The 144,179-nt window shown below is 39.6% G+C and overlaps 6 protein-coding genes across 11 annotated transcripts in view; 3 read left to right on the forward strand and 3 right to left on the reverse strand.

The window, feature by feature from the left end:
- Window positions 1–11,344: 11,344 nt before the first annotated feature.
- Window positions 11,345–22,804, forward strand: LOC131125160 (KN motif and ankyrin repeat domain-containing protein 4-like). Its single transcript, XM_078791031.1, has 9 exons — window positions 11,345–12,676; window positions 14,319–14,382; window positions 14,462–15,820; window positions 18,592–18,982; window positions 19,067–19,151; window positions 20,284–20,503; window positions 20,562–20,704; window positions 21,416–21,616; window positions 22,481–22,804. Exons 2-9 carry the CDS (start codon window positions 14,364–14,366, stop codon window positions 22,571–22,573), a joined length of 2,511 nt encoding a protein of 836 aa, XP_078647157.1. The 5' UTR covers window positions 11,345–12,676; window positions 14,319–14,363; the 3' UTR covers window positions 22,574–22,804.
- Window positions 22,805–24,886: 2,082 nt separating this feature from the next.
- LOC131125386 (low-density lipoprotein receptor-related protein 8-like) lies at window positions 24,887–95,213 on the reverse strand. Of its 3 annotated transcripts, none has more exons than XM_078791426.1 (18): window positions 95,050–95,213; window positions 94,659–94,775; window positions 72,891–73,013; window positions 60,542–60,667; window positions 54,465–54,851; window positions 51,087–51,209; window positions 50,858–50,980; window positions 43,813–43,932; window positions 43,257–43,382; window positions 37,561–37,732; window positions 36,673–36,900; window positions 35,433–35,551; window positions 35,064–35,203; window positions 33,396–33,537; window positions 32,690–32,842; window positions 31,097–31,381; window positions 30,163–30,231; window positions 24,887–27,463 (listed from the first exon to the last, which is right to left on the reverse strand). In XM_078791426.1, exons 1-18 carry the CDS (start codon window positions 95,141–95,143, stop codon window positions 27,120–27,122), a joined length of 2,991 nt encoding a protein of 996 aa, XP_078647552.1. In that variant the 5' UTR covers window positions 95,144–95,213; the 3' UTR covers window positions 24,887–27,119. The 3 variants fall into 3 exon arrangements, with proteins under 3 accessions (XP_078647552.1, XP_078647553.1, XP_057922870.2); XM_078791427.1 differs by having other exon boundaries at window positions 24,887–27,445; window positions 31,097–31,384; XM_058066887.2 differs by having other exon boundaries at window positions 31,097–31,384.
- A 7,522-nt stretch (window positions 95,214–102,735) lies between these two features.
- LOC131125868 (transmembrane protein 125) lies at window positions 102,736–104,187 on the forward strand. Its single transcript, XM_058067803.2, has one exon. It carries the CDS (start codon window positions 102,813–102,815, stop codon window positions 103,515–103,517), a length of 705 nt encoding a protein of 234 aa, XP_057923786.2. The 5' UTR covers window positions 102,736–102,812; the 3' UTR covers window positions 103,518–104,187.
- Window positions 104,188–107,095: 2,908 nt separating this feature from the next.
- On the reverse strand, window positions 107,096–109,929 carry LOC131126105 (leucine-rich repeat-containing protein 19-like). The gene is made up of 3 exons (XM_058068297.2): window positions 109,791–109,929; window positions 107,686–107,863; window positions 107,096–107,554 (listed from the first exon to the last, which is right to left on the reverse strand). Exons 2-3 carry the CDS (start codon window positions 107,861–107,863, stop codon window positions 107,160–107,162), a joined length of 573 nt encoding a protein of 190 aa, XP_057924280.2. The 5' UTR covers window positions 109,791–109,929; the 3' UTR covers window positions 107,096–107,159.
- A 2,906-nt stretch (window positions 109,930–112,835) lies between these two features.
- On the reverse strand, window positions 112,836–141,112 carry LOC131125231 (protein shisa-like-2A). Of its 4 annotated transcripts, XM_078791432.1 has the most exons (5): window positions 140,639–141,112; window positions 140,474–140,555; window positions 116,415–116,597; window positions 114,943–115,079; window positions 112,836–114,784 (listed from the first exon to the last, which is right to left on the reverse strand). In XM_078791432.1, the coding sequence occupies exons 3-5, from the start codon at window positions 116,594–116,596 to the stop codon at window positions 114,609–114,611; spliced, it is 495 nt and encodes a 164-aa protein (XP_078647558.1). In that variant the 5' UTR covers window position 116,597; window positions 140,474–140,555; window positions 140,639–141,112; the 3' UTR covers window positions 112,836–114,608. The 4 variants fall into 4 exon arrangements, with proteins under 4 accessions (XP_078647558.1, XP_078647559.1, XP_057922555.2 ...); XM_078791433.1 differs by having other exon boundaries at window positions 112,836–114,781; window positions 140,474–141,112; XM_058066572.2 differs by having other exon boundaries at window positions 140,474–141,112.
- Window positions 122,336–144,179, forward strand: part of slc1a7a (solute carrier family 1 member 7a) — a 29,678-nt gene continuing 7,834 nt past the window's right edge. The window contains exons 1-7 of the mRNA XM_058066566.2: window positions 122,336–122,945; window positions 126,913–126,992; window positions 134,122–134,337; window positions 140,942–140,984; window positions 142,469–142,700; window positions 142,775–142,874; window positions 142,939–143,172. Coding sequence (XP_057922549.2) covers window positions 122,805–122,945; window positions 126,913–126,992; window positions 134,122–134,337; window positions 140,942–140,984; window positions 142,469–142,700; window positions 142,775–142,874; window positions 142,939–143,172 — 1,046 coding nt within the window. The 5' untranslated portion in view covers window positions 122,336–122,804. The remainder of the gene's footprint in view (window positions 122,946–126,912; window positions 126,993–134,121; window positions 134,338–140,941; window positions 140,985–142,468; window positions 142,701–142,774; window positions 142,875–142,938; window positions 143,173–144,179) is intronic.

Raw genomic sequence — 144,179 nt, forward strand, 5'->3', positions numbered from 1 at the left:
TTCCCGCAGGTCTTGGGGATCAACAAGATGTTTTCTGGCAAAATTGAGGCAAGAACTAATGTTCTAAGGCTGAAGTACGTACTAATATTCAGTTTTTTTCTTGAAATGTACTGTGTACTTCTTCGCATATCTACATTTGTTCCTTTAGAAATATCAACACGGCCCTTGCATGCTTTCATTTTTCATTATGCAGCCCTCGTTTGGACACTGACCTAGCGTTAACTGCACTGAGGCTGTTATTCTTTGTGTGGCTGGTTTATTTTTAAACTGGAAAGCAAGCTACTTCATGTTACTGATAAAGAAATGTAATTTATATTCAAAGTATTGGCTCAATAAGCACAGTTGTGGACAAAAACATTGTAATTGATACCCCATCATCAGCATCATTAGGAGGATGCACTTTCCACCGTTACTAAAATATGAGTTATCATTGACACATTGAAAGGAGAAAAAGCACAAGAGCCAACGTTTTGGTACTCAGCAATGAAACGTTGGTCTCTTTCTAGGCTACGCTTAAACTTTCACTCCGCGGTCTCACACTCACGTCAAATGCAAACAAACACGAGTCTGACGAGTGATGCAAAGAGTGTGTGGCGGTCATCCACAAAGGGTGATGACACTGTTAATTGTTAACTACTCGTACAGGAACAGGGTTACATGAGGCCCGCACTGTGTACACAGTAAACACAGTTACAACCCTGACTTCAGACAAGGGGCCTGATCACAAAGGCTGCTTGTACAGTGGCCTACTTTTTTAGGAGGTTCTTACAGAGGCCAATATCTGACTTCACTGACATTTACATACACAATTTAGAGTCTCCAATATGCATGTTTTTGGATGGGAGTAAACAGAAGTATGAGGAGGAAACCTACGCAAACACTCATGAAGAGAGTGAAACCCGCGCTCTGAGGCAGTTCTGCAAGCCACGTACTCCTCAGTGCTGCACAACAAGGAAATGAATGGGTTTGGACTTCCAAACAGGGTCATTTAAGAAAAATTCAGGAAATTCTGATTTTCCACAAGAATTTCCACCAGCAAACCCCACTCCCGGAGGGTTGGTGGTACAGTAGTGTTATTTTACAGGATGTGATTATGTTACGCCGATGTTGCTCAAGTATAGCTTAGCAGTACTGAAGATGATTTTTTTGATTTTTAAAATCCAGCAAACATTCATCAATCATTTATCATTTATAGGCATTTCTAATTGTCCTCTGGATGTCGAACTATAAAAATTGTGTGAACATTTTTGGATTTCTGGAACAGATTATTTAGATTAACATTATTTCTTATGGGAAAACATGATTTTGTTAGTGTCCGTTTTGGTTAGAGTTGGACAAATCAATGACACTAACCAAGGTTCTGCGGTATTTCAATATGTTGTGTTTTTTTATAACTTTATTCCGTACCTTAGGGAATACATTTAAAACATAAAGTCAGATATTGAATTTATCGTGTTATTTTACAGGATGTGATTATGTTACGCCGATGTTGCTCAAGTATAGCTTAGCAGTACTGAAGATGATTTTTTTGATTTTTAAAATCCAGCAAACATTCATCAATCATTTATCATTTATATGCATTTCTAATTGTTCTCTGGATGTCGAACTATAAAAATTGTGTGAACATTTTTGGATTTCTGGAACAGATTATTTGGATTAACATTATTTCTTATGGGAAAACACAATTTGGTTAGTGTCCGTTTTGGTTAGAGTTGGACAAATCGATGACACTAACTAAGGTTTGGTGGTATTTCAGTATGTTGTGTGTTTTTTTTTACAATTTAAAGTAGGGAATACATTTAAAACATAATGTCAGATATTGAATTTATCTTTATTCACATTTTAGTGTCATTTATTCACAACATCCAAACGAGTATCTGGTGGAGCGTTACGGTCTCTGACACTTTTCCCAGGTGACATTGGGTGACACCTTCAGATAAAGATTAGCAAACCATCCAATTTCATGCCAACAAGCACACATTTACACTTTTTAAAAATTCAAGTGTGCGCAAGGGAGGTTGATGGAGCCCACTGAGGCAGCCTGAAGCCTCTGCTAACCGCTGTCTCGCCATTTAAAACACCTGCAGCCAATCTGTTATTCATACCAGACGCGTTATATAAATGCCATCCATCACCGAAACATCTGTTCTTGTAATAACATCAAACTAAATATACACTCAGCAGACACTTCAACAGGTAAAATGCAGTCATTCCACAACATAATTGTTATTGTAATATGTAGTACTGCGCATTTATGCACTGAACCACAGTGAGGGGTGTATGCGGTATTTTGGTTATTCGATGGTGTAGGGGTACCGAATGAAGAGAAATGACAAGCTATACGTTGAGTTACAGTTTTACGTCATTTGTACTCAGGTTACCTGGTTAAAAGTCCATCCATAGGTTGCTCTTACATGATAAGTTACACAGGTGCTGTTGGCCAATGATGCAGCAGCACTGGGTGGAACACCCCTGACCACAAGCCGCAGTTACATAACACGCATCAAATGACACCCACATCTTTGTAATGGGACTTTAAGTGGACGTCATGTTTTGTTTGGTGATAGCTTCAAAATATTCAATGCAATTTAAACCATGTAAAATGTAACCTCCTGAAACCCAGAATATGAAAAGTTGCATGTTTTTTTTTTTTTTATAAAATAATTGTCATTAAAAGCAATATGGCACAATAGTTTGGGGTTGTTTTGGTCAGAAAATGTGTTTAGGGCTGCTACGAAGAATTATATTTTTATATTTTACAACCAATCGATTATTTTTTAGATTAATGTGAGGCAAAAATGTCCATTCCAAAGTCAAAACTTCTTTTGTGTTAACAGAGAATCGTAACTTCCAGTTTCCATTTTGTTTGCTAGCTAATAGGATGCTAACAAGGATGGATGTTTTCTGATATACAGTCTGATATACTGTCTTTGGGGGAGAGGCGGGGTACACCCTGGACTGGTCGCCAGCCAATCACAGGGCACATATAGACAAACAACCATTCACACTCACATTCATACCTATGGACAATTTGGAGTCTCCAATTAACCTAGCATGTTTTTGGAATGTGGGAGGAAACCGGAGTACCCGGAGAAAACCCACGCATGCACGGGGAGAACATGCAAACTCCACTCAGAGATGGCTGAGGTTGGAATTGAACCCTTGTCTCCTAGCTGCAAGGTTTGCGTGCTAACCACTCGACTGCCATGCCGCCCCGATATGCAATATTAATACACACAAATAATTGCAGCATGAATATTCAACCTTAACCAAAAAACATGCTAACCGGGACGACCGCTAACCAAGGCTCCACTATATAAAAGAAATTGTAGTAAGTCCTCATGTCCACCACAAAGAACATTGGAAAATGTGTTTTTAATATCTTAAAAACAACCACTTATTAAACCCAACAACTATATACTAAGTGTGACATCTTTTATTTATCCTGTAATGTTTTGCATTTGGAATAAGGCTTACAGAGGACATAAATACACTACTGGGTCTCGGGAGGTTAAAGGAATACATACTAAAATGTCACATTTTGCAGGAAATAGTTAAGTTGAAGTGCACGTTCCACTAGGAGGCAACTTCCTCTGTTCGGTGAAAAGGGAAAAACACAAATACCTTGCGGCCAGAAAGCTTTTACTGTGCTCGCCCAAAATATCTTAAGTTAGTTAATAATTTCTTCAGATGAATCTAGCTGTATAAATGAACACATACTGTATTTACCTTTAAATGTGATGCAACTCCTAAGCTTTCTTTGAAAGTGGCGTGGAGTAAAGCAAAGTTTTTGCCAGTCGGCCAAGTTTTTTAGCATGTGGTCAGTCTGTCAGGGCTATAAAGACTGTTTTTTTTTTCTTTCAAGCTCTCCCTCCACAGTAAACCACAATCCCTCTAGGAGTCAGTTGTCTGCTTGTGTAATGGAAAAGCAGTATGTTTTTGCTAATTCTTGCTAATTTCTTTTCCATCCTTGGTGCGGGACAAGGCAGGGTGGCGGCTCGTGGAATACATCGTATGCCATATAGACTCAAGTTAGGGGCAGGTGTATTTACTATAAAAAATGCTTTAAACTAACAAATGAATATTATGAGTAGTACAACTAGTACAACAAAATTATTTTCTTGTCAGTTAGGCCCTAAACCGGGGTTGTCCAAACTGTTTCCACTGAGGGCCACATACTAAAAAAATACAAAGATGCAAGTGCCACCTTAATATTTGACAAGTTATATATATATATTTCAAGAAAAAACTGTGAAAAAGCGTATAATTAGTATGAACTTCAGTTTTTGTTCTTTTTTTTCCAAATATTTCAACTTTTTTCTCAAGTAATACCAAATTTAAATTTCTTCTAGTAATATTCTGACTTTATTCCCATAATAGTTCGACTTCAGCCTTGTAATATTACAACTTTTTCCCCAACTTAATTCATTATCTTTTTTCATTATAATATTATGACTTATTATTATTATTATTATGATATTTCAACTCTATGCTACTAAAATTACATTATTTTTTCTCATTTTATGAATTTATTCTGATAAAATTGCATCTTTTTTTCACTTTTTTCTCTTAATATCTTTACTTTCTTTACTTTGTATTATTATTTTATTAATATTAATTAATTCATTAATAATATTACAACTTTTTTGTCTCAATATTTTGATGTTATTTTTGTGAAATGTCAGCCAATTTTTTAAATTTTTCAGTTTTTTGGGGTTTCTTTTTCTTTTTTTTAGTTTTCTAGTTAAATTATACTTCTATAATGTGCCGCAGGCCAAAATAATATATAGTCATGGGACGCAAATGCACTTTGGACACCCCTCAGTAAGTAGTTTGGTCTGTAACATCACAAAAGAGGCAAAAATGTCAATTATTGTTTCCCAAAGTCAAAGCTGTGAATATTTGCCTAAAACACAAAGATAATAGGTCTGCTTTCATGGATGACTGAGGAAATTATCGAAATTATCTAATCTAAAATCAAAGGAATCTGATTTTAAATATACAAACAATTAATCAAATATCAAAATAGTTGACGATTAATTGTATTATGGATTAATCATCAAGGCATAGATTAATTGTTACAGCTCTATCCACATATAACCTCTATTCTTCTCCAAATATAACCCGGATTCTATGGACCTGCTCTAATGGAGACATACGTAGCAGAGCGAAGGTTTGCACACAAACAAGCCCCCTGAACAGCTGGAGGTTCTGTGCCTTGTTTTTTTTTTTTACAATTTCTTTGGTCTATTGTGGGATCATTGGTATTGCAGTAGTTCACACGGATGACTTTCTTGCCAGCGTGGGATTGACTTCCACTCAGTGACTATAGCTGTGAAGTTTGAACGTTGTTGTCTGTACCCTGGTGATTGACGGGTGATACTGGAAACTGTATAACAGTCACTTGATCCCTGTGACAACTTAGTTCAAGGAAAAAGATAGTGGGAGTGAAAAGTGAGCACTTTTCTTCTATTTTTTGACAAATCATCCCAACAACTCTGAACTAGTGAAATACTGGGAGTGCCTTGGCTCATCTTAGGACCATGGAAGTTTCTGTAAAATTTATGCTCTTCTACCTTTGGATATTTAACCACAGTTGCCATCCTTATAAACACAATGCTCATTTTAACTTTCTTCTTGTGTTAGCTTTCTGGTATCATTTCTTATGTTAACAGGTCGGCTATAAAATACACTAAAAACAATAATTTACCATCAAATTTGCTTTTCATCTCTTGGTTACCTTCTTAGACTTCTTCATCCATGAAAATGTTGGTTTTAATACTTTTGTTGTGGGCATGGAGGCCTTTTTTTGTCACTATACCCCTCCATTTCAATTTTCCAAAAATGGTAAAATGAACGTCAAAAGAATCATATTAATAAATTGAAGGTTCTTTTGTTACCTGGCTATTACTGAGGGCTATAGAACATATCTCTTAAATCAATTAGTTTGATTTATTTTCTCATTTTAGTATTAATCAGTAAAGAAACATCTATGGTGTTTGGGTCAATTTTGAGCCATATATATTAATGTCAAGAAAATGTAGAAAAGTTATTGTTTTCAGCAACAGAACTTTAGTATAAACTGAAATATTTTTCAACTGAATACTTCTAACTGAAAACTTTTTGCTATAAACTTTATAGTCATATTATTATAACCGGGTCGAAACCGACCCTAACAATACAGTGGTCATAATTTCAACCAGACCATTTTAAAATGTAGTAAAAATATATTTTTTGTTTTATTTCATTCAAATAGAGTTTCCTGACAAAGTCAAAAGGCCTTGATGCAATAAACAAATGTTATGTGATTTTTTTTTTATGCATTAAAATGTAAAACAGGTCGGTGCCGACCCTAACACAAGAGGAGGGTTAACTCTTATTGTGTGTGCTTAGGAAGAACAGATGATTTTCCTGGCATGATACCGGTGGGCTGGAGGTGGTATGAGACTGAAAGAGGATCCATGAAGAATGAGAGGTATGCCAAATGAGAATTAGCCTCCATAGATGGCACCAAGCCCCCTGCTCTCCCTTCTGTTTACTTGATTATAGAGGACACAGACTCCATAGCAATGGGTAGAGTTACACATTCTGTACAGGAGGGGGTCCAGTACTGTCGTGTCCAGTACTGCGGGCTGCTTTTCCCCACTTAATACGCCATATTGTCACAGAATATGCCCCCGAACTTCCACACCAGCAGCTGTCTTTCTCAGCAAACGACACCTCCTGACTCCCACTCCTCCAAGTCTGTTTCTTCATTTAGGCCGCATAGTAGGAAGGCATGCAAACAAGCTCCTCCCTGCTCTGTACTCTCTTTTCTACGCACAAGCAAAGCCGGCTTCTGTTATGGCAGAGGCTGCATGCACGTTGGCATTTATCAAACAGCTCTGGCATGTCACTCTGCCTGACAGCACAGGACACACACATAGACTGAGGACAAACTGGGGGCTACTCATCTCAGCAGGATACACAGGAGACAGTGGTGTGTACAGGTACTGAGGTAGGTTGGAATTTACTCCTGTCACAACTTTACACTAGTTCTTCAAAAAATGCTTCTTGAAACTTTAGTTAGATTTTTTCATAGACTGTATGTATATTTTCCAAACACACAAAATTAGTTTTCATATGGCATGCTGTTCTTTCTTGGGTGAAGCTCAAAGCTATGAGCTTCGGTTCTATCTCCTTCACAATGAAGCTTAAATGACGTCTGGGCACCAGAACCACAATGGCAGTCCGCAAGTCCAAGACAAAAATATAAGCTATACAGTCTGAAGACAAGACAGTAAAACCTTCACAAAAAAAGTGTGTTTTAAAGGGATAAAGTTAAGCCAAACCGCTGGTTTTAGTATCTAAATCTCTTCCAGTTATGCAGTGGAAAAATGCTGTCTGTACAGCCAAGAAGGAGTGGAAAGGGAGGACTTTTCTAGGAAGAGATCAGAAACATAAGACGACAAAGAAGGAAAATAAAAGTAAAGTAGGAATACATATTGGACTGTCAAATCTCACAGTCAGGACTACGCTAAAATGACTTAGATATCAGGATATTACTTGTCCAATGTAGAGGTCACCTGACATTTATTTTGGATCACAAATTTACCTGGAGATGAAAGAAACGGTTTGGAAAAAGGTTGTATGTAGATTCTGTCCGTCACACCCAGTACAGGACAGATGATCGTAATGAAGAGTAACAAGATGGCAGCCCAGTGTTGCTCTTTGGTGGGATAAGCATTCCACGGTGGATGCTTGCATAGTCAAAGTTCAAAATATATACATTTGTGGGAAAAACTGTCAGTTTGTGTTTTTGTTCTCAAACATAGGCAGTTTTTGTACAGAAAACCTCACTCTTTCATCCTAAGATGGTCATCGAGAGCAGTGCGTCTGGATTGGCAGACCGGGGAAGTTGTCTTGTTGTTTTTAAGAATGAGGACCGAAGGGTGTGTTACTACTATCCTGGGATTACACTTTTCAGCCTTCCTGGTAGGGTCTGTTCAAGGGTTCTTGAGAGGATCCATCGAATACAGTGGACTAGTGCATCCTTGAGTGCGCAAAGGAGTTTGGCAAGTTAGTCTACTTGTGTTTTGTTGAGTTGGACAAGGTATTTGACCGTGTTCTGAATTCTATGGGGAGTACTCCGGGATTATGGGGTATCGGACCAGCTAATTCAGGCTGCTAGTTTGTTTTGGTTCGAATTACCAGCAATAAGTTGGGCCGAAGGTGTTCAGGGCACATCCAACCGGGAGCAGACCTCGGGGAAGATCCAGGACACTTTGGTGAGACTATGTCTCCCAACTGGCCAGGGAACGCCTTGGGATCTGACCGTGTTCTGAATTCTGTGGGGAATATTCTGGGATTATGGGGTATCGGACTAGCTAATTCAGGCTGCTAGTTTGTTTTGGTTCGAATTACCAGCAATAAGTTGGGCCTAAGGTGTTCAGGGCACATCCAACCAGTAGCAGACCTCGGGAAGACCCAGGACACTTTGGAGAGACTATGTCTCCCAAGTGGCCAGGGAACGCCTTGGGAGCTGACCGTGTTCTGAATTCTATGGGGAGTATTCGGAGATTATGGGGTATCGGACTAGCTAATTCAGGCTGCTGGTTTGTTTTGGTTTGAATTACCAGCAATAAGTTGGGCCTAAGGTGTTCAGGGCACATCCAACCGGTAGAAGATCTCGGGGAAGGCCCAGGATACTTTGGTGAGACTATGTCTCCCAACTGGCCAGGGAACGCCTTGGGATCCGACCGTGTTCTGAATTCTGTGGGGAATATTCTGGGATTATGGGGTATCAGACTAGCTAATTCAGGCTGCTGGTTTGTTTTGGTTCAAATTACCAGCAATAAGTTGGGCCTAAGATGTTCAGGGCACATCCAACCAATAGCAGACCTCGGGGAAGACCCAGGACACTTTGGAGAGACCATGTCTCCCAACTGGCCAGGGAACATCTTGGGATCTGACCGTGTTCTGAATTTTATGGGGAGTATTCCGAGATTATGGGGTATCGGACTAGCTAATTCAGGCTGCTGGTTTGGTTTGAATTACCAGCAATAAGTTGGGCCTAAGGTGTTCAAGGCACATCCAACCGGTAGCAGACCTCGGGGAAGACCCAGGACACTTTGTAGAGACTATGTCTCCCAACTGGCCAGGGAACGCCTCGGGATCCGCCGGGGGGGGATGGACGAAGTGGCTGGGGATAAGGTTGTTACCTCGGTAACCTTGGATAAACGGTAGAAGATGGATGGATGGATGGAAGTTGGGCCCATTTCCAGTGACAGTTGGACTCCACCAGGGCTGCCCTTTGACACCGATTCAGTTAATTACTTTTATGGACAGAATTTGTAGGTGCAGCCAGGGCTTCTGGAGTGATGTGGATTCTGCATCAGTCTGTTGTGGTGAAGAGGGACCTGATCTGGAAGGCAAAACTCTTAATTTACCAGCTGATCTCCGTTCCTACCATCACCTATACTCATGAGCTTTGGGTAGTGACCAAAAGGACAAGATTGCGAGTACAAGTGGTCAAAATGAATGAAAAGCTCTGCTAGATGCCTCCAAGCCGGACACATCGAACTAGTAGAAGATCATCGAGGAAGACCCAAGAAACAAAGCTGTGTCTGAGAATGCTTCGGGATCTGTCGGGAGGATCTGGACGAAGTGGCCATGGAGCGGAAAGTGCCATCCGTCCAACACACAGCTGCAGATATCCGCTGGAGAAGAGCACTCTATAAAAACAGCTGCAGCTCATGTTAGTATATTGCAAACGGTCCCTTGAAAAATTAAATTTTTTTAGAAGTTTGAGTTGAAAATTTGCTGCTAGATGAGCATTTTCCTCTGATGTATCGAACTGTCTGTGAGAAATCTCTATATTCATGATTCTGAATCACAAACATTTTTATGGCTAAAGCAATGGTTGTGTATGCTGTGATTGTAGCCTTGTTGAGCAAAGACAAAGACAGAAAAGTGTTCTATTCCTGTAAACTACAACATGACGTGTTTGACGCAAATACCAAGAAAACATTGGTTTGGAAAACCCCGAAGGTATGGAGCTCACTCTTGATATTTCATTTTGGACGGAATTCAACATGCGCATTTTGTAGGGATTTATTTTATGTTCAGTTCTTTGGTTTCCTGTGAGGTGGACCGACGGTACCGTCAATTAAGTTTGTGAGGCGATGACTCTTGGGAGATTCTTAACCCAACTGCAGTATATTGTTTTTTCAGTGGTCACGTTGGTGAGAGAGAAATGTATGACTATATTTAAATGTGGAAAAAAGACTATGCAAACATGATTGTTTGTTAGCAACAGAGCAGGACTGTTTTTAACACACTGATGTAATTCGAGTTTTAGAGTTTGTTACAAATGGGACATCATCATAAACCGAGGACTCCATCTACAATAATTTCCCTAATACTCTTAATTCTTAATTTGGATTCAAACTTAGTGACCGACTGCTCGTTTGTCAAATAGAGACACATGTCTAATCTGATGACATGTACAGCAACTTCACACCACATGTATGTGCTAAGTTAAGACATGACAGCCTGGGTGTGAACAGATTCCCATGCCAACATTAAATACCACATACATACAGTGCACAGTATAGTGTCTTAGCTACAGTGCAAAACTCAGATCATATACAGCGCTGTGAAAACGTGTTTGACCCCTTCCTGATTTGTATTTTTTTACACTTAAATGTTTCAGATCATCAAAGTTGATGACTCAGAATTGAACACCAATTCAGTTTCAGCAGCCGAAAGCAGCAACAACTGCAATCAAGCGTTTGTGATAACTTGCAATGAGTCTCTGTGGAGAATTGTTTGCAGAATTGTTGTCATTCAGCCACATTGGAGGCTTTTCCAGCATGAAGTACCTTTTTAAGGTGGACTTGCTGGTGTGTTTTGGATCATTGTCCTGCTGAAGAACCCAAGTTGGTTTCAGTTTGAGGTCACCAAGAGATGGCCGGACATTCATGGTTCCATTTATCACAGCAAGTCTTACAAATTCTGAAGAAGCAAAACAGCCCCAAACCATCACACTACCACCACCATATTTTACTGATGGTATGATGTACGTTTATGCCAGATGTAATGGAACACACGCCTTCCAAAAAGTTCAACTTTTGTCTCATCAGACCAGAGAGTATTTTCCCAAAGGTCTTGGAGATCATCAAGATGTTTTCCAGCAAAATTGAGACGAAAATTGTATTGAAACTGTAGTTTTGGAACTTGGCTTTCTTATGGTGGAGTCATGAACTCTGACCTTAATTGAGACAAGAGAGGCCTGCGTTTTTTTTTTTTTGGATGTTGTTGTGGGGTCTTTTGTGACCTCTTAGATGAGTTGGGGTAATTTAGTTTGGCTGGACAGCCTTGGATTTGCGGGTAATGGCTCTCACTGTGGTTTGCTGGAGTCCCAAAGCTTTAGAAATGGCTTTATAACTTTTTTCCAAACAGAAAATCACATTTATGACTGAAATAACAAAAGATTAACAATGAATTAATAGCTAAAGCAGAGGTGTCCAAATTGCGGCCCGGGGTCCATTTATATAATGTTATATAACGTATGACATGCACATTACAAAAATGCATGAGCAAACCTCTACACTCTATTCCCAATCAGCATATTTGCTGCCTGAGGTTTATCAATGAGTTTTTAAGTAATGGAGGTCACATTTCCCAGCAAGCCATTTAGTGTTGGTCGTTTACTGCATCGCTGACATGGCAGACTGCCTCAGCGGCTGTAGGTTGGTGGTCGGTGGTCTGGAGAAGGCAGGGAGGGAGAAACACAAGGTGAGAAGAGCGATAGCTCAAATTCCCTAGGACGTCCTAAGTGGCTTATTTACTGTTATTATGTGTCCTATATTGGGTAATACCATTATAGTGGTCTTACTTGTAATACTGTTAAAAAACATATTTTAAAAGGTTGTAAACAGGTTTTCTATGGTTTAATTATGGAATATTCTATTTAGAAATAAGGAATTCACTTATCACTTATCAGGTCTGGGACCAATTGATTGTGATAAATGAGCAATTAGTGTAATTCCTTTTTGGGAAGTGTCCAGCTTTGAAAGGAACTGAGGGAAAGTGAATCGGTGAGGGAGTTTTCTCATTTTTAAATGCAAACGTTGACAGGTATGCATAGCTGGAATTGGAGTTGGAAGTCGAGAATGAGACAGATGCATGGACAGTAATAAAATGTTTCCAGCAAAGATGCAAAAGCAGCAAAGGATGGTTTTGCCATCACTGAATTTCAGGAAAATGGCATGGAAAAGATGTTGGGAAAAATTAGAAAAAGAGAACAAATGGATACATTGAAAATAATCGGAAAATAAGGGACATTGATAGAAAAAAGGAGACTATGTGGTGTGTTTGTGTACCTACTGTGGTGCTGAGCAGAACAGAAGTTTTTTTTTCAATTAAAATAGGAAAAATGCGACATCGCAGAGACAAAAATGGGAAGATTGACAGGTAGAGAGATGGGAAGAACATTGGTTGTTTTTCAGCAGAAGTATGTGTTTTTCTGCTGCCCGTCGCTGCTTTGTTTTTTACTCATCTCATCCTGGCAGGCAAGGTTGTAATCAAGTGAACATCAGACAGGCCACAGTGGAATAACGGCGTCCATGAGCTTGGACAAAATGAATCAACAGGAGTGTGAGAAAGAGCAGCAGAAGCAGATCTCTGAGACAAAGTGAGCGACTTGGTTATTACGTGGAATTGTTTGGCTTTTTTTGCACGAAGCTAAAAGTGTCCACAATAATCCTCTGAATGATGAGGCTCACCAAAAAAAAAAAAAAAAAATACACCACAGCCAGTGACTGCCGGTGCCAAAACTCTTGGGTTTTTCTCCCACAAACCATAAATGTAGTCATTATCTAATTATTCCTACACTCATTATATTTTATGAGACACCCACATAACCATTTCCTATGCTTGTTAAAAGGCTCAGCCACTTGTTGTAATTTATATACTTAAAAATGTATGCAAATATAAGTTGCATTCGGCAAAAAATGCACGGTAGCTCTTTTTTTGGCAGGAGCCAATCAAGAGCCAATCAGTGCACTCGTGATGAGGTTATTAAAATAATCAGAGATTCTGAGAATAACATTTATGAAAAAAAAGAACAGCAATTGATAGTACGAGAATAAAGTTGTAAATTTTCAAGAAAAAAACCCTATAATGAGCTATACTCTATTTTCCCTCTGACACGTATGATACATAATATTATGACTTTATTCTTGTAATGTGACAACTTTTTTGTCAGAAATTTACAACTTTTTGTGTTGTAAAATTACGACTTTTTTCTCTTAATATTACAACTTTTTTTCTTGTAAATTTACGATATTATTGTAAATTTATGACTTTATTATTGTGATGTGACAACTTTTTTTCGCAGAAATGTATGACTTTTGTTTTGTAAAGTTTCCTATTTTCTTTTGATAAATGTATGAATTGAGACTTGTAAATTTACGACTTTGTTCTCTTAATATTACAACTTTTTTCCCTGTAAATTTGTATTTTTTCCCTTGTAAATTTATGATATTAGTCTCATAAATTATGACAACTTTTTTATGATATATTTATGATTTTTTTCCATAAATTGACGACTTTATTTTTGTAATGTTACGACTTTTTTCTTGAAAATTTACATTATTCTTGTGATATTATTTATTCATTTTTTATTAATTTGCAACTTCACTCTGGTAATTATGAATTTTTCATAAATCTATCACTTTAGTCTCATAAATTTTGACTTTATTCTCATAAATTTACGACTTTATTCTCTTAATATTGTTATGTTTTTTTCTTGTAAATTCATGATTTTTTTCTCATAAATGTATGATGTTAGTCTCATAAATTCTGACTTTATTCTAGTAATATTACAATTTTTTCTGGTAATTTTTCTTCTTGAAAATTTACAACTTTATTGTTGTGATATTATGTTTTTTTGGCATTCATTTTCAACTTTATTGTCATAATATTAAACATTTTTCATACATTTATCACGTTAGGCTTGTAAACTTTATTCTTTCCTGTTACAACAACTTTTTTTTGACGAATTTACAACTTTTTTTTCATAAATTTCTGACTTTGGTCTGGTACATTAACAACTTTATTCTCATAAAATTATTACTTTTTTCTCATAAATGTACGACTTTATTGTCTTAAATGTACACCTTTATTCTTGAAATCTCAGAAATGTTTTTTTCAAAATTACGTTTAATTAAGTATAAGTTGCACCTGAGTTTTAGTCTGTTTTAGACCATCCAAACTGTGAAAAAAAGTGTGACTTATAGTCGATTGGTATATTAAATTTGTAATTGTTTTGACAGATCCAAATACGCCATCATATAATGCAACAACCTGACTAAACGGAGATGATGGAAAGACATAACGGTAAGATGCTGTTTAATAAGACACAACTATGTACAGTAATTGTACAGGCTATGCTAAAATGCTATTTTACTGTCCGCAGGAAATATGCATCCCTTTAAAGCAGGCAAGCCTCCGTACTCGGTGGAAACCCCGTATGGTTTTCGTCTCGACTTGGACTTCCTGAAGTATGTAGACGATATCGAGAAAGGGAACACCATAAAAAGAGTCTTCATCCAGCGTCGAAGCAAAGGCCCCCGGGCGAACACTCTTCCTCGGCATCTTCACCCCTCGGGCTACCGTCCGAGCCCTTGGGGGTCGACTGGAGCTCTTGGCCCCAGGTCTCGACTTCCTGATGACCACCATCATGCCGCTTCCTGGTTGCGTGATTACAGGAAACCTATTTCTCCGAGAGGTTTAGCAGAAATGGAGGCCAAAATCCGAGATTTCGATGAGCAACCTTTGGGTGAGCACATCCGCCCTCATCTTCTCCGAGCGTCCAGTCTGCCACTCACGGTGTTGCTGAGACAAGGATCGGAGTCAACGGAAGAACCAGGCAGTCTCCGGAGTTCCAGGGATCACCTCGGAGGCAGGAACAGTTCTTGTGAAGACATTTTTGACTCCTCAGATGTCTCTCAGGACTGCTCAAGCCTGTGGAGGCGCCTGACGGAGGCTCTAGACCACGTGGAGGAGCTGGAGAAGGAGGTACAGATCATTCCAGACCTCCGGGCTCAGATCTGTCTTCTCCAGGAGGAAAAAGACAAACTACGCTCACATATTCACACCCAATCCATGAATGGGACCGCCGCCTACTACGTCGCAGCAGACAAGAAAAGACCACGGCATGGACGTTGCATCATGCTTGCCGGTAATCACGGCAGCGTTCAAGAACCTCATCCGACACACGAGTGGAGAGCGAGCACGGACCTGGATGAGCTGCTGACGGTGACGTCCCTCCAGGCCAAAGTAGCGGTGCTGGAACAGAAGCTTCACGAGACCGAGCTGGAACTTCAGAGGGTGACAGGGAGGCTGAGACATCAGCAGAAGGAGGGGAGAACCCAAGAGGAACATATTGAACACCTTATCGCAAACCCCGGGGTGTGGGTTCGTGCAGAGAAGGTGCTGGTAGACCAGGAGGGAGAAGAGATGAGCGTTATCACAAATGGAGAAACCTCGAAGCACGAAGATGATGTCCTTGATTCCCCTGAACGCAGTCAGCAGCCGACACGTTCTTCCGCTGACACTTTAGACACATCCGTGGTCATCCACCACATCCACAAAATCAAGCAGCTCCTGGATCAGCAGTGGGAATGTTTGAGCGCAGCCGAGGAAGAGAAACCTGCAGAGCAGATTAGCCCGAGAGTTATCTCCGTGCAGCAGGAAATGATGGAACTCATCGACATCCTTACCTCTCACTACACACAGTCTGGACACAACTGTGGAAGCGGGATTCAACACTCAGGTATTGGGAATGTTTTATGGTATGTTTTCTCCGGGTCTTCCGTTTTTTTTTTTCATACTCCAATATGGAAATATGGAAGGTTATATACTGGAGGGGCTGTACGGCGGTCACAGCTAGGAGACCAGGGTTCAATTCCACCCTCGGCCATCTCTGTGTGGAGTTTGCATGTTCTCCCCGTGCATGCGTGGGTTTTCTCCGGGTACTCCGGTTTCCTCCCACATTCCAAAAACATGCTAGGTTAATTGGCGACTCCAAATTGTCCATAGGTATGAATGTGAGTGTGAATGGTTGTTTGTCTATATGTGCCCTGTGATTGGCTGGCCACCAGTCCAGGGTGTACCCCGCATCTCGCTGGAAGACAGCTGGGATAGGCTCCAGCACCCCTGTGACCCTTGTGACGATAAGCGTTATAGAAAATGAATGAATATTGAATAATAATAAGTGTAAATATGACTATAGGGGTGTTATTTAATGTCTACAGGGCTCTAATTATGGTTAACTAAAACGTCTATGAATTGTATATATATAATCACAAAAATTCACAGATTGTGTTTGGGTCTGGAACCAATTGAAACCAGCTGTCTTCGGGCGAGAGGCGGGATACACCCCGGACTGGTCGCCAGCCAATCACAGGGCACATATAGACAAACAACCATTCACACTCACATTCATACCTATGGACAATTTGGAGTCGCCAATTAACCTAGCATGTTTTTGGAATGTGGGAGGAAACCGGAGTACCCGGAGAAAACCCACACATGCCCAGGGAGAACATGCAAGTTCCACCGAGGGTGGAATTGAACTCTGGTCTAGCTTTGAGGCCTGTGCACTAACCACTTGTCCGACATGCAGCCTATTACTAGTTATTTTCCCATAAAATTCATAAATGTAATTAGATACTAGGAAAAGCAATTTCTGCATCAAATTTTAAATTTGTCAAAATATGCCTGATTTAGCTGCAAACCAGACCTGCAATTCTCTTCCAAAATTCAAGGGGGCAGTATTGACCTGCTATTTAGCTTCCTGTGTAGTCGTAGCTGCAAACAATGGTGACTAAAGGCACATCCAGATTGTTGATATCGATATCAGTGCATAATAATTTACCACATGAGACTGTCAGTAATGGTTACAACGTTATTTGGCACTGGAATAAAACAGTAATAACACGTGGAATAAAGCACATTCTTATTTCATAGGCGAGGAATGCAGCATGAAGACTGATGGCGGTACTCCAGATGTTGCTCATGAAAGGTAGGCTTTTTTTTTTTTACTTTTGTGTTTTTCTCTGATGATGGAATGTTATTTTGATATGAATGTATGGATTTGGTGATGTTTGTGTTTATCCCCGAGCTACAATAATACGTACCTCTGAACTCTCCTCTAGTATTGTTTTGGTACCATAAGACTTCCCACAGTGTGAAGTTGGGGCTCCTGGCTGGAATGTTCAATTACGAGTTACATAAGAGCAAAACATATTAATAAAGAATCTGAAATATGAGCCGCTGTTCACATAGGCACGGGTGTCCAAAGTGCAGCCCGGCCTATTTGCAGCACACGGCTGTTGTTTTATTGGCACCTGGAACATTATAATTTACCAGGAAAAATAAGAAAAAATGAAAACTCATTTTACAAGAAAATCTAAAATCTAAACAGAAGAAATTTGTAATCTAACAAGAAAAAGTTGTATCTTTGTGAGAATACCATTGTAATATTATGAGGACATTGTAGTAGCAAAATCAAAATATAACAAAAATAGTTATTTTAACATTTAGAATATTGTGCAAAATTAAAGCAAATTAACTATACTGTAATTTTGGGAAAATTAGTTTGCGGAAAAAGGTATAATGTTACAAAAATAAAGTCAAAATATTATGGGAATTATAATGAGATACTTATACTGTAATTACCGTAAAGAAACTGTACAAAAAGAACGTTGAAGTAGGTGGAAAATGAAAAAAAAACATCTGTAATTTTACAAGACTAAAGTCAAAATATTGTAAATAATGTATAAAAATAATGTACATTTTCAAGAATAAGGTCATAACTTTATGAGGAAAAATAGCATCATTTTAGGAACATAGAATTGAAATAAAATGTGTTCTTTTTTTTGAAGTTGTAATATTATGAGAAACAAACGGAACTGTAAATTTATTTTTTTTTAATTAGCTTGGGGGAATTAAAAAAATATTTTTAGTCGTAATATTAATACAAATAAAAGGAACAAAATAAAGATTTCATTTTTTGTGGAGAATTAGATTGAGGGAAAAAATTATAATTTACGGGAATAAAAATATATAAAGTCTAAGGCAAATAAAGTCAAACTATTACTAATAAAGAAGAAAATGTAGAAGAAGGGTGTTGAAATTGTTGGAAAATGGGGAAAAAAAACAGCCATAAAGTCAAAATATCAATTTGAATTTTCAAAAATAGAGTCATAACTTTGCAAGGAAAAGTAGCATCATTTTAGGTTGAAAGAATTGAAAAATTCATAATATTTTGACAAACAAACAGAACAAAATAAAAGATTTTTTGGGAAAATTAGCCCAGGGAAAAACTTATATATACGTGAATAAAAAGTTATAAAGTTATGCAAATTAAGTCAAAATATGATGGGAATAAAGTTATAATTATGAGAAGAAAATAAAAAAAATGATTGGAAAATGTAAAAAAAAAAACAACCATAATTTTACAAGACTAGAGTCAAAATATTAATAGAAAAAAATTTATTTTTGAAATGTATATAACTTCTTTGAGTATCTATTTTACATGAGTTGAGCCCGCCTCGAGCTTCTTACACATCACAGCTGCTTTAACTTCCCTCCTGATAATTTGTTTTCCTAAAATGCAACATAGATGCCAGATAACATCTTCCGGTGACAATCCACTGGGGCAAAGTTCCGTGCAGCACGTTGCCCTTGGTGGTTTGCAGCAGGAGGAGAGCAGCATCAGGAAGCCTTGGGAAATGGCTGCTACCCAGGTGGACGCAGACCCGGAAAATAGGGAAATGAGCCGAGACAAGCAGATGATATCGCAAGGAATTGGATCGGGGTGGACAGATGGAGGGACGGCATCTGTCGAAGCGGTGGAAATGGCCAAGATGAAACCGCTGGCCCCCGGAGAACAGATGGAGGGGGACCTCGGCTCCAAAACAACCAGAGGCAGGTGAGAGGACCAGAATACGATATCTGTACCGCTTTTTCTTTTCGTTCTACCTTTTCTCATCACGTCTTTCTTATCTTTTAAAAGTGAGACGGTCAATGCGGATTTTATGGCTGCCTGTCAGTTCCTCAACGATCACATGGACAACATCGAGAACCCCACCCATGACACAGTGAGTACTTGGCATTCTTGCATACAGGTGGTCTTCGGTTTACGACATTCGGCTTAATTTAGACTTTTAAACTCCGCTTAAACCAAAGTCTAGAAACAGAACTAATTCATAACCCCTTGACCACTTATACACACTCATCACTCTGAGGATAAATCTTAGTAACAAACGGAACAAAATGAATTTGTAAATGTATTTATGTATTTATTTTTTATTGGCTTCAAGTGCAACGCAGACCAAAAAATCTTTTATTTTGGTCTGTTAGTTTGTCAAAATATTATGATTTTTTTAATTCTTTCAACCAAAAATTTCGCTACTTTTCCTTGTAAAGTTATGACTTTATTTTTGAAAATTTTAAAATTTTTGAAAATTCTAATTGATATTTTGACTTTACGGCAAACTCGAGGATGGAATCGAACTTGAGTCTTCAAGCTGTGAGACCTGCACGCTAACCACTCGACCATTCGAGATGGCCAAGGGTGGAATCAAACTCGGGTCTTTTAGCTGTGAGGACTTGGGGGAATTAAAAAAAGTTAGTCGTTTTAGTCGTCATATTATGACAAATAAATGGAACAAAATAAAGATTTCATTTTTTGTGGAGAATTAGATTGGGGGAAAAAATTATAATTTACGGGATTAAAAATATATAAAGTCTAAGGCAAATAAAGTCAAACTATTACGGGAATAAAGAAGAAAATGTAAAAAAAAAGGTTGTTGAAATTGTTGGAAAATGGGGGAAAAAACAGCCGTAAAGTCAAAATATCAATTAGAATTTTCAAAAATTTGAAAAATTTCTAAAATAAAGTCATAACGTTACAAGGAAAAGTAGCATAATTTTAGGCTGAAAGAATTCAAAAATTCATAATATTTTGACAAACTAACGGAACAAAATAAAGATTTTTTTGGAAAATTAGCTCAAGGAAAAACTGATAATATACGTGAATAAAAAGTTATAAAGTTATGCAAATTAAGTCAAAATATTATGGGAATAAAGTTATAATTATGAGAAGTAAATTTTAAAAAATGATTGGAAAATGTAAAAAAAATCATAATTTTACAAGACTAGAGTCAAAATATTAATAGAAAAAAATGTATTCTTGAAACAAAATAAAGATTTTTTTGGTCTGTGTTGCAGAGGAAGGCCCTGGTTGTGGTCTTCCAGGACTGGTTCAGCGCAGCAGCAGAGGAGAGTTCATTGGCCAGCAGGGTGTCTGTGTACTTGAGGGAGGTAAAGACGACAACACCGTCACTAACGGCCTTCATCATCAACCTGGCTGATGATAACGGCAACACAGTTCTACATTACAGTGTTTCCCACAGCCACTACAGCATCGTCAGTCTACTGCTGGACACAGGTACTGGAAGTCCTCCTGTTTCACCAAGTTGGATCTGACTTTGGTTTTTGCCGTACAGGAGTGAGTGATGTTAACTTCCAGAATAAAGCGGGTTACACGGCGGCGATGCTGGCGTCTTTGACAACGCCTGACAACCCTGGTGACATGGAGGTGGTCCGCAGGCTCATGGAGCTTGGCGACATTAACATCCGTTCCAGCCAGGTACCGTGAATGCTGAATCATTTCAATATAAAATTCATTCATTTTCTAGCGCAAATCCGAGCTGTCTTAGGGTGAGCCAGCCAATCACAGGGCACATATAGACAAACAACCATTCACACTCACATTCATACCTATGGACAATTTGGAGTCGCCAATTAACCTAGCATGTTTTTGGAATGTGGGAGGAAACCGGAGTACCCGGAGAAAACCCACGCATGCACAGGGAGAACATACAAACTCCACACAGAGATGGCCGAGGGTGGAATCGAACTCAGGTCTTCTAGCTCTGAGGCATCCACGCTAACCACTCGACCACTCGAGATGGCTGAGGTTGGAATCGAACTCAGGTCTTCTAGCTGTGAGACCTGTGCGCTAACCACTCGACCACTCGAGATGGCCAAGGGTGGAATTGAACGCGGGTCTTCTAGCTGTGAGGCCTGCACACTAACCAATCGACCACTCAAGATGGCCGAGGGTAGAATCGAACTCGGGTCTTCTAGCTGTGAGTCCTGCGCGGTAACCACTCAAACACTCGAGATGGCCGAGGGTGGAATCGAACTTGGGTATTCTAGCTGTGAGGCCTGTGCGCTAACCACTCGGACACCACACCGTGCAGCCCTCAACATAGAATGACCTCAGCTATCCACATTCAAAGGTTCAGGCAGATAGATATAAAAATGGTTGACCGGCCATTTTGATTCTACCCTACAGACGGGCCACACGGCTTTACACTTGGCTGTGAGACACGGGCGAGTTGTGATGGTTCGTTTGCTACTGAGCTGTGGAGCAGACGCCGACATCCAGGATGGTCAAGGAACCACAGCACTCATGTTTGCGTCCGAGAGGGGACACACGCACATCGCAAGGTTGCTACTGGAGAGGACTCAGTGCGATCTTAGCCTGGCTGATCAGGTAATATACCTTTGTCTTCATCATATGGAGCAGTTATGAGTCCGAGTCAAGTCCAGTTGCAAGTCCTTGATGGAAAAGTCATCAGTCTGATTCGACTCCAAGTCGCATGAGTCCACACCTCTGGCTTTAGGTCAGGGTTCTCGAGTTATCCACATTCAAAAGTTCAGGCAGTCCATGCATCCTGAATCCTACCTGACTCGACTTCCATGACTTATATAAACTCTTTGAGTGATTTGAACGAAGACAGCTGGGATAGGCTCCAGCGACCCTTGTGAGGATAAGCGGTAGAAAATGAATGAATTTGAAAATCTCAAATGCTTCCAAGTCATCAGACACAAGTCCAAGTCAAGTCCAGTTTCAAGTCCTTGATGGAAAAGTCATCAGTCTGGTTCAACTCTAAGTTGCGTGAGTCCACACCTCTGGCTTTAGGTCAGGGTTCTCGAGTTATCCACATTCAAAGGTTCTGGCAGTCTGTGCATCTTGAATCCTACCTGACTTGACTTCCATGACTTATATAAACTCTTTGAGCGATTTGAACGAAGACAGCTGGGATAGGCTCCAGCGACCCTTTTGAGGATCAGCGGTAGAAAATGAATGAAAATCTCAAATACTTTCAAGTCATCAGACAGAAATCCGAGTCAAGTCCAATTGCAAGATCTTGATGGAAAAGTCGCAAGACTCCACACCTCTGGTTTTAGGTCAGGGTTCTCGAGTTCTTCCACATTAAAGTCATCAAAGCCACTTTATTGACCTTGTTTTGTGCCTTGCCTATATCCAACCCCTGATACTGTGCTTTGATGATATATATTATGTATTATGTATAGTATTTACCAGTCATATTTTCTCTATCTCTTCTGTCTCAAGAGTGGTCGTACTGCGCTCAGCATCGCCATGCACGGCTCCCACAGCGACACAGCCGCCCTGCTGCAGGCCCACGCCAAGGCCCGGGCTTTGTAGCCAGTCAGCGGATAAGAAGACACGCCAGCATGATGCTTGCAGACGCATCTTCATCTTTGACCTCTTGACTCTTGACTTTGAGGCCTTTTTGCTCAGTTTGCATTTGCTAGAGTCGCAAGTATTATTTTGACCTTCAAGCATTTTTTTGTGTTGTTCTTGTTGTATTTTCTCAGCTGCTGGACAATTTATAAATAAATATGATGCATTCAAACGCATTCATTCATTACTCTTTACTGCAGGGGTGGGCAATTATTTTTATTGTATTTTTATTTTTATATTTACTGTTTTATTGTATTATTGTATCTGTCAAATTGTCATGCAATCTGCTGTTATTTATTATTTTATATTTATATTTAAAAAATAATAAAATATTATAATTACAATAAAATTAAAATAATTATTATTATATTATTATTATGTAAAATATGCAAATATAACAATAATATTATATATAATTAATATAATAATTAGCATTAATATAATAATTATAATAATCTAATAATAATAATAATTATTATTATTATGTGCTTGTGTCCCATTTTTCAGGAGCACTTTGTAAACAACAGACCATGTCAAAAAACGAAATTGATAAAACCATCAAAAGGTTGGCTCAGGCCATGATGCCAGGTTGTATGTTGAGTTTAAATGAAATACTTTGGAAAGATTGGGTGGGCCGTATTCAAACACTTGGCGGGCCGGATGTGGCCCCCGGGCCGTAGTTTGCCCACCCCTGCTTTACTGCAAGGACACAGATGACCAGCAGGTGGCGCACCTCCGCTGCCACGCCTATCAAGCGTGACACCCATGAGGAAGATCAACATCTTGCAGAAAAAGCCGATTTGATGAAATCTCATTCAAGTGTGACAAACGATTAGAAATATGACACCCGATAAATTGTTGATTTGTCTCGTTTGCATCAAATATGACAAACAACTCTCAGTACATCATTAAATGAATATTACTAAATGAAATAAATACATATATCAATAAAAACATTTTTTACATAGCTCTTGTATTGGTTCTTATTAAATGTTGCAGCAATTTCATCATAAGGAGTCATCCATAAATACATTTTATTGCTGGCATAAGTGAAGGAAGCCTTTGTTTACTGCAAATAGTACTTCAATCTAAAGCCAAGGTTTAAACACGGAGGCTGCAACCGAAGGCCATGCTTCATAATAATCATGACATCTCTGCCAGATGAATGCCACAAATACATAAATATTCCTCATTCATGAATAGATGAATGGCCCTCTTATAGGTGGATTTATCACTTTGTGGGCGGGAATATTAATGTTAACCCGGCAACATAATAGTGATGATTTTTGGTGCTAAATCTTATTTATCTCCTGAATGCAGCAATAGAGTGAAATGAAATGTTAATAATGTTACATGATGTTATGATGAAATGCAGCACTGACGTTAAATAAAGATTTTGGTTGGCTGCACCTGGAATCCAACAAATTGAAGACAGTCCATCTTTTTCAATACAGTAATCCCTCGTTTATTGTTCATTGGTTCCTGATTCGACAGTGGTAAGTGAATTTCAGACAGGTACGATTCCTTATTTATAAATACAATATTTTTGTATTTTTGGGGCTTAGAAAACCTGTCTACAGCCTTTTAAATGTGGTTTTATACAATATTAGAGCCCTCTAGACATGACATAGCAACCCTATAGTCACCTTTACACTGCTTTAATGAAATATTTTTGACATAATATGAGAAAATGGATGCACAGCGGGTGAGCGATTAGCACACAGGCCTCACAGCTAGGAGACCCGAGTTCAATTCCACCTTCGGCCATCATGTTTTCTCCGGGTTCTCCGGTTTCCTCCCACATTCCAAAAACATGCTAGGTTAATTGGCGACTCCAAATTGTCCATAGGTATGAATGTGAGTGTGAATGGTTGTTTGTCTATATGTGCCCTGTGATTGGCTGGCAGTCCAGGGCGTAAACCGCCTCTCGCACGAAGACAGCTAGGATAGGCTCCAGCACCCCCGCGACCCTCGTGAGGATAAGCGGTAGAAAATTAATATTTTTGTAGTTGGGGCTTAGAAAATCGGTCTACAGTCTTTTAAATGTGGTTTATACAAAATTAGAGCCCTCTAGACATGACATAACAACCCTATCGTCTCTTTTACATTGCTATTATGAAATATTTTCGACATAATATGAGAAAAAAAGACATTTACATAAGCATACTAGTATGAACTCGTCTTTTTTCCATACATTATACATTTTTACCCAAACTAATGTTTTAACATTTGTTCTTCAAATTCAAACATACTTGTTTCTTTGAATTGAATTGAAAAATTTCAACAAAATTTGAAAATTTCAACTTTTTTTTTAGAGAACATGGGTGTGCAAAATGCAGCCTGTGGACCATTTCTGGCCTAAATGCACACGGTTCGAGACATGTGAAAAGTATTTTGTCTGCATTGAAATAAAAGCGCACACATTATGAAAACTTTCAGTCCAACTTTATGTATCAATATATAGAGATATTCAAAAGTAATACATCACAGAAGTGGAACCAGTTTGGTTTCAATAAAGTTAGTCTTTGCAAGTAGCCAGTGTTCTCATGACAACAACCAAAATCAAACAAACCAAGGCACAAACATTATTATTATTTTTTTTAAACATTAACGCCAAGGTATGTGAAATGTCAAAAAAGTGTTTTTTTTGGAAGGCGGGGGAGTGGGGCACAGTATTTTTTTTTTATATGGATTAACATAGAAAAAAAACGCTAAATGATGCACAATAAGCTTTTTGGTGAATAATTTGGATTTTCTTACAAGCAGGAAATGCAGTGCTCTCTTTGTACAAATAAATTAATATACCTGTCATCAATTTATCTAAAATCTTATATACATGGTCCGTTTTACATCATTGTAGGCTATCGTACATTATTACAAAAAACCTTATGAAAACATATTTACACATCAATGAGTCAAAAAAACACCCTCGTCACTCCATCCATGCGACACACACACACACACACACACAAGGCATTCGGAGAGGGTTGTGCAACAGAGAGCATTAAAAACTGTTCAAATATGGCTGTGGGATGAATATCGCCAGTCACGTGCGTAATAGCGAACACACACATAAACACACACATACACACTTGAGCTGTCAGGGGTGGTTTTGTGATATCTGCAGCCACCTGCTGGGGGCTCAAACATGTTTTTGTGTGTGTGTGTGTGTGTGTAACAGTGACTGCATTGTGATGCAATTAATCATGCTTGTTTATATTTGGTGGAGGCGAGCACATCGCTTCCTCTCGACTAGAAAAACAGCATCAATACGCACAATAGAATACTCTCATTGTGATGTATTGCTGCTTTCACACTTTGTACCATTTAAAAGTCACAGTGAAGAGGGGATTGTGTAAGGGGAGGGGGGGGCTTCTTTCTGCTCTGTGCAGTATCGTCACTTTTCCGAGTGTTGAAAGGTCGAGGTCTGGACCGGCGGTGAGGAAGCAGCAGAAATGAATTGCTGAAGTAACAACAAAAAAAAACACAAAAAGGCGCCATTTTTTTTTTTTTACATATCGACCGATTCTGTGGTGAATCTGTACAGATTGTCCCATCAACGCGGCTCCACAATGTCACACAACGTAACAAAGAAACGTAACACTCATCGGATTTGTTACAAAAGCCCATCTTTTTCAATACAGTAATCCCTCGTTTATCGTTTATTGGTTCCTGATCTGACCGTGGTAAGTGAATTTCAGACAATTCCTTATTTATAAATACAATATTTTTGTATTTTTGGGGGCTTAGAAAACCTGTCTACAGCCTTTTTAATGTGGTTTTATACAAAATTAGAGCCCTCTAGACATGACATAACAACCCTATAGTCATGTTTACACTGCTATTATGAAATATTGTCAACATAATATGAGAAAACGGCTGCACAGCGGATGAGTGGTTAGTGCACAGGCCTCACAGCTAGGAGACCCGAGTTCAATTCCACCTTTGGCCATCTCTGTGTGGAGTGTTCCGCATGTTCTCCCCGTGTTTGCGTGGGTTTTCTCCGGGTACTCCGGTTTCCTACCACATTCCAAAAACACGCTAGGTTAGTGAATGTGAGTGTGAATGGTTGTTTGTCTATATGTGCCCCTGTGATAGGCTGGCAACCAGTCCAGGGTGGGATAGGCTCCAGCACCACCCACGACAGTCGTGAGGATAAGTGGCAGAAATGAATCGCTGAAGTAACAACGAAAAAAAACACAAAAAGGCGCCTTTTTTTTTTTTTTACATATCGACCGATTCTGTGGTGAATCTGTACAGATTGTCCCATCAACGCGGCTCCACAATGTCATACAACGTAACAAAGAAACGTAACACTCATCGGATTTGTTACAAAACATGTGGCGCACACACACTCCCATGAATGCATAAGATCGGATGATTCATCGGAGAAAAATAGATCCAAATTCATCCAGTTAGGAAAACCGGTATAGATAATATTTGATGATATGTCGTCATCATGTGTGCGTGTGCCTGGGGGCGGCCATCTTTCCTTCTTCCTGTTGCTTCACTTTGCAGCGGCGAGCATCGGCTGCTCCGTGTACCAGTGAGTCCCCGGATCAGGCATGCTGCCCCCAAGAGGCAAGGTGATGAACTGCGGGCAGGTTCCACCCCCAGCACCGACGACTCCCATACCGACGGCTTGCGGGTACGGGTGGTGGTGGTGCGCGTGGTGCCCGATGGCGTCAGTTCGACCGATGTGGATCTCGTCCTCCTCGCCCTCGCCGGTGGTTTTACGGTAGACAGGATTGTCGAAGTTCATGCTCTTGGTGGAGTTGCGTCTCCAGTTCCGCCACACCAGGTAGACCCCGGCGCAGACCAGGCCGAAAACCACTGTGGCAACGATAGGAACTGCATGCGTTTAACACACAGCCGCGGGAGGGGGGAAGGAGGGGGGGAGCGTTAATGAGGCATAACGAGCCCATGGCATGAAATGACACACAATGAGGAGCCTGACTGGCATGCGGGGGACGTGATGGAGAGGTCGTGCGTGGGAGGGGTCGCCAAAAGTCAAGTCAAGGTTGCACTGCTTTATATACAAGAGTGTGAAAAGGTGTTTGCCTCCTTCCTGTTTTCTTATTTTTTTACCTTTTTTGTCACACTAAAATATTTTAAATCATAAACCAATGACAACACAACTGAACACAAAATACAGTTTTTAAATGACCTTGAACCAACGTGGCCCATGTGTGAGCTATTATCCACAAATGGCAAAAATATGGAACAGTGGTGAACCTTCCCGGCCAACCAAAATGACCCTAAGAGCGCAGCAGCGACTCATCCAAGAGGTCACAAAAGACCCCACAACAACATCCAAAAAACTGCACTCACTTGCCTCAGTTAAGGTAAAAAAAAAGCTCAAAAACGGCTTGAATGGCAGCGTTCCAAGACCAAAAAAACTACTCAACACAATATCTCAATTTTCCCAGAAAAAATCTTGATGATCCCCAACACTTTTGGGAAAAAACTCTGTAGTCCGACGAGACAAAAGTTGAACTTTTAGGAAGGTGTGCCACATTTCAAAAAAAGACAGTAAAATATGCCAACAGTAAAATATGGTGGTGGTAGTGTGATGGTCTGGGGTTGTTTTGCTAATTCAGGATTTGGATGACTTGCTGTGATGAATTCTGTTGAAGGAGAATGTCCGGCCATCTCTTGGTGACCTCAAGCTGAAACCAACTTGGGTTCTTCAGCAGGACAATGATCCAAAACACACCAGCAAGTCCACCTCTGATTGGCTGAAGAAAAACCAAATGACTTCACTGTAAGAAAGACACTAGGCAAAAATGGCCTGCATGGCAGAACGCTGCATTTCATTAAAAGAACACCATACCAACAGTAAAATATGGTGGTGGTAGTGTGATGGTCTAGGGTTGTTTTGCTGTTTCAGGATTTGGAAGACTTGCTATGATGAATCTTTTGGTGACCTCAAGCTGAAACCAACTTGGGTTCTTCAGCAGGACAATGATCAAAAACACACCAACAAGTCCACCTCTGATTGGCTGAAGAAAAACCAAATGACTCCACTGTAAGACTGTAAGACTCCACTGTAAGAAAGACACTAGGCAAAAATGGCCTGCATGGCAGAACGCTGCATTTCATTAAAAGAACACCATACCAACAGTAAAATATGGTGGTGGTAGTGTGATGGTCTTCGGGTCTTGGGATAAATGGAACCATGAATTCTGCTGTCTGAAGGAGAATGTCCGGCCATCTCTTGGTGACCAACTTGGGTTCTTCAGCAGGACAATGATCCAAAACACACCAGCAAGTCCACCAAAAAACAAAACTTCAGACTTTGGAGTGGCCTAGTCAAAGTCCTAACCTGAATCCTTTTGAGATGCTGTGGCATGACCTTAAAAAGGTACTTCATGCTGGAAAAGCCTCCAATGTGGCGGAATGACAACAATTCTGCAAAGATGTAAAGAGACTCATTGCAAGTTATCACAAACGGCTTGATTGCAGTTGTTGCTACTAAGGGTGGACCAAGGTTTGGATTTTTTTTGTCCTTAATAATAAAAAGTTACATTTGTAAACTGCATTTTGTGTTCTCATTGACTAATATTAAAATTTGTTTGATGATCTGAAACATCTAAATGTGACAAACATGCAAAAAAATATGAAATCAGGGGGCAAACACTCCTTCACACCATTGTATAATAATTGCATACATTGCATACTTTTTCCAGTGATAAATATTTGGATTGCATAACAAAACTCAGCTCTCCAACACTGCAGAACGTTGAAGAATAGATGGGAGGAAGGATAAGTAGTCTTTACTTTTCTTTCATCAAATGAAATGAAATTGGACTCATTATGAAGAATTAAGATGATATCTTTTAACATGGGAAGCTTTTTGGTGCAGTGTAGTGGTTTCATTTTTTGAGATTTCCTCCTGTTTCTCCTTTACCAGTTTTTTTAAATATTATGTTTGTCAAATTAAATTAATTCTCATTAATATATTATTTAAAAAATATACATTATTATTTTAAATTTATTTAATAACAAATATGATAAATAATAAAATATAGTATATTTTTTAAACATGTAAAAATTAAAATTAAAATTAAAATTAAAATTAAAATTAAAATTAAAATTAAAATTAAAATTAAACTTAAACTTAAAATTAAAATTAAAATTAAAATTAAAATTAAAATTAAAATAATAAATTAGCTACATTTCCCAAGTATAATCTGCTCTATACACCCATGTTGAGAGAGTTTCAGAAAAATGTTCAATCAAAAAAAGTAAATGAATTTGAAACAATTTAAGACCATTTCATTTCCTTTGGCATTGTGTGTGAGCCAGCCCTTCTTAAACGCACCGTAGACAGTAGTACAGAGATACTGTCACTATGCAGGGACAGCTGCATAAAAAAACAAAACCAAGCATAACACAATGGGATGTGAATAATGCAGAGATGTCAGACACACAGACTATGACTCCTGAGGAACCGCAGAGAAGCGGACCTTAGGACCAGACATCTCCGATCGTGCATATCAGCCACAGCCAATAGCAGCCACACACATAAGAAGACTAATGCGACTCACCAATAGGGATGACCACTCCTAAAACAGCCACTGTCAGATTCTCACCCAGGATGAAATGCTCACCTCCAGCTGGAAGAGGAAAGGAAACAAGACAGAAGCATTAGAAGGAGATAGGATGGGAGAAAAGGGAGTAAAAATGACGAGGAAGGGTAATTAAGGAATGAAAATGTGTGAGGGGGAAAAATGAGCGATAAGAAAGGGAGGCGGGAGGAGTGCTTCTGGAAGCGGAAGGACGATAAAACAAACTTGGTGCATTTTTACAAAGAGGTGAAAAAAGAGAATAAATGTACATTAGGAATTAGGAGCCTCATGCGGAATTCTCAAGTGGCCATTGTGACTTTGATACTCCCTTTGAAGGTTCCTTTATCCAGACTACATTAAGGTACAATGTCACACACACACAAACACACACACACATTTTAATTCATACATACACTTATCTACTGCACGGCAGACAAGGCCACACATTGTGCATGGAGCTGAATGTTATTATTGAATTACTGAATTATATAATAATAATAATAATAATAATAATAATAATAATAATAATAATAATAATAATAATAATACTGAATAAAATTATTATTATTTATTCAAAATTATTTAAATCATCCATCCACCCATCCACCCACCCATCCATCCATCCAAGGGTGTGTCTATCGGAAGGCTCCATTCAGGCCTACTGGCTCACAATTGATGTTGTAGTTCAGTTCATGTTTGATGGACTACAAATTATTCCACAAAAAAACTCACTCATGCTTTTTACGGAGGTAAAAAAAATTGCCCCAAAGGCCCGATTAGCTAATTTACAGACATCCCAAAACAAAAAGGCTCACTACTCCCCCTCCTCGACGTGGACTTGATTTCCAATCAACATTTTCAATAAAAGTGACATTACACATCAACTCATTAACAAAGTTGTTAGTTAGCTTACAGTGTTGTGACACGCTGCTGTCCCCCCCAGGCGTGGTGGACTCCACAGTCACAGTGGCGGTGGAGTGAGACCCCAGCGCCTTGGATTCCTGCGATGACACCGCCTTCACGGTGCTGAGGGACGTGTGGGGCTCGAGGGTGTCAAGAGGCGATGTGGTCAAAAGAGGCGTGGCGTCCGCCTGCGAGGCTCCCTCCGAAGGCGGGAGGAAGTCTTTGGGAGCAGCTGCCGCGGTAGCAGGTGAAGGCGGAGCTGGCGAGGATGTTGGAGGCATGTCGTTTCGAGGTGCTGCTGCCCGCAAAGGAAAGAGAAAATGTAAACAAATATATATTTGAGGATGCTTAACTGTAGTATAGCTTCAATGTTTAAAATCATAAATAGACTGTTAATATTATGATTACAAACATGTCTATTATTTATTAAGTCTATTATTTGTACAAATAGTATAAATATTGTTTTTTGCTATTTTTGATCACCATTTTTGCATTTTTTTCCCCCAAATATTCAAACTTTCTATTTACATAATCAAATTTGTCTTCTAGTAATATTATCATTTTATTAGCAAAATATTCTGACTTTATTCTCATAATATTAACTTTTTGATGAACTTTTCCCCCCAAAAAATAAAGTACAGCTTTATTTCAACTTTTTAATATTTCAATATTTATGCTACTAAAATGACAATTTTTCTCAAAATATTACCAGAATATTCTCCTTTTTTTCCTCTCATTAGAATATATTTTTTTCTCTCAATATTTTGACTTTATTCTTGGAAAATTATTTTATTTTTGTGTCAACTTTCCGCTTGTACATTCATTTTGTTTGTCTCATAATACGGTATCACAACTTTTTTTAATACTTCAATATTTATGCTACTAAAATGAAATTTTTTCTCAAAATATTACCAGAATATTCTCCTAAATTTTAACCTTTTTTCTCCTCTCATTAGAATATATTTTTTTCTGTCAATATTTTGACTTTATTCTTGGAAAATTATTTTATTTTTGTGTCAACTTTCTGTTTGTACATTTTCTCCTCGTAATATTACTATTATTACACATTATTCCCACACACATTTTATACATTTATACTCCCTTGACACACACATTTTATACTCCCACATTATTATTATCATTATATTTGGAAGTTACTCTCATAATCTCATAATAATAACTTAACCCCAACCTAATTTTACAAATGTTTAGATATTATATAACATGGAGGAACAACACTGGGACGACAATCAATGAATTTAATCACATAATAAAATATGAAAATGAACTTGCAAATTTTGCCGGTCTCGATATATCGCCATGTGAGTGCATGTCTGTTTTCTTTGTCTCCTGCCTCCAATCAGGCAGGAAGAGAGTTAATTCTGTGTATTGGTTTCAGCACCTTGGCATGTTAGTTCCATAGAACAATGGCATGACTGTCTCGGTGGGGGAAGGCGTGGTTGGCAGTATGCACACAGAGTAGTAGTATTTTTCATTATGAACTGGACTTTGGACACTCTCGTGTGAGAGTGTATTGCGGATGTTCTCAACAAATCCCTTTAAGATCCCATTGATTACATTTTATAGACCAAAGCAGCCTCACCTGGCACACAGCCCCTCATATCAGGACCAAGGTCTTGTCCATCGGGGCAGGCGCAGGTGTATTTAGGAGAGTGCTCTGTAATCTGTGGAGCTTTAAGACATAAATACTCGCAGCCTCCATTGGCCACGCTGCCGAGATTACAACTGTCAGGACCTGCAGGAGGAAATGGACCACGTTACACTGAAGTACACTGACTACTAAGTTATACCCAAGATGTGCATATGACTATGATGATGTATAAAAAAAAATGGGAGCTGAAATGTGATGGGCTGTGCTTATGTTTGTGTATAGAAATGAAAGATGAATGAATGAAATGAAAGAATGACAAGATGGATTAGCATATAAATAGGAACACATCATGCAACGGAAGGCACACATATAATAAAATAAGCCGATTGGAAAGCAACACATAAAAATGCAAAGCCATCAGAGTCATGATTAATCAATTTTACATCATCCTCTGAGGGAAATCAGGTTTGCAGCAAGTTTGGAGACAGTAAAGGACTGCTTAGTGCTTTGATGAGTACGCCACATTCCCCAAACCTCACCTCATCATTTATGTACGTGCCCGGGGTAACACAATCCCACAGAGCGGTCACACAGATGTGGTTCATCTCACACAATCTCAGTGTCGGAAGGTGCTATGTGTTAATGCTGTGAGAATGGGAGCGTCTATAGCACTCAAGCAGCCATAATGCCCACGCACCTTGCGGCTGTCGGAGCTGGTGGAAGACCACAATGTCGTGGGGGTCATTGAGGTTTTCAGCCAAGGTGTGAACGTCCTGACCTGTCAGTCTGTTGGCCATGAAGACTGACGCCTTGTCTCGGTCTGTCCAGTAGATACGATCCTGCAGGGGAATGTTTGCAGCACAAACACTTTGTTGTTACTAGTAGAAATTGGATGCAATATTACAGTACATTCCGGTACTTTTTTCTTAAAATTTGTGGCTAAATTCTAATCTTGTGACATCTCTTTTGGTTCAGAACTACTACTAGAGTTCCTTCTGCGAGTCAGTGAGGAAACACTAAGAACTTTGTCAACCCACTGAAAATGGCAAGAGGTCAGTATATTTAACAGTATAACCACATAACAGTCTGACTCATGGTGTCATCTTACTGAGAAAAACCCTAAATTCATCACACAGCAACTTAACAATCCAACAGAAATATGCAAATGTGTATCAATACAAGTATAAAATGAAACACATAACCACATAAGACTCATGGTGTCATCCTACTGACAAAAACACTAAATTCATCACACAGCAACTTAACAATCCAACAGAAATATCCAAACATGTATCAATACAAGTATAAAATGAAACACATAACCACATAACAGTCTGACTCATGGTGTCATCTTACTGAGAAAAACACTAAATTCATCACACAGCAACTTAACAATCCAACAGAAATATGCAAACATGTATCAATACAAGCATGAAATGAAACACATAACCACATAACAGTCTGACTCATGGTGTCATCTTACTGAGAAAAACACTAAATTCATCACACAGCAACTTAACAATCCAACAGAAATATGCAAACATGTATCAATACAAGCATGAAATGAAAAAAGTCTTCCCATAAGGTATTGCGCCTAAGCAATGCATTCATTAGGGCACTGCAATGACGTCAGCCTCCCTCTGGGCTCCGGGTAGAGGCAGCACTGCAACGGCATTCAACTATGTTGCATGTCCTCCATTGAGTCGCTCTTCTGGCAGTAATGCATTATGTATGTTTTTATTAACAACCAACAGGTTTTATTAACTTGTATTGGTAAATGTAATGTACATATCCTCTACCTTTTGAGTGTAAAATGCAGTTTTGTCAGAACTAAAAGTATATTAGAACCTCATTAAGAACCTCACTGCAGGCCTTTCTTTAAGCTTTTATTGTTCTCCAAGTGGCTCTATTTAAAGTACTGATGTTTCTTCTTGTGCATGTCATTCTGATTTATTGTCCAATCTGTTTGTCATCATTAGGGCATCATTACACAATGCCGCTGCCGCGGTGGCGGTGTTGAAAAAAAACAATCTGCTCCTGAATGTATTGTAACTGAAGGACACGGTTAATTGGCGACTCCAAATTGTCCATAGGTATGAATGTGAGTGTGAATGGTTGTTTGCCTTATGTGTCGGGTGTACCCCGCCTCTCGGTAGAAAATGAATGAATGTACTACAATATGCTATTTTTCCTGATAATATTGCAATATTCTTGCAAAATTACTGCTTTATTTTTTTGGTTTTCTTGTTAAATTATATTTTTGCAATGCGCTGCAAGCCGCAAACGGCTCCACGGCTGCTCTTTTGCCACCCCTGCTTTCCAGCCTGCCATCAATTCATCAATTCTGAATGAAACACACACAAACCTCAAACACAGCCAGGGCGTAGGGGTGCCCCAGCGTCTCCGCACTGGCCATATGTGTTCTACGATGAGCTCCTTTCAGGTCCACGCTGGCTATGAGGTGCAGCTTGGAGTCCACCCAGTACAGACGGCGGTTGGCAACATCTGAGAAAACAAACATACGTAGGTATAATTGATTGTCTTGCCACCAGGCACCAACAAATCCCATCATTGATTATGTTTAAAGACAAGATTATCTTGATTAGATGACTGCAACTTCTACCGTGTTCATCAATAAGTACAAAATTCCAAAGCAAAAGTGAAACTCCACTTGAATCGCCATCATCCATCACATTTAACAACACTGTATGATGAACAGCCGTTCTGCTCTCACCCAGCGTGATGCCATTTGGCCATTCAATGTTATCAGCAACCAGCACCTGCCGGTCCACTCCATTCATCCCGGACTTCTCTATCTTGGCTCTTGTTCCCCAGTCTGACCAGTACATGAAACTGGAAAAAAGAGAGATTCATTCTAATTACTTACACAGCCCGTGGGATTTTGTGAAAATGCACAAAATAGCAACAAGTGTTTTATAAAGAAATAATAAGAGCTTAAATAATAACAATAATAATAATAATACCAATAATAATAATAATATTGTTCTCATAAATTATTATTTATTAAAATTGTGACTTTTTTCTCGTTAGAATATGATTTTCTTTTTTCATATTTTGACTTTATTTTTGTAAAATTGTTATATAAACTTTTTTTCATGTAAATGTAAATTTCTCGTAATTTTATGACTTGATTCCCATCATATTTTATTATTATTATATATATTATAAATATATATTATAATATATTTATTTTATTTATATTATATTATATATATTATAATATTTATATGTATTATATATTATATATTAATTTTATTTAAGTTTAACTATAAACATTTCAAGATTTCTTTCTTTAATATTTCAACTTTATGCTACTAAAATTACATTATTTTTCCTCAAAGTATTAAGATTTTATTCATGAAAAAATAAGACTTGTTTCCTTGCTAGATTACAATTTTTTCTATTAATATTTAGCTTTTTATTCTTGTAAATTACTGCAGATTTTTTTTTCAGTTTCATGTTCAGTCTGACCAGTACATAAAACTGGAAAAAAGAGAGTTTCATTCTAATTACTTGCAAAAAATAGCAATACGTGTTTTATAATAAAAAAAATAATAATTAGTGCTACTTGGGCATCTTTATTAGCACGCAACAAAAATATTGGGCTTTGAATGTGATGTCTAAATGAAGCAATGTTTAATATGATGTTAATAGACTATTGGCACAATAAAATTCCCATTTCCTCTGTAAAAAAAAACGATGCACCAGATCAGTTTGTGCAAAATGACTTGCATGTTTTCCAATATTTTGCCATCGTTTATTGAACTAATCAGAGTTCCCTGTTACCATCTTTCATGATTATGACGCACCTCCCCATATAGGATCGTTATGAACTCTACTGAGTACTCACTCCTCAGTAGTGTTATGAACACTACTGACTTGTATTAAGTATTGAAGGTCACACAATAGGATGAATCTTTTGTGTTCCTACACACATGACGCATGCACCTCACCCGTGATGTGGATCCAGCGCGATAGCTCTGGGCTCGCTCAGGTCAGTGTTGATGAGGACGCGTCTCTTGGTGCCGTCCACCGAGGCTACCGAGATGGATTTGTCTCCCGAATCGGCCCAGTAAAGGTTGTGCTGCAGCCAGTCCAGCGCAAGACCCACCGGGGTTTGCAGAGACGAATCCACCAGTTGTACCTGCTGAGACGGGTCACTCGCTTCGTGGATGAAGGCACTGATAAGATTGGGGGAGGGAGGAAGAAAAAAGAAAGGAAAACAACACATTGTAGTGTAAAAATACTGTATTATATAATATGCTTATTACTGCAGTCATAGCTTTCAGTGGTGTATAACTTGCACTGCATCACTTTGCTGAATAAAATGGACAAAATATCCATGCATACATTAATTTTATTTTTAAAACACGAAAAAAAATGAATCAAAAAGAGTTCATTTGTGTCGACAAATAACATTTATTCTACCTTGTTCCGCAAAGCGATTGCAGGGAGGCTATAGCCTTGAGTCATGCATTAAGCAGGTTCATGCCGAGGTTAGAGTCCTTCTTGGTTGGACCACTTATCAGAATAGACAAGGCCTGGCTCAGGGGCGCCACCCCCCCACTCCCTCACGCTAATGATGTCACCCTGACAGAGGTGTGAGGTGAGGGCCGTGCACATGGGCTCCCAAACAGGAATTTCCATTTTATTTTCCCCCCAGAGATCGCCACTTTCGGTATAAAAATAACATCCTGTTCCAATTAGAAGTGACTCTAGGGAGAAAATGAATTTGGGATAGCAACATGAGGTTAAATGTTCTGGGTCAAGGAGTACAGGTATGCCGTTACTTGCTTGCTCCAAAGGTGAGATTGAGTCCTTGATGATGTCAATCGTAATACCTGTAGATTTTCCTATGAAAACGATCGCACCAAAAGATCCTGTTGTTGGCCACATCCAGATCTAGAGCAACGGCATTCTTCTGGGTGGAAACCACCTGGCTGTAGTCCCTCTTTACCAAGTCGATACGTCGAATCTCATGTCGGTTCGTGAACAGTAGGTACGGGCTTTTTCCTGAAAATGTTGAAATACTCATGAGTTTAAAAAAATGACTCATAGCAAAACAAGAAGGTGGTGTCTGTGTTATAAAACATGTTGTGTTTGTGTTATTTTCTGTTGTTTGACATTTTCACCCCTTAACTTGTGTGTAAAGATGCACCGCAAGATAATATTTTAACAACCCAATGACATCACTCACCATGTGAATAATGACAAAAAGCTTGCGTGAAAACCTTTCCTGGCAACAATTACCCTTCATTAAAAACTGCTGAATGGCTGGCGTATTGATCCCAGTGTCTGTCCGCATCCCTCTTGCCCTACATCACTAGCAACTTAGCATTCCAGCTGTATATTTATCAAGACAAAAAGACATGAGTAAATACACAGAAACGCCCACAGACTGCTTTGGAGAACATGATGCTGACATGGCGCCAAGGAGGTGTTTCAGCTCTATTTGTCTCACTGAAAGTGTCAAAACAAAAAGCAGGTAAAAATAAAATGATGTAAGGGGAAAATGCAATATTTTGTTAAGCAACACGTATGTAGATATGCCCAGAATTGATATATATCTCAAGGAAAATGTGGTATGACAAAGCCTGTTCAGCTCTTAAATAAACCGAATAACTTCATAAACTTGCTTCTTGTAGTATTATGACTTTATGTCCACAATATTTTCATATTAGGACTCTAAATTGCATATTTTTATAAAAATTGCACTATTTTTGTTCTCATAATAGTATAAAATGATATTAAATAGTAATAATAATATTGTTGATAATTGATATTAATTAACTACATTAATTAATATTAGTGTAGTCTTAATGTAATATTAATATTAAAGTAATTAATTTAATATTAATAATTAAAATACATTAATATTAAAATTGTGACTTTTTCAATTTTTTTTAGAATATGATTTTCTTCTTTTCATATTTTGATTTTATTTTGTAAAATTGTTATATAAACTTTCTTTGTGTAAATGTAAATTTCTCGTAATTTTATGACTTGATTACCATCATATTTTAATTTAAGTTTAATTCTAAACATTACAAGATTTCTTTCTTTAATATTTCTACTTTATGCTACTAAAATTACATTATTTTTCCTCAAAATATTGAGATTTTATTAATTAAAAAAATTTGACTTTACAACTTTTTCTATTAATATTATGTTTTTTATTCTTGTAAATTACTGCAGTTTTTTTTCAGTTGTTAAGTTATATTTTTCTAATGTGCTGCTGTCCAGTAGAAAATTAATAACTAAATCATACAAAAAAGGGTATAATTTTATGAGAATAAAGTTTAATTATTAAAATAATAGATAGGAGAATAAAGTCATAATAATATGACTAAAAGTTGTAATCTTACAATTTTTTAAATTTTATTTTTAATAAAAAAAATATGGGAATAAAGAAGAAAAAGTGAAGTACACCACAAAGCTGAAATCTATTAAACATATTAGGATGTCAACATGGGAAGATGTAAAACATCCCAAGCATATTAGGAGCATCCAGTATCACAATAGAACTACTAATGCAGGCGTGTACCTAGTGCAAGCCTTTGTTATGTCATTAGCAAATAGCCATTAGCAACAATTGCCTTCACCCAAGTGTGTCCTTCATCTTAATGTGGGGATAGTCTGGTTTATTTTTAGAGATGAGGTCACCAAGCTTGCATTTTAATTAGACCCTCAAATTAAACAGCATCTTGCGGCACATTTACAATGTATCACCATGTGTTCGTTTTATTATTTGCAGCCAGCCGGGAAAAAGCCAAATGGCGTGTCTGCACGGAAGGTTTTAAAGAAACGGCAGGGAAACATTTCCCTGCTTGGCAAAGGCGGAAGACACTTTTCTCCAGAGGCAGATGTTGACATCGGTCCTTAATGCCCCCCACTTGTCCCTGTTTTTCTTTAATGTCTCACAGTCTCTTTGTTGTATCATCTTCCCAAATGTTTCCCCTTCCACATTCTCCCTGGAGCTGCTGCTGCTGCTGCTCAACAGGCACTTTTGGGGGCTAAACTGTCAATTTCGATGACAACCAAATGATCCCCTGCTGATTTTAAGGACCATCACGGCAGCCCCCCCCCCTTGACTCCAAGTAGTGTGGAGCTGTGACAGGCATCCCAGACACACGGTTGTCCCCCAGCATCAGCAAATTGTTAGCAAACACACATTGGCAGTCATGCAGAGACAAATACACAAGTGTACACAGAATCACACACACAGATACACTGAAGGGGATATCAGTGCCGCATAATTGCAGAAAATTAAATGGCAAAGCTTGGCAGCCATAGGGACCAAATGACAAAATGACAGTTTCCACAGTCCCCAACCTCATACGTGTGACGATGCAGCACTGCATACCGGTCCATAAATGGTATAAATACATCAAGTTCAACCTGTCTTGTGATCAATAATATTTGTCATGGTTTTCCCACATTTGTACGCTTTTCGGTGCAGGAAGGTACATGAGTTAGAGGCCCGTTGCAGAGGAAGAGGGGGTAAGTCAACACTGCCGCCAAGTAGCCAAACTGATTATGGCTTTAGCACGTCAATGATGTTATATACAACTTTCGTGAGGGGACAAACATATTATTTTGAAAAGAGACACATTACAATCATCCCTTGTTGATTCCGGATAGTTGGTTCCAGACCCAAACACAATCTGTGAATTTTTGTTATTATATATATACAGTTCATGGGCGTTTGAATTAACCATAATTAGAGCCCTGTATACATTAAATAACACCCCTATAGTCATATTTACACTTGTATTATTCATTAATTTTCTATACCGCTTATCGTCACGAGGGTCACGGGCGTGCTGGAGCCTATCCCAGCTGTCTTCGGCCAAGAGGCGGGGTACACCCTGGACTGGTCGCCAGCGAATCACAAAGCACATATAGACAAACAACCATTCACACTCGACAATTTGGAGTCGCCATTAACTGAGCATGGAGGAAACCGGAGTACCAGGAGAAAACCCATGCATGCACGGGGAGAACAAGCAAACTCCACACAGAGATGCCCAAGGGTGGAATCAAAGTCGGGTCTCCTAGCTTTGAGGCCTGCGCGCTAACCACTCGGTCACCGTGCAGCCGTATTATTCAATATAATAGACTTAATAGTAAATAATCCATCTTAGACATGAATGAGATACAGCTGACAGCTGAGTGCAACATTGCAGATACCTAAAGACCAGTGTAGTGTTTGGAGTTAAACATTGAACATTCACACAGGAGCTGCTGTCGGCCACTCTCCCTACACTGCTAATTTGCTACTAGCCAACGTTTTATATGTGTGTTTTTGTTCATTTTGCCATTGTTTGGCTTGAAAATGCTTAGTTTAGGTCAAGCAATCGTATTTCTGCGTGAGAGGCAAAGATAGCACGCTAAAAATGTGTAAAAGTAGTTTTAAACCATAAAAAAGTAGTGAATTTTTTTTAGTTGGGAACTGATATTTTCCTGAAACTTACCTATCTGTTTCTGCTGCTACTAAAGAACGCAACAAGGTAGAAACAAACTTTTTTTTTCTGATGAAAGATGAGAGTCTAATCTTTAGCAATAATCTAAAGCCAGAGAACATAATATAACTGTGTGCCTTGAAAAATCAGTCTAAAAATCGTCTAAAATGGCTGGTACTGAAGGGATTACTGACATTTTTTGTGACATTTTTCACAAAGAAAAAATAAATTGTCGAGTGATTTTAAACAGTTTTTAAGGTGAGCTTGAAATTCCACCCTGGACTCCAAAGAGTAAAAACATCTCATCGGGAATAATAAAACGTAAACATCTTTTTGGAAGTCTGTCTTATTAAATGTGATGGTTGGCGTTATGAGATATGCATTGGCCTTTTAGCAGTTCATTTTGTTCTGCACAAATCTACATAGCAAATAACTAACTGGAGGCCAGATTGCACTAAATGTGATTAGCATCCACCATGACTCAACTAGGTTCCCCTCAAGACTTGTTACATTTCGTCACAGTTGAGCATAACATGACTGAATGTGTCATTCATTGGCGTGTTTAAAAGGATGCAGGTAGGATGGTAAATATGTCCCTCCACACTGTGACAAATTGCCTTGGAGCAAGTCTACAGCAACGATGAAAACTTCACAGCATGACTGGTTGGGATTATGTGCGTTTGACTGAAGAAGTACACCAATTAGGCAGTGTGAAACTGGAAGGAATCTCGATTTAGCAACAAAGTGGACAATCTGTCTTCACTCCTATCAACCCTCTCCGCAACAACGGCTTAGTGACCCGAAGATGAAACTCAACACTGAAATGCCTCAGTTCAAGTTTTGAATAAAAATGCTCAAAATGTTGGACATCACACTGTCATAATGAGAGCAAATAATTTTTTAGAGCCCTCTAGACTTGATATAGCACCCCTATAGTCACATGTAAACTTCTATTATTCCTGTTTACACCAACTTGCACAATACTTATGCACAGGCTACTGCATCACTGCAGGGACACAAAAAACAGCTACTACTTTAAACAAAACATGCAACCAATCTAACTAGTTAGACTTCAATTTGTTTTTAAATTTGTTTTAAAAACAGGTTTCAAACAAAGTGGGGAAGAAAAGAGCGAAGTAATAAGCCAAAAATGTACCACTTCCACACCGAACGGGTGTTTTGACTATGTCACAGCTGACTCCATGCAGTATGAGGATAATCTAATATAAAGTCATGTCCCATCCATGATGCCTAGTGACCACAATACTACATATAACTTGTCATTCAATATTTTTGACAAAAAAGATTTTTCTATACCTATGTATAATCCCGTACAGTTCAATCAAACGCTAGAACTTTGATGATATTAAAAGCTGCAATATCGGACTTGGATCAGCCAAATTTAGAAGGTCATAAACAGGTTTTCTATGCTCCAAGTCCAAAAAATTACTATTATAAATAAGGATTAATATTTTGTGGAAATTCCAATTTTTTTTTTAGGTGATATCACCCCGATATCCAATATCAATACTGGATCGGTACACCTCTACCAAGAAGACAGGGGAATAAGATTTTATCTAGAAGGGTCTCAATACTTTAGTAGTAAACATAGTGACAAACACTGATCCCTCCTGCTACATCTTCTTATTCCCTGGCAGATTCTCTGCACATGAGGTTTGTTAAGAAGCAGAGTTACGATGTCATCTACGGTATGACAATGTAAATTCACAGACAGCCCTATTATGATGAGCCAAATGTATTTGTGGCGGTCCAAATTGATTTGTGGCGAAGCCATGTATTGGAAACAGTGACAAATAAGAAAGAATAAGAAGAATTCTCCGAACTAACATAAGAAATAAACACTAGTCGCTAGTGTAAACAAGTATGACGAAAGTTGAGCTTGTAAAGACAACAAAAACGGCAATCCTCCTTTTCCAACAGAATCGTCTCCTCCTCCATTGGATTCGCAGCATGTCAGGTTAAAATTAATCTCATACGTACAAACCCTCCAATGTAAATCCCATCCTGTCACACACCCTGCCGCTTTTCTGCTCCGTTAATGATTTCCCACTCACCCTCCGCCTTGCAGGTCTTTGTGACTGGATCCATCTCGTAGCCTTCATAGCACTCACACTTAAAATCCCCCTTGTAGTTGATGCAGATCTGGCTGCAGGCGTCCGGGTTCTCACATTCATCAATGTCTGCGGGGAGGAGAAGGAAGAGAGGTTATCCATCAACTGCGGGGAGAGACAGACCGACGAGTGACTGATTCACCCTCATGAGCAGCATCAGATGAGCGCCTGACTGGAGTCTAAGTAAAGTCATATATTTTAGAAGCAGAAGAGCACCTGTATGCTGGCTGATTAACTAAGCTGTCTCTGATAACTGACGGGAGGAAACTATCTAGAGGACAAAAGGGTGTTTCTGTGTCAATTACTCGTATCTTCTTTTTTTAGAGAAATATCTAAAAGGAATCAGGGTGAGAGTGTGTGTAAGTGTTTTACTCCTTTCCTGTGGGACTAAAAAGCAGCACAAAACATGGCAGCAAGAGTGCTGCAAAAAATAACGCCTATTCTATTTAGTCAGCACCCACTGGACGAGTACTGTCAATCAACAAAAGGACATTTTTACCCCCGCAAGTCTTCTTGTCCAGCAGCTGGTAGCCGGCAGGGCATTGACACTCAAATCCAATGGGTCGGTCCATGCAGACGTGGGAGCAGCCGCCATTGTTGATCGTGCATTCGTTAAGCCCTGGAAAAATAGAAGGGAATTATAAGAAGGAACCAATCGGAGATAAGGTACATGAAATCTGGTCTGGGTGTATGAATTTGAGGAAATGGATCTCATCTTCAAGCAGTTTCATAATATCTCCCGTCTTGTACTGTCAGCTACTTTTATGTCCATCCTCATCAGATGTTGTCGGAGAAGAAATCAAAGAGACGCAACATCATCCTGAGATAAGCGCATCGACGATGAAGGCTGCGAGAGAAGATCCTCAGAGCGAGCTTTGAGATCTAACTGATGTGCATCTCATTAAATGGAAGAACAAAATGAATGTCTGGCTATGAAATATTTTATTTTCATTTCTTCACACAAAACAAAGCCTGGGTTTCTCTGCAAAAGCCATTGCCTTCGGGAACCAGAAGAAGATGAATGGATTCCTCGTTTTGATGGCCAATCGTCCAACAGGAGGAAATAGCCATCATTCTAACCGGGCTTCAGGCACTATTTCCGGGCTGCTGGAAGCCCACTTCCCTTCCCGTCTCCCCTGGAGCCTCTCCAGGCGGAACACCTTGCCATTATGGCAATTAATCCATTACATAAAGATACATGATAATTATAGATTTACACACAGAAAACAATGAAATTATTAGAAATGTGGAATGGACTTCCAACCAGTCCAAGGTGTACCCCGCCTCTTGCCTGAAGACAGTTGGGATAGGCTCCACGGTACAGACAATAGATGGATGGATGGATGGATAGAATGGACTTCCTGTACGTCCTGGTGAGATCAAATGTGTGTTTCTCACACTTGCATGGACATTAAATCAGGAATATTTTTGGGTATCAGACTTGGCAGAATGATGCAATATCGGGCACACCAACTAGTTTGTTGCATGCAAATACAATCAAATCATTCCATAACTGGGGTGTACAAAAATTAGGTTTGACTGAAGTACTTTACAGTACCTACTTTTGTCAATAGATTTGTGTAGATAAAGCGTAGAGATGAACTGATGAGGTACCATGTAGTAGAAATTAAAAATCGGCCGATATATCGGGCCGATATTTGCGTTCTTTACTTGAATCGGTATCGATATCGAGGTATTTTTTCGCCGCATTATTTTCAGTCAGGCATCCGCCGGGCAGCTTTGTGTTGCCGGAGGACCCTGCAACACACCCAGTCGCGGTACCCCTCCCACACTGCAACAATGGTGAATCACAACAAGGGTACGTTTTCAACTTTTAATTAGCCTCTAACAGTTAAATTTAGTTGAAATATTGACACATGCTTTGAAATAGGTAACATGAACGCCAAGTGCATGCAATATATGATGCTTGAAAATATAGTTTAGTTTGTGGGTTGGAAAACCAGGAATGCTGCTGAATGCTTCATCTTTAAAAGTGCCTACCGTTGGAATTATGGAGCTGTTGATGTAGTTGGAGGCTAATATGAACAGCTGTTACCAACACAGGTTTAATGTCAACATGCTAAATTGTGTCAGTGTGATGCGTTTGTGTGTGTGTGGAGGTGGGGGGTGGGGGGCAGTCATCACATCGATGTTAGATAAACTATGACAGAAATGTTTTGCACAAAGTTGAATATTTATACCTTTTAAAGTTGATAATGTCGTTTAAATGTGTGTTTAAGAAAGCTGAATCCTACTGTGTTCAGTGTTTACATTTCAATAAATATTTGTGTAAACTTAAGACCTGTAATATTTGTTATCATTGTCATTTTTTCATGTAAATTGAGGGAGCAAAAGCAGTATCGTCCACAAATATCGGCCCAAGCAAAATCGGCCATCGGCTAAGGCTGATGGAAAAAAATCGGTGTCAGCATCGGCCCCCCCAAAAAACATACCGGTCGATCCCTAGTGGAAATGCAGCATATTGCATTAATTGAACGTTTACATCCTCCATGAACCAGGAAGTAAAAGACTAACTCATGAGTAGATGTGCAAACAAATCCAAATATGACATTATTTCCCCCCCACACGTCTTTCCACTATTATATCCAAGTAAAACCAACACTAACTCACAGACCAGACTGATCCAAAAAAAAAACCAAACATCATTTAGTTCAATGCAGCATTGAGGCTTTGCACAAACAAATGTGCACCACTGCAGAATAAACGGCTGACAACTGCACAGGGTTGATAAAGAGAAAATGGATTAAACTACTAAAGAAACAACACTCCAAATTCGAGACTATGAATATTTAATATCGCCAGCAGCTTTCTTGTTAAATACATTCCTCACCCACTGATCTTTATTTGTTACCCACTCAACCAGTCATTGAAAGCAGGGTTTCATCCAGTGTATGAGACGGAGCCTATAGAAGCAAAGGCGACACGATATTCACCTCTGTAACCCACATAGCTGAGTGACAGTCATCTGCCATTCAAGCCTTCTGCACTCTTGAAAATGAAGTACAGACAAATGAAAAGCAAGATTCAGTAATTGCTCTTTCTCGGAATTGAGAGAGTTACATACAGGAGGAATAGCAAGTGTATTTTCCTTCCAACTCCATCAAGTGCAGTAGTGATTTAGAGGTCACTTTTCTTTCCCTGTGGGCCAACATCCTCTGCCTTCCCTACACCTACACTTTCAGCTCTTTTTCACCATGACAACCCATTATGTCGCGGCCATTTATAAGAGATGCGTGCAATGAAAGCATGAAGTGAGAGTGCAACGCTAACAATGGACGAGCATGCAGAGTAGTGGCTCTGCACTGTACAGGCCATTATTTCTAATGAGATGGCAAATACATAAAACTGCGTGCCGGAGCGTGGATGGAATTGCATTGAATAATTTTTTTTTCTGATGTACGTCAAATGTTGTAAATGCAGGCACACGTTTGTGTTGGTTTCTTTCGCTGAGCTGTTATGAGCCTTGTGAGTTTGTGTTGTGTGTGGCAGTTGGAGGAACATCTTGAAAAGAAACGGTTGAGAGAGCACAGAAAGGAGTGAGGTGTGTGTGTGTGCACGTTTTTACTGATCACAGAACAAAACAAAGTTGAAGGACAGAGGGAGGGAGATGCAAGGTCACTGAATTTTTTTTTTTTTTGTAATTTCTAATTAGCTTCCCTGACAGAGGTCAGCATTCCTTCCTTAACATGATTTTCTGGTAAGGAATCATTTCTAATTGAGCTTTCAGCCTCAAGAGTAAAAGAGTAATGAGCAAAAGCATTAGCCTCTTTCACAGAGAAAAACTGCAACGTTGGTGCATTGTGGATGTAACGGTAGATGTGGCATTTATTTAGCCGTCTGTATCACACAGAATGCATTGAAGAGGGACATTTATACAGCAAATCATAATAAAGTAATCACGGTTAATTGCTTACAGATGCGACTTTGATAAATTAAATTCTGTGAGGTCGCATTCCTTGTTTAGAAATGGAATATTGTTGTAGTTAGGGCATATAAAAATTACTTATAAACTTCAATAGAATCCAGAACTAGTAAGTGGACTCAAACTATTCACACTATGGAGTCTTGAACCAGTCATGATGTGTTATTATATATATATCATTATGTTGACGGTTATTACGGTACCCATTATGTCATTATATGGTCAAATCACCTCATACTTATGTCAAAAAATAAATACATTTTAAAAATAAAAAAATAAATAAAAATTATATCAGAAAGCAGGAAGTGAACAAATGTAACAGTTACTGATTGTAAAAGTACCAGATGGAGGGGTAGGATTTAATAAGCTTTGCTTCTTCCTACTCCTTTTGGACATGTGGAACTGTGAACTGATTATGTGATGCATTTAATTGTAATCTGATGCATGTTCAAATGAAATAAAACCATTACTATTACCATTACCATAGAATAGACACAAAATAACAACACTATAGTCACCTTTACACTAGTATTACCCAATATGCTAGACATAGTAACAGAGAAAAAGACTCTCATTGGGAGAGTTCCTTGTTAACATCCTTTTGTTGTAATGTACTTCCTGCAGTGGCTATTGTCTCATCAATGTAATATTATTGACACCTCGTGACCGGTTTAGTACATATGTAATTTAGTGGCCACAATGTGGCGGAAGTGCATTTTATAAGAACTCTGTTCAATTGAAATCCATGCTGTGGCAGGGGGGTTACACCCTGGACTGGTCGCTAGCCAATCGCAGGGCATATAGAGACAAATATTCATACTTATGGACAATTTGGAGTCAGACAATTACATACGTGAATACCCTTACAGCGTACTTACATTAGGCCAACGCTAATACGCTTGGATGCACTTCACATCTAAAGCCCAGCACATTTGGAGAGTGTGGGTGCTCTGATCCGTGCTCAAATCCGGCACACTTCCACTCCTTTGGCACAATTGGAAGTGATGGAGGACACGACACGATGACTTTCACATACACATGCATTTGTACGACGTAGCCGAGTCGTAGAATGACGGCAGTGATTGCTCATTGCAATGTGCTCATTCACATTGCAATCAATGGAAATTAATAACCACAAAGTCAAACCCACAGCACGCTCATTCTGTCGTGAAGATATTTGTTTCACTTAATTAAAACAATCGCTCCTTTTGTGAGCACAGTCGTCCCTCGTTCATCGCTGTTAATTGGTTCCAGAATTACCACAAAATTTTCTGTTTATGACCTTCAAAATTTTTTTTTACCATTATTAGATCCTTGTAGGCATAAAATAACACCCCTATAGTCACCTTTGAACTTATTATTACCCAATAGTAGACATGATAACAGATCCATACATACACCATAATGACGTGATGTCAGTCCAAGATGGTGGCGCCCTGTGTGTGTTGTGTGTAGAAGCAGCGCTTGCTTCTACAGTCCACTTTTTGGTGAGGTAATATATGATCAATATATGATCGTACAAGGCTACACGGCGGTCGAGTGGTTAGCACGCAGACCTCACAGCTAGGAGACCCGGGTTCAATTCCACCCTCAGCCATGTCTGTGTGGAGTTTGCATGTTCTCCCCGTGCGTTCGTGGGTTTTCTCCGGGTCTCCGGCTTCCTCCCATATTCCAAAAACAAAGCTAAACTGTGACTCTGATATCAATCATCTTACATTATTATTCATTTGAAGTGACTAAATCTACATTTTATATTTAAAGATGCATTGAATAAAGTGAAAATGAGTAAACAATTGATAAGTCATGCGGAATTTTCTCAGCAAATAATTACAAAGGTCATTTTTATTGTAAATGTTGATCCGAAATCGGAGAATAACATCAAAGTCGATCTAGCTGGAAGGTTTGGAAGGGACGAAGCGAGCCGTTTGTCCACACTGGCAGTGTGCTGCCTACTCCTTCAAAGCTCAAAAATTGCTAACTCGACTTTTTCTGATGATTTTTAAAATTTATTTATAGAAAAACAGGAAAAAGTATCCAGAAAGACATTTTTCTCCTGCTGCCTTTGTTCACTGACTCTTCTCGATGAAGAGATGAAGTCCGTATAGAGACAGTGAGCAGAATGTAGAACAGGGAGATTATCACACAACATAAGACGTTTCTCTCTTGTTTGAAAGTAATGAGAACAAGCAGGCTCTTGTTGTGATCAGCCAGGCTTCCTCTAATTGGAGTGTGCGTCTGAAGTCTTTGAGGTACCAGGAGGGATGTACTGGAGGTGCAGTTAGTAGAGGCAAAGACAAGCACCATGATGTTTGAATTTATTTACTTGAGTAAATGTTTTTTTTTTTGTTTTTTTACTGTACAGGGCTTGAGAGGGAGGCACTGCCGACACACATTAACAAATAGTTCCATAATCTACAAACTGTGTGAATACACACAGGCAGTAGCTTTGGAGGTATCATTCTTTTGAGCCATCCTGATCCTTTCTTCCGTATTGTGCTTGGAGAGCTTTCATGTTGTCCACCAATAATGGAAATGGAATGGGAATGTTTATTTTCGCACACGCTTGTCCTGTGTGTAGGTTTTACATCCTCCATGTGTTAAAAAAAGGGCAACACCGGCCAAATATTGGACGCCTGGTTGTGACCTATGCTTAATGCCACTAGCCTGTGTTTCTGACATTTTAGCCATCCAAATCTGCATTCTTTCTCCACCACTGATTTGTGTTACTGCCAAAGTACAAGGAGGAGAGCTACGTATATGCGGAAATGCACGAGCTACCGCAGTGCATTTTAGAACTTGCTGTATCAGCAGTGTGTGTGTTGTCGCTACCAATCATTCATTCATTCATTATACTCACTAGGGTCGCGGGGGGTGCTGGAGCCTGGCGGGGTACACCCTGGACTGGTTGCCAGCCAATCACAGGGCACATATACACAAACAACCATTCACACTCACATTCATACCTATGGACAATTTGGAGTCGCCAATTAACCTAGCATGTTTTTGGAATATGGGAGGAAACCGGTGAAAACCCAAACATGCACGGGGAGACCATGCAAACTCCTCACAGAGATGGCCAAGAGTGGAATTGAACTCGAGTGTCTTAGTTGTGTGGCCTGCACGCCAACCACCCTCCACCGTGCAGACCACTTGAAAGCTATTACAACTTGTATTTTTATGTTTTGTAAACATTCATTCATTCATTAATTTTCTACCGCTTTTCTTCACGAGTGTCGCGGGGGGTGCTGGAGCCTATCCCAGCTGTCTTTGGGCAAGAGGCGGGGTACACCCTGAACTGGTCACCAGCCAATCACAGGGCACATATAGACAAACAACCATTCACACTCACATTCATACCTATGGATAATTTGGAGTCACCAATTAACCTAGCATGTTTTTGGAATGTGGGAGGAAACCGGAGTACCCGGAGAAAACCCACCCATGCACGGGGAGAACATGCAAACTCCACACAGAGATTGCCGAGGGTGGAATTGAACTCTGGTCTCCTGGTCTTCTAGCTGCGCGCTAACCACTTGACCGCTAGTTTTGTAAACAATGGAAAGCAAAAAGTACCAACACTGCATTGAGAGGTTCTTCTTACCACACTCTTTCTTGGGCTCGTCTGATCGGTCCTTGCAGTCCTTAACGGAATCACACACTTTGGAACTATCGATACACTCCCCGTTCTTACACTGGAACTTCAGGGGCCCCTCACATTTGGTGGCTGCAAGATTTAAGCAAACATTAACCTAGAATCTGTGCTTTAAAGAGAGTGACCAAAGCATATAAATGAGAGGAAATAAGTCTAGAAATTGAAAAACCGAACCCACCGTTGACGCAGCCTGATTCATCGCTATGGTCGGGACAGTCGTTGACCTTATTACACTGCTTGGTGCCGTGGATGCAAGAACCGTCGCCACACTGGAACTCATCGGGACGGCACGTCAGCAAGGCTGTGTGAGAAGACACTTTTAATCGTCTTTCATCCTTTCAAGAGGAACAAGGTCTTTTGTTGCATCAGCGCATATCAAGCAAAAATGCCCATCGCTGATTTCCAAAGTCAAAGCTGCTACGTGCTATCTTGTTTTGGCTAAAAAACAAAGATAATAGGTCTGCTTTCAGGTATGACTACGGAAATTAATAAATATTCACATTTGTGAGGCTGAAATCAAAGGATATTTACATATAGAAATCAAAAAACAAGTAATCAATAACCTTAATTTTTGGAGTTAGCATATCGATATTACGCTCCAACGATGGATCTGCGCGGTCGATTGATAGCGCTGCGCCCGAGATGGATCCATCGTTAGCGCACAAATCGATCAATTTCTGCGCTCACGATGGATATAACTGCCTTGCGCTGGAAACCGATGCTTTGACACTGCGCTGATGATATAATGACAATCGTTGATCTAATTGCATACAACAGGGTTAGGGTTCGGGTTCGGGGTTCGGGTTCACACTCCCCCCGCCGAGAACGGTAACAAAGTAAACTGCTTGACAATTTAATCAAAAATTTGACATTTGCATGCATTGACTTCTTGTTGATTCTTGTAAGTAACAATGCTCAGCACTGCCATCTGTTGGCATCTAAACAAACTACACACATCCATCCCGGGCGCAGTAATATACCATCAATCGTGAGCACAGAAATCGATCGATTTGTGCGCTAACGATGGATCCATCTCGATCGATCGCGCAGATCCATCGTTAGCGCGTAACATATCTACATACAGTAAAGTCTCGTTATATCGATATTCTCGGGAGTCGGAAAAAATACAGATATAACCGGACTATCCATATATCCGATCCTGCGCCGAACTGCATTAAAAGTGGGCGGATCTTTGATATGGCATGTAATTTTCTCCTTGAGTTCATGGATTGCGTATCTAGCATGCTTTTGTACTACAATAAATTTTGTACTACAGTAAATAAAAATAAACTTACGCTGTAGTGATTACCGGTTACCGGGACATAATTCACCCCGGATCATAATTCACCCCGGAACTATCGATAGGGAAGGTGTTGCCACCCGGAGGGGTAGGCACGAGGGACGGGTGTTTTCCGCTGGGTGTGCTGCACTCTGGTGGTGGAAGTGTGAAAAATAAAGTTGACTGGAAGCAGCCATTCGCCGTGTTCTGTTTTGGTATTGAAATCCTTAAGCAAAGATTGATTTAAGCTGCTTTTGTATCGATATAATCAGACCAAATTGGCTGGCGGGAGATGAAAAGGGCATCCTAGTAACCGGATTATCATAATAACCATGTATCGTACTAACGGAGCTAATTATATCATAAAAGACTAGAAATTTGCCAGGAAATGAAAATAGTATCGTAATAAGTAGTAATTCGTTTTAACCGATATCGATATAACGAGACTTTACTGTATGTTGATTTACAAAGCATCAAAGTGGCCCTTGCGTCCCTTCATTTCTCACTATGTGGCCCTTGTGGTAAAAAGTCTGGACACCCCTGATTTAATGCATGGTTGTCACCACACAAAACATTTCTGACTAATTTCTCTTCGCGGATCACACTAAAATGTAACAACCTGTGTCACAATGCGAGTTGGACAGAGCTTTCTCTGAAAGCCGCCTTGTTGTAAACGCAATAATGAATCAACGTGGGTTAAGTTATCTTCAGATAGCAAGGAGGCAGGCAGTAAATGTGACGTCTTAATAGGAAATCTAAACCTCACAAGAGTTAGTGAATGCAGAAAAAGACAAGTGTCCCGGTCTGTTCCTCTCCATCCATCTTGTTTAAATGCCCATCAAATGACACCAGAATGGAAGCAGTGACTTGATGTGTGTGCAGCTCATCGTCCTAATGGCATCTATCTCAGCTTCACACTCTTCCTTATGAAACGAGAGCTTCAGGGCTCCCCCCTCCAAGCCCTGGACAGCTATTAAAAAAAAAAACACACAGCTTTATCTCAAAGCCCTCATCTTCACACTATGGTTATTTACACAGACACGTTCTATATTAGACAGCTTGCCTGCAGAGGGAGAATGTGCTAAATGACAAAATAACACCTCAGACAAAAAGAGGGGGGTTAAGAGTTTGTTGGCGTGCTTTCTTGCTCTCCAGTCAATGGCTTCCAGGGACGCAAATGGGAAATAAAACTGACCTTCACGGTGAGTACCGCATGCGAGAAACCATCCACTAAAATGTCTGTTTCTTTGGAGCGGATCCTTTCACATGTTCAAGGACACCATTGTGAAACCATGACAACACATGACCTGTATTACTCAATGATTTGAATGGATAAATTAATGTTGTCCATAAGAAAGGCCACCTAAGAAGACCGTGGATCTAATCTTGGGTTTGACAGCAGACAGCATAAACAGATCCATCTATTCATCTACCTGGGGTGTCCAAAGTGCAGCTCGGGGGCCATTTGTGGCCCGTGGCTGTATTTTTTATTGGCCACGGGACATTTTAAAAAGTAAAACAAACACACCAAAATATATATATATATATTAGGGAAAAAAGTGTAATCTAATAAGAAATAGTTGTATCTTTACAAGAATAATGTCGTAATATTATGCAGAAAAATAACAATTTTAGGAGCATAAAGTTCAAATATTAAAGAAATAAGACAGTATTTTTTATAAGTCATAATATTTTGAAAAACAAACAAAATGATTCTAAATAATTATAAAATAAAAATTTGGTTGTGGAATACAGTGCAAAAATAAAGTCCAAATATTATGGGAATCATATATATAAAAAAACAGAAATTTAACAAAAACACAGTTGAAATAGTTGGAAAAGCAGCAAAAATAAAAAAAATACCAAATATACCAGAGAATTATATTCTAAAAAAAAAATAAGCAATTTGTAATATATGGGGGAAATTAATGTCATTTTAGTAGCATACAGTTGAAATACTAAAGACAAAATATATATTTTTAAGTTGTAATACAGTATAATTAAAAATATATTTTTTTCATAAGTTGTAATTTTTTTTTAATTTAGGTTGGGGAAAAAAGTTGTAATATTGCGAGGAATTTTTTTGAAAGTTATTTAAAATTGAACTATTTGGAAAATTAAAAAAAACAAATATCCTTTAATTTTTCACTATGTGCCATCATTGTCATCATTCAGGTTACGCATAAGTTGGAGCCTATCCCAGCTGACTTCAGCCCTCGACGCAACAGATCATAGACGAGAGAGCTAACTAGGAAACAGCATAAGAGTCAAACTCACGGCAATCAGACTCATCGGACTTGTCCTTGCAGTCGGGATCGCCGTCACACTTCCAGCTCAGTCTTACACACTCCCCGTTGGCACAGCGGAACTCCTCCGCAGTGCAGTTGGCCCTACGGTTAGCCAGATGGACGCCATCCACACCACAGCGTTCCGGCCCCTCGTCGGAACTATCTGCACAGTCGGGGTCTCCGTCGCAACTCCACATGAGTGGCACACACTCGGAGGTGTTACAACGCAGGTGGTTGGGCCCGCAGGTCAGAGGTGAAGTACACTTGAGCTCATCGCTGCCGTCTCCGCAGTCGTCGTCACCATCGCACACGTAGACGGCGGCCAAACATTTGCGGTTTGCGCACATAAACTCGCCAGTCGGGCAGGCTTTGGCATCTGGAGGAAAAACAGAGAGAAAAAAATCTTTTGTACAGCAAGCAAGGTAAGGGAATCAATACTGGGATTGACTTGTGTGTGTATCCCTTATGGAAAAAAAATATATTGCAGTATATTGGCAAATATAATGCAATGAATTAGGAAATATATTTCCATGTATGGGATCTTATGTTTATATTTTCCAATATATTGCAATATATGCATAGATCATATATGTGCATATATTGATACATATAAAAAATATCTTGCGATCAAGACAAAAAAAGACTATTTTTACATATAAAATTGCATATAATTTGGGATATATAAACTCATATTATATATTTGAATTTAATATATTTCAATATATTGAAAGCGGCAATCATTTGTATATTCTGCAATATATTGAATATATAATATATTGTATAATATATGTACAAAAATATATTATTCCCTGTATTTATAATATAAAATGTATTGGAAAATATAATGGAAAAATAATATATTATAATATAATACAATATATTGAAAGTAATTTTCTTTTCGTAAGACCTAATTATAGTATGTTGGAAATGGGTATACCCATTTCCACATATAATTAGGTCATAGGTCATAATCTATAATTAGGTCACACATAGGAGTAATTCTAACACTTAGCATGATGGCAAAAATTATAAAATGATCATATGCCTGAAATCCCAACACACTGATATTGGATTATTTGCCTTTTTAACAGTATTTTATAAAAAAAAAAAAAGGTGTGCTAAAATGAATTATGGAATAAAAAAAAAAAAAAAAGATGCTAATGTGCGTGTGTGCAAATTTGAAGTGTCCACTGTGGAACCACAGCCATGACCCAATACAAGCCAGGCCACTGCAAAGTGCACACACACTTTGGCAGCTTGAATGAACACTACCTATAAATAGCTATCTACACTTTGGATGACAACAGTGTCTCAACGCCGAGCTCTTTAGTGACCTGTTATAGCTCGCTGGAGTACTCAGTGACCGTTACTGTAGTATTTCATCAAAATTTACTGTGTCTTCACACTTTGTTTTCAATTTAAGATTGGAGGCTGCTATTTTACAAGCCAATCCCAGCTGACTTTAGGAGCGAGGTACACCCATCACATGACACATATAGACAAACAACCATTGGCTAGAAAATACCATCTATGTATTTTTTAAAATATACTGCATGTGATATTATCACAGATTAGCTACTCAGTGTCTGCAGCCTTGAGGAACATATTATTCCACCGTGGCAGATGTAGACAGCGCTTGCCAGTTCAATCCCATCACAGAACCTCTCCTGGGAAATAACTCAGTAAATGACCTTTACTGTGCTGCCCACTCACCTTTGCAAGGAAAACCTGATAAAGTGACACAACCTTGCACAACTTCTCTGTGACTTGTTGGTTTAGGGGTGTGATTATTGTTCTGGGTGTAAGACACCTCAAGTTCAGTACCCAGACGAGCCAAGCCTGTTGTTTGGGGTGCTGCAATGACGTCAGCCTCCCTGAGCCTCCCTCTGGGCTATGGGATCTTGCTCCCTTTTGGTGGGTAGAGGAAGCATTTTCTATGCTGCTTGTCCTCCTCAGGCGTAATGTATTACGGGGAAAAAACTTTTTTCCATTTTGAACGCATATTGGTACATATTTCTCAGGTTTGAGTGTTACATTGCTGAGTGATGAGTTTAGTGTTATTTGTAAGATGACACCATGAATGAGACTGTCATGCTGAGTAACGACCTCCTGTAATTTTCAATGGGTTGACAAGCTCGTCATGAGTTTTTTTTCATCGCTTATGATCGGCTCCTGTCAAATAATTGGCTCATCCACGCCACAAGATGCCATTTTATGATGTGGACTAGTGCAGCTTATACAAGCTAACTCGTAAGTGTTTCCATTAGATTTAGAGCTACGGATAACCTTTAACATTATTCTGGAGTCTCTTGCAGAGCTGCTAACTAAAGCAATGTTGATCCGAGAAAACCTCCTCCGGCGAGAGGCTCAATTTTACAGAATACATAATTCAGCATGTGGATGACTCAATTAGCAGAATGCCTCTGTGCAAGTTAATCTTTTAAATCTACATCTGACTTTGGGCTCCATAAATTTCTTCTAACAGTGAAGAGTGCTGGGGCTGGTTCTGTTTAGGAGTGTAACCTCTGTATGCACAAGGCCCTTGGGTAAACACAAGCCAAAAAAATAATAATATTTTGCTGGCTGTGAGAAGGATTAAGGCCAAGCATGCATAAGAAAGGCATCAAGGCATCAACTTAACTTGAGTGAGTTTTCATGTAAATTGATGGGAGCAAATTAGTGGATTTGGATTCAAAAGTCGTACTTTTTCATTAGGCTGGATGATCATGCCAACGTAAATCATTACTAGCGGCATTAATGAATGGGACAAATGAGAGCAAATACAGTTTAGATGTGTGGCCCTCAGTCCCACTTGTGCAAATGATTCCCAACTGGTGGCTTGTGACCCAAAAGTGGGTGGCGGTGCTGTTTTCAGTGGACACAGGTCTCTAAACATAAACGCCTGAATGACTCAATGTATCATATGACGATGCTGATTAAACTCTATGATTACTGTACAAGTACAGTGTGCCTTTGGCTGGCCACAATAAAAGGCCCTTTTCCAAAATTTGCAATTTTACTATATTAATAAATTGAATATTTTTGTAGTTAAAGCATTGAAAACCTGTTTATGTATATACACGAGAAATGTACTACAAGCAAATGATTCTCAACTGGTGGCTTGTGACCCAAAAGTGGGTGGCGGTGCTGTTTTCAGTGGACACAGGTCTCTAAACATAAACGCCTGAATGACTCAATGTATCATATGATGATGCTGATTAGACTCTATGATTACTGTACAAGTACAGTGTGCCTTTGGCTGGCCACAATAAAAGGCCCTTTTCCAAAATTTGCAATTTTGCTGTATTAATAAATTGAATATTTTTGTAGTTAAAGCATTGAAAACCTGTTTATGTATATACACGAGAAATGTACTACGAGCAAATGATTCTCAACTGGTGGCTTGTGACCCAAAAGTGGGTGGCGGTGCTGTTTTCAGTGGACACAGGTCTCTAAACATAAACGCCTGAATGACTCAATGTATCATATGACGATGCTGATTAAACTCTATGATTACTGTACAAGTACAGTGTGCCTTTGGCTGGCCACAATAAAAGGCCCTTTTCCAAAATTTGCAATTTTGCTATATTAATAAATTGAATATTTTTGTAGTTAAAGCATTGAAAACCTGTTTATGTATATACACGAGAAATGTACTACAAGCAAATGATTCTCAACTGGTGGCTTGTGACCCAAAAGTGGGTGGCGGTGCTGTTTTCAGTGGACACAGGTCTCTAAACATAAACGCCTGAATGACTCAATGTATCATATGACGATGCTGATTAGACTCTATGATTACTGTACAAGTACAGTGTGCCTTTGGCTGGCCACAATAAAAGGCCCTTTTCCAAAATTTGCAATGTTGCTATATTAATAAAATGAATATTTTTGTACTTAAAGCATAGAAAACCTGTTTATGTATATACACGAGAAATGTACTACGAGCAAATGATTCTCAACTGGTGGCTTGTGACCCAAAAGTGGGTGGCGGTGCTGTTTTCAGTGGACACAGGTCTCTAAACATAAACGCCTGAATGACTCAATGTATCATATGACGATGCTGATTAGACTCTATGATTACTGTACAAGTACAGTGTGCCTTTGGCTGACCACAATAAAAGGCCCTTTTCCAAAATTTGCAATTTTGCTATATTAATAAATTGAATATTTTTGTAGTTAAAGCATTGAAAACCTGTTTATGTATATACACGAGAAATGTACTACAAGCAAATGATTCTCAACTGGGGGCTTGTGACCCAAAAGTGGGTGGCGGTGCTGTTGTCAGTGGACACAGGTCTCTAAACATAAACGCCTGAATGACTCAATGTATCATATGACGATGCTGATTAGACTCTATGATTACTGTACAAGTACAGTGTGCCTTTGGCTGGCCACAATAAAAGTCCTTTTTCCAAAATTTGCAATTTTGCTATATTAATACATTGAATATTTTTGTAGTTAAAGCATTGAAAACCTGTTTATGTATATACACGAGAAATGTACTACAAGCAAATGAGTCCCAACTGGTGGCTTGTGACCCAAAAGTGGGTGGCGGTGCTGTTTTCAGTGGACACAGGTCTCTAAACATAAACGCCTGAATGACTCAATGTATCATATGACGATGCTGATTAGACTCTATGATTGCTGTACAAGTACAGTGTGCCTTTGGCTGGCCATAATAAAAGGCCCTTTTCCAAAATTTGCACTTTTACTATATTAATAAATTGAATATTTTTGTAGTTAAAGCATAGAAAACCTGTTTATGTATATACACGGGAAATGTACTACAAGAAAATGATTCTCAACTGGTGGCTTGTGACCCAAAAGTGGGTGGTGGTGTTGTTTTCAGTGGTCCCAGGTCTTGACCTGGGCAAAAAAAAATGTATGAACCTTGCAGTCTTGTCCGTGTTATTTGCTTCACTTGAGTTAAAGGAGCGGGGATGTGCCATACCCCCAACACACAGCTGCAGATATCTGCTGGAGAGGAGTGTGCCATAAAGAGAGGCACCTTGTCACTGCTGTTTTGTCCCTTTAAATAAAAGATATCTGAGACGTTTGGGTTAAAAAATATCCACAAGTTGTGGGTCATCTCATCATTAAGAGGGATGGTGGGTCCCACAGCCAAACCAATCTAGAACCACTATCACAAGCCAACCAATCACGGCCTTTACGGTCTGCTTCACCAGTGAAAGGTTAGGATATTTTTGGAGGGTTTGAGTGGGGGGAGTCAGCCTGTGTAGCATATGCTGGTGCCTTGAAGCAGGAGTATAAAACCCGCAAACTGCAACAAAATGCGTACCTGGAAAGCAGCAAAATGTATTCATATAAAGTAGGATAAATGCATATATGTTGGCAGATCTGTGGTTAAATTAAAAGTGTTTCTGTCTAGTATTAAGGTTTGAGAAATACTTTAATTTATGTTTTCCCTTGAGGTCAGTTAATGTATTGTATACCCGCTCAAAGCAGGCATTGCGCGGACACCCACACAAACATAAACTTACTTTAGAAAGCAAATACCCGCATCATGTTGTATTATTTTATTCCCTATGTGTATTTTCCTGCCACATGCCATTTTGTAGGATCTTCAAAGTCTAAACACCACACCCCCGACAGCCTCAATCTATTCCACTTGACGTGAAGTGGCACGGGGGAGAGACTGATTCTTCACGGTGCCTCAGAAGTAGGCCAACAATGCTCCCTGCAGGAGGGTGAGGGGCGGGGCAAGCTGATGACAAAATGGTTTTATTGGCTGGTGCGGTAGTGACGTCAGGTATAATGGCTCTGATGCCCGCTGCAGAAGACTTCTGGTTTGAAGTGTGATGACAGAAGCCCTTAAACCTCAACAAGAACACTTGGAAAAAGGCCCTGCATCAAAGGGGGACTTTGTTGTTGAGTGTAACCCGTTTGGAACTAAATTCACATTAAATCCTTCCAATTAGAGAGACATATTTCATGTGTGTCCTCTGGGTAATAAGTGGGCCTTTATAAATCAGAAATTGTCACGTTGGAACAGGAAGTAATTGTAATTACATTACACAAAAAAGTAAGCAAAAGTGTCAAACTCACCAGATGCACAGTCTTCCTCATCCGCCCCGTTCTCGCAATCCCTCTCCCCGTCACACCTCCATGACAATGAGACACACTTATTGGATCCCCCACAGTCAAATTTCTCTGGTGGGCAAGTCTGTTTGCCTGTGGGTGAGCGATGAAAGCAAAAGAAAGATTACCGCTGTGTTTTTTTTGTAGCATAAATACCAAAACAATATAGAAAACACCACACACAGCAAGGCTCACCCTCATGATGCAGTTAAAACTCCAACTCTGTAGTATAATGATGCTAAATAAGTATTTTTGAGAAGGAAGTACACAGTTGGCGGTAAATCAAAAGGACAACTCAGCCCCCTCCTCATTTCCCTGCCAATCTGTTCTCTTCGGCAGCGGGTGGGAATGATCCAGATTACAGACTGTTATTATGAAGCGTGTTGTTAATTATACATCTACTGTGGAACCTTCAGCACAGTGATATCAAAAGGTTCTGATTATTTCACATTACATTTTTAAATCTCAGCAGGCAGCCCCCTTCCCCACAGCCACTCAGTTTACCAAGGTGTGTGTTCAGACTCTTCATGGGTCACAGAGGGATTATTCCTAGCATGTCGACCAAGCTTCATAATGAATTTATGAAGTTAGAGTAGGAGTCCATAAGCATTTAATGGCTAAACTGGATTGACTTTATTATACAAGTGATCCTGATGTCATTATCCATTTATACGGCAGCATTAACTTCTATTTTAATTCACTGTTATTATTAAGGAACTAGGCAGAAAGTGCAATGTGTTTTTACAAAAGCTGACATTTGTTATCAAAAACAGTGTTAACAAAGCCAATAAATAATGTTCAAAATCGATTACAAAAATACAAAATAAACATAAAGATAATACAGATAATGGCTTCATTTTGTGGGAATAAGACAGTGGGACAATGCCCATTATGAGCGGCACACTTTCTTTATTCCTGTACTGCTTTTGCGTACGTGTCTTTGGGCCTTAGAGGTGACAGAAGTCGGATGGGCATGGCCGGCCAAAGAAGCAGCTGGTGCCTGGGGAGAGCAAGTGGTGAAAAAAGGCTGACACAGCCAGGCCTCGACCCCATAAAAAACAAAAAACTGCGGTTACTGCAGTGACACGGGGTTGCTTCTAGAAAGCTCTGCATCACTGTTTCCTACCAGGAGAGAAAACGACTTAATTCCATGTTACAGCTGATAAAGCTGAAAAATTATAGAGAGAAATGGGTATAATTTACTACACATTCAATATTTCGATGTGGACAAACGGCAGCTTGGAAAGAAGCTGTTCTTTAAATGTGCTGAACTGCCAAAAAAGCAGTTTTGTCTGACAAAATTGTCTTATTAAAAGAAGCACCAAAACCAGCAAGTGCTAAAAACCATGAAACAGAGATCCTTTATTAATTAATTATTTTTTAACAACCACTGCAATGTAGAAAGGGAAGACGGTATCATTACTCAATATAATATGACTCAAGGTTCCATCTTATAAACAACATTAAACTCATCACACAGCAACTTAACACTCAAACATTAAACCTCAGAAATTTAGAAACATGCACCAATGTGAATTTAATATGAAAAAAAATTAATAATGCTAATAATAATTTTCTAATTTGAGAAAAGCATTTCGTTGGAGAAGCATAGAAAATGGCGGCTGGTGCTGCAATGCTATTTTGTCCATCACAGGGCCATCAAAGCCCAGAGAGCAGCTGACGTCATTGCAGCACCCCACTGAATGCGTAGCTCAGATGAAATGCCTTATGGCACATGTATCAAATCCGACCAGCACTGCGACTTCAGCTGGCCTGCGGAACTGAGTGTGTTTTGTTCATCAGTTAAAAGAACAAGGAGGTTCAAGTACTTTCAATATGTAGAAATACACAAATAAAAATTCCAGGATAATTCCAGGATAAACATAAAGATACAAAAGATAAAAAATTGGGGGGTGGGTTGAAGGGTAATGTTCAGTTCGGCCCGTAAACTAAAATAGTTTTGAATTTGACATCCCTGACTTATGGGAGAACTTCAAAATATTAGTTTTTTTTTCATTTAAAAACATATTGGGACATGTTTGTATACTTGGCAAATACATCTCTTGAGTGCGACTTAATACGTCAAATATGGAACATTCAGCAGGCTTTGGGCGATGGATGGACGGCACTACACCCTGATCGACAGGACTGCCATTCACACTGCAACTGAGTGTGACCTGAACCTACACAAGCCGCGTGAACCACGACACTATCAGCGATATGCATGTAAGGTAAAATGAAGACACTGAATTCAATTCAATCAAATTAAGCAGTAACTCTGTGACTTAACTACAGAACTGTAGACTTCTGTGTGTTTTGGGTTTCCTCTGAACTCGTGCAAAATCCTCAAAAATAGTTTCAGGCCTTTTTTTTTTCCAAATCAGAACTGCTGAATGCCAAGTAAGCAAAGAAGTGCAATCAACACACAAGCTTAAAGAGAGGGAGTGCCTGGTAATCAAATGCCTGGAAAGAGACGGGCTAGAGGGAGAAGATAAGAACTGCACGAATAATGCCTTGCTGTCTGACTGAATCTAACCTGAAGTTCAACCAAAGATAGCCTGACAGAAAACAATAAAATGAGACGAGGACAGAAAACAGATGAAAAGACAGAGAACAGATCAGGGAACAGGGAATTCATAAAAAATAAGATGAATCTGATGCAAGAAATAGGACGAAAAGACATACTGCTGCATGACCTTTCACAGTCTTATCCTACAGCAAAATCAGAGCCATCCGTAGCAAGCGTAAGAGATGAAAGTGGAAGAGCCGGCAGGCAGAGCATGGAGCGGAATTTGAATTCTTCGAAGCTGTCCGACCTGTCTTGTCCTTTAACTGATGACTCTTTAATAAAGCGAGAGCTCGCTTCCTCTCAAACAAAGAAGCCCGGCTTTGGCTATGACAAAGCCGTAGGACCTCACTGTTCACACTGGACAGGTATCGATTAGTGATGCTATAAAGACATACATAATGGCTTTTTGCTTGGGAAGAAGGCCACATAATAAAAGAAAATTACTCAAGAGACAATGTGATGTGGCTGTATATGTGATGAGCAAGGATTCCTCTCCACTGCACAGAGTTGTTCCACATGCGATGTTTTCATCTGATTTAGTTTGCCTTTACAAAGGTAATCATGCTGTGGTTATTAATTTTATTTTATTTTATATAATTTTATTTAATTTTATGTAATTTTATTTAATTTTATGTAATTGTATTTATTTTATTAAAAGTTATTAATTTTAATTTGTTAGATACGTTCATTGTCGTGGCTGGAAAACTCTACTGTATCATACAAATACTTCAAACAGCTACATCCAATAATACATACATACCAGTAAAGTCATATAACGCTTGTGCAAACACACAGCAGGTGATGTGCTATAAAACTTATAAAACACTTTCTGTTTTGCTTGGCTTGGTTGCGGAGCAGATTTCATAGGATTCCCCATAAGCAAGTATCTGGACATTAGGTGATAATGTACAAAGGCTCAGAAGTACAGGCGTCGCTAAGAGGTCTGGGCGCAAATGGGCAACTGACACATCGGTGGCAAAAACTGAAAGTGCAAGACACATGTAGGGAGGCAAAAACTTAGATCCTCACAGTTCCAGCAGTGAGGAAAGGCAGACCCAAGGCAGAGGATGATCCAGTAAGGTCCAATACCTGGAGGAAGGAAGGTATACGTAGAACAAGGGCCGTCGAACTTCAATCAGAAGGAGCCTAGACTGAAGTGGGATATGACCCCAGAGATCTGGAGACTGGAGTCCTTTGGCATCCTTTCCCTGCTCCACTCAGTGCACAAAACCCTCCAATCCCCAACCTCAAAAGATGGCGAATGAGGACGAATCCATTGTGTATCGTATGTGGAGATTTAAAAAAAACAATGGTGCATACACTGGCAGGATGCAAGACAGTTCTTAGCCAGGGAATATATATAGAGCACACCATGACTGACGTCTTAAAGTGGGAGAGACAGAACAAGCGTCACACCACTACAAGACCAGCATCACCCGTATCAGAGAAGGGGAGAAAACCACCAGACCCCCAAAAGAGCCCCATCCAAGCAGCACAATCCTGGGAAATAAGGGTGGACCTCAAGAGGTTCTGTAAAGACCGTTGAGGTCGGACTTAGTCTTATGGTCTTAGGCCAGGAAGATCATCCTGATCAAATGGACGGTCCAGCAGGAAGGTGGATGCAAGGAGGCGTAGGAGAGGAAAGCCACCAAGAGACAAAGGTTATTCCCAGATTATTCCCATTCATTTTGGAAAAAGCAGAAAGGGAGGAGGAGGAGGCCAGGGTGGGAGACTGGCAATGACTGGCCACCACTGGCGATCCGCCAATCGGTGGGCATTGTGGTTTCAGCCTTGACATCTTGTCCTGGCCAAAAGCTACACTCATGCAGACGTGACTGAGTAGGTCAGTATCAACATAAATATATTTAATAAACAAATTCCTCATTTTTGAGGCAAATAACTTCACCGCTTCACTGCTTTCAATCAGCGGTATGTATTGATTGTTACTACCTCGTTCCAGCAGCTTGGTTTTGTGAATTCACTTGCTCAGCATATTGTAACAGCCAAGCCACTTACTGTGGCGCTTGATATACAGCATCTGCAGGCACGCTTAAGAACACCTCAACATAAAAACGTTAAAAATATTGTTATATGTACAATCTTTATTGCACCGACTCCTCTCCTCCTCTTCCTATGACATATCATAGGAATTATGATTAGCGACATTAAAATCAATTCAATAAGGAAATAAAAGATTTTTTTGTGGTCAAATTTCAAAAATCCAGAGTAAAAGTGTATTATGGGGTGCTGGAGCCTATCCCAGCTGTCTTCGGGCGAGAGGCAGGGTACACCCTGGACTGGTCGCCAGCCAATCACAGGGCACATATAGACCAACAACCATTCACACTCATATTCATACCTATGGACAATTTGGAGTCGCCAATTAACCTAGCATGTTTTTGGAATGTGGGAGGAAACCGGAGTACCCGGAGAAAACCCACGCATGCACGGGGAGAACATGCAAACTCCACACAGAGATGGCCGAGGGAGGAATTGAACCCTGGTCTCCTAGCTGTGAGGTCTGCGCGCTGGTGTCGTTTCATTCATTCATTCATTCATTTTCTACCGCTTTTCCTCACAAGGGTTGCGGGGGTGCTGAAGCCTATCCCAGCTGTCTTCGGGCGAGAGGTGGGGTACACCCTGGACTGGTCGCCAGCCAATCACAGGGCACATATAGACAAACAACCATTCACACTCACATTCATACCTATGGACAATTTGAAGTCGCCAATTAACCTAGCATGTTTTTGGAATGTGGGAGGAAACCGGAGTACCCGGACTCCACACAGAGATGGACGAGGGTGAAATTGAACCCTGTTCTCCTAGCTGTGAGGCCTGCGCGCTGGTGTTGTTTCAGTGAGAAGAAATTAAAGCGAGCACTGAGACAATTAAATAAATCAACATGTCCTCTCCGCCTGAGAGCAGAAAAGACTTGAACTGCTAACATGCGTCAGACTTCACCGCTTCATTAAGTTGAGTTAGAGCGTCTGTGTCCTCCTTGCTGCATTATGAATGCGCTACAGGAAAAAACGTACATGTTGTAAGAAACTACAAGATGGGAAAATCATGTTTTCCCCTTTGCAAAGTGCACTGTTCAGTTATGACTGGATGTACAGTACTTCTGCTTCCCTGAGAGTTTAAAAGGGAGATTTCTCGCTGCATCTTTATCGCATTTATGTGGGAAATTTGCAGCCATTGCTGACTGAGACATGTATTATCACACGTGGTGACACAAAAGTACATATGTAAGGACATGTAAACGGATTTGATAACACAGCTGCAAACCGCAGTACAGAGCGTCAGAAACTTAGCATCTGAAGATACACCAATATCTATCAAAGCATGAATCAGAGTGCAAACCATAATCCACTACCTGTAGCCCTTCAGTCATACCCTTAAACCGCTCAGTCATGCTGACAGTTTTATCGCAGATAAAAATAGAAAGAAAAGTTCCCAGTGTTTGAGTATTCCACATTTCCCTGAAGGCACTCGGTCCGGGGTTATGTCCTCATTTAATGAAAGAGGATACACTTATCATGCCTGTCAAGTCCAATGAATTTAAAAGCAGAGGAGAGGGCGTCTTTACAGAATTCAACTCAACTTTGTACAGAAGGTGGTTGAGTGACAAATAACTTACTTGTAATATTGTCCTCAGTAATGATGGGAATTGAGCTCTTTTAAAGGGGACCTATTATTCTTCATCCACATTTCTGACCTATAAATGTTGACTTCTGGTGTGAAAGGATGCCAATGTTTCAGATAATGAGGTTTGCGCATTTGGAAATTTGGGATGGCTCTGAACACTGTTTCAGAGATTTTTTTATAACATCGGCACACTGTGACATCACAGTGAGACCTTGTGATAAGTTATTTGCTATTATGCTTCTTCCACTTTTCTGACCTATAAATGTTGAATTCTGGTGCGAAAGGAAGCCAATGTTTCGGATAATGAGGTTTGTGCATTTGGAAATTTGGGATGGCTCTGAACACTCTGTTTCAGAGATTTTTTTATAACATCGGCTCGCTGTGACATCACAGTGAGACCTTGTGAGAATCATTTGCTATTATGCTTCTTCCACTTTTCTGACCTATAAATGTTGAATTCTGGTGCGAAAGGAAGCCAATGTTTCAGATAATGAGGTTTGCGCATTTGGAAATTTGGGATGGCTCTGAACACTCGGTTTCAGAGAGTTTTTTTATAACATCGGCACACTGTGACATCACAGTGAGACCTTGTGAGAAGTTATTTGCTATTGTGCTTTTTCCGCTTTTCTGACCTATAAATGTTGAATTCTGGTGTGAAAGGAAGCCAATGTTTCGTACAATGAGGTTTGTGCATTTGGAAATTTGGGATGGCTCTGAACACTCTGTTTCAGAGATTTTTTTATAACATCGGCTCACTGTGACATCACAGTGAGACCTTGTGAGAAGCCACCGGCTCCATTCAGTCGTTGACTTCCTGGGTACAAGCTGTTAGCTGTACAAGCTGAGTGGGACCAATCACAGCGGAGTGGGTGTGCCATGAGTGGAGACCGTTTAGGAAATCCAAAGAAATACAGCTGGAATAGGTGCAGATTCTGGAAGATCTACAAAGCTTTCTGTGTGGGTTATCATGTCCACAGCTCAATACAAAGGGTCGAAAATGCACATGATAGGTCCGCTTTAAGGGAACTATATAGTCAGTGCTACTGCCAACATTCAAAAGTTGGTTTAGCTACGATAACACTAGCTTTGTCAGTCAATCCGGGATTAAAACTTGTAGCGAGGAGAAAATTCGTTCATCTTTAGGCGTCAGTCGTTACTGGAATTACAACAGGCAAGCAGTGAGTTATGAAGATGCCTTTTCTTGCCTGCTCGTCTCTAGTGCTAGTCTGTAAACGAGGCTAAACGCTACACCGTGACTCTAATTCCATCATCTCATATTATCATTCATTAGCGGTTAGCCTTGCATCATCAATAACTAACACACACAATGCACCTCACAATGTCAGCGTGACACACTGACTTTCATTTGTTTCGGCAGTGCCTTGCCCTACTATTGTTAAACCCTTTCAGGGTGCATAGGTAATGGATAGCACGTAAAACTGTCACAACTTTGCTAAGAAGGATGCATGAAGTTGCAGCACAGCTGTCTACATTGGCCCACTTCCCCCTTGATTACACATTAATCTAATCCAAAAACTATGGCTCTTCCCATGTTTCTCATTCATTTTTCATGGATCAAGAGCAGCTCACTCGGAGAGGATTCTTAATATGGCAGTGTTACGCTACTCCAGCGTGTAATTTCGAATCCGCCCACTGAGCCGGAATGATTGTGGCACAGATGTCTCAGTCCAAAATGTTTCATCAACATACGTGTGTGCATAAATGTATGAACGGATAGTATATGAGGACTGAGAGCTAAACTCAACAAGAATTCCTCAGCATGTGACCGTGCTATCTTAATCATCTATAGCACGATGCATTAAAGGTGTATGCTAAGATGGATGTAATTAGACCATGTGAAACACTATCCAGTCACTGGTCCATCCGATTAGCATAATGACATACATGTTTCTCTGCTAACTGTTAAAGATTGGAAGCAGTCACCGTGAAATTTCCGCTTCCTTTCCGTGTTATTAAAGCACGACAGGCTCCGCTTTAGCAGCTTTTAATTGATAAACGTGAGGCGAAGCACCAATTAATTTAAAAGTGAATAATTACATGGGTTAGAGAAGGTATGCAACAAGCCCTAGATGGGTGACATTTCACTTTCAGACAGTGGACACATACCGTGCAGATTTGTTTTTGTGGATGAGTTGAGAAACAGCATCTGAATATCATGTTGTTAGTCACGGCTGCACGGTGCTCTAGTGGTTAGCACGCAGACCTCACCGCTAGGACACCGGAGTTCAATTCCACCACCCTCGGCCATCTCTGTGTGGAGTTTGCATGTTCTCCCCCGTGCATGAGTACTCCGGTTTCCTCCCACATTCCAAAAACATGCTAGGTTAATTGGCGACTCCAAATTGTCCATAGGTATGAATGTGAGTGTGAATGGTTGTTTGTCTATATGTGCCCTGTGATTGGCTGGCGACCAGTCCAGGGTGTAGATAAGCGGTAGAAAATGAATGAATGTTGTTAGTCACAAAGAAGAAGGTTACGGCAACTTTTTTTTTTTTTTACTATACAGTCATCCCTTGATGGTTTTGTGGATGAATATCACCTATTATTAATTAAAAAAGAAACATAATTACAATAAATTATTAAATGAAATAAAACACAAATATAAGGCATTAACACTTCACTATCAAAGATGTATTTGTGCGTGTGAGGCAAAAAGAGGTAATGCTGCAACTGCAAAATAGAGGAGATCATGTTTGGTGCAGTTTGAAGCAAAACAACATTTTTTTGAATGAAAGATGAGAAGCTAATCTTTCTTTTGTTATGCATTATGTTTATATAACCATAGAACACAATATTCTGTGTCTCAAAAACGTCAAAATAGTCAAAAATACTGACAGGATTTCTTGGCTGGGATGGAATGAGTTAAGAAAACTCTATTCATAGACGCTATATTCCACATAGCTAGGTAGCATTCCATGGGTGTTACTGTAACGTAACGAGATACTGTAACGAGATACTTCATCACCAAGCTAAAACTCAACTCTAAACTCAGCTCACCTCGGAGAAAAAAATGTATAGCAACACACACACACACGTGTATATCGGGTAGTATGAGTGTAAAGGTGACAAGGGGGTGTTAGATCATTTCAAGAGGGCTCTAATAATGGAACCAATTAACTGCAATAAACAAGGGATTACTGAATATTCATCCCATTTTTTTCTCCACCACATCCTTGTTGCTAAATGATGATGTGCGTATCTGTTCGGTGCATAAGCTCAAGTTCATTAATAATAGCACACTGCCAGCCACCCACACATCTTGTCTCTGGAAAACAAATTCCAGGCTCCAGCCAATGGTGAGTCTGCATTCTGTGTGTTTTATGGTCTTTGTTTTATATACATGATATAATTTACTAGGGTAATTGGCGAGTGAAAAGAACTTAATGGGTTGATCAGCCATTTGAGAGCAGTTTGAAATTCTCTTGAGTCACTTTGTTTTCAGTGCAGTGTGATGTTTATGGCACAGTTGGTGTCAGTCAAATAGAAATACATGGATTTGCAATTGCACTTAGTAAATAGGACTAGTCATGTCATACAACGATGTTTATTTCATTTATGCTTGACTTGTAGGTTTACTGAGTTCAACATCTGATCAAAACCACTACATATATTTGTAAAAAGGGAATCGGGACCTTTTTAAAAAGTTATTTTCTTCTTTGTGTTGTGAAAATCTTACATGGCAACATCATGCGATTTACATATAAATGTGTTGGGTTTTTTTGGCCGCCCAGATTCCTGTCTCGTTATTGTGCAGCCAGATGTGAATCACTTCTTCATTTATCTTTAATTGGATTCCAAATACAAACATGTTCTCCATCAGCGGTCCCTTCATGTCCTCCGACTGACACTCAACTTTCTGAGGGAGACGGCTAACTGCATTATTTATCCAACTCATCCAGCACACAAACAAAAATGTGACAACGATGCAGTAAAAATAAAAGTGAAGTCAAGGTCAACGTGTGATTGAGTTCGGCGGAAATTATGACATCTTTAAGTCTTGTTTTAGGTTGTGACTTATATTACATCCTTCGTTTATCACAGTTCAATGTCCATGATGTTATGTGAAGTAGGATTCCTAATTTTCAATCATTCATTCATTTTCTACCGCTTATCCTCACGAGGGTCGCTGGGGTGCTGGAGCCTATCCCAGCTGTCTTGGGGCGAGAGGCGGGGTACACCCTGTACTGGTCGCCAGCCAATCACAGGACACATATAGACAAACAACCATTCACACTCACATTCATACAATTTGGAGTCGCCAATTAACCTAGCATGTTTTTGGAATGTGGGAGGAAACCGGAGTACCCGGAGAAAACCCATGCATGCAAGGGGAGAACATGCAAACTCCACACAGAGTTGTGGCCGAGGGTGGAATTGAACTCGGGTCTCCTGGCTGTGAGGGCTTTGTGCTAACCACTAGTCTGCCATGCAGCCCGATTCCTAATTTATAAATGTAAAATATTACGACCTTTTAAATACATGTTTTAGCATCATTAGAGCCCTCTCAACATGAAATAACACCCCTATAGTCACTTTTACACTTGTATTACTCGATATAGTAGTCAGAGAAAATTGATAATTTAAGACAAACAATACTTACTTGCAATAAATGTGTTACAGACATGTGAACAGGAAGTGTGCTATTATTATTGCCAATAATTCAAAGCTGTTGTTTCAGCAATGAGGTCTGGTGCTTGTGTGTTACTAGTGACACCTAGTGACAACATTTTTGAATGCATTGAGTATGTATTTTAGTTCCTTTATTCGTTTTATGCTGTAAAAGGCTTAATTTAGGCCGAGCATACATAAAACCTGCTTATAAATGTTGTTTGTTTTTTAAAACATTTATTCATATCTGTAACAATTATGCAGAAACGCAATAACTTAGTGTGCTTTCAAGGTCTGTTCTTCTTTTGTTTTCCCTTTGGTGTAGTTTGATGGGCTAGGTCTAAACTAGGAATGGAACCGGCCAAGGTTTTATGCCGCCCATTCCGATACCCATCATCCATCACTGGGTTTGTTGTTGTGGCAGGCCTGTGCAGTGTGAAATAAAGTGAGAGGAGGACCGTACCAAGAAAGTACACTGCACGTAGGGATTGGCCACAGGTGATGGGCTTTTCTGATCGTCGTTAAAAGGCATTTATCGGCATATGCCGCTTTTTCACAGAAATCGGCTGATATTGATCGGTGGTCGATCGATTGGAGCATCCCTAGTGTGAACACCACAACCCAATTTCGGTATGGAACCAATCAACCAGCCTGAGGTTATCTACAGTAGAAGAAGTCGTCAATACATTTCGCCTCGGTTAAATGCCATCCATTTATGGAAGCCATGTTGTTATCCAGGCAGAATTCTAGAAGATGAATAACTAAACCCTTGTCGCCTCAGATGTTGCTGCAATCCAATGTGAGAAATTAACATGGCATAAAAAAAGAGAAAACAATAAATTACCGACTAAATCCTTCCATTTGAATCACCGCTCGCCTGCTGAGGGGTGGACTCACCTCACCCCCGTCATTGTGTGGGTGAACTACACTGACAGGCAGCCACAGACCTGCCACTCTCAGTGCTGTCGGTAATCGAGGCATTTCTCGCACCGCCATGAGATGCCATTCAGTGTGTGGGCGAGTAGACGCTGGCGGGGCTGAACTACCACAGGAGCCCAGATGACAAGGGAAATTAGTAAGGTTCTCTGGTAAATGAAGCTTCCTGAGTAGCATGCTTGACAGTACTGGTTGGTGCTGCATCCGAAATGCCATAAATAATTAGTCAGGCTTGGTTGAATTAACTTATTATCTCTTTTTACAGCAACTCAGTCTGTCAGGTGCTTCAAGTGGCTTAAAGGCGTATTTATTTGAAGGAAAATTGTCGTTAAAATGTCAGGTTTTCATTAATTACAAGGAGTAATCAAGTGTAGTTTCTTTGTTTGAGATAAAAAAAAATAAACAGAAAAGAGTTTCTAAACATTATACCAGAGTCTCCCAACCTCCTTCTACCGGGCGACACATAAAACATTTTAATGAGTTGGAAGTGTCCTTTACAAGTGTCCTTGATGTGACAGGCTGAGTGGTTTCACTTACTGCAAGTCTCCTCTGCCTCGTCAGAACCGTCGGGACATTCTGGTTCCCCATCACAGCGCCATCGCCCTGGGACACACTGGCCATTGAAGCAGGCAAACTCTGCAGGGGTGCATGTTTTCCTGGCTGCTCAAAGAGAGACAGACAAAGATAGAGGACAGACTTAAAACGGGATGTTGTGGTCCCATTAACTAAATCCCAGCCACCATCCTTTCAGTCAAAAGAGACCTCGGAGCTACCTCTCACTAATCATCCTTCCTGCTTTTCTGGCACATATTTCAAGTGACTAACAAAGACATCTTGCTTTTCTTGATGGGGAACTGAACACTGAGAGTTGATGGAGGTTAAACCTGTTATCTTCCCATCCTGTTTATTACAAACTGCATAAACAATTCAGTTTCACCACACGGACACAAGCCGTGGTCCAAGCGAGGCCCCACTTTCCTCATCTGTGGTAAAAGTATAAAAGGCCTTTGACTCTCCATTGCTGTGAAAAGCAACAACCTCTAAGATGCCATCAAGATGAAGTGACTCTTCCAGGCTACGACACGTATATTCCATTCAATGACACGAGGGATTAAGCAAGTGGGAACCCAATTCACTTAAGATTGTTTGATTGAGTCTCAAAGCAGATTGCCCAAATGTTAGGAATACCAGATTAAAGACTTACTATATAAAGCAATCTTTGACACATCTTAAGTAAGTTTGATCAAGTGTAGAATTACAACATCTTCTGTTTGGACTGCTCGGACCGTCAACCGTCCAAAATCACCAATGGATTTTTTTAATAAATGTATATTTATAAATGTAAGACTGTTTGATTGAATCTGAAAGCAGATTGCCCAAATGTTAGGAATACCAGATTGAAGACTTACTGTATAAAGCAATCTTTGACACATCTTAAGTAAGTTTGATCAAGTGTAGAATTACAACATCTTCTGTTTGGACTGCTCGGACCGTCAACCGTCCACAATCATCAATGGATTTTAAAAAAATATATATGGATTTCTTTTTACTTGTGTTTTTCGTCATTCTCTGGCGATCCTAGAACGTAATCCACAACAAAAAGTGGCGCTATACTGTTTTCATAAGTAGGGATCGACCGATATGTTTTTTTTCCAACCGATGCCAATACCGATTTTTTTATCACCCTTAGCCGATGGCTGATTTTGCTTGGGTCGATATTTGTGGCCGATACTGATTTTGCTCCGTCAGCACATAGCTGCTCGGCGGACACCTGTCTGTAAATCATGCAGCGGAAAAATATATCGGCGAACCCACGGGACCGATTCAAGTAAAGAACGCAAATATCGGCCCAATATATCGGCCGGCCGATGTATCGGTCAATCCTTATTCATAAGAAAAAAGGCATCAGGGTTTGTTTGAATGACAATGAACAACAACAATTGCTGGAGAACAAATGTGGAACTATCTGTAGGTTTTTTGTGAACATACTGTGTTTCCATGACTGGTGAAACTTATTTGATCCCAAATCAGAAATGCCAATTAAAATTCTCTCCAACTTTTCCCCAAACAATAAACTGACCTGGATACAGAACCGAGACAAACACCTTTGTCACTCCATTCCTTCACCAAACCTCAAAACCTCGGCTTTGTCCCCAAAACTACCAACATTTGAAACATTAGAAGGTGTGGGTTTGTTGTATTTATTTATAGTTCAACAAGACACCCCACTGTTGAAATCAGAGTGTCAGTCTCAGATGGATATCAATGGGGCACACCTTTTTGATGTGCTCATATTTTAACTGAAAAACTTGTGACGAAACAGACCGATTCAAAATGTTCTATGGGATTCAAGCCTGTCTATTTGTAGATTAATTGGCCATCCTGCCACATTTCATCATCATATAAATATTCTCTTAATGACTCTCCAGTAAGCCGCAGCCACAGCAGAATAATTGACTTCAACAAATGGCATAGCAAAGCCTCAGCTTGATCCATTATGTGATCTCTGCAGGTCTCCGATGGGCCCGCATCATCACATTTGCTACTTATCCAGTCTAAGTGAGCCAGCTAGTGAACTGAGTCAAAGTCTACGGGGGCCATGGTTCACTTGGCAATAATTACCCAGGCCGGGAGATGCCATCTGCTTGGAGTGACTCTGTTTTAATTGGTACAGGTTGAAACGCTAGGCTAGGTTGGGGGGGGGCAGACTGAAGGATAAAGTTCCAGAAGACATAGAAGAAATTGTTGCATTGTTGGATGGTGGCAGATGTTTCATGGAAACCAAATGCAAAATGCAAAATGTGTCAGTATAATTGTTGAAAGTAGAGAAAACACTTAGAGAAGGCTAATCCTAAGGCTAAACATGTACAAAAAATACAGTGTGTGTGCACATAAGTTTTGTGCAATTGTGTTTCATTTTCAAGGCAAAAACACACACAGTATGACGAATGCAGCCAAAAGCTGCAGTAGCTCAGAACTCAATGTGTGGACCGGAAAGTGGCTAGTTTAAGACCAACGGCTGCCCTAAAAAAAATGGAACTGCTAACTGGAGAGGTGCCAGTTCACTACTCAAACACCGCCAAAGTGCCCTTGAACATGGCACCAAACCTATGACATAGATTGTGTGTTATTATTGAGCAAAATAGTCTGCTGTTGAGAACGTTTCTTCAACAAAGTCAAAGCTACTACTACTATTACTAGGGCTGTCCTACCTAGTCAAACTACCTAGATGATGATTCATTAAGCCTGCTCACATCAGAGACTAAACGTCTACTAAAATAACCTGAATAGTCCTGTTGCGATGGATTCAATGCCCCAAAAATACAATGACCTGGATGAATGACATCAGGAGCCGTGTCCTCTGAGGGCAATACTGTCAACGGTTTACAGCACCGATACTTCATCCTTCGTTAGATGTGCATTGCAGAGCTGTAAAGACTGATACCGAGAACAATATGGGCCTGTGTGTTTTATTTCATTACTGTTGATATGAGCCACACTCTGATGTGTCTGATATCAAACTAGGTGTTTTCCTAGCAAGAGCATCAAACTGTAAAACCAGAATATCCTACTGAAGGCCATAGAACACTGGTGTAGACTCACATATTTAAATCTTCTAATTAGACAATCATAAAACCGTTTGCATGCATTGAATCTAAGGATTACTTCAGAATTCAGAATATTGACTGACTAACAGCTCAAAATGTTTATTATGTTCCACCTTTTTGGAATATCCAGCAATATTTGTCAACTGACTGGTTGTCTTAAATACAAATATGACTAAATGTGAATGAATCTCAATATATGAGGGAAATTATCGTTTATTTCATCCTCTAGCAAAAGGAGAAATCACTGTGTGTTACCTCAAATGATCCAGTCAAGTGTAGTGCTTGTGTGGCACTGGGAAAAAACAGCAAGAGACTGAGCCTGATAGAGTATTGATTGGGAAACCTAGAGCAATGGCCAATGTCTTGTTGCGGTGCCTTTTTGCCCTGTGGAGAAAGTCTGACAAATCAAACATCAAACCTAACACCTTGGCTATTTGGTCTGAATAGTTGGGAATCTTTTAGTTTACTTTACGAACAGGTGAGATGGAAAAAATAGTTACTATTTTACATGAGAGGCAAATAATGGAATACTAAATTTTGTATACAGTATACAAAACTGTGGTGAGACCAGTATCGTTGTTTGGTCTAGAGACAGTGCCACTGAGGAAAAGACAGGAAGCAGAAATGGAGGTAGCAGAGATGAAGATGTTGAGTTTCTCTTTGGGAGTGACCAGGATGGATAGGATCAGGAACGAGTACATCAGAGGGATATTACATATTAGAGGCCTTGGAGATACAATTTTGTATACAATATACACTATACAAAACTGTGGTGAGACCAGCATTGTTGTTCAGTCTAGAGACAGTGCCACTGAGGAAAAGACAGGAAGCCGAATTGGAGGTAGCAGAGATGTGAATGCTGAGTTTCACATTGGGAGTGACCAGGATGGATAGGATCTGGAACGAGCACATCAGAGGGACATATTAGAGGCCTTGGAGATGAAGTCAGAGAGGCCAGACTGAGATGGTTGGGACATGTCCAGAGGAGAAATGAAGGAGGACATGAGGGTAGTTGGTGAAGACAGGGTTGGATGGAGGAGATTGATTTGCTGTGGCGACCCCAGAAGGGAAAAGCCAAAAGAGAAAGAAGAAGTTAGTGTTATTTTGTACGATTTCAACCACCTCAGATTCCACAAAAAGCTTCTAAAATATACTTTTAGACAGTGCCTCCGCCAAATAAATCAACAATCGGTTAAATACATTATTATACTGCTTGCTACTTGCAAATCTGTCACTTTTTATCCAAGTACTGTATGCAGGTCAAAGGTGACGAGTCACTTCTTTGTGTACAGCAGTGTAGAAAAAGTACTAGTAGTAGTAGTAATTATAGTTCACACTGGTCCAAATGCTTCCTGACCAGGGAAGAGAGTGGGCAGCGGCAGCCTCCAGAGCTCCTCACGCCCCCTCCAGGGTAGCCTGAAAGTGATTTAAAGTGAAGGTGGTTTAGTTCAGCTTGGCCAAACAGCAAGAGATTTACGTTGATGTCTGAACTCTGACAGGCCACAGTGATCACCGCTGGGCAGCATCGGCATTTAAATCAAATCTTGATTCATCAACCTGGAGCTCAAAGCTTTAATGCAAATAGTATTACATAAACACGCAACAGTCCACTGCATCCTTGGGAAAAAAATGTAAAAATATAGACACATAGCCCACCAACCACAACATACCTCACAGTAGTGAACCCGAGACCCTCGCCACAAGGGAAAGCTATTGAGATTTTGTTTTTTTGGTTTGTGTTTAAGTTTGGATGTCCAGTTTATTTTTCATTTCACTTGGAGCAACAGGCAAACCTGTATCATTATTTTGTCCATCTAACAGCCTAACAATTAATTCCATTCAACAACAATTCCATAGAATGGAGCAGACATGACCATTTTCTCTATCACTCGAACCCCAAGCTCTCAGAGATGCAATAGTTTCCATGCAACGGGACACGGCAGTTCATGTTCGTGCCGAATGTGTGGATTGTATTGAGATAATCACATGACCTACATTTCAAGACAATACACACTCATGATTAATTCCACTATGACCGCCAGCAATAGTTTTTTTTTTTTTTTTACTACTACGCTGTTGGTGCAGACTGATGTAACTGGCACATTTCCATTGTTCACTGTTGTGATTTATTACCGTTCAGTCCATAAAATTGTAGGTCAGAGTAAAATAATGAAATATTTCACTGCTGCCTTGCATAATACAGAAACAGCGTCAATGATGCAGCCGAGTTATAATGTCGGCTATCATTCATACCATTTCATATCTCACAAGTTTATTATGAGACAATTACATTCACGTTTTTATCTATTGTGTCAGAGGTCTGATAATGATTCCCTTGGGAAAGCAAGCAAACCTCAAGAGTGCCACACTGTACCACCGTGATACGCAACTTCAAGGGAGCAGCCTGCAGGAATAGACGACGGGGGGGCTGTGAGTGGTGGATGGGGTAAACAATAGGAGCTGTGTAGGTACGTTTGACTGGAAACGGCTCAGCAAAAGACAAAAACCGGCTTCTTCACGAGAATCCCTGTGTGTACAATTAGCAGGAAAATTCGATAACCGCGGCAGAATCTTGCAAAAGCAAAGACGATTTTAGTCTTTTCTTTTTAATTCCACTGCAGGGGTCACTTTAGTGTTCAGTCATAGAGCCCACTGTTATCGGAAACGAGCAGCAACACAAGAAACTTCCTAATCCTGCTTGGCAGATGGAGTCTCCATGGTATTGGACTAATAGACAAGAACTTAAATAGATAAAGAAGTACTTCCTTAAACCATACAGGCTTTTCCTAAATCTTTGCACAGAATGCTAAAACAGGTAAATACAGTGGTGTGACTTCCTGAGTCGTATTTTTTTTTTTTGCATGTTTGTCACACTTAAATGTTTCAGATCATCATGTATGTAAAAGTCAATGACAACACAAAATGCAGTGTTTAAATTAATTATTGTGTTATCAAGGGAGAAAAAAGTCCAAACCAACATGGCGTTGTGTGAAAAAGTGATTAAACCTAAGAACTTGTTGGGCCACCCATAGCGGCAACAACTGCAATCAAGTGTTTGTGATAACTTGCAATGGGTCTCTTACAGCGCTGTGGAGGAATTTTGGCCCACTCATCTTTGCAGAATTGTTGGAAGCTTTTCCAGCATGAAGTACCTTTTTAAGGTCATTCAGGTCAGGACTTTGACTTGGCCACTCCAAAGTCTTCATTTGGTTTTTCCTCAGCCATTCAGAGGTGGACTTGCTGGTGTGTTTTGGATCATTGGTCACCAACATATGACCGGACATTCTCCTTTAGCAGAATTTATGGTTCCATTTATCCCAACAAGTCTTTGAAGTCCCGAAACAGCAAAAAAAGTCCCAGACCATCACACTACCACCACCATATTTTACTGTTGGTATGATGTTCTTTTTCTGAAATGCAGGCCATTTTCTTTCTTACAGTGGAGTCATGAACACTGACCATAACTGAGGCATGTGAGGCCTGCAGTTCTGGATGTTGTTGTGGGGTCTTTTGTGACCACTTGGCTGTGTTGTTGCTGCGCTCTTGGTTGGCCAGCTACTCCCGGAGGGTTCAACACTGCTCCATTTTCGCCATTTGTGGATTATGGCTCTCACTGTGGTTGGCTGGAGTCCCAAAGCTTTATAACTTATTCCAGACTGGTAGATCTCAATTAATCTTATTTAAGTTGTTTTTTGGGTGTGTTTTGTGTTCAGTTGTGTCGTCATTTACTATTATTTAAATTAATTTCATGATCTGAAACATTTAAATTGTGACAAACATGCAAAAAAAATAAGAAATCACTCACTCTCTGTATATGTGAAAAGGTAACATACATCAAGAAGTGGCACCCTTCAAGCGGAGGAATCACACTTCCAGGTGGAATCACACGAGCTAGTTGATGCAGTCTGTCACCTTCTTCATTTCTGTAATAAAGGCTCCCTGATCTAGAAAAGACGCACGGTTTAAGGGCCAGCCCCTCAGCAAGACAGCTGACACCTTCACTTCTGCACCTCCCTTGTGAGCCTCTCTGGTATGCCTGAGTAGAAATGACTCCACATCAACACACTCGCCAGATGCTCTTTCTTCCTTTCTTCAAACATCCACCGTAACCAAGATGCTGGTAAACCTTGCCACATTCCTCTGCTTTCTGTTTTTCTTATTTAATCCTCTATGCTTTGTGGATATTTTCCTGTCTCAGTCACAGCAGGCTGCCTGTAGATACTGTATATATTAGATACTATTTTTAACCTTTAGACAATATGTTGCAATTGAAAAATGATAAACTTCTTGTAAATGCACATCATCAATATTGAAATTACACTTTTAAATTATTTAATAATGAAGAATATACATTAAAAAAGACCAACAAGTACCCTAGAACTGTGCTGATATCAGTTCAACATTGGTATTGACAGAAATTCAAAGCTGCAGTATCGGAATTGGAAGTGGAAATGTTATATCGGGATCCCCTCACATACTGGAATCCAGGTAATAAATAAATAAGCTGCTAAAATAGACTTTCTGGTTGTTTGCTCTGCAAATAGGCAGGGTGCTTTCTGGTAACATGCCGCAGCATCAATGTAGGTGTCAATGCCGCACCCCATTGTCTGTCTTTTTGAGTTTGAAACTTTTGACAGCTTTTGTTGCTTCCTCTCTGGAAGCTGCCTTGCTGCTGTTTTCCTTTGTCGCAATGGTTGAGATACATCTATGGTTGGCTTTGTAAAACTTGTAATTCACGCTTTAATTCAGCAGAAAGATCCTAATTAAAACAAAGACGATGGTTTGATTCTCTTCAAGAGTTCTAGAAAAGAGTTTTTAAAAAATCTGTCTTGCAAAAGCAATACTGATTCAAAGCCAGCACTACCAATCTCCTTAAAAAAAAATTCCTGGATCCAGACGGTGACCCAGATCACCCTCAAATGTCATCAGTTCTTCCATATCCCATTTCCAAAAATTCGTATCCAAATCCATTCTGAATTTTTCAAGTGATTTTGAAGGCAAACATACAAACAGAAGGAGGTAAACAGACAGTGGTACCAATGGAGGAAAAACAGACTATTAATATTAATAATATTAATAATCCGCTTTAGCACTTGTAACATGAAGCTTTGTCTTTAAAAAAAAAAAAAAAAAAAAAAAAAAATATATATATATATATATATATATATATATACACACACATTTTAGCCTTATTACAAAATAAGAATTATAAAAACGGCATATGTAGCACTCAGAAGAAAGGGTTTTCGGGGGTTTTAGGCATTATTGTACATACTGATTTCCCACTCTGTGTTTCATTTTAAAATTAAAAAATTACATTTACTGAAATGCTACACATCCTTTTCAGAATCAGAATCAGAAATTGTTTTATTGCCAGGTATGATCAAACACATACTAGGTATTTGTTTTGGTCAAGTAGGTGTAGACACATCTATTAAAAATGAAAATACAAGTATAAATATCTATACACAATCTGTTTTTTGTTTGTTGTTTGCTGATTATTATTTCAAAATTTCTTCCTTACTTTACTAAAAATGAACCACGTATTACATACTGTAAGCCGTGGTTTTCAGAACAAATGTAATTCTACAGCACAGACTTCAAAAACATGGAGACGAGAAGTCTATGCAAACCCAAAGTCCCATGCGTGCAAATCTCAAATTTTACTACTGCGTGAACTTGGCGCCGCGCTCTTACAAAAAACCAAAACCCTGTCCAGCATGTATTTTTCACATTGATACGTTTTTAATGTGACATCAATCTGCATTTAGCTTTGAAGAGAGACCAGAAGACGAGGTACCAAAAACCTCTTGGAAAGAAATTGCTTAGCAAGGATGTGCAGAGCAAAGTGGAAATACCTTGAGGGACAGATTTGTGAAAGTCAAAAGAAATGCAGCAACCTGAGCAGCTCCTCGTCGGTCTAAGACGTCTTGACAGGAAAAAAAAAAAAAAAAAAAAGGATTATGGGAGAGGTACTGTTTCACGGAACTTTCACATTAAACTACAACACAGCAGCACATTCGACTATGAAAGCGCTGAAGACTGCGGATATTCCGCTCCGGCAAGCTGTTGCCTGAATGATTTGCAGAAGCAGGAATAAGTCAAGATTCCCAAGTTCTTTTGGCCTCGTGTCAAGACTTTTTCTACAGGCTAATTTCCCTAAAAGAATCATGGTTCCATCACTGTGATGCAGAGACTACAGGCCAACCGAACCGATGGATGAATCACCACTCATCATCGCTAAAGAGGAAACGTTTTGAGCCAACCACAGTGTGCTGTGATTTCTGTGTAAAGGGTACTACAATAATCTGGGTTTATACTACAAAAATTGCGTTAGAACACCGTGGTATGCTTACTAAAGCCTCCTGCAAGACAACGCCCTTGTTCACAATTTGCACTGTCGAGGAAAATCTTCCTCAAGCCCCATTGCTCTTATGACCTAGCTCAGTGTCTTTCTTACCAAGTCATTTTTCCATTGCAAACACCTCCCACCACTTGAAAAATGGTTAGGAGATACTGGTAGCTCATTAGCTACTGGTTGGAGACCGATGACTTACCTCATATGAACCGTGTTGTAACGTAGGTTTGGTCGTAGAAATGTGGTCATTACATGTTTTCTTGTGGGACGACCCGTGTCTTGGGTAGACTACTGACTGTCTAGGTCTTGCGGAATCGGTGTTCGAATTATGCATCTCACATCGTTGAGACGCACAAACTATGGATTGTACTAAGTTCTTGCAAACTTCATGTGAAGTCAGTATGTTTAATGCAAGTTTGACAGACATTGGTCTTACAACTTAAGTGCGTTAGCTATACAATGATTGAAAATGTTTAATTGAAAACAAAAAATTGCTTTATTATACATATTTTCGACGAATAACAGGTCATAGTCAATCGCAAAACAACACGGAATCGCAATGATCGAGTAAAGCCACGAAAGTACACAATATTAGAGGTCTGACATTTTCGCTCACAAGCATCTGCAAACCCCATAAATGCAAATAATGTGAATCTCTATGTGGTCTTGGTGATGACTCAGCAGGAATTTCGGCCATTTTCTTTCATGCATGCTCAGTTCGGAGGGTTCATTAGAGCACTCATTTCATTAAGCAGGAGACAAACTGAAGTGATTCATTAGTTGTTTTCATGAAGTCATCAGTGTGAATTTCTGAATCCGAAAATGTATTTGCAACACAAACAAGATGTACTGCTCTATAAACTTCAGGTCGCTTTGAAGGCATCATTTCAGTGGTTGAGCATGGTGGTGTAGGAGGTTCTTTTGAAAGTATGTGTAAATCTTTTTCACCGCTTGAATTTGTTGCGACGGGGCCATACGGCCTTTCTTTGAATCACACTAAGGCTGCTGCACAGGATATAAAGGAGTTCTTTACAGCAGGCTGTTTCAAAACAAGGTGGTTTCTTCTGGCACGATGCGAATTAATGAAGGAGTTTCTATGCAGGATTTTTATGCTGCTCTTTCGACTCCTGTTTTGGTGGATGCAATGAACCAGAGGTGTGCAAATTTTGCACTAGATATGCTAAGATGTTATATATATTTCAAGAAAAAACTACATCCAAGCTTTGTGATATAGGTGGAAAGGTGTATTATTAGTATTGACTTTAGCTTTTGCTCTTTTTTCGTCAGCTTTTGCTGTTGTTTCTCAAAGGGGACCCATTTTTCTGGCCTGTAAATGTTTGTTTTCGTATTCCCGTGATAAACGATGCCAAAGTTTCAGATAATGAAATGTTTGCGCACAAGTTTGGGATGGCTCAAAACGCTTGATTTCAGAGGGGGTTGCAAATCTGTTCCTTTGTGATGTCACAGAGGAACGGGCTTCCTTATGGGCGTGACTGTAAGCCAGATACACCCTCTGTCCTCCTCCAAGCTCTGCTTCTCTGTTTACGTTGCTAGCAATGGCCTGTATGGGAAACAATTCATCAGAGTCCTAACTGTGTTTATTTTGTGTAAGTCGTGGAGAAAAAGTGCTAAAACTACTTACCATTGAGAGACGGGGACTGTCCAGTCTCTACTTCCGGATCGGATTCAGGATCCAACACGTATAGTTGTATATTACAAGCAAACATTTTAAAATGAGAAATCTAAATTTATTATCAACTCCTATACCGTTTATCAACTCCTATAAGGTTGGGTTTGCAACGAGCGGCACAACAAGTCCTTCTGTGACCAACCACAGCTGAGTGGGCGTGTCTGGAGGCGGACCGTGGGTGGAATATATTAAAACAGACGGTTTTGCAGGAAGCATGAAATACAAAGAAATACAGCTGAATAGGTGCAGATTCTGGAAGAGCTAGAAAGCGTTCTGTGCTGGTTATCATGTGTAGCTGCTCTATAGGAGTCCACAACTCCATACAAAGGGCCGAATAATGAGGATAATACGTCCCCTTAACATTTTCCAAAGGTTACAACTTCTTCTTTTATAATATTCATAAATGTAGTTTTCAAAACATTATGACTTTTTTGCCATATTTTTACTTTATTCAGATATTATAACATTTTCCTCAAGAAATTTTCAAAAAATTACAACTTTATAATATTACGGCATAAAAAAGTATTGTCTAACATATTAATGCTATGGTACTAAAAAGCTACTGTTAATATTTTGACTTTATTCTCATGAAATGAAGGCTTTTTTCTTTTTTTTGCTATTTTTTTCCACTTCTAAGATAACAAAATATTTTCCATAATACAATTGAACACAATACAACAAGCAGGAATTATTAGTAGTTGCATTGCTAGAAATTAGCAATGGGGGTTAGCTTTAGTTGTTCCGTTTTTATGTGTATAAACAACTTTATAGTATAATATCATTAGCGTTACTTCATAAGGCACCGGTAGCTTTTTATATGCCAGGTGGGCGAAACTTAATAAACGTGTCGTCAATTATAGTAAGCGTTCCAAATGTGGGTTCCTTGCTCTAGTTTCCTTGATTGTGACCTTGTTACTGTGGTGATTGTTCTCGCTCAATCTCAGCGAATCACGTGACGTCTGTTCTCTACATGCACAATTATACGCTGTGGGATGTGACAAACAGAATGCGGCCCCACCCCAAATGGATGACCTTCTCGGGCATTGTTTTTTTTTTCATGAAGTGTCCATCTTCCAACAATTACACAGCAAAACATTCAGAAATCAATGCCCCTGTAGCCCCCCCCCCTCCTATCCTGACCAACAACCTCCCTTAGAAGATCTCCTTCTAATGGCCTCCTTTTCTTCTTTTTCTGGTCATGCAGTTCACAAGAGGGTTCGTCGTTGTTCGTGCACAATAGGTTCACACAAACCAATGAAAAGGCTTCTATTCTGTTATGGCTGTCCGTGTCCATCAAGTGTTTCAATGAGTGTGTGTTTCGTTCTGCAGCCACAGTAATCCTGCATGTGTCTGTTGTTTTTATGTGTGTATAACTGTCCCCCATCCAGCCAGTTCTCGCCGATCCATCTCCAGGCTAAGCTTAGCAGCTGAACTTTGATCATAATGTACCTCCTCTAAGCATGAAAAGTCAGGAAAAACTCATCCTGCCTGCAAACGTTTACCATAGCTTCATATCAGCACATTTTCTTCCACTTCTAAGAAAAGACTATGATGTCAACGTATCACAGACTATGCATTTTAAACAAGTTTACACTGCAGGGAATTGAGGAGAGTCGTTTAATGTGGTTCTATGATATTGGCAATGTTCTCCCATAGAGTGTGGAACTGTTAGCCTACTCTCTTCTGGATGTCAAATCAAACATAATATTATAGCATTGGTCAACCGCTTATCCTGGTCAAGGGGGGGAGGATACTGGTGGAAATTTTGGAGGAAGACTAGAATTTCCCAGAAAATTTTCAGAAAATTACAAATGCATGGTATGTCCCAGAAGCAGGGTACCCCCATGGAATGGAGTGAACAGTGGTTGGGGGAAGGTTCTACAGGCAGAATTACCATAGCCAGCAAGAGCTTGTGACATGATCACCATGGCAACCCCATACTGCAGTGTAACCAGCCAGCTGATTCAGATCAGCTGATCAGTGTGTTTAGTCGATATTTTGATATTTTTTAACTCATTCAATGCCAGCCATTTTTCAAAAGCCATCCCTTTCGATACCGGCTATTTTGGATTATTTTTACAGATTTTTCAAGGCACACAGAATATTGTGCTTTTGGGCTACATACGTTTGTTTCTACCTTTTTCCGTTCTTTAGTAATGAGAAATAAAGAATAATATCTATTCATTTATCTGTTCTGTACGGACTGAACTTGAAACTGAAACCAGGACAATGCACAAAAATTGAGCGCATACAAGCATACAAGCAAATTGGCCACTATTTGAGAAGCATTGGTTTGCACCAACACCAACACTGATTTTCAGCCCACAGGATCACTGCAGTGATATAAGAGATACCAAGCTAACTAGCTAGCCTCCAATTTATTAGTTGTAAACTTCAGAAAGTGTTGTAAACGGAAGTCAAAGTCAAAAAACACTTCCACACAGAATGGGAGGACAATGCCATGGACATGTTGGGCATGCCATGGCTCACTATATGCACTGCTGTATGGAAGGAACTGTAATGTTCCATCAGTGTAACATTACTGAGGCCTAGTGAACAGAATCCTAGATATGACTTGTTACTTTTAAGTAAGAATAGGCTATAGTCAACCACAAAATAGCGATAATTTATTAATTAATACATTTTTGAAAAAAACACTATGTTCAAGCAACTTTGTCTTTTTCAGATATTTTTCTCGGAAATACGGTATTCAGGTCAATATGGTGTCTTACAAATGCTATGTTGATAGTAGCAACACAGGAAGTAATTTCAAGGCTGGGCATCATGGTATCCAAAGTAATCCATGGCGCTCGGATTCAAGTTTCTCTCGCGATAAAAAATGAATGTCGCAGCCTTGACTGAATGTGACACACAGAAATTATCCCGATTCACTGATGCACCAATAAAACAAGAGCCTGAGAGCTTGGCTTGTTGTGTTACAGCCATTTGCTCATTCATCCAATTCACAGCCCTGCATGCTACCGACGCTTGCCAATGCCTCGACCCTGCCCTGACTTCGGGCAGGCATAGCGCCCTCGGTCTGATGAATGTGTGTAACCATCCGTAAATAGATGATCATCATAACTCATATCGTACACACACACACAGTTATTCCAAACACCCCGTGTGCTGTCAACAAAGATGCACAAGGATGCTTGTGGAGTCGTATCAAGTGGTACTTTTCACAGAAGGAGTAAGCCATACTATTTGTAACGTGTGCCAACATCCTTCCCTGTGGTTGTGTTTTTGATCTTGTTTTGACAGTGATTGTGGATGAAAGGTGTTGTCGGCACGGTTGCCTTTGGCCCGAAGGCCGGAGCAAAAAAAAAAAAAATCCACAATGTTTCTTATTGGTTGTCAAGGTAACGTCACGAGACACATAAGTCACAAGACCATTAGATGCAGGGGCTTGGGTCCGAGCATGAGATTATTAATTCAATAATAATAAAAATAATTATAATGCAATCTTTCCTTTAATTTGTCATCTTTTGCTCAAGTTGTGGAATTGGCATATTTTCTCAACCTTTGTGTTAATTAGTTGTTAGTATCAGTATTTTAACCCTAATACATTATTATTTCTCAATTTTTCCACTTTTCCTGCGTTTTTCTTTGATTTCTGCACAAGATCTGCATCACGTTCCACAGATTATACGGATTTCGTACTTCCTGCAAAAATGGTCTGTTTTAATTTATTCCACCCACAGCCCTTTTGGACATGTGGAACTGTGAACTGATTATGTGATGCATTCAATTGTAATCTGATGCATGTTCAAATGAAATAAAACCATTACCATTACCAATCTGAGTCTTTCACATGATCAAATAACGTTGTAAAGGCAAGTCTGTTGGCCAGTCCAGTTGGTAGGGAATCAGGAACTCCAATCTGGTGTGAGGTTTCCCTTACACCAGAAGAAACATTTCCTGGGAGACATTGCTAACACCGTAAACAGAAAAGCAAAGCTTGGGGGACAGCAGAGAGCGTATCTGGCCTACAGCACACGCCCATATAAGGAAGCCGGGCAATCTGTGACATCACAAATCGTCAGCATTTGTCAGCTTGTACAATAAACACAGTCCCAGCTCTTCAGCTTCGATGGAAAAAACAGCCACATGTCACTGACAAAAGAACAACGACATGGGTTGCAAAGTGTCCATTAAGGACTTAATGTGCGCTTACAATAATGCCTTGCACATTGGCACTTCCAACTAAGTAGCGAAGCAATATTTCTCTGGCTCCTGGCCGCCCTGTTCTTGTGAGGATGAGAAATCTTGTCACATATACTGCATACATTTTTAAAATGTCAACCTCAGAATGGTACACTGGCATCTCCGTCATTACCATAGATATTTAAGGTGCCGTTAGCGTCCACTATCCGATTTTGATTCTTTGAAATGAAATTATTTTTAGGAGCACTAATGGAGCACAAATGTGCTCTTTTTGAGAATGAATGTGGATGAAAGCAGCGGAAAGTGGGAGGCGAGTGCAAGAGTTTGAAGCTGAGTGATGGTTTATATCCCCACATTAACTGCAACCCCCCACTACCCCCCACCCACCCCCACTCGCTCTGCATCTTTGCTAAAACGGCATGCGCTAATCTGACTTAATAGACATCCTAACGATCACTTTGAGCATGCCGGATTGAGACCCCCATGCAGCCCAGTAGGCCGGTGGGGCTCACCGAGTAAACAAACAAAATTGTCTTCACTTCGCCTGTTGACACTGAACCAACAGAGGATGAAATGGAGCAACAGACGCCAGCGACTGCTCTTTACAACATGCTACAGTGTCCTTGGGAGGACGCCAGTGTTTTTGCTATCAGATTGCAATGCTGATGTCAAACATGATTAGCCCAGAAAGGTTACCAAACTACGGGATGGCAATGCAGAGGGTTCCCTAAAGGTTAGACACTTGGAAATGGTGTCTTGCTTTATGAGACCACTTAAGCACACAAACGGCCTGTACTTACCTTCAAATTTTACATTTCCAAATTTGCTGAAATCCGTCATTACTTCACACTTCAAATGTCACAACTACACTCTATCATGATTTTTCAAAAATATATGAATGATTCATTCATTCATTTTCTACCGCTTTTTCCTCACAAGGGTCGCGGGGGTGCTGGAGCCTATCCCAGCTGTCGTCGGGCGAGAGGCGGGGTACACCCTGGACTGGTCGCCAGCCAATCACAGGGCACATATAGACAAACAACCATTCACACTCACATTCATACCTATGGACAATTTGGAGTCGCCAATTAACCTAGCATGTTTTTGGAATGTGGGAGGAAACCGGAGTACTCAAGGAAAACCCACCCACCCACTAGGGTGGAATTGAACTCGGGTCTCCTAGCTGTGAGATGGCCGAGGGTGGGATTGAACTCGGGTCTCCTAGCTGTGAGGTCTGTCAGCCCTGAATCATACTTTTTGCTAAATTATTCATTCATTATTTTTCTACCGCTTATACTCACAAGGGTCACAGGGGTGCTGGAGCCTATCCCAGCTGTCGTCGGGCGAGAGGCGGCGTACACCCTGGACTGGTCGCCAGCCAATCACAGGGCACATATAGACAAACAACCATTCATACTCACATTCATACCTATGGACAATTTGGAGTCGCCAATTAGCCTAGTATGTTTTTGGAATGTGGGAGGAAACCGGAGTACTCAGAAAAAACCCACCCACCCACTAGGGTGGAATTAAACTCGGGTCTCCTAGCTGTGAGACCTGCGCTTTTGCTAAATTAACAAAACACAAATATTAGACATTCAGATGCATGCAAAGACGATGTGATGGCATGTAGTGTTCTACACTGGTCACTAGGTGTCACTAATGTTACTGTAATGACACACAAGCACCAGATTTATGAGGTTTGAATTATCTCACAATAATCAAACAATTTTCAAACCTGTGGTGTTAATAGGGTTGGTGGATGATACTTTAACAACACTAAATGCACTAAAAACAGAACATCGCTTCTTAAGTCACAATGCAGCTTTATTAACTCATTTACTACCAAAAACATATTGATCGTTTTCAAATCGACCGCTCGCTCCCAAAGATGTATTTGTACGAGGTGATATTGCAACTCTACAATAGAAGAGAGCATGTTTGATGCAGTTTTAAACCGAAAGAACAACTACAAGAGGGCAGAAGTGTATTTTATAAGAACTCGGCCTGCATCTGTCCCATTGAAAAATACGCTGTACAGCATCCAGCAAGTGAACAGGCATCTCAAAGGAGGTTACGCATTGAAGGGAAATTTTAAAGCATGCCACTGCTGTTGTAGATGGTAAATTCATTAACATCAATGAACCAGGCTGCACGGCGGTCGAGTGGTTAGCGTGCAGACCTCACAGCTAGGAGACCAGCTGTGGTCTGTTATTGCCGACTCCAAATTGTCCATAGGTATGAATGGTTGTTTGTCTATATGTGCCGACCAGTCCAGGGTGTACCCCGCCTCTCGCCCAAAGACAGCTGGGATAGGCTCCAGCGACCCTCGTGAGGAAAAACTGTAAAAAATGAATGAATCAATGAACCAGATTGTGATCACATTGTGACCACGAGAGGCAGCTAAATGAACGTGAAAGTCTTCTCTAGTCGCGGTGAAAATGACAGCGAAGCTCCATGTCAGAACGGGTGCAACATGATTTTCATAAACTCCAGGCAGAATTTAGTTTGGAAGCTTACACTCAGTTTGCTTTGCAGCCTAATCCCTATAACCAGATTACACAAACAAACATACAGTTGCAATCATGTTGACTCAACTTCACAATCTTGAGTGTGATTGGCAATGCATTGACATGCATTGTTTGGTTTATTTTTATGTTTATGTTTTCGTGCGGCTGGTACTCACAACAGTGAGTGTAATTATCAATATATGGGTGCATGCAGTGACTGGAAGGTCAGTGGGGAATCTGAGTGAGAATGCTGGGGGATGGTGGGGTGTCGCGGCAGGAGTGCAGTCTGGGGGTGGGTAAGTGGGGGATGGGATGGCAGATGATAGAGGATACATAAAGATATAATATTGGGAGGAGCAGAGAGCTTTAACAGCATCTTCACATCTACTCTGTGGTTTAACCGTATGTGGTCTTCCGAGTTTACAATCACTGACCACAACATTAGGTGCACAAAATAGAAATCACAAGCGGTTCGAGACATTTTGAAGGCAAATACATTGACTATTCTTTGATGACAGTCAGTGGGCTTATTTTCAACCAATAGAACATGTGTTTCACTTACTGAAGAAAAAAGTCAAGGTAGTTAAACCTAAAAACAAACAGCAAATGCGCAATAGGTGTGGCACACTCCTGTCTTAAGCACAAAACAAATACAACAACAATCCTGTGGCTCGCCATTGTTGCATTAGTAATTCCAGTTGTCAAGGTCTCATATTTTAACACTAATTTAAGTTCAAAGCTTTACATATACACCGTTACATGTTCTAATACATAAATAAAGCTGTACTTATGATACAATTTGTTATTTTTTTCCTCAATGTAGCACCGCCATGTTGAATTTTGCTCAGGGCTCTGCATGCAAAGGATCTCGGGATATGTGAAGGCCAAGTAGATGAGCTTTCGCGTACCGTGATGATGTCAAATGGATGCAGACCCAAAAAAGGAGATACAGCAACTGAGCTACTAAAGCAGAACCCCGCCTTAAAGCTTATAACAGTACAGAAATTGTGTCTGTTTACATGCACAGTGTCACATCTCATTGGGGGTGCTTATGTTTCTGTGCTGGATGTCACACTTCAGTAATGGAACACCAGTCTGTTATCTAAAATAACACGCTGTTAAGTTCAGCTTAAGCGTCTAAAGAGCTGTGGTCATTTTTATGGTGATGATGCACAATAGCCATGTAAAAAAAAAAAAAAACCTAATTCACCATAAAAGTCAGGACAAGCAGCAGGACTCGGTGCTTTAGGCAGATATAAACATGTGGAGAAATATTGTGCATGCATGTTTGCATGTGAGGAGATGCAAGATTTCCTCTTGAGCCATAATTAACCCAGACACAAAAGAACGGAGCGGTATGGAAAAGCATGCAACGCACAGCTTGGATTCAGCTTTGGCAATACTTCAATGCTTTCAGTGTGAGCTTTCTTCAAAAATATAGGCCACTGGCTTGCAGTCAGAAAGGAAACTGGAATTACACTTTCTTCAAGGAGACGGCGCATCTAAGATGCCTGTCAATTTTCTGTGCGGCACATAATCAGTTGATTTTGAAAAAATTATCGATGTAATTAACGCTCAAAAGGTTGGAAATGGGGCGGCCTGATGTATCCATGCATCCATCTATCCGTCTTCTTCTGCTAATCCAAGGTCAGGTCCGGACTGACATCCAGGAGGCATTCTGACCAGATGTATGAGCCACCTCATCTGGCTCCTGTCATTGCGGAGAAGCTACTCCGGGTGCTTCCCAGATGACAGTGCTTCCAACCACCTCATGGATGAAAACCATTACGGCCACTTAGACCCAAAACTCATGATCCCAGGTGACGGTAGAAAGCTAGATCAACTGGCAAATTGAGATCGATGCGTTTCAGCTCAGCTCCTTCTTCACTACAACGGACCGATACAGATGCCACATCACTACAATCCGCCTCTCGATCTGCGTTCCATCCTTCCCCTCACTTGTGAAGAAGACAGCAAGGTACTTTCACTCATCCACATGCGGATATCCTGCCGCTTCACACTCCACTGCGAACCGATAATCCAGCAGGACCACATCATCTGCAAAAAGCAGATTCCCACCACACATGATCCCCTCAATTCCAATCCATAAAAGTAAAGAGCAGCATTTGTGAGACCTGGTGGAGTCCAACACCCACTGGACACGATTCTGTATGATGCATCCCACAGGGTTAATTATTGGTCTGCAAGGTAACAATTAGAACATTTTCTAAGGTTGAAAGCGTCAAGTAGTAGAGTCAAGTACTAAAACTGTACTTTTGAGGGTACTTCTTTTTCTAAATGCTTTTTGTCACTTAATACACATCATGGCCCTGAGCAGACGTCGACGTACTGGATAAGTACTTGTGCCTGATCAGGCTGTCATGTACTCCAAAACCACAACAGTAGATACAAGCTGTATCAGGGTAGACTAGGTGGAACTGATGTGAAGACACCAAAACATGAAAACACTGAATCTGAGTCTCAGCTTGAAGACTCTACACTGGGAGTTAATCATTTTCAATGCAGCTCTACAACCATAGCAATGAATGATGAATGTGTCAATCAAAACTGATTCATATCTTTGCAGAGGCAGGATGAGTCGCACAGCATTTCGATGGAGCTTTGGTTCAACTCACTTATCATTGCATACAAGTTTTTAAACGTTCGCTATGGGTTTATCAATTATTTGTCATTGGGTGCATGCTTGTCAAAAAGAGCTTGTCATCAATCAATCAAAGCACGAGGTCGTTTGATCGCAGATGGAGGCGGTGGGAGGTAAACCAACACTGCCGTCAAGTGACCAACTGGTTTGGAGAAGAATATTTCACTTGTTAGTGTGATTTTAGGCTCCAATGTGTTAATATGGTATGTCAACGTGAAAACATAAACACATAAATACTAGGGGTGTGTATTGGCAAGAATCTGGCGATACGATACTTATCACAATACTAGGCTCACGATACGATATATTACGATACTGTTAACAAGGCGATATTTTTTGCTGGAAAAACTGAATTACACCAGCAATATGCACTTACTAAACATATTTTTATTCAATTAGAACAGGATGTTATGGTGTATTACAAACTTTCCTCTGAAAAAAATCAAGTGTAGTATTTGGATAAATAAAACTTTAACATCCAGCTTTAAATTTACAAAAAAAAACATAAAAAAAAACAAATAAATTAAATTATGTCTCAAGATCCTGCTCAAATGTTCACATTCTATTAGCTGTGAAAAGTATACAGTCCCTGACGTATCCAGCATCAGAACAGTAATAAGTCATTTTAGGATGCTTGAAATAACCATTATTTAACAAAATAGTGATATCAATTTGAAAAACAAAATACCTGCAATATCACAGTACTACTTTTGTAGTATACAAAAGGACCTTAGCATTGCTTGCTAGCGGCAGGTCCTCATGGTGTCTCCCTAAGTGGACTCGCGGATTTGTCGTACTTTATTCGGGAAAAATTACACATTTTACAAACGGCATGGGTTTTGTCAATTTCTGCACACCCTACTTTGTGTAGAAATCCAAAATGTGTCCACACTAGTTATATGGTCGGTGTTCCGTGTTCGCATTCCGCCATGTTGAACTGTGAGGACGTTTCACTCGTGAATCTCATTTCAACGTCTTTGCCTAATTGACTACGTAAGTGCTGCCACCTAGCGATCGGAGGTTTAAATTAAAATCAGAAATGAACATTTCCCGTGTCTGCACTTGAATAAATACCATATACAGTCTATGATAAATGCCTAAAAATAACGATACAGTATCGTGGAACGAAGTATCGCGATATTTTCTTACACCCCTAATAAATACGTAAAACCGCTCCATCCTACCTTAGAAGGGTTACACAGGAATACTACTGTTGTGGCAGGTGAAGTTATCTTCATCCAAAGTGTGTTTGGGTGCATTTAATTTCAGCATATGACAGGTGACATGCATTCATATGACTTATGACTTACGGCAGTTTTCTTCATCGCTGTTGTCGGAGCAGTCGTCATCATCGTCACACCTCCACAGTGTAGGTATACACCTTTTGTTGTTACACTGAAACTGTCCATCCTCGCACTCCTCCGTCACTGGGGGGGGGGGGGGGTGAGAAGGGGGAATCAGCATCCAGATGGATGACTAATAAAAGAATATGTCTGCTGCCCCCAACTGTCATTTGCAAATCAATGCCTAATTAGTATTCAGCATGCATTATTAAGGTCAATGAGCTGTTTTGTTATATGTTAACTTCCTAAATACATCCCATACATACAGCAATGGCAGCCAGCCGACACATTTCAACGCTGACGTTCATTCAAACACACACATGAAACCCTTAATAACATCTTCTTTCATTAAACTGACCTTCTGAGGTGAGAAGCCTCGGCATTGCCGTGTAAAAAAGTAACAATATCCTCATGTCCGTCCACATTTCCGGAAGAGGTGATATGCGGCTCATTCACGTCCACTAGACAAAGCCCGTAAAAAAGAGCTCCGCTTGTAGAGAAGCCGTCTCAGCCGCGGTACACCCCCCCCCCCAACACCGCCACCACAAACACCACCGCCACCATCCACACACCGACCCCTCCCTCTACGACGCCCCCTCACGTCATCCCCTCAAAAACCATTGGCTGTGCACGGCGTGACGACACGACGAGGGGCGGGGACTAGACGTAGGATGCAATGAATGTAACACAATAGAATGAAATGTTATTTATTATATTATGCAATATTAAAAATTAAAATGATTATGTGGATGCAGTAATTAAGCCCCAAATATTTGTGGCTGTTTGGTCCAAAAAATAATAATTTTCAAAAATAGGCGCTTTTTTCCCCTTTATAATACAGGTAAAAATACGTGTACAGCATACATTCATCACAGGTAAAACAAAACAAAATCACACAATATTTACATAGTTATGCTTTATGCTCCACTGACCATATTTTTTTTCCTTTGCACTTTCAACTACACTGGGCTGAGGGTGAATGAATTTTTTTTGCAGGAAAAACAGCCTATAATTGAAGGAAAAATACATAAATAAATGACTGTGAATGTGTAGTGGTCCACTGTAATAGCAAACAATGAAGATGTCAGAGTTTCTGTGTTCATTTACCCAGAGCGACATTTGAATACAGGAGGGTATACCCTGGACTGGTGGCCAGCCAATCACAGGGCACATATAGACAAACAACCATTCACACTCACATTCATACCTATGGACAATTTGGAGTCGCCAATTAACCTAGCATGTTTTTGGAATGTGGGAGGAAACCGGAGTCCCGGGGAGAACATGCAAACTCAACACAGAGATGGCCGAGGGTGGAATTGAACTCGGGTCTCCTAGCTGTGAGGCCTGTGTGCTAACCACTCGAATGCTGTGAAGCGAGATAACACAATGGAAAGCATAAAAATTGTCAAGGTACTGCACCAAAAATAAGAGTGACCAATAAGATAAGACAGGTCAAAAATCCACATCAGGTGTTCCCAGTATCTCCGCTCCCAACCAGGACCAGGGAAAGAAAGAAAACCAGGAGAAGACAGGGGAATAAAATAAGGAGCTTAGATCATGACAAAAAATATAATTTTGGTTAGCTCACCACTGTTTCATGTTTTTGTCATTTGATGATGAAAGCAAAAATGGCTCCCGCTGTGGTTTGCTGGAGTCCCAAAGCTTTAGAAACTGATTTATAACCTTTTCCAGACTAATAGATTTCAAAAAATCTCAGTTATGTTTTAATAGGAGGGGAATAGTTTTTCCCTCTCGCCCGAAAACAGCTGGGATAGGCTCCAGCATCCTTCCACGACCCTCGTGAGGATTAGCGGTAGAAAATGAATCAATGAGTTTGACATGCATAAAATGTACCCCGCTTCTCGCCCAAAGACAGCTGGGATAGGCTCCAGCATCCTTTCACAACCCTCATGAGGATAAGCGGTAGAAAATTAATAAATGAATGAGTTTGACATGCATAAAATGTACCCCGCCTCTTGCCCAAAGACAGCTGGGATAGGCTCCAGCATCCTTTCACAACCCTCATGAGGATAAGCGGTAGAAATTAATAAATGAATGAGTTTGACATGCATAAAATGTACCCCACCTCTTGCCCAAAGTCAGCTGGGATAGGCTCCAGCATCCCTCCCTTGTGAGAATAAGCGGTAAAAAATGAATGAATGAATGAGTTTGACATGCAGAAAATTTACCCCGCCTCTCGCCCGAAGACAGCTGGGATAGGCTCCAGCATCTCTCCACGACCCTCATGAGGATAATAAATGAATGAATGAGTTTGACATGCAGAAAATTTACCCCGCCTCTCGCCCGAAGACAGCTGGGATAGGCTCCAGCATCTCTCCACGACCCTCATGAGGATAATAAATGAATGAATGAATGAGTTTGACATGCATAAAACAACACTAAATGCATATAAACGATGCATGAAAGAACTACATGAACATTTAAGGTTACTTTTACCTTCATTGAAACAGGACTGTTGCCAAAGACACATTGTGGCAACAAGATCAATCAGTCGTGTCAAATTTCTATGCATTTCAGACCCAATAAAAACATTTTTGGGTTTCTATTTCTAAAGGAAAAAAAAGTAGAGTCGGACCTTGTTGAAAACACTGATGACACTAACCATGCAAGTACAAAAGTCCCTGTGTAGCCTTGCCAGTAAACACATAGGGGGCATTGGAGCCATGCTCAGTGTGTCCATGTCATGCCAGCTGTGCTGACTGAATTCAATTTCCAAGCATATCCAACCAGTGTGAGAAGATAAGAGAAGTTCAACGGGTCAAGCAATTTTGTGTCCCCGTGGCGCTTTTGTGCTCAGCTTGGGGGAGAATTTGTAAAATCACGATAAAAGTTCCCGGAACACTACTTGGGGGGGGTGTGATGGATTTACAAAATGAGGGGAAAGTCTACTTCACCTGTTTGACTATGTGCCTCCTGTTTGATACCTCACCCTGTTCAACAACTCTTTTATTAATACACCCCCCCAGCAATAATGTGATATGCTTTTCATTTATATGCTAATGACGTGAAGGTGAACTGCAGAGAATATGGTTTCTAACAGCAGCACCAACGGGAAAAGGACCCGTGTTCCTCTTTCATTAACTAAACTGCAACCTGATTGCTTATTCTTAGCACAATTAGGTAATACTGTATGTGTCTGCAGATAAAAGTGAACGTCGTGTTATTCACAAGGTCTAGTGGCTTCCAGTCACAGCCAACAAGGCTGTCTTTCAGATCTAGGTCACGGCCAACGCTGATGGCATAATCACTTATTTTAATGGAGATAAGCTCAGCGACGACTAATCCCTATCTGAAAGTCAATTTATAGGGACAAACGCCTACATAAACAACTCAGTTTACAGCCAATAAAGTTAGGGCATTGAAGAGAGGATCAAAGTAGTTGGGGAGGTTGCCATGACAATCATCGTCTATACATCTACTAATTTTCTATGACGTTTATGCTCACTAGGGTGGCAGGGGTGTGCAGGAGCCTATCCCAGCTGACTCCAGGGGTACACCCCTGGTCGGCAGCCAATCACAGGGCACATATGGACAAAAATTTGGAGTGGTCATTCATTCATTTTCTACCGCTTATCCTCACTTGGGTGGCGGGGGTATGCTGGAGCCTATCCCGGCTGACTCCAGATGTACACCCCTGGCTGCCAGCCAATCACAGGGCACATATGGACAAAAAATTTGGAGTGGCCATTCATTCATTCATTCATTTTCTACCGCTTATCCTCACTTGGGTGGCGGGGGTATGCTGGAGCCTATCCCGGCTGACTCCAGATGTACACCCCTGGCTGCCAGCCAATCACAGGGCACATATGGACAAAAAAAATTGGAGTGGCCATTCATTCATTCATTCATTCATTCATTCATTCATTCATTTTCTATGGCTTATCCTCACTTGGGTGGCGGGGTATGCTGGAGCCTATCCCAGCTGACTCCAGATGTACACCCCTGGTCGGCAGCCAATCACAGGGCACATATGGACAAAAAATTTGGAGTGGCCATTCAGTCATTCATTCATTCATTTTCTACCGCTTATCCTCACTTGGGTGGCGGGGGTATGCTGGAGCCTATCCCAGCTGACTCCAGGGGTACACCCCTGGCTGGCAGCCAATCACAGGGCACATATGGACAAAAAAATTGGAGTGGGCATTCATCCCTTCATTCATTTTCTACCAATAATCCTCACTTGGGTCGTGGGGGTATGCTGGAGCCTATCCCAGCTGACTCCAGAGGTACATCCCTGGTCGGCAGCCAATCACAGGGCACATATGGACAAAAAAATTGGAGTGGCCATTCATTCATTCATTTTCTACCGCTTATTCCCACTTGGGTGGCAGGGGTATGCTGGAGCCTATCCCAGCTGACTCCAGGGGTACACTCCTGGTCAGCAGCCAATCACAGGGCACATATGGACAAAAAATTTGGAGTAACCACTCGGTTAGCATGTGCTAGCAAAGGTGTGCTTTCTAAATCTGTTTTATTACAGCTACATCTTTGCATCTTCTGAATGTCATCTATTTGTATTTTAGATAATTTAAACCATTTCGAAAATGCCTAATTCAGGGGGGAAATTGCTTTGCATAAGCTTCCATGTCTTTGAACTCAGCCAGGCTACATTTGAGAACTATTTTGGTTGTTGTGGAAGACGGTGTGGAATGAAATGATTAACTTTGGAGGACACTGGTTTGCTGAACAAACGTTTTTGGAGCGGCTTGGGTCCTATTATTTGTATGCAATGCTCTGGTGTCCTCTGCTGGTAAGATAAGGCAACTACACCCTCCCAACAGTTTACCTTTTGTACAGCAATTTGGATCCACAGTGGCTTTTTCTTCAAACTGTTCAAACGTGTTCAAACTGAAAAATTAATTTCATGTTTCGTAAACACCTGTAGACAAGTTATGCATTAATATATTTGGAGATAAATCTGCATCATTTTTCATCATTCCACAAATAGTTCAAGTTACATTTGGAATAGTCTTCATACATTTTCTTCTCATAATATTATGACTTTATTTCCATGATATTTTCAGTTTATTGCCAAATTTTTGTATTTTTTTTCCTTCAATGTAAGTTTCCAAAAATAAAAAATCTGTTTTGTTTGTTTCTCATATTATGACATATATTAAAAGTAATCTATTCTTTCTGTAATATTTCAACTCTACTACAAAAATGACAGTAAAATACAATATGTTGAAAAAAATTCTCTTAATATTTTGACTTTATTCTCGTAAAAATTACAGCGTTTTTTTTTCTTCATTTCAGAAAAAAAATTCATTTCATTTGTTGTTTCATTGTTAATTTTCTTCTGGTACAGTTTTTTGTCACAATTATGACTTTATTCTCATAATATTATAACTTTTTTGCAACCAAATTTTCCAAACATTACGTTATTTGTCGTTTTGTTTTTTTGTCATAATGTTATGACTTTTCACTACTTTTTGCTTTAATATTTCAACTTCATGCTGCTAAAATGATGTCATTTTTCCTAATAACATTATGAATAACTTTCTGGTAAAAAAAATTACAATTTTTTTTCTGTTAATGTTTTGACTTACTACTTACATTTTTTCAGGTTTTTTGTTAAATAATATTTATTTAAACAAAAAACACCCCTGACATAGACATTATGAAATCACCCACTTCACCAGTTCAGGGTCACGGGTGGAGACTATTGCAGCTAGGGGGCACCCTGGATTGGGCAATCACAGGACACACACAAGTAGACAACCATCCACAATTGTTATCGTCTTAAAACACCAAAAACCATGCATGTTTTAGACCGAGAGATACATATAGTATAAAACCCACACAAGCAATGGGAGAACATGCATACCTCTGAGGCTGAGATTCCATCTTCTTCTTCCTGGTGGCCTCCTTGGCCTCTTATTGATGGCGGCTCCCCTGCTGCAACCAATCACAGGAAGCCAAGGTCCTCCAACACACAAAAAAAACCCACCCACACACCTGCCTCCATTTGGGCCATCAGTGACCACCACAACAACTACAAACATAAACTTATGACCCTGGGTCGTAACCCCTCTTTGATGTCAGCCTCTCAATCAATAGTAAATATTTCTGTATTTTTTTTTTACTTTTATGAATAACAAATAAAAAAAGACATTTATCAGGTTCTATCGCCCTATTCTGTATACGTAGTCTAACTTAGGAAAAGAAAAAATACAATTTCTCATATTGGAATGTCAGCCTGAAAGATGGTTTTGCCATTATGAATGCAATTATCATTCTGAGAAAATATTTTTCTGGGTTATTATTTATGATCTTTGCATAATGGTTGTGATAATGTTGCTGCATGAAGACATGTATTGAATTATTCATTCATTTTCTACCGCTTATCCTCACGAGGGTTGCGGGGGGTACTGGAGCCTATCCCAGCTGTCTTCAGGGTGAGAGGAGGGGTACACCCTGGACTGGTCGCCAACCAATCACAGGGCACATATAGACAAACAACCATTCACACTCACATTCATACCTATGGACAATTTGGAGTCGCCAATTAACCTGTTTTGGAATGTGGGAGGAAACCGGAGTACCCGGAGAAAACCCACGCATGCACGTGGGTTTCGTGCACCCACGAAAAATATAGCAAAAAGGCATAATATAACTTACAAAGGGAAAAATCGTAATGTAATAACTAATCAAAACACATATATTTATGTAAAAAATACAAATATGGAGTTGTATTTTTATAATTTTCTGATTATACTGTACATATCAAATGACAAATGGACAGCCTTGACATAAATAGACAAAGACAAATAGATTTGACAAAAAAAACAATGAACTGGCATTGTTCAACGACATACAAGCAGGAACTATTAATGCTGACACCCATTTTGAACAAGAAATGCTGCAAACGTTTGACAGACAGTATGAATTGTTTGTGGGGAAAAAAACAAATTATAAATGCTAATTCTGCAACTGTGAAAAAGTGAAAAATCATTATTACTATTATCGCTATTATATATTGTCATAACAGTGTTTTATTTGGTTGGAAAAAATGTTGACAATAATATTGTTTAGCATCTCTGCCACAATAACCATTTCAAAATGCACCTGCATTGTTTTGTGACACGCTCTGTGTTACATGATATATGGTGAATTGACAATAAATATTCTTGAATCTTGATAGCAGTATCCATTTTGAATAATAATAGCACATCCGACATTATTTATTGATTGTATATTGAACTGGACAATATGCAAATCAAAAATAGGAGTGTATAGATAATAGATTGGTACATTTTTGAGCATTGTCAGTTACACTTTATGGAGAGACGTACTATGTCATTATGAAATATGATTTCACTCACAGAGTAATGGTTGAAAATCACCGGGTTTACATTATAGAAGTGGAGAATGAGCAATAAAGGATAATAATAGTCTGCACAATCATGGCTCCAAAACTTTCACAATCCACGGGGGGGTTCCAGCTGTGTGAGTTTGTAAGAGTGACGCCACCCTTTGGATGACAATAGCAGACTTCTTCTGACCCGTTGACATCATTCAGCTCTCACATTCACACAAGCACCAGCCACCCTGAGCAGCGCAGTCGCCGTGTTCATCAGTCAGTGTTCTCTGCTCTGAGGGCCATTATTGTGCAGCCATTCTTCATCCAAAGCGTGATCCAAAGCTGTAATTGTGACTTTGTGCTTTTTTTTTTTTCATGCTGTTCCTGTGTGATGAGGAGAGAGAAGGCAGGGTGGGGGCGTTTATGCCGAAGCAGATAAGGGAACGGGTCATCAGCCACGATGTTCTCTGTGAAGATGAAGGCTCTCATCACAATGTCACTGTGACCACCACGTTCTTCTTACTCTGAGCCTGAACTCATCAATCATCTATTTGCAGTCTGCTTACCAGATGGAACATTTTATCAAAATTGTTGGAGAAACTCGATTTCTTATTGTTGATTCATCTAGATAATTTACTCTGAGGTCCAAGCCAGCGTTGGAGGACATGATGCAGATGGATGGACGGCCTGCATCTTTGTGAGTTCCTCAAGTTTACATTGGATTTTGTTTATAATTCCTTCAACAATCCAAAAAGTGCTGTTGTAGTTATTCCGTATGGTCGGACATCAGCACGATGCCGGAATTGCAGCTTCTATATCCGCCTCGTGACAACCTTCAACCTCCAAGCCTTTACCTGGATCTGCTCCAGAGGCGTACCATGGAAGACCAGGTGGACCTGTGGTGGTTCAGAGACCCACGCCATTCCCTCATGTGTTACTGTGCTTCGGTCGCCCTCATATTAGGTCTGGGCCTGGGTGGCGTCTGCCTTCTCTCCACTATCACCACCAGTATCTCCAGCGAGTGGCGCCTGGGGGTGGGCACCACGCTATGTCTTCTCTCATTGGCTGTTCTGCTCAAGCAGCTTCTTAGCTCCGCTATACAGGATATGAACTGCGTGCACAGTCGGCATCGAATCGAGCAGCTGAAGAGCGGCGGACAGGCCGACCCGGCGTTGATTTTGGTTGTGGGTGTGGCGGTGATACTGTGTGGGACGGTTCTTCTCTGTGTGACCACAATCAATAACAAAGGTGAGGACAGTGTGGAAATGCTGGTTTCAGGTCTGGTGCTGATGGCCGCTGGACTCGGTATGGCTCTGGCTGTGGTGGGGTACGGTGTGCTGGTCTACTTTAAGAGAAGAAGGGAGCAAACCAGGAGGATGAGAGCTATCCGTGCGAGGAGACTAGGAGGTGGGTCTATGCGTGTCTTCTGCGTTTCGGGAGGACAGTTGAACCAGGCGAGGAGAGAGACCGTCTCCGTCTCCAGAACCAGCCTGATCTAACCCTTGAAGGTGGCACGCTGTTCCAGAAAATGATTTGTTCACATTTGATTGTTCCAGGAATCATATTGTTACCATTTTCTTGTAATTCTTTGATCTGTTTAACTTCAAATAACTTTCAAATACTACCTTAGTATATTGCTAGTCAATCCAATACAAGCACTGAAGTTGTGTTCAAACTTTGTGTTCAAAGTTTAAAAAAAAAAACTGTATTATGGAAAGCAGGAAGTGAACAAATGTAACAATTGATTACTGATTGTAAAAGTACCAGATACCACTTATATGCTAGGACTATGTTAAAAAGCCATAGCATTTCAGTATGTGGAATCAAACTATGGAATGGATTGAGTAAGACCCTCAAACAATGCACAACGATGAGCCAATTCAAGAAACAATACAAGCAGTTGATGTTTGCTAAATACAAGGATGAAGAGTCTTGAACCAGTCATGATGTGCTATACATATCACTATATTGACACTTACTATGGTACCCATTATGTCATTGGATGGTCATATCACCTCATACTTCAGTACAAGGTACATTATTTAAAAAAAACTGTATTATGGAAAGCAGGAAGTGAACAAATGAACAAATTTTTTTAAAATGTCCGATTTTAACATACAGCTATACGTGTTGGATCCCAAATCTACGTTCCCTGAATCTAATCTTTTTTGTATAAACTGTATTAAAAAAAACCTTAAACCATATTAGGAAAGCAGGAAGTGAACAAATGTAACAGTTACTGATTGTAAAAGTACCAGATGGAGGGGTAGGATTTAATAAGCTTTGCTTCTTCCTACTCCTTTTGGACATGTGGAACTGTGAACTGATTATGTGATGCATTCAATTGTAATCTGATGCATGTTCAAATGAAATAAAACCATTACCATTACCAAAAAATGTTTATTTTAATAATATTTTGTTCATGTTTTGCATGTACTGTACACTCATGTATAAGCAATGTCTTTTAATTGTAATTGTTCATATCTAAAACATCTCTGCTATGAGGTCTATGAATAAATTAAATGTCCCTAATGAATTGAAAAGTGAGAGTGAAGTGTGAGAAAAGACACGATCCAGCAAAGTCATTTCACATTATAAATGTTCTTACATGACCATCTTCCCAAGATTGAGTAGAAGTAATCACTGGCTATAAATGAGAAACATGATACGAGTCCCAGTCATGTGGTTAGTATTTGTTTTTTTTTTTATTTTGTGAACCACACTCCACTCCAACACTGAGATAAATGGACAAATTCCTTGGGAAATTTGCAGAAGAAGAATTGATAATAGGGGGCTTTGTAATGTGGGAGGAAACCGGAGTACCCGGAGAAAACCCACGCATGTACGTGGGTTTCGTGCACCCATGAAAAATAGAGCAAAAAGGCATAATACAACTTAGAAAGAGAAAATCATAATTGTAATAGCTAATCAAAACACATATATTTATGTTAAAAGTGTTAAAAATGTTAAAAGTATGGAGTTGTACTTTTAATATATATTTTTTATTATACTGTACATATTAAATGACAACTGGACAGCCCTGACATCAATAGACAAAGACATATAGATTCGACAAAAAATTAAAAAAAACAATGAACTGGCATTGTTCAACTACATACAAGCAGGAACTATTAATGCTGACACCCGTTTTGAACAAGAAATGCTGCAAACGTTTGACAGACAGTATGAATTGTTTGTGGGGAAAAAAATACATTTTGAAACTTTACCAAGCGAAAAATCATTATTACTATTATCGCTGTTAGTATATATTGTCATAACAGTGTTTTATTTGGTTGGAAAAATTGTTGACAATAATATTGTTTAGCATCTCTGCCACAATAACCATTTCAGTAGAAGTAATCACTGGCTAAAAAAGAGAAACATGATACGAGTCCCGGCCGTGTGGTTAGTTGTAGGATTTTGTGAACCACACTCCACTCCAACACTGAGATGAATGGACAAATTCCTTGGGAAATTTGCAGAAGAAGAAGTGATAATAGGAGGGCTTTGTGGTCTACTCCTTTGTGTGGTGTTCAACAAAACATACCAAGTGTAAACTGAATTATTTTTTCCCACCTCTCAAAAGGTTTTTTTTTTTTTTTCCGCAGTAAACATATCTCATTGTCCAAAGTGACATCATTCATTCGTTTTCTACTGCTTATCCTCACGAGGGTCACGGCCGTATCCCAGGTACACAAAATACAGCACTTACTGAAAAACTAATGAGGGACAAATGACTAAGGTACATACATTTAGAGTAGTTATGGAGGAACTAATGACTGAGGCCCATCTGTCAAAAATAGACATTACTTGTCTTTTTTCGCCATTCAGTGGTGGTCCTTGTGTGTTCACTGGTGAAAATACTGCAGTCCAGGGTCATTTGTTACTGTTGATATTGTTGTGCTTCTGTTTGTAATCTTTCAATATTTTCCTCAGTATTTATTTGTACTTTTTTTCTGGACATTTGTCTGATCTTTGATTTGCTGCTACTTTTTTCTTAAACATGGATTTTCTCGTTACTTCTCCTTTACTTCAGAATTATTACTAATTGTTTAAATACTGGTGGCACGGTGGACGAGTGGTTAGCGCACAGACCTCACAGTTAGGAGACCAGGGTTCAATTCCATCCTCTGTCATCTCTGTGTGGAGTTTTCTCCGGGTACTCCGGTTTCCTCCCACATTCCAAAAGCATGCTAGGTTAATTGCCGACTTTTGTCCATAGGTGCCCTGTGATTGGCTGGCGACCAGTCCAGGGTGTACCCCGCCTCTTGCCCAAAGACAGCTGGGATAGGCTCCAGCACCCCCGCTACCCTCATGAGGAAAAACGGTAGAAAATGAATAAATGAATGAATGTTTAAATACTCTACTATTTGTGAGTGGGAAACGTGAGAAGGGAGGGGAAACGGTAGCTCTTTCTTTGGCAGGAGCCAATCACAAGCTATCAGTATACTCACAACAAGCTTGTCAACCCATTGGAAATCGCAGGATGCCATAATATAGAACAGTATAACAATGTAATTGTGTCATCTTACAAGAAACACAAAACTCGTCACACAGCAACTTAACACTCAAAAGGTATATCTGCCAAATATACAAACATGTACTGATATGAATTTAAAATGGGAAAAAAAAGTTACGTTTTCCCATAATGCATTCCTTCTGAGTAACGCATACATTGGGGAGCTGCGATGACGTCAGCCTCCCTGTGGGCTCTGGTCTCCTATTACTCCCTCTGATAAACATCCATTCATTTTCTATGCTGCTTGTCTTCTAATGCTTTGTTCATTGATTAGTTAGAGCATAGAAAACCTGTTTATTACTTTCTAAATACAGGTTTTATGATTATTACATCCCTGAATAACACCTCTATAGTCACCTTTACACTTCTAGTATTTATTGCTTACAAATTGGGCTTATATCTTATGCTGCAGAAATGAAACAACACTTAAAAAGCCAAAAAAAACTCAAATCAAGGGATGGATTGTAAACCACAGTTTCGTGGTCCAAGTGGCAATTGAACTCCTGAAAATAAACCTTGACACAATATTTTACTTTATATTTACATCTCGAGAAAGTAGAGTACAAAAAGATTTAAATCTGCTGTCATTTAAATGGGATCATAGACCAGCTGCTTATCTAGATCACCCTATGGTGAACTGCAGATCATCATCACTGTCCTCTATCCCATACTCCTCCTCCTCCTCAGCTTCTCTCGCTGCACGGTCTTTCTCACTGGTCTGGATGTAATTATCTTCAATGAAGCCGTCATCATCCTCCTCGAGTGTGCCGACGGGCCCTCGCACCACTCCCATTCTCCCTGACACGCTGCTTGGAAAGGTCACCTCATCTTGACCATACTGGCTGACCCCGTCAGCCTCCTGCAGCAAGGAGTGTCTGTAGCTCGCCAGGAAGCGATGGAAGAAACGGAACTTGACAGCCATCACAATAACAAGCGATATAGTAAGAGCTGTACCAAGTCCCGCGGCCAAATAGGACCATTCCATCGACGGAGTGGTGTTGTCTACATTGGTAAGACCTGTCATGACAGTGAACGACATAAAACTTTAATGCAGCGAGGCAATAAACACGATTCTTGTAAAACCTGGCGTATTATAGAGCTCAAGGTTCGACACATCTTGTCAAATATTTGCAACTTTCATGACTTACTTCGAGCGTCCGTGCCATTAATGTTGGCATGATCTTCCTCGATAAGGAGGCGTCTCTGCAGGCCTTCAGCGTCATATGCTGATGCACAATATGCTTTTCTGATAGATGATTGACAAAGGAAGAGAAACACAATGAAGCTGCAGCTCCGCTGGAACATTTCTCCAGCCTGCGAGGACATCTAAAATGGGAAAAAAAAAAAAAAAAAAAACTTCAAGTTTATTCATGACTGAAGAAATTGAAAGTACTTCTCTTCATTCACATGTACGATTCCATTATGAGGAAATGATGTTTATTGAACTATAAAAGCCGACTGATGTCATTACAGTGAAACATATAAATAAGACTCACAAGGGTCAAGCCGTCGAAAATGGTATTTATGATATATAAGACCTATTTTGAGACAAAATGAACAAAATACCTGATTAGTTGATTCAGTTGACTCAATTGGATTTATATCAGGAATGGACACTATTATTCCTCTGGGAGAAATCCTGTGGTGTAGTGTAGCTTTGTCCATGTTTCTTACATTTCAATGTTTCAGAACGTCAAACAAATATAAATATTAGAACACAAAATGCAGTTTTTAAATGACACTTTTTATTATTAAGTGGAAAAAAAATCCAAACCGGTCTGGCTGTGATTGGAAAAGGTGATTTCCCCCTGTTAAAACATAACTTAACTGTGATTAATTGAGATCTATCAGTCTGGAAAAGGTTATAAAGCCATTTGTAAACCTTTGGGACTCCAGCAAGCCACAGTGAGAGTCATTATCCACCAAGGTTGAAAACATGGAAAAGCGGTTGACCTTCCCGGAAGTGGCCGGCCAACAAAAATTACCCCAAGAGTGCGGCAACAACTCTGTTGTGGGGTCACAAAAGACCCCACAACAACATCCAAAGAACTGCAGGCCTCAGTTGCCTCAGTTGTGAGGTCAGTGTTCATGATTCCACCATAAGATACTAGGCAAATGTTCCAAGACCAAAACCACTGCTGAACAAAATGGACATTAAGGCCTGTCTCAATGTTGCCAGAAAATATCTTGATGAGCCCTAAGACAAAATATTGTGGTCTGACGGGACCAAATTTGAACTTTGTGTCCCATTACATCTGGTGTAAAAATAACAGTATTTCAAAAAAAGAACATCATACCAACAGTAAAACATGGTGGTGGTAGTGTGATGGTCTGGGGTTGTTTTGCTGCTTCAGGACCTGAAAATGGAATCACAAATTCTGCTGTCTACCAAAAAAACCTAAAGGAGAATTTCTGGCTAACCTCAAGCTGAAACCAACTTGGGTTCTTCAGCAGGACAATGATCCAAAACACACCAGCAAGTCCACCTCTGAATGGCTGAAGAAAAACCAAATTCCTAACCTGAATCCTATTGAGATGCTGTGGCATGACCTTAAAAAGGTACTTCATGCTGGAAAAGCCTCCAATGTGGCTGAATGACAACAATTCTGCAAAGATGAGTGGGCTAAAATTCCTCCACGGCGCTGTAAGAGACTCATTGCAAGTCATCACAAACACTTGATTGCAGTTGTTGCTGCTAAGGGTGACCCAAACAGTTATTATCTTTAGGAGGAAATCACTTTTTCACATAGGGCCAAGTAGGTTTGGCTTTTTTTCCTTCCTCAAAAATAAAAAGTTTCACTGAAAATCTCCATTTTGTGTTGTCATTGGCTAATATTTCAATTTGTTTGATGATCTGAAAACATTATTGTCAACGACTTTGTTGTCGAAACTTTGCTTCTCTGACCTTGTCCGTCACACAAACTCGAGTTGCTCGGTACTCAAACTCCCATCCACACTTCTTTCTGTCAAAACCTCACCTTCCTTGAGCTGCTGTGACGTGGCCTTGATGATTATCACCATAACCCATATATCACTTGCAAGCAAAGAGTCGCTTTCTACAGAAACCATTGCAATAATTCTCCAAAAAATTGTATTGCAAATGGATTCCAGGCTGAAGATTCAATGTTAACGGTTTAAAAAAAATGTATTCGGACTTTATTTTGTCGATGTCTTATGATTGAGGAACCATGGTGAAAGTGTAGCTATACATGGAAATAGCCGACGGACCGATATTCACTGAAGAATTACTTACCTGAAAGGTGTTATTACTCGATGCAGAGTACAGTATATATAAATATATATATATATATATAAAGCCTCCTGCTCTTAGCTTTTAAGAATGCTGCTTTCCTTCCTGCGCTGCTGCTCCTTTTGAGAAGAAAGAATGTTGATGGGCAAAGGTTGCAGGATATACCATCATGCACCCTTCCTGCACCGTGCCCTTAAGTCACAGGCGTTAATGAATAACTTTATTTGGTTTTGCTATTTGTTAACACCCTCTTTCGTCTTCACAGTTCTAAACAAAACAAAAGAAAGAACCAGGTGTGTTTTTTTTTTTTTTATTCATATTTGAAAGTGTTTTCATGCACCGGATAGTGATAGTTTCATTACACGAGTGTGCCTTGAGGCTGCTTCAAATGGATTCATTGGATTTGCCGCTGCTGTGACCTTTTTTCGCTCCCAATGCATGTCCTTCTAATTAGGGTTGTTGAAGGGCAGATCTGATTCCTAGAGTGTCATGTGTTTTTATACAGGCAAAGCTTCTCTGCCGGCCTTGAACGCTTACCAGAAGCACTGACCTTTGTTGTATTTGTTCCATGAAATTGTAATCAACAGTTTATTATCTATTATCTTTCTGAATTATCTATTTTGTTTAACATTTCTAATGAACATGGGGAAATATTGATTCATGTTAGGGGTTACCAAGTACTCGATAACAATCAATATCTCCTAAGACTAGCGGTATTTCACTGCTTTCAACTAATGAAGCTTGTTTCGACTTTATCATTCTGTGATTGGTTCATTCCTGTGTCACGCAAAAAGCACCAAAATGCTCTATCAACTAATTAACTGTTAGAATATTCATAGTTAGCATTGTAGACATTTTTTTTGTTATTATTTTACTGTGACACTTCATGCCAGGTGTTAACATGCTAATAGCTAGCATGCTAACTACAGTAATTCAGTTTGGCCTCAACATTGGTTCATTCTTGTGTCACGCAAAAAGCACCAACAATGCTCCATCAACTAATTAACTGTTAGAATGCTAGTAGTTAGCATTGTAGACATTTTTTTGGTTATTATTTTACTGTGACACTTCATGCCAGGTGTTAACATGCTAATAGCTAGCATGCTAACTACAGTAATTCAGTTTGGCCTCAACATTGGTTCATTGCTTCATTCCTGTGTCACGCAAAAAGCACCAACAATGCTCTATCAACTAATTAACTGTTAGAATATTTGTAGTTAGCATTGTAGACACTTTTTTTTGTTATTATTTTACTGTGACACTTCATGCCAGGTGTTAACATGCTAATAACTAGCATGCTAACTATAGTAATTCCGTTTGGCGTCAACATTGGTTCATTGGTTCATTCCTGTGTCGCGCAAAAAACATCAACAATGCTCCATCAACTAATTAACTGTTAGAATATTCGTAGTTAGCATTGTAGAATTTTTTTTTGTTATTATTTTACTGTGACACTTCATGCCAGGTGTTAACATGCTAATAACGAGCATGCTAACTACAGTAATTCAGTTTGCCGTCAACGTTGGTTCATTGGTTCATTCCTGTGTTGCGCAAAAAGCACCAACAATGCTCCATCAACTAATTAACTGTTAGAATGCTAGTAGTTAGCATTGTAGAATTTTTTTTGGTTATTATTTTACTGTGACACTTCATGCCAGGTGTTAACATGCTAATAGCTAGCATGCTAACTACAGTAATTCAGTTTGGCGTCAACATTGGTTCATTGGTTCATTCCTGTGTCACGCAAAAAGCACCAACAATGCTCTATCAACTAATTAACTGTTAGAATGCTAGTAGTTAGCATTGTAGAATTTTTTTTGGTTATTATTTTACTGTGACACTTCATGCCAGGTGTTAACATGCTAACAGCTAGCATGCTAATTATAGTAATTCAGTTTGGCGTCAACATTGGTTCATTGGTTCATTCCTGTGTCACGCAAAAAGCACCAACAATGCTCCATCAACTAATTAACTGTTAGAATGCTAGTAGTTAGCATTGTAGAATTTTTTTTGGTTATTATTTTACTGTGACACTTCATGCCAGGTGTTAACATACTAACAGCTAGCATGCTAACTATAGTAATTCAGTTTGGCGTCAACATTGGTTCATTGGTTCATTCCTGTGTTGCGCAAAAAACATCAACAATGCTCCATCAACTAATTAACTGTTAGAATGCTAGTAGTTAGCATTGTAGAATTTTTTTTGGTTATTATTTTACTGTGACACTTCATGCCAGGTGTTAACATGCTAATAGTTAGCATGCTAACTACAGTAATTCAGTTTGGCGTCAACATCGCCAGCATTCATACACAATTTCGCCATTTTTGGTGATACATCGCCTCGCCATACCACACCAGCTAGCTAGCTACTAGCCAGCTAGCCGTTAGCTTCACCACACAATAAATATCATTGCTGCTGCTACTACCAGACCACCACAATGTGTCTGTATTTATTTTTGAGTTGAGCCATTTTAATTTTTGTTTACTTTCAGACAAATGACTGACATTTTTATGGAACATTCATGTAGAATCCAAAAACCTCAATTCGGTTTCTTGGACAACTTTTACAAAAGACACAACAAAGACATCACAAAGATGAACAAAAACACAGTTTTCCAAAAGCATGGCACTTAATAGTTTTGAGAAAAAGACATCTACAGTAACACAACAATAAGTCATATATGTGCTTTTTTTTTGACGTACAATAATACTTCGATACAAGAATGTAAAAAAAGGCTTGTGAGTGGGTCATCAAGTGTCCCAAAAATCCCATAAAAATAAATAACAAATCTCTAAAGAGTGATATGGGTACCTTTGGGGAAAGCCATAATATTAATTTCCAATACCGTATTTTCTGGACTATAAGTCACACTTTTTGAAATTGTTTATGTTACATAAACACTGGTCACTGTTTCCATTCATGTTTATTTTTGTGTAGCTGAATAAGCATTTTATTAGCATATCTTACAACTATTTAGCCTGTTCTTTATTATTTTATTGTTAGAACTTGCCTTCCAAGAGGACGTAATGTTTGTTTTGGTAGCAAAAAATGCGACTTATATATGTTTAAGTACCTAATTAAGTATTTTTGGCCTTGTGCGACTTATACTCCGGAGCGATTTATATTCCAGAAAACACGATACATATTTATTGTTTTGTATACGTAACATCATTGTGGTGAAAAAAATGTGCTGAATGTATTAGATTAATCAGGCATGGTATTAACTCCAGAATTAAAACTTTCCCTGAGATGGGTACACTGCAAAGATGATTTGAGTTCACATTCCGTATTGTCATAAATCGGAGTTTTGTTAAACACAGTTTAAGTACCGTATGGTCAGAGTGCTTTTCTGCTGCATTTGCATGATTTCCAACACAAAGCAGCTTTAGCAATTACCGGCATAGTACAGAGACTGAAAGAGGCGCTGCATAATTACAAAAGGTTTCTTGCTAGTACATTGTAAAAATACTCTTGGGCAATTTAAGATGAGGTATCTGCTCACCGTCAAGAATCTATTCAGTCCCTGAGCAGAAGTTCACATAGTTGGCTACAAAACTGCAGAATTTAACCTCTGTTTTTGTCAGCGCCCTCACTTTAAACTACTGCTATCCTACAGAAGTATTTGTACACAATTTTGGCTTTATACACACGCTTAATGGATTTTCGCATCTTCAAAATCATACCATAACTTGTATAATAAAAATACAATACATCAGATCAATGTATTTATTTATTTTAAACATTAGGGAGCTGCATTGACGTCAGCCTCCCTGTAGGCTGTGGGCTCCTATGACTCCCTCTGATGAACAGAGGCAGCATTGAAGCGGCATCCATCTATTTTCTATGCTGCTCGTCTTCTAATGCTTAGTTCAGATTAGTTAGAGCATAGAAAGCCTGTTTATATTGAGGTAGCGGTGTGGAACCTTTGTTAGCATCAGCAATTCGTTAGCGTCAGCAATTCGTTCCAGAAGATCCCACCTTAAATGTTCATTTATTTATTTCATTTGTCATTTATATGCATTTTGAATTATTTGTAAAACTATAAATGTTTGTTTTGTGTTAACATTTTTGGGAGTCAACTGCTGATGACATCATAGACGGGCGAAGTAAGGTAGCTAACTTCCGGTTCCGGTTACCATTTTGTTTAGCGAGCTAACAAGATGCTAATAAGGAAAGAAACAGCAACAGTTTAGTTTTGTGCTTTACATTGTGACTTATTGTTTTCACATTTGGCCTATTTTCTTAGTTTTTCATTCACGGACCGCAACTTTGGACACTCCGGAAGTACATAATGTATCGTCAATTTTGGTTTTACAAAGCTAACGATACTCAGTGTGGGGAGTGACTGCATTAAAAAATCTTTTTGAGGAATCAAATTGATTACTAGGGATGTCCGATAATCGACTTTTTGCCAAAAACCGATATGCCGATATTGTCCAACTCTCAATTTCGGAGATTTTGAGGTATTTTTTTTAATATCGGCTTTCATGATCGGGAAAAAGTCGGATTCCGATATCACCTGATATTGCATTTTTATGCTGATATCCCTACTAATTACTATTTATTAATTACTATGAATCATGTGTGCTGGAGGGTTGACAGAAGTATTTCATCTCAGGCACTTCTCCACCATTCCAAGAATAAAATTGCCAAACTAATACCCCAACATAACATTTTTGATACAGCTATTTGATCTCAAATTTGATCTAATTCACAATATTTAACATTCATAAACGTTCTTCTGTGCTCCTCCACATCAGAATGTTCACTTCTTGACCAAGAAGTCTGTTTTTTTTTCTAATTTGTAGGCACTCTTGTGTCTATGAGGGGCTCTCCACTTTTACGCTTGTAACAGTCGCTGTGAAGCACCTCTGGAACAGACGCTCTGGATCTGGAGGCTGGTTGTCAGAATGCAGCTTTCTGCTCATGAAGTGTTGTCTGACTCCCTGTGGACCAGAAGCACATGTTGCTCTTGACACATTGGATCCATCACCTGCTGAAAAGCACAGAAAAGAAGCAATCAGACATGATCATGTTGTTGTTTTTTTCTTTTTCTTGCTGCAGTGGCAAACATCTTCAAATGTATTATATAGGAAGTATCCTATATAATACATAAACTCCATCATTCATAAGAATCATCTGACGTAAACTCACCCGGGGGTCGCAAGGGGATGTTGTTGTCAAGGCGACTTGGTTTGGTAACAATGAAGAGGTAGCAAAGAACACATACTGTGATGAGGAAGGCAAGAAGGACCACGGCCGCAAAAGACAGACCAACAAGAGCCCAAATACTGAGAGGAGAAGAAAGGATTTATGATTAATTATTAGAACTATTAGAACTGGAATTCTTAATTAATGATCTCAAACTTGTAAGTTTGGGTATTAACGAACGTAAACAATGTGTCCCTGGTATCCAAAACATATGCATAGATAAGGAAATTGTACATATTTTTGTCCCAAATTAAGAATTTTCAATCATAAAAATGGCTAAAGGAACGAAAACAAATGTAAGATATCAAAATATGTCATATATACAGTATGTAGTGTGTTAGCTAGCTACTATAGAGTTGCTGACTGGAGTGAGTTGTGGCTGACAGCAGCTCCTGTGTGAAGTTAACTCCATATAGTGGAATTCTACATGACTATACACTGATAAAATGTCTTATTTATGTCTAAGATCCTGTTCTTAGGATTTTTATTAAACAAAAAAACGTAATAAAACACTGTGCCAGGTTAGTATATAGTTATACTCAGTTGTGCTAAGTATAGTTGTGCTATACATATCACTATATTGACAGTTACTATGGTACCCATTATGTCATTGTATGGTCATATCACCTCGTACTTTGGTAAGTGACAAAAATAAAAATATAATAATAAAAATATAATAAATAAAAGATAATAAAAAATAAATAAAAATTAAAATAAATAAATAAATAAAATAATTAATAATTATAATAATAATAATTACATTAATAATAATTAAACTATATTAGGAAAGCAGGAAGTGAACAAATGTAACCGTTACTGATTGTAAAAGTACCAAATGGAGGGGTAGGATTTAATAAGCTTTGCTTCTTCCTACTCCTTTTGGACATGTGGAACTGTGAACTGATTATGTGATGCATTCAATTGTAATCTGATCCATGTTCAAATGAAATTAAACCATTACCATTACCATACATCGAGACAGGAACTCGATGTAATACACAAGGAACCACTTGACAATCCAAAGCTCAGAAGAAGAAAGAACACATGTACAGAAATCCGTCGTGTTCCGTTTCCCAGAATTAAAGTGGAATTACTTCCGCGAGTCATTATGGAGTATAGAAATATCAGTCGAATATCGACTTGAGATGAGTAATGTCCCTGGAAATATTCACATATTATGTTGACTTATCGCCAAAACTTCTGGTCACGTGACATCAGTTAAAAAGTGATCAATTATTGGTATATCAGTCTTAAGAAGCAGAACATAAATATATATATTTTGTGCATCTCTATTATTGGTTGAATAATTTATAAAGCAGTCATAAAATAATGAAAAATTTGAAATGAAAAATGTATACATCACTTAATAATTTGACGTTTAGGAAAAGGTTTGAAAGTAAAAAAAAACAAATTACCTCAGCCACCACATATACGTATAGTCATCTGGATAGAAGCTGTTGGGGTCATCGCAGCAGTACTTGACATCATTAAATCCACAACAGAACGTGGCAGCAGCGTCATTTCCGGCTTTGGGGCAGTAGAACGCGTCCACGAACACACCGTCAGTGTTGAGGTATTCTGTGCATTCAGCACTCATGCTGCAGAGGGACAACACAAAAGAACACCAAGATGAAGAAGAAGAAGAAGAGTTGCCGGCTGGGTGCCCACTCGGCGCTAGATGGTGTGTGTGAGCGTGTGCTTGTGGTCATGATGGATGATGGAGAAAATGGGTGAGCTCCCCCCCTCCACACACACACCCACCCCTCTCAATCTCTCTCTCTCTCTCGCTCGCTCGCTCTGTCTCACCTAGTCACGTGACTCACTTATGTCATGTTTCTAATATATTGCACATCTCATAGCATTGCACTCAGGTTAATACATGTCTGCCACTTTCAGTCGAAACTGGTTTTTATTATTTTCATAAAGGCAGCATCTTTCTACTTAATATAAGAAAGAACATTTCTTTACCTTTATCCCTGTGGAGTATTAGTCAGAGGACAACTAAAACAATATCTTAGCCTTGTCTCCAATCAACAAAAGGCTTATCAGGATATTGATTCTGGTCTTCCAGTTAAAGCACCATCACCATAAGACCAACGTGCTTCCTTTTTTTTTATTTATTTTTTTTTTATTACTGTCGCTTCCATAGGAGCGGATAATTTCACATGTTCAAGGACATTAGTGGGTGTTTCTCTTCTCTTGGGAGCTTTTTATCCTTTTCATTTTCACATTTTCAATAGATAAAGTGATGTTTTTTTCTATTGTTTTGGGGGCATTTCCACTTGCAGAACATCGAGAATTAAAAATACATTTTTAATTCATATACAGGGAGTGTTCATAAGCAATTTAGACCCTGCAAGAACATCCATTAATGTTCATGACTCCACAAGGCACTTTTTTTTTTTATAATTTTGATGTCGACTGACATGAGGAAGGAACTAACCAACAAAACCAGCATGAATATATGAATGCCTAATGAAACACATTAAGGATGTGAAGAATGAAAATGCATCATATTATAAAGAAATGGACGGGCTGGAAGGAAAGTGTAAGCTTTAAGGAAGCAAAATGATGAAAAAGCATTATATTTGCATTATATTGCAAATGACGTGCACAGTGCAGTCAAAACGTATATATACGTAATTGTGACCGGGCTTCACTTAACACGCAGGTCTTATGCCAGTGCATCTGGAGGAGGGGAACAGGAGAACGAAATATTGCTCCAACCGAGCAACAGGTGGTCAGATGTCTGCAGTAGGTAGAAAAAAAAACAAGTCATCATCGCTGAGGCAGAGTAAACCGAAAGAACGTCTACATTATGAGCATCTGGCATCGGAAATAAATATCGTAAAGTGACATATTATGTCAACAATTAAAAAAGTAATGGTTGGCATGAATCGTTATGAATAGACATGCATGTTCTCCCCGTGCATGCGTGGGTTTGCACGGAGGTTGAGTGGTTATTGCACAGGCCTCACAGCTAGAATACCCGAGTTCAATTCCACCCTCGGCCATCTCTGTGTGGAGTTTGCATGTTCTCCCCGTACATACACTCCGGTTTCCTCCCACATTCCAAAAACATGCTAGGTTAATTGGCGACTCTAAATTGTCCATAGGTATGAATGTGAGTGTGAATGGTTGTTTGTCTATATGTGCCCGTGATTGGCTGGCGACCATTCCAGGGAGACAGCTGGGATAGGCTCCAGCACCCCCGCAACCCTTGTGAGGATAAGCGATAGAAAATGAATGAATTATGAATTATGAATCGACATGGGAGAGTGGAAGCAGTGGATGGCAAGTCTGATATTGTCAAGTCCAATCCAAAAGAAGTGTCATGCAGCACCGTGGTCAAGTGGTTAGCATAGTGGCCACCCAGACCTTCGAATCTCAAAAATTTGAATATTCTCCCTGTGCATGCAGAGTTTTTCTCAGGGTACTCTATAAAGCATCCGTAGGTATAAATATAGGCAACACGGCGGTCGAGTGGTTAGTGTGCAGACCTCACAGCTAGGAGACCAGGGTTCAATTACACCCTCGGCCATCTCTGTGTGGAGTTTGCATGTTCTCCCCGTGCATGCGTCGGTTTTTTCCAGGTACTCCGGTTTCCTCCCACATTCCAAAAACATGCTAGGTTAATTGGCGACTCCAAATTGTCCATAGGTATGAATGTGAGTGTGAATGGTTGTTTGTCTATATGTGCCCTGTGATTGGCTGGTGACCAGTCCAGGGTGTACCCCGCCTCTCGCCCGAAGACAGCTGGGATAGGCTCCAGCACCCCCACGACCCTCGTGAGGAAAAGCGGTAGAAAATGAATGAATGAAAGGTATGAATATGAGTATGAATGAATGGTGTACCTTGCCTCTGGGATAGGCTCCAGCATCCATACCCCTGCAAAATAGATGGATATTACACAGTGTCACACCAAATGAACTTTGGGTGTTGAACATGTCTGGCCATCAAAATGAATGAGGAGAACACCAGGACGAACAACTCACTCTAATCCCAGATTATCTCTGAGTCCAATCCAGAAACAGGGGAAAAATTGGCAGAAGAAAGGGGATTATTTGACAGCGGTGGGGGGGGGTGTGACGAGCAACTGTTGATAAATATTATACACATGCAGACACTAGTAAAAATGTATGTAATCATATATGTACATATTGATGTATTGATTAGAACGTGGGTACTAGAAGATAATATCAAAGTATTGACACTGTTAATATGGAGCAACTGTATATGGATCTATCTATTAATATGCAACCTGTTATGCTTGTTTGCAAGTGGATTGGTTCATTTGACATTACTTGGAATACTTCACTTCACTGACACTGCAGTGCATCAGAAACCGAGGCGCCCTCTTGTTTTTGTTTTTCTGTACGTCTTCGAAAAAAAAACAGCAATGATTAATTTATAGGCTGGAGTGTATCGTTCACGAATTGTGGTTTCATGTGTGTGACCTCGAAAAACAGCACAAGTCCAGAGTCTATGCAGGCACAGATTACACAGCAGATAGATGCAGATGTGACATCTGGGATTACAATTAGAGTAATATCATCCATCATGTGAAAGCCTGTTACTCTGTTATGGATGGAAATGAAATGAGATGTCTTTGTTATAATCTGCGAGATGTTCAGGGTTTTAATTTCCTTTAATTTCCTGATTCTTCCTTTTAGTATTTCATCTATTTTTTTTTTACCTTGATATTTATTGACTTCTCCTCTCGATTTGATGTCAACAGAGCAGGTCATGACCACACAGCTGTGTCTTTTCACTTAATGCTTCCCTGACCGAATGTCTTTCTGAACATCATTTTTTACTGAGAACAAGATGGATTCACTCAACCGCAAGAAAAATGTCAAGATGTTGGGTTCGTGTCGGGAGATTTGTCATGGGCCAGATGCTCAGAATGCACACACAAAGGTGAAGTGCGGAAAAATGTGTCTTTAATTACACGCATGAACTGCACTGTTTTTCGGAATTTTTCCCATTATTTACAACCCATAGCGTTCACTTTTGGCTGCACGGTGCTGAGTGGTTAGTGCGCAGACCTCGCAGCTAGAAGATCCACGTTCAATTTCACCCTCTGCCTTCTCTGTGTGGAGTTTGCATGTTTTCCCCGTGCATACATGGGTTTTCTCCGGGTACTCCGGTTTCCTCCCACATTCCAAAAACATGCTAGGTTAATTGGCGACTCCAAATTGTCCATAGGTATGAATGTGAGTGTGAATGGTTGTTTGTCTCTATGTGCCCTGTGATTGGCTGGCCACCAGTCAAGGGTGTACCCCGCCTCTCGCCCGAAGACAGCTGGGATAGGCTCCAGCACCCCCACGACCCATGTGAGGATAAGCGGTAGAAAATGAATGGATGAACCTTTCACTTTTCTGTGCCTTCCAGAGAGCTATATATGAGCTAGCTACCCCACATCTTGCCCGAAGACAGCTGGGATAGGCTCCAGCACCCCAGCGACCTTTGTGAGGATAAGCGTTAGAAAAGGAATGGATGAACCTTTCACTTTTCTGTGCCTTCCAGAGAGCTATATATGAGCTAGCTACCCCACCTCTTGCCCGAAGACAGCTGGGATAGGTTCCAGCACCCCAGCGACCCTCGTGGGGATAAGCGGTAGAAAATGAATGGATGAACCTTTCGCTTTTCTGTACTTTATAGAGAGCTATATATGAGCTAGCTACCCCACCTCTTGCCCGAAGACAGCTGGGATAGGCTCCAGCACCCCAGTGACCCTTATGAGGCTAAGCGGTAGAAAATGAATGAATGAACCTTTCACTTTTCTGTGCTTTATAGAGAGCTATATATGAGCTAGCTAGCCCACCTCTCGCCCGAAGACAGCTGGTATAGGCTCCAGCACCGCATCGACCCTTATGAGGTTAAGCGGTAGAAAATGAATGGATGAACCTTTTACTTTTCTGTGCCTTCTAGAGAGCTGTATATGAGCTAGCTACCCCGCCTCTCGCCTGAAGACAGCTGGGATAGGCTCCAGCACCACATCGACCCTTTTAAGGATAAGCGGTAGAAAATGAATAGTTGAACCTTTTACTTTTCTGTGCCTTCTAGAGAGCTGTATATGAGCTAGCTACCCCGCCTCTCGCCTGAAGACAGCTGGGATAGGCTCCAGCACCGCATCAACCCTTATGAGGATAAGCGGTAGAAAATGAATGAATGAACCTTTCACATTTCTGTGCTTTCTAGAGAGCTATATATGAGCTAGCTAGCCCACCTCTCGCCCGAAGACAGCTGGGATAGGCTCCAGCACCCCCTCGACCCTTGTGAGGATAAGCAGTAGAAAATGAATGAATGAACCTTTCACTTTTCTGTGCCTTCTAGAGAGCTGTATATGAGCTAGCTACCCTGCCTCTCGCCTGAAGACAGCTGGGATAGGCTCCAGCACCACATCGACCCTTTTAAGGATAAGCGGTAGAAAATGAATGGTTGAACCTTTTACTTTTCTGTGCCTTCTAGAGAGCTGTATATGAGCTAGCTACCCCGCCTCTCGCCTGAAGACAGCTGGGATAGGCTCCAGCACCCCAGTGACCCTTGTGAGGATAAGCGGTAGAAAATGAATGAATGAACCTTTCACTTTTCTGTGCTTTCCAGAGAGGTATATATGAGCTAGCTAGCCCACCTCTCGCCCGAAGACAGCTGGGATAGGGTCCAGCACCCCCGCAACCCTTGTGAGGATAAGCGGTAGAAAATGAATGAATGAACCTTTCACTTTTCTGTGCCTTCTAGAGAGCTATATATGAGCTAGGTACCCCACCTCTCGCCCGAAGACAGCTGGGATAGGCTCCAGCACCCCAGCGACCCTTGTGAGGATAAGCGGTAGAAAATGAATGGATGAACCTTTCGCTTTTCTGTGCCTTCTAGTGAGCTATATATGAGCTAGCTACCCCACCTCTTGCCCGAAGACAGCTGGAATAGGCTCCAGCACCCCTTGTGAGGAAAAGCGGTAGATAAGGAATGAATTAATGAATGAACCTCTGTAAACGGACCAATATGAGTAAGACATCAACATTTGTGCAGGAGTCCACTATAACATGTAGTACAGCGACCTTAAAGCTGTGCTAGTTCAGTCAAATACTTTGATGTGACACATCAAAACAATTTCAAAGCTTATAAAACACACCAAAAAAAAAAAAAACTTGTGCATTTCATTTTTGGTTTGTGGTCTTGAACAATCCGCTGTCCAATTGTTCAGAGAGCCCTGTAATCCAGCCTTAGATGGGAGCCGTGCAGCTCGGGCCTAATAGGATCGCAGTATTAACAATAGCACCAGCTGTTGCAGGGCCCCCCCTGTTGGTCACCAGGAAGAGTGTAAGGGCGGGGGTGAGGCAGTGAGACAGGGGAGGGAGGTGATTGACGGCGATCAGGAGGTTGTCTGTGTGATGCTGTCAGTCTGCATGTGGAATAACCTTGGAAGCAGCTCGGTTAAGAAACTGCGGAAGTGTATAGTTTGTTTTCTTGGGGGGGTTGGGGGGGCAGATTTGTCTTATTTACCACCCGTTCCAATTAACAAAACTCCACTTTTTTTTTTTTTTTTTTTCTTCGATTTTGTTTGGTCCAAGCAGCTTCTATGCAGGCCTGATTTAAACTGTGGTGCAACCAGGCCTTCTAAGTGCACAGGTGGTTGCACTCGAAACTTTATATGGCTGAATAATCCACAGTAAGGGCGGGGGGTCTACTTTAGTGGGGTTTTTGGGTTGTTTTTTTTTTTTTTTCCGTCTGAGGAGGGTTTACCAAATCACATTCAGGAACCAAGCACCAAGCAGCTTTAAGGAGGATCTTGGTGGAGGATGGCAGTGGCTCTGGATGAAGTGTGGGGGCGGGTGAAGAACGTCTGCAAGCAGAACGGTCTGCTGATTTTGTCTGTGCTTGCTGTGGTAATTGGCTGCCTGCTTGGCTTCTTCCTCAGAGGCAAGCAACTCTCCGAACAGGTCAGTCGGTTCAGTGCTTCCTGTTTACTGTGAAACCCCCGTCACCAGTAACCCACACGTCCCTTTCAAGTACCCCACCCCACCTGTTTCTATCAGATTCCACTGATGATGATTTTCACGTACCACACAATAAAAAGCAAGTACATGCAAGTATGCAAATGAATTGTGATGACAAACCAATTCTGTGGTAAAATAAATCATAACAATCTCGACGTTTGAACGTTCATTCCCATGAGCCTCTCAGATTGCCTACAGCTGCTGAGGGACTCATCTATGGATAGAGATTCACGGTGAAGAGATTAGTGGTCAATCACTCACAGAGACATCAGGTCAAGAACATACCGTCATGTTGACTTATATAATTCACGCAACACTGAATGAATTGAGGCATGACTTATGTGCGTATTCCTGTTATGATCTTTGAAGGGATGTAGAATATTATTTCTTTATTTATAAACACGGAACACACCAAATTGGACAACGATTGGACACTAAAACATTTGTTTGTTTCTGTCAATTGTCATATTGAACTGAACTGTTTATGCGTTAAAATTTCTTTTGCACGCTACACTCCTCCACGCTCTTGCATCTTTTTTTAATACATGGAAAAAGAGTCATGCCGAGTTCTTAGCAAATGCACTCCTGCCATTTTTACAGCTTAAGACTGCACCAAACATGATGTCTTCCATTGTGCTCTTTCATCATCACTTCTTTTTTTTTTCTTGTGCGTAAACAAAATCAAAGATGTACATATATACGGTATATATACTGTATTTTCTGGACTATAAGTCACTCCGGAGTATAAGTCGCACAATGCCAAGAATGCATAATTCGATACAAAAAAACATACATAAGTCACACTGGAATATAAGTCGCAATTTTTGCGGGTAATTTATTTTCCAAACTACTTGACCAAAACAGACATTACGTCCTCTTGGAAGGAAAGTTCTAACAATAAAAGAATAGCTAACAGGTTGAATAGGTGTAAGATATGCTAACACAATGGTTATTCAGCTACACAAAAAATAAACATGAACAGAAAAGGTGTCCAGTGTTTATGTAAGATAAACAGTTTATTCATTTATAAGTCGCTCTGGAGTATAAGTCGCAGGAACAGCCAACCTATAAAAAAAAAGTGTGACTTATAGTCCGGAAAATACGATATATATATATATACACACAGGGTCAGGCAAAATGATCTGACACATTGGTAGGTTAAATAAAAGGAAAATAAAGTAAAAAAATGAAAAAAAAATCATTTTTGAAAATTAAATCAGTTCTGGCGGTGCAAGGTCAACCGGTTGAATTTCGTTTCAATGCAGATCCAGTAGCTCTGAAGTCGGTAACCCATAACAAGATGGTGTTTCGATCTGGTACGGGATCATGTCTACTAAGATTGAAGTGTAAACGGAACACTCGTTGTGTTGCAGTTACAGATTTGTTTGTTTTGATAAACGTTTCCACAATGAAAGCGCGATCACTCACCAGTCCAATCCTTGGCAGCAACTGAAAAAGAAACAAAATACAATGGCGTTATAAAGAAACAAAGCAAAATGGCATTATATGTACTTTTAAAAAATAAAAACACTTTTTGTTACTTCACTTTATTTGCCTTTTATTTAACCTGCAAATGTGTCAGATCATTTTGCCTGACCTTATATATAAATATTTTTAAAAAGATTTATATATATATACATAAATACATCTTTGCTAGCAAATGAGTTAATAGTGGCAACAAAAAAGACACCTGTACGGTATTTTACAATTATAATGGTACTTTGGTTAGCATGCCAAAATTTTGACTCGGTTTGCGTACATCTTCTAATTTGTGTTCAGTAATTTACACGTCAATGTTTTGAATGTATTTCATCACGAAACATCCTTGCTGAAAGCCTATTAGCTTGCTAATACATGGATACAGGAACCAGAAATCAACTCATATTCCGTCTATGATGTCATCAACGTTTGACTGTGTAGTTCTTTGCTGACTAACACAGTTATGCCACAAGTCTTAAAAATGTTAACACAAAACATGTCTTTATAGCTATACAATTATAGTTTTACATGCATTAAAAATTCAAAATGCATATATTATATAACAAATGAAAGGATCACCACCTTCATGTTTTGCCATGAGTCATTTCTTAAATTAAAAAAATGTGTAAATTTTTTTTTTGGCTTTTTTGGAGTTATTTTGCAGTTATTTTTTAAGGTGAGAAACACTATTGAATTTAAAAAATAACACCAAGGCAGATTAATTGAATTTACAGTATTTCTAAAAAAAAAAAAAAAACAAATGCCAAAAATGGTCTTATAATGCAATGTTTAAGAATCCTTGAAAACATGCCTGGATCCGACCAGCGATATATAACAGATATATAAAACGGTTACATGGAGTGAATTAATGAAGGTCGCTGTGACAACATAGTGAAAAAATGCATAATTGCTACTATCACCAGTGCTCCCTATTGGCTTACTCTTTTTTTTTCGAAGTCGAGAGAGAGAACTTTTAATGATGGTTGCATGAGAACTTAAACATGCCTGGTATAGCTGCACTGTCAATTAATTTGTTTATGTAGGTTTTGTCATGGAAAACACGCATGATATATAACATGCCTTTGATGGCTATATTTGACCTTCCAGCATAGACTACATGGCACAGAGTATGCGGCCATTCACCGGCCTTGTGAATACACTCCATGCTTACTGAATGTTTTACACACACACACACACACACACACACACACATACACACACAGCCTTTGACCCTAAAAGCTTTTTAGTGCTCGCTCATTATGTTGCACAAATGGATGCTCTAGTTATGTTTTAATCAGTTTTATTCCTTATTGTTTTGTCACTGCAGTCGTCCACTATAATAATTACAATAACTGATCATAATATATAATTCTTACCATAATAGCATGGTTTGAGAAAAAGGAACCGAAGGAAACCCTGCAAGTTGTTATCCAATTTGCATTCATATAGTAGCTGCCTTCCTGGAAATGTTTGTATCATTACAAGTGTTGCAATTTTCCAATAGTTTCTCTGAAATGCCAACAATTAGCGTGTTTTTTGGTTTAAGCCCAAAATGTACGCTATAATTTTGCATCGTCTTTCCTCGCATACATTTTCCAGTAAGCGTACAAAATATTAAATTGCAGCTATTTGTAATGATTTTGATTGATTTTTCAAGGCACACAGAATATTATACGTTAATATTTCACACAGCGAGATGCCTTGTCACTTCCTGGTTGCTGCAATGGGAAATATGCAGGCAGAGTTCTTATAAAATGCACTTCTGCCATCTTGTGCAAAAAAAAACAAAAAAAAACAATGTATTTTCATCCTTAGTTTGCTTATACATATAAACAATAGCCAGCAATCAGCTCTGTCACACACCTATGATGTCATCAGTGACTCTGTAGTTCTTTGTTAATTAACACAGTTACACCACAAGTCTCCAAATTGTTAACACAAAACACATTTTTTTATAGTTTTACAATCATAGTTTTACATGCATTGACACAGACACCACCTTAATGTTTTGCTATGAGTTATTTCTTGAATTCTTGTCTCATCCTTCTTTATGAAATGCAGCAATTGCAACTTTCTTTGGCTCGATTTTGGGTTATTTTTGTCTGTGTCCATCTCCCTTTCATGTGTCACATCTAATTTTTTTTCTACATGTAAAACTATAATTGCAAAACTATAAAAAATAGTCTTTTGGCTTTGGTCGGAACACATTTCGTATTTATGATATCCATAAGCGAAGTTCCACGGTACATACTACGTTGTCTTGAAACAATCACTTTTGAGTCCATTTATCCTGTTTTACTCCTATAACACTGTAACTGTCTTATTTGTTTACCTTGGTGTGACTATGGAGTGTCATGCTATGTGAATACCACAGCTTAATGCGATGTGTAAATAGCTTCATGATTTTACAGTTACCGTGTTTTTCTTGCAGGAGGTGAAATATTTTCAATTTCCTGGAGAGCTGCTTATGAGGATGTTGAAAATGCTCATATTGCCACTTGTCGTTTCCAGGTAGGAGCAACAACACATCTACACAGAATTTCTACACAGAAAGATTTTTTTCACTTTTTATTAAATAAATACCATTTTCCAGTGCATGTAATATGACTAGTTGAACCATAAAAGTCGTTCATTGCCGTTGTACCCCTCCTTCTGGGAACTAAAACCACAAATTCTACTTCTTCAGCATCACAATTGAAGAGCCTCATAATTCCTTCATCACACACTTTGTCAGCCTCTCTCTCTCTGTATTTCAATGTTGCTTTTTGTGTCACTTTTGACACTTTTCGGGCCATTAGCCATTTAGCTTGAGCTAAAGCTTTTCATCACACATAAGTCCAGTATTTTGAAACCTGTTGGTGATAGTGGAAGTTTGGCTGTCCGAACAGTAGCTGTAATAATTATACACTTGATCATACTTAATAAAGATGTGTATAAACGTAAAGGTGATATTAGTTTCCACTTCACTCGTCCACGTCGCTAATTTTTGAAGATGCACTCTAAGCATCATGGGAACTGTAATTAGCCGTTTCATTGTACAAGCTGCAGGGTTCAAAGCGTGAAAAATATGTAGCTGTTTTCGACACTGGAAATTACGGTATTTTTTCCCTCCTTGAAAATGGGTCATTTTTTCTGCAGAAAAATAGAATTCACTGTGCTAATTTTGAAATAGTGCTGTACGGTGGTCGAGTGGTTAGCGCAGACCTCACAGCTCGGAGACCCAAGTTCAATCCCAGCCTCGGCTATCTCTATGTGGAGTTTGCATGTTCTCCTTGTACATGCTAGGTTAATTGGCGACTCCAAATTGTCCATAGGTATGAATGTGAGTGTGAATGGTTGTTTGTCTATATGTGCCCTGTGATTGGCTGGCGACCAGTCCAGGGTGTACCTCGCCTCTCACCCGAAGACAGCTGGGATAGGCTCCAGCACATTTGTGACCCTCGTGAGGATAAGTGTTAGAAAATGAATGAATTTTGAAATATGTGAGAATAAAAGTAAAATGCACAGCATACATGTAGCACAGTTAAAAAAAAAACACAATTTATGCTTCACTGACAATATTTTTTCCTCAAGCAGTGAAATTCTTGAATGCACCACTGTCACTCTTATTGCAAATATTAATCCAAAATCGTACCCTACTGTGTGAACGTAGCCTTTGGCTATTTTAGGCCCAAAGCTCTTAGTTGCCTGCATGAGGTCAGTGATGTCCAATGCAAAAAAAAAAAAAAAAACCAAAAAAACCAAAAACGAATGAGGCAAACACACCGGTTACATGCAGGGTGCTTTGTGCAATAAGCTACTTACAATTTATGCACCAGTAAAGTCTGGATGAGAAGTTAATCCATCCTCCCTCCCGCTGTCTGTCTCTCTCTATGTCAGCGCTTTTTTTTTTGTCTTCAATTCATTCACGTCAAACTTAAGGCACGTGAGAGCAAGAGACATTAATGAGAGCTAATCTTAAATAATACATGCAGGACGGGAGATAGAGATAATCTCACTGGCAAACAGCTTCCGTATATCTCAGTAGTCTATTTCTATTACTGGATACTGCAGAGTGTGTCGAGTTAGTGGTGCACAGATCGACTGGTTGACACAACGCATGGTTCAGTAGGGCTTATCTGGGGGTGAAATATCTGACCTGGCCCTATAGCCTGTCTGTCCCCATTTTTTTTTTCCTCTCCCAACGCCATCTGCGCACCAGCCAAAGAGGAAACCAGATTATCCCATGGACGCGTCATGCAGAATCAATGGTCCCTCCACAAATGCTTTCCTTCCCTTGCATCAACAAATGAGGGGCAGAATCATAGGAGCAATTTATTTATTGTATTACACTTAGTAAATAAAAGAACAATGGACGAGCAAGAAGATGGTAAAGAGTCGGCAAACTATGTATTAGTAAACAAGCTGTTCCTTTCTGACATTTCTGAGAAGAACTTAAATACACATAATTATATTTTGCATGCATAACTAATGAGAATTACACTACACTTGCTGAATGACATGTTTAAATCTTGCTAAAGGAACGGGAAACGTACCAAACTTGACTGGGAATCCGAGCACTCATATTAATGAAACAAATTGGTGGACATTATGTGTTCAAGCACGAGGATATTCTTAACAGAGGGATTGATTACACCACACAGAGTCAGCAATTCTTCCCACTCAGCTGAAAGGAAAGAGGGATTACTTTTACTCATCTCTGGTGAGTGATTCTTTGACTGAGGATTAGGTACCTTGAACAAAACGCAGGGTTAGATCAGGCTTTCTTTCCACTGTAAATATCAGAGGTGGGAGAAAGTCTGTGTTTGGACTCAAGACTCAAGTCGAGTCAGGTTTCTCGATGAGACGGCAAAGTGCCGGTAAGTTACGTCAAGTCAAGTCTGAAGTCATAGATTGAAATTTTCAAGTCCTTTCAAGTCAAAAACACTGTTTAGTGTCAAGTACCGGGCATGGATTCATTGGAACGCCATTCAAACTTACTGATGTGTGATATTATGCACTGTGAGGTGTTCAGGTGTACTTGTAATTTTGAGTGTTAGGTGCTAATTGTTTTTCATTTTTATTTGCGTATCCGCTATGCCAAAAAAATACGCTGCGCCAAAGAATTTTTTGTGAATTTTTTTATCGGCGCACCCACACCTCCGTCCCTCCCACCGGCACAAGTGGAAAAGAGGGAGGAACAATACCATCTCAACCAATCAAACGAACACCTCTCATTGCCTTTAAATGTGCAGGGCATACTGGACTGCTCAACAGAGATCGGGACTCGTGTAATCTATTCCTGTGTCATGAATAGGAGTACAAAATTAAGTGAAATTTACATTAAACACAGAAGCAATCCAGGCGTCATGTTTGTGATTCACATGTGATTTAGTGTAGTTAATAAAGATGTTGCTTTGTAATACAATACAGCAAATACAGTGGTACCTTGGTTAGCGTTGTTAATATGTTTTTTGGTTAACATCCCAAATTTTTGCCTTGGCTTATGTTGGCTTGTAAAGCATCTAAAATATCCGGTTTGTTTACGCCGCCATCTTGGATTATGCGGCCAAGACGAAAGCTTGCAATACTCTTATTGTATGGGTCCACAGGCGCCATTTGTTTGTACCAGAGTTGTAAACAGACACAGAACAAATGGGCTAAGCAAAATGAACCGTACCAAAGGTGCAAGACCTGCACATTTTACTGCTCCTCCGTATTAAGAGGAGCCAGATGAGGTTGTGTTGACATCTGGTCGGGATGCTTTGGTTAGAGTCTGTTTTGGTTTGAGTAGTATCTTCTGATACAGATCAATGATGTTAACCAAGTCACCATTGTACGTGATCTTTGCATGAATAAACCTGTCATCTGAGTTGCTGGAGGTCAAACCAGAAGTTGCCAGAAATCATAACCCTCCTTCAACAGTGCTTTGCCTTCTTCTTTATGAGCAAAGGATTACTGTAATGCTCTTGCTCAGCAAAGGTGCAGGAGGGAGCGTAAGCCCCATATGCTTCCAGATCTTGCGGCACAGCTACACACTCTTGTGCGCAGGAAAGGAGGCAAACCACTGTAATCTCACCTCGAACACGCACTTCCATTTTGTCAAATGACATTTTGAAAAATTGGTCAAAATAAATAATGAGCTTGAAGAGTTAATCGCTATAATCAATAATCAATCATATTCAATCCCAGCCATTTTTCAAAGAACAACTCCTCATTACCAGCCATTATAGACAGTTTTGACTGGTCTTTTAAAGCACAGAATATTATGTTCGATTGCAGTACTTTAGTAATAGGTAATAGCACATATGTACATTTCAAGAAAATATCAGCTCCCAACTAAAAAAGGAAGAACACACAAAACAACACAAAAACACATGTCTTTCCCTTTTCTGTGCATTCTAAAGTGAGAAAAACATTTGGCATGAAGCAGCTAACAATGCTTGAAATGGGACCTATCTATTATGACGACAAAGACCTCTCCAAAAAAAAAAAAAAAAAACAAGCTACGGCGGCATTGTTATTGTAGGAGCGAAAGAACTACTTTTCTGACATAGTGACACAGTCCCCCCATGCCGAGAGGTAATGTTAGCTACCCGGTATCCTGCTGCATTTCCTGTGGATTTGGACAAGTGAAAAAAATCATGCCCTTCACATGTATACTGAAATGCTGACAATAAACAGATAGGTTGGTCGATTAGCGGATACTGGCTCTCATCATCACAAGGAGGACTCAGCTAGATGCTCTTTACCGGAGAACTATGTTGAATTTACCAGCTCAGCAGGGAGCACAAGTTGCGTGCTGGAAGATACAGCCATCCAATCAGTCGGTATCCCAGTGAGAGTGACTATTTTATTATGGTCTTATGGTGTCTTTCAATATCTGGATCAGGCTATGTAAATCCATTGTGGTTTAGGATTGATTTCATTATTTGTTTTGGCTTCCGAGTACAAAACAATCAGTCCTGTCATGTACGGAAACATCTGAACAGTCGAAAAACAGTGTGTGTGTTCTTTTCCAGGAGATTGATGTTTAGCAAAGCCACCAATCGACCTCAGCTTGACTTTTTACTTATGATCTGATTTTGTTGTTTTGCGGGTCGAATCTGTGCCCAGAGAAGAACCGGTCTCTTGTGCATCGGTTTAGTCGTATTATATTGCATTGTAATTCTAATCACGTCAACATTTTGCTCGTAGACCAAAATAGAGTCCCCTCGGTGGGATTTTCGGATTAAAACCTGCTCTTATTTCTGAAATTGTAATACCGGAAATAACGGTTAGGAATATGGTTATGGGTGAGTCCATCCCAACTAATAACCGTCATTTTTTTTATGAGACCTGAGTTTGAAGTTTGGTTAGAGATAGTGTTTTGTAACATTCATACAGAGGCGGCATACTAAACCTTGAGTATTATTGGAGTATCTCATTGCCAGGCTTAATAGTGTCCTTTGTATTTTGGTAATCAATATATGGTCATTTTACTCATATTCAACTGTACAGCTCTGTCTTTGATGTGAATTTAAGTGTGCTACTTTGTATTGATTTTCATTTCATGCCTGTGTAGGAAATTTGCGGCGATAATGGGTCAGTCGTCTTGCCACGGCACATTGCAATAACATGGCTGATGTGCTATCACATCAAAAAAAAAAGCAGACATCAACCCATAAACATGCAGACCAAGGCTACTATTAGATAATCACTGTTATTTTCAGCAAGTATAGATAACACCATTTTCTCCTGTTAATGGTGGTACTGCATGTTCTCATTGGAGTGGCGGCGTTCTATTTGTTCTATTTGTAGGACGGTGACCAAACCTGACTAAAATGTACTCGGCTGTACCCTACTTGTACCTGCAAAATTTTAGCTTCACAAGTTCTCTTGTACCAAGTTGGGTGCTACACTTTTCAACATGACAGAAATGAGTAGCTGTCTTTTGTGTTTGTTTGAGATCCCGAGTTATTTATTTTGTTAAAAAATTGCAGACTGACATCACGTCATATGTCAAAGAAATAACAATACTATGAATTTTTAAAATTTTAATTAATTCATTATTCATTTTGTTTAATTATTTAAAATTTTAATTAATTCATTATTAATTTTGTTTAATTATTTAGATTAATTATTAATTTAATTAATTAAAAAAGATTAAAAATACTGTCAATTATTAAATAACATACAGATGTTAACGTTATGTGTATAAATGCATATGCGTGAATGTGAATTGACAAGTGCGTGGAGGAAGTTATTTATTTTGTTAAAAAATTGCAGAATGACATCACGTCATATGTCAAAGAAATAACAATACTATTAATTTTTTAAAAATGTAATTAATTAATTATTAATTTTGTTTAATTATTTAGATTAATTAATTATAAATTTAATTAATTAAAAAAGATTAAAAATACTGTAGATACATTATTAAATAACATACAGATGTTAACGTTATGTGTATAAATGCATGTGCGTGCATGTGAATTGACAAGTGTGTGGATGAACGTACAGACAGATGTTTACATTATCTACTATGTATTTTATGTATGTGAATAGATAAACAGGTTTACATTATGTGTGTATGTGAATGGACACACGTGTTTACAGTAAATTGTGTGTGTGAATTGACAAACATATATATATTGTGTGTGTGTATGTGATTTGACACACATTTTCAATAAGTGATGTGAATGGACATACGTACATATTTACATTGTGTCTGTGTATGTGAATGGACAAACATATTTTTGTACATTGTGTGTGAATTGACACGTTGGTGTTTACATTTTGTGTACATGGATAGATAAAGACGATTGCTTTAAATATGTAAGAAAATAGGACAGATGTTGACGATGTGTGAATGGACTTACATATTTGATATTATTGTAGTATGTAAATGGTGGATCATTTGTTCCATTACGTGTGTATATCACACATAATGTGTGTACATGAATGGACAGACAGATGTTTACATTGTGTGTGCGTGGATAGACCGATGATTATATGATATGTTTATGCGAATAGAATAACAGATGTTGACATTATTTGTATGTGAATGGATTCACAGTTGTCTGCGTTATGTACGTATGCATGCGAATGGATAGACGGAGATTTACGGTATGTGTGTGTGAGTATCTAGTCTTTGGTTACATTGTTAAATGGCATTTTAAAATACTATACAATGCTTATGAATTGTCAGGACTCGAAAAATTAAAGTCTATGACTTGGGACTTGACTCGACTTGTCTTGTCTTGACCTGACTTAGACTTGCAAATTTTTATTATTAGTCTTCTTCCACTTCTGGTATCAACATATCAGATTCTTCTCTTTACATTTTGCCTTTTTGCTAAATTTTTCCCATTTTTGTTTCATTTAATGGGCTGATATAAAACAAACTTTGGGCCGCAAATGGCCCCCATGCCGCACTTTGGACACCCTTGTCATTGACAGACCTGAATCTAATCAAATACTCCTACTGTTTAATTGCATTGTTATAAATAAAATATGGGATTTTTGTGGGGGAAAAAAATCAGTTAAGACACAAAAGTATCTCCGATATTTTACTATTAGATCGGAAACTATCAAACATTACTATTCTACTGGAAATTATTGCAGTTTTTTTGTGTTCTCTGATTATCTTTTCCCTGCCGTCTTTCTTTGCATCTTTTAGTCTGATGTCCGGTCTGGCTGCTCTGGATGCCAAATGTTCCAGTCGCCTGGGCATCATGACCATCTCCTACTACCTCTGGACCACCTTCGTGGCTGTGGTGGTGGGCATCGTCATGGTGTACATCATCCACCCCGGTGGAGCCGCTCAGAAGGAGGACTCCGACGAGAGCAAGAAGCCAATGACCAGCTCTGCTGACGCTCTGCTGGATCTCATTCGGTGAGAGAGTAGCAAAAGAAGACTAGCTATCTCCGACTCAACTGTTGTATGTTTTGTACTCCGTTTAGCGCTCAGATGTATCAGGAGTGGAAAATGAAGCTACACAATTCTCTACACAATTCCTTTAATGAGCTTAATTGATTCCAGACGTGACCCTGATAAGTGAATTTCCGCAAAGTAGGAGTCCACATATATACAGTAAAGTCTTGTTATATCGATATTGTCGGGAGTCGGAAAAAATATCGATATAACCGGACTGTCGATATATCCGATCCTGCGCCGAACTGCATTACAAGTGGGCAATAATGCACTCGACATTGTTCTATAGTATAGAACAATGTCGAGCAGCTTAAATCAAGATTAAGATTAAGATATGCCTTTATTCGTCCCTCAGTGGGGAAATTTGTATTGCACAGCAGCAAGAGTACAGAGTCAGTTAAGCAGTACAAAATACACAATATAGAAAAATAAACAATATAAACAACCCAAGTATTAACAGAAATCAACAGTTTTCAAATCAATCTTTGCTTAAGGATTTCAATACCAAAAAAGAACACGGCGAACGGCTGCTTCCAGTCAACTTTATTTTTCACACTTCCACCACCAGAGTGCAGCACACACACCGATTCCCGCACTTCTTGGTTCACAGGTCATGCTCAACCCACCCCACATAGCTGGCCAAAGACATGCCTTTTGTATCGATATAAGCAGACCAAATTGGCTGGCGGGAGATGAAAAGGGCATCGTAGTAACCGGATTATCATAATAACCGGGTATCGTACTAACAGAGCTAATTATATCATAAAAGACTAGAAATTTGCAGGGAAATGAAAATAGTATTGTAATAAGCAGTAATTCGTTATAACCGATATCGATATAACAAGACTTTACTGTAAATCAAAGAGCTTGAAGCCTGTTTATGACCTGCTAATGACAAGTTTTTTAACATTAGAGCCCAATAGACATAACATAACACCCCTATAGCCACATTTATACTTGTATTACCCAATATAGTGGCCAGAATAAGCAAAAATAAGACATAATATATTCATGGTGTTGTTTGTTTTTACTTTACGTCCTGCAGCTTCTATTGTCTCATCAAAATAACATGACGTAGCAGAGCTACACAAGTGCTATCAGTTAGCAAGCAGACGTGACTATGAATGAATGCACAAAGACGACAGTTTGTATGCCGAATACTCCCTGTTTCCCAGAGTACTTTGCTATACAGCTTTTGTTAAAACGGCTGTAAAGCACGTGGTTAGAGCTCACATAGTAGTTGGTTATAATATTCTGCATTATACATTTGTAGTGTATTGTCTGTTTTTATTGTGTTGCTGTATGTGTGTAGTTCTTTTGACACCAGGAGTGTGTGACATGGTGATGCGCTACGATTCGTGGCTAATATTAATGATAATTGGGTTTTATTTTTGCTTTAAAAAATCAAAATTGACGAATATTGGTCGATAATTAACAGCACAATTATCAACGAGCAAAATGTGTTATTGTGACACAATAACACATTGTGCTTAAAAGGAGAGGAGAGATTTACTGCAGCCTCGTCTCTGGTTTCTATCCTGTATGGATCAGGAAATTCCTCCATTTTTTTTTACTTTACTTTTTTTTTTAACTTTACTTCCTGCAGCTTTTATTGTCTCATCCAAATAACATGACGTAACGGAGATATGACTATGAATGAATGCACAAAGGCGATAGTTTGTAAGCCGAATACTCTGTTTCCCAGAGTGCTTTGCTATACAGTTTTTGTTAAAACAGCTGTAAAGCACGTGGTTATAATATTCTGCATTATACATTTGTAGTGTATTGTCAGTTTTTATTGTGTTGCTGTATGTGTGTAGTTCTTTTGACACCATGGGTGTGTGACATGGTGATGTGCTACGATTCGTGGCTAATATTAATGATATTTGAGTTTTATTTTTACTTTAAAAGGTCAAAATTGACAAATATTGGTCGATAATTAATAGCACAATTATCGACCAGCAAAATGTGTTATTGTGACGGGCTTAGCTATGCACCTAAAAGGAGTGGAGAGATTTACCACAGCCTCGTCTCTGGTTTCTATCCTGTATTGATCAGTAAATTCCTCCATTTTTACTTAAGAAAGACATCAAGGTTTGTTGTGGAGTCAAGTGAAGGGGAATACTTGGCGAAGGAGGAAATCCTTGAGATGTTGAGTGCCTGCGAGTTGACGTGCTAAGCTAATTAGAACTGCTCAAGCCCAGCACGGTGTGTGTGTGTGTGTGTGTGTGTGTGTGAGGTGAACTTTGTTCAGCTGGTCAGTGACATCACCACGTTGAGTGTGTCAGTGGGATAGCGGGTCAGTGGGCTGAAGGACACCACATGAATATAGAACTTTATTATATTTGAATATAACAGCAATTTTAATAACAAATCTTGTACAACAATGCGCATCCATAATAAGATTAAAGTTTGACATTTTTGTAGTGATTTTGACTTTAAATTAACGTATGCGCCAAGCCTATATACAATTCCGCTGCCGATTATGTAGCAGTGGTGACGCTCACAGGCTGTCAGTGTGGACATGTTTGCGTTTGTTGTAGAAGAGCACAGCTGTGCTTTGGATTTATCTTGCAAAGCTTCTTTAAAGCCCTCATCTATTATGCAGCCATGCTATATTTGTAGTGGAGTATCATGCATTGGCCCAGTGTGTTTGTACGAGTGTGTAATAAATATGCTTAATGAGCACAGTGTGCATAAATTAGGGGATTCTTGCATTTATTAATGCCGCAAGGATCAAATAGCACATTAGCTTGATTTGCGGCATCTCGGATGCAAAAATAGGCTGACGCTTGTTGAGGTTTGCTCTACTCGTGACGTGATTGAGTCAATTCTAGTTGTGAACCACCGCTTTTGTCACCCTTCTGAAATATATCTGATTGCAAGACTTGCTTGAGAAAGCTTTGAGTGACGAATTACAGCATTCAAGCCTCAAGGTCACAAAAGCGTACACGAGTTTTTCAGGCTCAGATCAGACAGAATTGATTTTTTTTCTTGACATTTCAGGTGGAAAATTATCATTATTAATGTACCATAAAAAAAAATAATCTGAGATTTTGAGATTAAAGTTGTAAATATATAGGGGGGAAAAAAGCGGTACATTTACAACTTTATTCTCAAAATCTCAGATGATTATTATTTTTTTTTATTTTACAACTCAGTATTAGGGCCACATTGAAAAAATAAACTTTTCAAGATGGGAGTCTATCCCAGCTGTCTTCAGGCGAGCCAGCCAATCACAGGGCACATATAGACAAACAACCATTCACACTCACATTCATACCTATGGACAATTTGGAGTCGCCAATTAACCTAGCATGTTTTTGGAATGTGGGAGGAAACCGGAGTACCCGGAGAAAACCCACGCATGCACGGGGAGAACATGCAAACTCCACACAGATATGCCCGAGGGTGGAATTGAACTTAGGTCTCCTAGCTGCGGGTCCTGCGCACTGACCACTCGTCATTTCAAGATTAATGTCGTAAATTTATGAGAAAAAAAAGTTCCGATTTTTTTTCCAAAACTTTTGAGCAAGGCAGGCTCTGTCATTGGCACTGAGGAGTCTCCTTTCCATCATGGACAACCAGCATCATCTCCCAACAGATGAGCACTTTCAGTGGCAGATTACTATCACTGTCCTGCTCCACTGAAAGACTGCGCATTCGCCGTGCATTGCAAGTTTACTCGTCCCATTACTTCTATTCTGCTGTATTCCTGCAATTTTCCTGATGTTGTGGTCTTAGTTGGAGCTCCGAATTAATTTACTTTTGGTTTTGGTTTACCGTTGGTTTACCTTTGGTTTTTAACAGTAGCGGAGACATGGGCGCAACGTTGTTTTGCAGTCCCGGGAGGCGTGGCAGACGATAAGCGTATGTACAGTATGTATTACGTCACCTTCTCTGATTGGTTTACCGCTGCCAGCGTACATATTACAGCCCTGTGTCAGCGGGAAATGGTCCGAGCGCTTACTACTACTAATACTTCTGATACATTACTATCAAATTTCTATGACTTTGTGGACTATTTCCAGTCTAATTTGGAGTCATTCTTATTTATCTAGTCCATGGTTGCCATTGGCATTCAATACTTGCAAGGGAGCATAATTGCATTAATTAAATGATATGTTCTATTCTGCTGCCTTACTGTCATTTAGCTGACATTGTGGACTATTTCCAGTCTTATCTAGAATCATTCTTATTATTTATTCTGTACAAGGCTGTCATTAAATACCTGCAGTGAAGACTGCATGAATTAACTTTCTATTCGATTCCATCTAGTCCATTTTGCTGCCTCAGTGTGATTTCTATGACTTTGTGGCCTATTTCTAGTCTTATTTGGAGTCATTCTTATTTATCTTGTCCATGGTTGCCATTGGCATTAAATATTTGCGGGGGGGCATAATTGCATTAATTAAATGATGGTGTTCTATTGTGCTGCCTTACTGTCATTTAGCTGACATTTAGCTCGGTGTGATTTCTATGACTTTGTGGACTATTTCCAGTCTTATTTGGAGTCATTCTTATTTATTTTAAACAAGGTTGTAGCTGTATCGATTGGATCAATGATATATCACTTTCTTTTTGCATGCATTATTGTCATTTCTGTGACTTTGTAGACTATTTCCAGTCACATTTATTTTGCACAAGGTTGCCGCAATCATTAAAAATACTCACAGGAGGGATGATTGCCTTATTTAAATGACACTGCGGTCATTTCTATGACTTCCAATGTTATTTGGAGTCCCTCTGATTATATAGTTTCAAACTCACATGTTCAACAACATAACAATCAGGCACAAAACTTTAGTTCAGGTGACAGCACAGGTGAGGGTACACCAATCAGTCACCAATTGTACACCAGCCGTGTACAATTACACTGGAGTCAAGCTGCTGCAACTTCCCCAGTATTGACCAGGAAATTCCTTGATTTTTTTTTTTCTTTACTTTTTTTTTAACTTTACTTCCCGCAGCTTCTATTGTCTCATCCATATAACATGACGTAGCGGAGCTACACAAGTGCTAGTAGACGCGAATATGAATGAATGCACAAAGGCGATAGCAAAGTAGGAGTCCAAAGTAGGAGTCCAAAAGCGCATCGAAGACTGTTTATGACCTGCTGATGTTTTTAACATTAGAGCCCAATAGACATGACATAACACCCCTATAGCCACCTTTATACTCGTATTACCCAATATAGTAGCCAGAATAAGAAAAAAATAAGACATAATATATTCACGGTGTTTTGTTTTTACTTTACTTCCTGCAGGTTCTATTGTCTCATCAAAATAACATGACGTAGCAGAGCTACACAAGTGCTAGCAATTAGCAAGCAGACACGAATATGAATGAATGCACATAGGTGATAGTTTGTAAGACGAATACTCTGTTTCTCAGAGTACTTTGCTATACAGTTTTTGTTAAAATGGCTGTAAAGCACCTGGTTAGAGCTCACATAGTAATTGGTTATAATATTCTGCATTATGCATTTGTAGTGTATTGTCTGTTTTTATTGTGTCGCTGTATGTGTGTAGTTCTTTTGACACCAGGAGTGTGTGACATGGTGATGCGCTACGATTCGTGGCTAATATTAATGATAATTGGGTTTTGACGAATATTGGTCGATAATTAATAGCACAATTATCAACCAGCAAAATTTGTTATTGTGATGGGCTTAGCTATGCACCTAAAAGGAGTGGAGAGATTTACCGCAGCCTCGTCTCTGGTTTCTATCCTGTATTGATCAGGAAATTCCTCCATTTTTTTTTTTACTTTACTTTTTTTTTTTACTTTACTTCCTGCAGCTTCTATTGTCTCATCCATATAACATGACGTAACGGAGCTATGACTATGAATGAATGCACAAATAGTTTGTAAGCCGAATACTCTGTTTCCCAGAGTGCTTTGCCATACAGTTTTTGTTAAAACAGCTGTAAAGCACGTGGTTAACGCTCACATTGTAGTTGGTTATAATATTCTACATTATACATTTGTAGTGTATTGTCTGTTTTTATTGTGTTGCTGTATGTGTGTAGTTCTTTTGACACCAAGTATTGTGATGGGCTTAGCTATGCATTTAAAAAGGAGTGGAGAGACTTACCGCAGCCTCGTCTCTGGTTTCTATGGTTTCTGGTTTCTATCCACAGCAGGAAGTGCAGCACACCAAAATAAGAGCGCAGGAACTGTGACACATAATTTGGATACATTTGAGTATTTTAATGCTGTTGCAAAGTGTGTACAGTAGGTTATTATTAGCCAAACATACCATGCCTGTGGTGTTAAGAGTTGAGAATCTGTTATTCGCTGAATGGAAATGTTCCAAGGAAGAGATGTTCAAGCAACACAAGGACGCGCTAGCAACCTCTTTCTGTTCTTTGTGTCTGAAAAAGTAGAAATACCTCTTATGTCGTTTCCTTGAAGCACTCGGTGGAGAATTGTGTGACTTCATTCCAGTATAAGTCAAAGGTTCTTTGAATTGTTGTTGTTCGTGTTTTTTTTCTGTCGTCGTCTTTCGTTTTGTCAAATCAAGGACGCTTATTTGACTGTTTCCCCATTTTTTGTTCCTCAGCAACATGTTTCCAGCAAACCTGGTTCAGGCTACTTTTCAGCAGGTAAGCTGAAAATATGAATAAGTAAACAAATTGAGTAAACACATGTCTTGCGTAAGATTCTCCAGATTCACCTAAACATTAAACTGCATCAGTTTTTACGCAACTCGTTAAAAATCATCTGAGTGATAATATTTTTGCATTTTTGACACCCCTGTACAGTAATATATTTTTTGAAATACCACATTTTTTTATATCCGATATCAGCATAATATCAGTTGTTATCACATACTACAGTATTAATTGTCCCTGTACCCTAGAAACCGCAAATGAATGATACGGGAAAAGGCCGAAATGATACTGTGTCAAAGCCCAGGGCAGTGATACTGATAAAATATAGAGTTTAACCATGTCCAGTATCAGCCCCCGTAGCTGTCCACTCAGAGCGCGTTGCTCTGGTATCGTGCCCGTGAAACAACCAATCAGAGCACAAGCGTGAACACACAGCGTTTGTTTTGCTGCCCAAACTTGATTAATGGAACTTTTAATTGTCAGACATTGATAAGATAAGACTGTTGATAAAATATTATTGTTGAAATATTTTTGCAATTATTGTGTTTACACTGTTTAGATATAATACATGTAATAAACTGAACATTTTCTGGAAAACAAAATGGCCTTTTGATTAAATAGTACGTGATAATAAGCTCATGATTAAATAGTACGTGATAATAAGCTCATGATTAAATAGTATGTGATAATTATAGGTTATCACATGGTTTGTCTGGTATCAGGCCAGGTATCATGCCCCCAAGTGTCAGTATCAGTCCGAGACCGAAGGTCGAAAGCTGATACTGGCACAATTAAAGTTCCATTAATCAAGTGACTGGAGAAGCACTAGGCACTAAGCACTCGTGTGCTGTTCTCTGATTGGTTGTTTCACGGGCACAATACCAGAGCAGCACACTCTGAATGGACAGCTACGGGGGCTGATACTGGACATGGTTAAACTCTATATTTTATCAGTATCACTGCCCTGGGCTTTGACACAGTATCATTTCGGCCTTTTCCCGTATCATTCATGGGCGGTTTCTAAGGTACAGGGCCAATTAATACTGTAGTATGTGATAATAAGATCATCACATGGTTTGTCTGGTATCAGACGGTCTCGGGCTGATATTGACACTTGGGGGCATGATACTGGGCCTGATACCAGACAAACCATGTGATAACCTATAAATATCAGTATCAAATTTTTTTTTACCGATCATGAGAATCGATATATTTTTTAAAAATGTTGTATACAACACACAGGAAATGGCTGATATCGGTATCGGAAATTGAGAGTTGGACAATATTGGCAAAAAAAAAAACGATGCAGATATTTTTTAAAGACATAGCTTTGTTTTACTAGTAGTAATTGGTATCAATATTTCAGCTTCTTCGCCTTACATTTTGCCTTTTTGCGCTATTAGCAAGACAAAACATAGATAATGGACAGATCTGAACACGAGTACTAAGAGTCTTTCATTCCTTTTGGTTTGAAGTATCGAACACAGAGAGATGCTGAATTGATCCCCAAACCAACAGTGGCTCAACTCCTGGATGAGACCACCACTCGACGAGTATACATCTACGGTATCCAGGATGACAACGGAACCGACATCCAGAACTTTTCCTTGGACCTCACTCCGCCACCGGACGTCATTATGAAAACATCGGCCGGTACAAGCGAAGGCATGAACGTGCTGGGGATTGTTATTTTCTCCGCCACCATGGGTAGGTGTTCGGTTTTGGGATGATGTCACGATATACGGGGATGGGATTTATTAATAATTTAATCTTTTATCCAGGGATCATGCTGGGAAGAATGGGACCCAATGGAAGCGCACTGGTCAACTTCTGCCAGAGTTTGAATGAAGCAGTGCTAAAGATTGTTGCTATTGTGATTTGGTATGAACCAATGTATAACCATCATGAAGTAGTGGCGTCATCTTAACATGTTTACTCCTTATAGGTACTTCCCTTTTGGGATTGTCTTCCTGGTTGCTGGGAAGATCTTGGAGATGGATGATCCATCAGCAATGGGGAAGAAGCTGGGCTTTTATGCCATCACGGTGGTAATGGGCTTGATACTGCACGGCCTTTTCATCCTCCCTGCCATGTACTTCTTCATCACCAAGAAGAGCCCCATTGTTTACATTAGAGGAATTCTGCAGGCTTTACTCATTTCCTTGGCTACTTCATCCAGGTAAATATAGACTCCTTGAACACTCACACAATGAATTACTCACTGAAGCACCAGCTTTTATCTAGACAGGCTCTTGGGCCACATTGGGATAAAAGGTTTGTCCATATATGGGTGGTCGTCAAAGACAATCAATACTTACTCACGGTGCAACAAAAACACAACACATTCACAGCAAGTTCATGCAATCTAAATCATTCATTCATTCATTCATTTTCTACCACTTATCCTCACGAGGGTCACTGGGGGTGCTGGAGCCAATCACAGGGCACATATAGACAAACAACCATTCACACTCACATTCATACCTATGGACAATTTGGAGTTGCTAATTAACCTAGCATGTTTTTGGAATGTGGGAGGAAACCGGAGTACCCGGAGAAAACCCATGCATGCACGGGTAGAAAGTGCAAACTCCACACAGAGATGGCCGAGGGTGGAATTGAACTCGGGTTTCCTAGCTGTGAGGCCTGCGTGCTAAAAGAACATCATACCAACAGTAAAATATGGTGGTGGTAGTGTGATGGTCTGCAGCTGTTTTGCTGCTTCAGCACCTGGAAGACTTCCTGTGATAAACTGAACCATAAATTCACCCTGGACTGGTGGCCAGCCAATCACAGGGCACATATAGACAAACAACCATTCACACTCACATTCATACCTATGGACAATTTGGAGTCGCCAATTAACCTAGCATGTTTTTGGAATGTGGGAGGAAACCGGAGTACCCGGAGAAAACCCACGCATGCACGGGGAGAACATGCAAACTCCACACAGAGATGGCCGAGGGTGGAATTGAACTCGGGTCTCCCAGCTGTGAGGCCTGCACGCTATCAGTGCTTGGAAGAAATGTTTTCGCCCCCCGCCCCGATTTGAAATACTAGAGAAACTGCTAATTATTCCTTTATCTGTACTGTGCAACAAAATGGAGAGCACGCAAAAGTCAAATTGCATGTTGAGTACTATAAATTTGTACATGTTGGTAGGTCTGCATTAAAATGAAAGCCCCC

The sequence above is a fragment of the Doryrhamphus excisus genome, linkage group LG6 (genome assembly GCF_037039965.1).
Source record: "Doryrhamphus excisus strain RoL-2023G ecotype Guam linkage group LG6, RoL_Dexc_Guam_v1.1, whole genome shotgun sequence".
NCBI lineage: Eukaryota > Metazoa > Chordata > Actinopteri > Syngnathiformes > Syngnathidae > Doryrhamphus > Doryrhamphus excisus.

Coding starts and splice junctions, on each gene's coding strand:
- LOC131125386 (XM_058066887.2), bottom strand. CDS start 95,143: ATGAGCCGCATATCACCTCTTCCGGAAATGTGGACGGACATGAGGATA. Junction 31,385..32,689: donor TATGAGGGGCTGTGTGCCAG/GTGAGGCTGCTT, acceptor CTTTGCGGGCAG/CAGCACCTCGAAACGACATG. Junction 30,232..31,096: donor CAGCAGCGTGTCACAACACT/GTAAGCTAACTA, acceptor TTCCTCTTCCAG/CTGGAGGTGAGCATTTCATC.
- LOC131126105 (XM_058068297.2), bottom strand. CDS start 107,863: ATGTCCTCGCAGGCTGGAGAAATGTTCCAGCGGAGCTGCAGCTTCATT. Junction 107,555..107,685: donor TAATGGCACGGACGCTCGAA/GTAAGTCATGAA, acceptor CTGTCATGACAG/GTCTTACCAATGTAGACAAC.
- LOC131125160 (XM_078791031.1), top strand. Junction 18,983..19,066: donor TCCAAAACAACCAGAGGCAG/GTGAGAGGACCA, acceptor ATCTTTTAAAAG/TGAGACGGTCAATGCGGATT. Junction 19,152..20,283: donor AGAACCCCACCCATGACACA/GTGAGTACTTGG, acceptor TCTGTGTTGCAG/AGGAAGGCCCTGGTTGTGGT.
- LOC131125231 (XM_078791432.1), bottom strand. CDS start 116,596: ATGAGTGCTGAATGCACAGAATACCTCAACACTGACGGTGTGTTCGTG. Junction 115,080..116,414: donor ACGTATATGTGGTGGCTGAG/GTAATTTGTTTT, acceptor TTCTCCTCTCAG/TATTTGGGCTCTTGTTGGTC. Junction 114,785..114,942: donor CATCCCCTTGCGACCCCCGG/GTGAGTTTACGT, acceptor TGTGCTTTTCAG/CAGGTGATGGATCCAATGTG.
- LOC131125868 (XM_058067803.2), top strand. CDS start 102,813: ATGCCGGAATTGCAGCTTCTATATCCGCCTCGTGACAACCTTCAACCT.